Raw genomic sequence first — 135847 nt, 5'->3', positions numbered from 1 at the left:
CTCTCACATCCTTGTAGCTAGTTCAGGGATTCTTGGATTCCATTGCACTGTCTCTACAACATCCTTTGTGAAACCTTCATCGTCTTGGCAAAGCGGAAAGTTGTTATTACCAAATTAACAAGCATGTGCGCAAGACCCAGAATGCATGTGCAATGCAGCCCATTGAGGGGCAGCCTTAATTCAGCATGGCCAAAGCTGTGCCGGCCTCTTGGGTTTTGTGTTGCAGCTGGTGGTGCAAAGGCAGGAGAATGATTTTGCATCGGTATGCAGCAGAAGCACATGCCACAATAACTGCATTGTTAGTTTTAAAGTTTAATGCTTTTAGTGCTATGAACTGCTGTGGAACTTCGCGGAAAAGTAGTATGTGTTTTAATAAATAAATTCACAGTCCAGCACTTGTTGAATGAAGCTTCACATCTGAAAAGCTTGAAGTGAAGACGATCTGTCTGCAAATATCCACAAATTTACGGATTGTGAAGGATTTGGCTACTCCTGTCATGAGGTTCCAAGCTCAGCTCTAAGCATTCACTCCTTGAGCAAGAGGCAGAGTTGTCTCTGTTTTCATGAAGGTGGTGGTGATACTATTTAAACAGGCATGAACTGAACTCCCCAACTGGGCCTCTCATCAGAGAAAAGAAAAACACCAACTGCTAGCAAGATAATCCAATTTCTTTTCTCTCTCCCTCTGAGGAAGATTGGTTAGCCCACCTACCCTCACATCATGCCGGGCTTCAGGCTGGCTAGAACCTCTGCTTACCCCATCCTCTTCACCAGCAGAATCCATATCAAAAGCCCAGACCTCACAGTGTTCATTAGAAGGCATTTATAATTTCTGCATATTCTTGGAGGAGGTGCACCTTTATTCACAATGCAAATAGGCTGGCCTTAATTTCAACCCTCCTTTTCAAACTGGGAGATTTTGCGGCACTTAAAAAAGAAAAATACAACTGTCCTCTAAAATAATAAACACATCCATTCCATTGGATGCTCTCCCTGTTTCTGCTATATTCTCTTTCCAGGTCATCACCTTGGTACAAATGAGAAGTTGGAGTCTGGGTAAAACGTTGCTAATTATTCAATTATCCTGCTGCCCTTTCTCTTACTGATTAAATTATGAATAAAAGTGGAGCCAAGTCAGGAGAACAGGCGGTTTTTGCACATCAGGGCAGAATTGTTTATATTATGAAGGGGAAATGAAGTTCAGATTCTGTATGCTTGCTGCAATAGAAACATTGCTGAGCTCTCCGTGTTATAATAAGACTCCCCATGAGTAGGCCACAGAAAGCCTTTTATTAATGCATTACCACCCAAAGTCAAGAAGCAAAACAAGAGGTAAAATATGATTTTACTTTGCAGTTGTTCAAAGTGTGTGTGTGTGTGTGAGCATTTGATTTTGTTGTCATATTGCTACACTGATGTAGGCTGCAAGGGGGTCTCTTCGATCCAGTGATTACATTTTAGGTGCAAGACTTATGAGGCCCAACTGGTTCTTTCCTACGCCCTCCAGCTCTTTGGCCTGAGCTTTGAAAGTTAGGAACCCCCTATTAAAGCTATAAGACCCCCTCCATATGGAATGTACTACACCAAGGACTGCAATAACCTAGATGTCGCACACTTGCGCTTTCTGGTACACAAGCAAAGGGGACTGATTGTGCCCTATGATATTAACTTTCAAACAAACCACACATGCTAGCTCACTAAATAGTCACTACATATAATGGGAAGGGGCCATGTGGCAAAGCACATGCTTTGTATGTAGCAGGTTCCAAGTTCAAGTCATGGCATCTCCACTTTGAAAAGGTAGCAGGGTTCGGAAAGATCATATAGCCAGCCACCAAGGGCCCTCGATGTGACTGTACTGTGCAATACACCTTGTCAGTTTTTTAGGAAGGAGAAAAGAAACCATATATTCCCTCCCTCCTATCTGGATTTGTCAACCCTCCAGATAGTTGATGGAGTTCAGTCATAACAGCAAGCAACTGACTCCTCTAAAGCCAAGAGGAAACTATAGTAAGACAGGGACATGGAAGAGTGATTGCTGTTGAGTGACCCTCTCAGGGGAAAGGGTGATGGAGATCAATCCCCATGCACCTGACGAGGTCCTCCTGCTAGTCCTGCACAACAAGATTTGGTGTGTCTCCCCCGATACAGGAGATGGAAGTCTCCTTCCCCCAAGGAGAACTCCAGCAGCCCTGGCAGTGTGACTGGATGCAGTGGTAGCCGCTGCATCTCATTGAGCTTCTGGGGATAGGATTGGACTGTAAGTCCCATTTAACTCATTGGAATTTACTTTGAAATACTCTTGCATAAGGTTAGCTACACACCTACTAGGTAAAACAGTGTTTTGAATTTCACGGTCTTCACTGTTCCATAAAATTTGTGACATGTGGGTGGGTGCGCACTGCCTCTGCTGGCTTCAGAAAGCCCTCTGGAGCTGTGCTATGGTCCCCTTCGGAGGGTTCAGGTGGAGCCAAGTCTGGCTCAGAGCAGGTCTGGGGGACCCGCATTGAGCCAGGTCCGCGGTTAAAAAGTCAGTGGATAAACAGGCTCCACCTGTACTTGCAATATTTAAATAGATGTTTTCTTCATTTCTATTACGTAAAAGAGATAATTTCCATAACATTATAGACAGAGATTTCAACTATGGTAGGGAGGTTATGCAGCTAAACCCGTGAAGAATACAGTTCTCTTATCTCCATTGTTCAGGGTTTAGGACAGAAGTTTTGAGTGGACTTGAGTATTCTTTTTCTGCATTTGCAGACTCTGCTGTATGTGCCCCCCTGCTCCTCCTGGCCGCCTATACTCTTGGGGGGCATTAACCATGTTATCAACACTCAACATGCGGTTTGGATGGCCAACTTTCAAATGCCCAAGCAGTGAAAAGGATATCCTGATTCTTCTATGATTTGCTGTGTTTTGCTCTTTTTATTTGACTTTTTATCTGACTACTGTTTTTATGGTATCTGTTAATGTTTTTTAATACGTTTTTATTTGCTGTTAAATTATGTTTTAAATCTGTTTTTAACATGTTGTAAGCCGCCCTGGGTCCCTTTCGGGGAGAAGGGCGGGATATAAATAAAGTTTATTATTATTATTATTATTATTATTATTATTATTATTATTATTATTATTATCCTCTTGGTGCAAGAATGTAGAAGGCTGCCATATACATGCACCTGTTGCAAGTGAAAAACAGAATGGGAACGGTTTAGGTGAAGGAAGCAAGATACAAATGTTCAGATAGTCTATTTCTCCAGGAGTCTTTAACTGTGAAGCCTCTTCTAGTAGCACTGTGAAGTTGTCAAGCTGCCAGAATGTCAGAATTGTCAGACTGATAAATGTCAGAATTTCTCAGGAGGTTCTCCTGCCTGAGGCCGCTACCCAAGTTTGGTGTGATTCATTTCGTTCTTCCAAATATTTGTGAATGGCCTTTGTAAGCTGTTTGCCCTTTGGGGCAAAGGGAAGAGGCAGGAACTTCCTACCTTAAGTTCCTTAAGGTTACTTAAATTACTTAAGGTTCCTTAAGTAACCTTCTCTTTTGTTGGCCTATTCATGCTTGTTCAGTTGTGTGAACAACAACAACAACAACAACAACAACAACAACAACAACAACAACAGTATTTATATACCACTTTTCAACAAAAAGTTCACAAAGCGGTTTACAGAGAAAATCAAATATCTAATGGCTCCCTGTCCCAAAAGGGCTCGCAATCTAAAAAGATGCAAAAGAATACCAGCAAACAGCCACTAGAACAGACACTGCTGGGGTGAGGTGGGCCAGTTACTCTCCCCCTGCTAAATAAAAGAGGAGCACCCACTTGAAAAAGTGCCTCTTAACCAGTTAGATTAATTTGCTGCACCGAGCTTCTTCATGGTAGGTGCAGTGCAGAGGAAATTCCCCCGTCAAGAAAGAAATATCACAGAACATACACTAATTAAACATTTTGCAATAATAGACACAATGCTGGAAGCATGCAAAACATTTTATAAAGTTACTCCCCTACTAGGACACACTGTATTACTGCTTCATGACGTACTTCACTTGAAAAGATTTCCATCCCACCTTGCTCCTGAAGGACTCCTTGTCCTTACTTCCTAGTAAACATCTGCCTCCATCAGGAAATGTTGGCCATGATCTTTCAAAAAGTGCAGGTTTAATATCTGAATACGCGTAATGCAGGTTGTTGCAGAGTCATTGTACAGAAGGTGAAAATATAGAAAATGGCTTATCTTTGAGTGAAAGTGACCAAAGAATATAAAAGAAGTGACTTTTACATCCTGTATGTGATATTCCAATGCCTGATCTTACAATTTTGTTTCTGCTAAAAGACTCAGCAAAACACTTGTGAATGTGGAAGGCAGTAAATTAATTTAACAATAGTGTGCTGAGTTAACCAACATAATTTGAAGTAAATATATACCTTTATAAATGGCAATATTCTGGACTGTAATTAAGATCGTCCTTAGTTGAGGTTAAATGAGTATTAGCCCCATTTCTTTTATATCATAAAAATATACAGAGTGCTCTTAATGCATATTTAATATATAGAAAATTATATGATTGTGAATCTTGTACATATCTATGTAGTAATTAAAGCCAGAGATTGAGGGTAGGAGCACACAAACATCATGCGGTGGCTGCTTAAAGCCTTTCCCAACATCTAAATGTATGCTCTTGTTTTCATTGGCCATGTAGTGAGCTAAGCTTGGAAAAGGTGGAAAAGTGAAAAAGTGGCATGGGATATCCTGCAGCCTGCCTGGCTGCTCTACCTTGCCACTGCCCCATCGTCTTCTCACTTGCTCTCTTTGCATGGAGGCTTACCTCCTCCTTATCCCCTCTCCTCTGCTATTTGTCCAAAGCAGGATCCTCCCTGCCTGGCCTGGGAGCAGTGGCGGCAGACGATCTTGATGGATGCATCCTCCCCTGCTGCTTCTTCACAGCCCACTGGACAGGAAGCCCACTGGACAGCCCAACTTCCATATCCAGGCAGCTGTGGAGAAGCAGTCATCGAGGAGGAGAATGGGGATCTTGGTCACCTCCCCCTCTTCTCCTCCACTAGCATTTCTTCAAAGGAATTTAGATAGAGAGAAACCTGGGAACTCCCAGGATCTTCCTCATCTTTCCAGTTTTGAAGAAGTGACAGGGAGTGGAGGAAGTTATGATCAGGGGAGGGCAATTTGTAGTAATGGTGTAGATTGTGTCATGATTTGGACTTTGAGATGAAAGATCCAGGTTCAAATCTCCGCTCAGCCATGAAGCTTCCTGGGTGACCTCGGATAGGGTCTCATTTTTACAAAAGGTCATGTCCCTTTGCTTTTTTTGCTGGACTCTGGGCCCAATCCTATCAAATTTTCCAGTGCTGGTGCAGCTGTGCCAGTGGGGTGTGTGCTGCATCCTGTAGTGGAGAGGTAGTCACTGGGGCCTTCTTAAGGTATGGGAACATTTCTTCCCTTACCACAGGACTGCATTGTAGCTACACTGGAGCTGGAAAATTGGATAGGATTGAACCCTAAGTCACTTGAAGCATGTTTCTCCCCAGCCTGACTCATTTCTGGTGTTGGAATTGCACTGGGAGAAAAGTGGTTGCAGTGATGTAGCATGGAGAGACAAGATAAGTCAAAAGGACTGGACACAATTTGGCTTTCCTCACACAGAGACATCTTTTGTTGTAAAAACTGAACCCTACCCCTCTCTTTGTGCGTGAATATGGCAGACACTTGAAGAACAAAAATGGTTGCTTCCATCACATCTAGTTTGCCCTCAGACAGAGAACATAAGAACATAAGAACATAAGAACAGCCCCACTGGATCAGGCCATAGGCCCATCTAGTCCAGCTTCCTGTATCTCACAGCGGCCCACCAAATGCCCCAGGGAGCACACCAGATAACAAGAGACCTCATCCTGGTGCCCTCCCCTACATCTGGCATTCTGACTTAACCCATTCCTAAAATCAGGAGGTTGCGCATACACATCATGGCTTGTACCCCATAATGGATTTTTCCTCCAGAAACTCGTCCAATCCCCTTTTAAAGGCGTCTAGGCTAGACGCCAGCACCACATCCTGTGGCAAGGAGTTCCACAGACCGACCACGCGCTGAGTAAAGAAATATTTTCTTTTGTCTGTCCTAACCCGCCCAACACTCAATTTTAGTGGATGTCCCCTGGTTCTGGTATTATGTGAGAGTGTAAAGAGCATCTCCCTATCCACTCTGTCCATCCCCTGCATAATTTTGTATGTCTCAATCATGTCCCCCCTCAAGCGTCTCTTTTCTAGGCTGAAGAGGCCCAAACGCCGTAGCCTTTCCTCATAAGGAAGGTGCCCCAGCCCCGTAATCATCTTAGTCGCTCTCTTTTGCACCTTTTCCATTTCCACTATGTCTTTTTTGAGATGCGGCGACCAGAACTGGACACAATACTCCAGGTGTGGCCTTACCATCGATTTGTACAACGGCATTATAATACTAACCGTTTTGTTCTCAATACCCTTCCTAATGATCCCAAGCATAGAATTGGCCTTCTTCACTGCCACCGCACATTGGGTCGACACTTTCATCGACCTGTCCACCACCACCCCAAGATCTCTCTCCTGATCTGTCACAGACAGCTCAGAACCCATCAGCCTATATCTAAAGTTTTGATTTTTTGCCCCAATGTGCATGACTTTACACTTACTGACATTGAAGCGCATCTGCCATTTTGCTGCCCATTCTGCCAGTCTGGAGAGATCCTTCTGGAGCTCCTCACAATCACTTCTGGTCTTTACCACTCGGAAAAGTTTGGTGTCATCTGCAAACTTAGCCACTTCACTGCTCAACCCTGTCTCCAGGTCATTTATAAAGAGGTTGAAAAGCACCGGTCCCAGGACAGATCCTTGGGGCACACCGCTTTTCACCTCTCTCCATTGTGAAAATTGCCCATTGACACCCACTCTCTGCTTCCTGGCCTCCAACCAGTTCTCAATCCACGAGAGGACCTGTCCTCTAATTCCCTGACTGTGGAGTTTTTTCAGTAGCCTTTGGTGAGGGACCGTGTCAAACGCCTTCTGAAAGTCCAGATATATAATGTCCACGGGTTCTCCCGCATCCACATGCCTGTTGACCTTTTCAAAGAATTCTAAAAGGTTTGTGAGGCAAGACTTACCCTTACAGAAGCCATGCTGACTCTCCCTCAGCAAGGCCTGTTCGTCTATGTGTTTTGTGATCCTATCTTTGATGAGGCATTCCACCATCTTACCTGGTATGGATGTTAGGCTGACCGGCCTATAGTTTCCCGGGTCCCCCCTCTTTCCCTTTTTAAAAATAGGCGTGACATTTGCTATCCTCCAATCTTCTGGCACCGTGGCCGTTTTGAGGGACAAGTTGCATACCTTAGTCAAGAGATCTGCAACTTCATTCTTCAATTCCTTAATAACCCTTGGGTGTATGCCATCAGGGCCCGGTGACTTATTGATCTTTAATTTATCAATGAGGTCTGAAACATCTTCTCTTTTAACCTCTATCTGACTTAACTCCTCGGTTAGGAGGGGCCGTTCGGGCAGCGGTATCTGCCCGAGGTCTTCTGCCGTGAAGACAGATGCAAAGAACTCATTTAATTTCTCTGCCATCTCTAAGTCTCCTTTTATCTCCCCTTTCCCTCCCTCACCATCCAGAGGGCCAACCGCTTCTCTGGCGGGTTTCCTGCTTCTAACATATTTGAAGAAGCTTTTATTATTCCCCTTAATGTTGCTGGCCATGCGTTCCTCATAGTCTCGCTTGGCCTCCCCTATCACCTTCTTACATTTCTTTTGCCACAGTTTATGTTCCTTTTTATTCTCTTCATTAGGGCAAGACTTCCATTTACGGAAGGAAGCTTCCTTGCCCTTCACAGCCTCTCTAACTTGGCTGGTTAGCCATGCGGGCACCCTCCTGGATTTAGTGGAACCCTTCTTTCTTTGCGGTATACACCTCTGCTGGGCCTCTATTACTGTTGTTTTAAGCAGCCTCCATGCACTCTGGAGAGACTGGACTCTTTTTACCCTCCCTTTCAACCTCCTTCTAACCAGCCTCCTCATTTGAGGGAAGTCCGCCCGTCGGAAGTCAAGGGTTTTTGTTAGAGATTTGCCTGGTATTCTTCCCCCAACGTGCACGTCAAAACGGATCGCAGCATGATCACTGTTCCCCAATGGCTCTGTAACATTGACATCTCTAACCAGGTCCTGCGTACCACACAATATTAAATCCAGAGTCACCTGTCCTCTGGTGGGCTCCGTGACTAGCTGATCTAAGCCACAGTCATTTAGCACGTCAAGAAATCCGGTTTCCTTATCGTGACCAGAACACAAATTGACCCAGTCAATATGAGGATAATTGAAGTCCCCCATGATTACAACCCTGTCCCTCCTTGTCACCTCCCTGATCTGTTTCCTCATTTCAAGGTCCCCATCAGATTTCTGGTCTGGAGGACGATAGCACGCCCCCAGTATTACATCGCTGCACAAGCCTGGTAATTTAACCCACAGAGATTCTACGGTGGAGTCGGACTCACCTTCAATCTCTACTTTGCTGGATTCTATCCCTTCCTTAACATAAAGGGCCACCCCACCTCCAACACGCCCCTGCCTGTCCCTCCTGTAGAGTTTATAGCCCGGGATTGCGGTATCCCACTGATTCTCCGCATTCCACCAGGTTTCCGTTATGCCCACTATGTCAATATTTTCCCTTGCCACCAGACATTCCAGTTCTCCCACCTTTGCTCGTAGACTTCGGGCATTCGCATAAAAGCATTTATACACGGAGTGCCCCAAGATGGGCTGCTTATTCGCTCCTTTGTCCCCGCATCCTCTCATTGTGCCAAACCGTCTATCACATCCCATCACCCTACCTTTCCCAATTTCTTCTTCTACCCTGCCTTTGTCTTGTTGTTCTCTAACCTCCCCATCCTCATCCCATAGGGATGAGGAGTCCCGAACCGGATGCCCCTCGGCTCCTGTCGGCCTTCCCCCAGGGATCAGTTTAAAAGCTGCTCTGCCACCTTTTTAATGTTATGCGCCAGCAGTCTGGTTCCATTCTGGTTCAAATGGAGCCCGTCCCTCTTGTACAGGCCCCGCTTGTCCCAAAACGTTCCCCAGTGCCTAACGAATCTAAACCCCTCCTCCCTACACCACCGTCTCATCCACGCATTGAGACCCCTGATCTCCACCTGCCTAGCTGGCCCTGCGCGTGGAACAGGTAGCACTTCAGAGAACGCTACCTTTGAGGTCCTGGCTTTCAGCTTCCTGCCTAAAAGCCTAAATTTGGCCTCCAGGACCTCCCAGCTACACTTGCCCACATCGTTGGTGCCGACATGCACCACAGCCGCTACCTCTCCCCCAGCACTGTCTACCAGCCTGTCTAGACGAGAAGTGATGTCCGCAACCTTCGCACCAGGCAGGCAAGTCACCATGCGGTCCTCACATCCGTCGCAAACCCCCCTCTCTATGTTTCTAATAATCGAATCCCCCACTACAAGAAGCCCCCGACCCCCCTCCCGCCGAGGAGTATCCCAAGTGCGCTCGGATACGGGTCCATCCCCTGGAGAAGGGATCCCCCCTAGGGGATTGTTTCCCTCCTCTCCAGGATGACGTCCTCCAGTCCCGAGACTTCCCACCCGGGCAGCCGAGGAGCTGCACGCCTGAGGTTGGGACGAAGCCTGATCGTCCCCAGAAGTCTCCCCACGGTCCTCCTCTGGCTGCCTGCGCTTCTCCAGGTCGGCCACCAAGGCTTCAAGGGAGCGGACGCGTTCCCTGAGAGCCTGGAGCTCCTTGCATTGAGGACACACCCATGACTTATGCCCCAGAGGCATATAATCATACATGTGGCACTCAATGCAGAACACTGGATAGCCCCCACCCTGCTGCTGGCTGTCTGACTGCATAGCTTTTTTGTTGTTGTTGTTTTATTTAGGGGTCCTTTTAAAAACCGTACACTGGATAGCAGCCCTCTTCTCTAGGGAAGAGGAAGGGCAGTGTCTGGGGCCCTGGCCTCCTCGCCCTGCTGCTGAACTCGCCCAGATGCTAAACTCTTGTGCCTTACCTGGCACTTAGTTCCCAAGGCACTTGGTTCCCAGAGGCCACACGCGTCTGCAGAGAGCCTCACGCGATGGCCCGCCTAGCTTTATACTCCTGGCTGGCTCCTCCCCCCTCCTTCCTTCCTGATTGAAAGGGGGCTGGCCTTCCCAGGTGAGTTTACAAAAGCTCAGGAAGGCAAACGGCTGCTGATGGGCGTGACCTACTCTGCAGGCTCCTGAATGGACTGCTTGGATTAGCCTAATGGGGCTCTTAATGGGTTGGGAATTGGCCCTTCCTAGGTCCTTTCCCTCCTAGTTCTGTTCTCTTAGGCTGGACTGTTTTTGTAACCTCAAGCTAGTTTTCAAGAGGCTTTTTTCTGCTCCCTGAAATCCTTTTTATTGGACATACAAGGGACTGACCCTTCAGCGTGATAAACATGTGCCCTTTTGTTAAGCTCTGGCTCTGCACATATATTTGTCTCCCTTTTCTTGTACGCCATCTACGCATCTTTTCTTAGGACAGAATTTCTGTTGCGGACGAAAAGCTATTTTGCAAGAACTCCAATAATGTTTTGTACTTGGGAAAATGTGATACTTCCCCAGAGAACACATTCACTGCTGTTGCAATTGCTAGGTGGAATGTGATCACAAGTGTCACAAGACACATAAGAGAGATATTGTTTGTGATTAACAATGAGCAACACGATTCCCTCCTCTCCCTGTTGCCTGGGCCATTTTGTGAATCTTTTATTTTAGATTTACTTATTCATATTGAATCTTTAGAAGTTGTGCGCTCTCCTGCAGTGCAACTTCTGTGTGAGACGATGCATTTAACTAGGTTTAAGAACAACAACAAGAGGCAAATTAACTTGTGAGAGTCTTGCACAGTGGCTGAGGACCGAGATCTGATCAGGGGGCCTCCAGCTAATCCTGGAAATAACTTGGGTCAGCAAGAGCCTATCAGTGAAGATGACCTGCTGGGAAGACCTATATTTGTTTGTGTTTCCTTCCCCCTCTGTGGTCCATGCCAGGTAATCGGAGTCATTGCAGGCACATCCAAAAGGATCCCCAAGGTAAAGAGATTGTCCCATCACTCCCTGCAATCTAGTTCTAGAAAATGTTATATGCAACATATGTAAGACTGGAGACAGATGCAACCACATTACATCAGGGATAAAGTATATCGAAGAATATCTGGTTTATAAAAAAATTCTTCTTGCCACTGATATTTATATTAATAGTTTATATTAGACTGCTGTACAAGTCGCCCTTATTCTTTCGGCATTTCACTGTTCAGAAGCTCACAGGGAAAGGTGTGCTGAAGCAAGGTCTTAAATTGTTGATATGCAACACAACAGTGAAATCCCAGTAATCTTCAGCTCTGAAATGGGAGGCAGACAATAAAGAACATTTCTTTCCAGCCCATTTGCGATTCCCCATCAGTGAGTCAATCAGCCACTTTGACATGGCTCCATCACTCCCAGCACCAACAGTGCCAAACAAATAGAAAATTATTTCCCACTGGCAAACATGCTGTTTACTTTCCCCAAAAAATTGCACTTTTCCGTCTGACAGCTGATCAAGGGCTCTCCCGGCTGCTGTCAGCAGGAAGAAGTGTTTAAACACAGGGATGGGAGTTTAAACATTTTCTCATTATCACAGAATAAAATAAAATAAAATAAAATGCACACATTGAGAGTCACAGACCACCCGCTGTGAGAGTAATGAAGCTGTGTCTCATGACCAGAGTGAGAGGACTTTTATCTTTGCCCCTGGTATCATTACTGAGGTGACACCTTCACATGATCCAAGTCAGGCCTTTTTATCTGTGCTCCCAAATTCAGTCACAGGTTGTGTAAGGGTTTCTCCTCCCCCCCCCCCAAATATTGCCCATCTTGTGCCATTATAGCTACAGTTGTATCAGCATTTATATTAGAGATCTGTGGCTTGGTTTTCCTTTTGGGTTTTTAAATTGGCCATGGAATTTGCTCTGTGCGAAAAGCAAAGCAAAGAAAAAAGTGACAGATGGGAGAATAATTTGATTTATATATTTTTTAAAAAAACGTGTAAGAAGAAATAATGCTGCTAAGTTCTATATAAGAAGATAGCAGCTGTTTCTCTACACATAACTTGGGGATCAGTCATAAAAAATGTCATATTTTGAAAAACACCAAATATCTTCTCCCCCCCTTTCCTCTTTTTATCCAATACACAAATCCGCCCTTTTAACAATATTGCTGTCTCACTGCCCCCTTTTGATGTGTGGCATACTTTATGGACAGTCCCTCATGGCAGGGCCAATTCTCAGATGATTTTAGAATGTAGTGAAGTTCTCAAATGGTGAGCTTATCATGTGTTTTTTGTGATATTTATTGGTGAACAAACCCTCTCATGGAAGGGAATACATTAACACTTCAGATTTTTATTGTGTGTGAATATTCTTTCACAAAAACAGCTGCCTATGAGAAAATTACATGTAAAGGCAACATGAGGTGACTTTACTTCATAATGTCCACAGCACCACAACAAAACTCAAAGGTGGTCTGCAGTGTGTTGCCAGATGGGGACATGAGCTCGGACTCTAAGGACCCAATCCTATCCAACTTTCCACTGCCAGTGCAGCTGCAATGCAGCCCCAAGGTAAGGGAACAAATATTTCCTTACCTTGAGGAGGGCTCCGCAATTGCTCCCTTCTATCATTGGAAGCAGCACACATTCCTTTGGCATGGCTGCATCAATGTTTGAAAGTTGAATAGGCTTGGGCCCTAAGTTCCTAAACACTTTTCATAGGATGCATGGGCTTGCTTTCTGATTGTGTAGAAATCTATACTTAATGCAATGCCACCTCCAATTTTCAGTCAAGAGAGTACACCTTGTGGTATTTTTTCAGGTGTGTAACACAATCATGCAAATAGACAAGGATTGTAATTACCCAGTTGCTTGGCCAACTTACAAAATATGCTTGTTTTCACTGAGGCTACAAAATGATTAATATCAATATGTGCAGGGAGATGCTAATTTGTCATCTCTACTAGTTTTCCTTATCATTGATATGGGAGTTGGATTATTTGGAGCTAAGTAAGTTTCTTTTGGTTGACTGAATGAAAACAGTTTAGTACAGTGAAAGCAAAATGATTTTTTTTTTTATTCTCCCAGGATGAATCCTGATGAGAAATGCTGCAGCAATGTTCTATCTATAAAGTGTCCTGAAAGATGCTCCCACCAGCATTCACCACATCAGAAGTCACTTAAGAATACCTTTCCTATTGATATTCTGTCACTCTGTCAAGAATGTAGAGATCAAGGAGATTAAAACCCACTTCTGACTCACTAGTATAATAACTGGCCTGCACTGACAACTTTTACCACTAAAAATCCTTGGATGAATCCATACAAGCTCCCTTGCCAATCTTTTCTTTGCAAAAGCATTTTTTTGATAGAGCAGAAGTCGTCAGATGAATGTAGCTAAGTTATTGGCCCACAATGCACATTCCTAATGCTCCACTGGTGTGGAACTGGTATAACAATAATCTCGTTAGTGGTGGCAGAAGGTCCCTCTAGGAAACTATAACAAATATTAAACGATTCCTTTTGTTGAACTTATCCAAGGAGCCATCTTCCCTGGAGACTTTGCTCAACTTTAGACTAATCTCCTCCGTCCCCCCAGGAGCCCTTTTGTCGGGAAAGATTGGAAACAAACCCCAGGAATGACAGGTCCGTCTGTAAGCCTTGGATCAGTTGCTACATTCTTTAAATTATCAGTGCCCATCTGTTCTGTTTGTCCAACCATGCTCTGCTCTGGGGATCTCTCTATTAAGAGACAAATAGTCGGATTTATTGGAAAGGTCCAGTCATTCGACTCACACTGTTAACCTCTTGGTTGCCAAGTCAAATCTTCTGACATTGCTTTCTAAACAGAAGACAATAGACAACTCAAGACATCTGCACCATTTCCTCTTTTACTGTCGAGGCATCCATTTGAAGGGGGAAGTCAAATCTTTCTGTGCCAGATTCTGCTAGTAGCTACAATGGCGTACATTTATCACAATCAATTAAGTATCAGAGTTTCACTAATTATAAACCCATGCAAACTTATGTCAATTATTTTCATGACAACAAATGGTGTTGTTGTTTTTTTTTAAACCCAACACCTTTGTTTTGCTTAACTGAAACAAATGCAGCCTAATCCTGTCCCCTGCTGTAGCAGCTGCTGTGCAGTGGCTTCTGCCGTACTGATTTCTGCAGCATCCAGTAGGGATAATGCTCTACCTGACCATGTTACCTCTAACATCCGAGGAGCAATATTCTTGTGACAATTCCCAGCTAGCACAAGAACCCAGACATCATTAGGAGCTGTGGAGCTGCTACTGGGCCAACTTCCGGGTCTTCTGGGCTCCAGGCAAGAACTTCAGCAAAAGTCTTTCCTCCTGCAAGGCCATTCCTCTGGTGTCACTTCCATCATCACTCTGGTCTTCTAAGCAGTGGGACAATGGTAGTGGAGGGTAATTGCAGCTCAGCTCAGTATTAAACAGGGGCCAAACTTTTTTCAGGTAATGATGCAGGTCATAGTTCATAGAATTAACAGAGTATCCACCCCACTTCTCTTTGCACTGCAGCAGCAGTACTAGTGGCTGTTATGACTTTTAGTTCAGAAAGGGCCAGGCCTATAATAAGGAAATTGGAACTGCAAGGCCTGAACATGATGAGTCTGTACATGTTAATAGGACTGTGCGTTAGGAGCAACAGTATAGAAAGTAAAGCAAGATCTGTAGCACCATTGTGCTGATTTTTTCATGTTGTTTGGGGAGCATGGGATTGGGAGTGGGTGAGGTTGTATTAATTTTGCACCAAATTCTGAAATGGCAAGTGAAAAGCTTGTTCCTTCTACATGTGTCCATGCATAGTTTTGTTTCTTTCTACAGTAGATGTTATGCTTTGAAGGCAAGTCCAGACTCCTTAAAACACGGAGGTATCTTTCAAGTAGAAATGATGTATTACAGTTGTTTCCATCCTGACCAAAATATAAGCCTATGATACCTTTGTTCTTTTCACCAAAACTTGCTAGAGCTTGTCTGGTGATGGCCCTTCTTATATGGAGCAAAGAGGTCACACATTTCCGGTTTCAGTTTCACTCCAGGGACTGTGAACATGGATTGGGCTATGAAGAAACCAAGACACGCAAGTATCAGCATTGGTTTGGCAGCACAGGAAAAGATGTATCAGAGCAGACGTACCTGCAATATTAACCAACATCTGTTTTTGGATGAAACCTGCTTCTGTGTGAGGACACTTGAAGACGGGGGGGGGGGGGGCGCGACGGCAACGACGACACGTTTGCTGAACGTGTATGAACCCAAGCTCTTTGAAGAACCACAACATCAGCATCAAGAAAAGTGGAAATCATTAGTTCTGAACAGTTTGTGTTATGATGAAAAAACAGTGGCTATTCCATGACCCTTTGCATAGTGGAAGCTACCTTTGAAACGGACTCTATCCAACCGATCTATTGATGAATTGCGTTCACCATCTCTTTCAAACATCCCACAGGAGACTGCAATAAGTGCTCTCTATGCAAAGTCTTCTGAGGGGCTTACCTAGACACTCATGTTTTCACTTGTCAGCAGTTTTTGTAACATACAAAACTGCCCAAAGGATCCTGGTTGCACTTTTTCAGTGTATGTTTCAGTGAAGGATCATCATAATAAAATAATTTTCCTTTGGGCAACTTTGTTTTTTAAAGACACGAGGAAGGATCTTCCACTAGTATTTTCTAATAGTGTAACATCAAGTAGCCCAGAAAGTTTCACAAGTTTCCTTCGTGACTTGTATGTGTATCTGTACAGTATATATGTATTGGGAGGGGCAGATGTGGAATAGAGCCATAAAGTTGGGATTCAGACTCCTGTCCTTGTAGAATTCTTATCTGGAAATTCTCTTTTTAAAATGCCAGGAGCCCCAGAAAAAAAAAAATAATAATCTGGCATAACAGTAGTGGGAATGCAGGCTGCTAATCAAAAGGATTCAAATCTTTCTATGTGCTGCCAAGCTCTCTTCTTCCCACCCAGCAGAGGAGGAGGGGGGAGAGCAAGAGAGAGAGACAAAAAGGCAGAGTGAAAGGAAGGCATGGTGCTTCTCTTCTTAGGCAATCTTAACAAATGCAAACGCTTCCACTCCACTGACTCCTCATTAACTTACTGAATCTGACAGTCTAATTATCGCAGCTGCTTTGCACTTAGAATAAATAAATATGAAAGTGGATGTTTAAAGAAAGCGAGAAGGGAAATGCCATCATCCAGACAGTCAATAGAGAGAGCGAGAGAGTTTGTTTTAAATTTTTATATTCGTACATATTTAGAGCATTTTGGGGGAAAGATAATGAGATAGTTGTCTTTCAGACTAATTGAGTTCCTCGGTTTGCGGACGCTTGCTTGTCACAGTCTCCAGTTTTAACTCTGTAACACTTGTAGCCTGTGAAACCTTCCCTCTGCATCTCAATTCCAGGTCCCATTTTATTCCTCTGCTCTGTTTCACTCCTCAGATACAGAGATCACGTCAGGGCCCATCTCTACATGGAGAGTACCTCCAGGGCTCTCTGCGCCCCAACATTACTGACAGCAAGCAATTCAATCAGCTCCATTCTCTTTTGTGATTGGGTCCTTTTGGGGAGAAAGGCAGGGTATAAATGGGTATAAATAAATAAAGTTACGACTGTGCAGCATCAGTGGCTAAAAACTGGACTCTTGAGGGCTTCAGTTCAAATCTGGTCTCTCTGCCTTGAATATAGGATTGAACTTGCATGTTCTGAGGAGTTCCCCAGGACTCTTTTTACAAATAGATTTTGCTGCTGAGGCTGTAGCTTGAAGTGGAAAACCAGTGCCCAGAGAGAAGAATTTCTTAGTCCTGTCTTCTCATGCTAATATTCCCCTGAAAATTCCCCTCCAGCTTTTATGCCCTTGCTTTTATTTCCAGTGGGTATCATCACCCATAGCTTTTCCCCCAGTGAGAGTAAAGCAGCTTGAGAGGCAGGACTTATGGCAGGAATATGGCATGCAGGAAAAGAGTGAAGAAGCTTCTCTCCCCCACTCCACACTCTATGCCAGTACTGTGTTATTCTGCCATCACAAGTGGACCTAGGTAGGCTCCTCTCACTTGGCCTGAGCCACCCCCCCCCCCAATGATAAGGTAGTATAATAATAAAAGCCTACTTTGCAGATTCATTATAAAGATTATTGAATGAATGTACGTGAAATGCTTTGGACACTCTAAAGCAGAGTTTTTCAACACTGCTCTCCTGATGTACTACTTGCTCTGATGCTCTCTACAGAAGTACCACCAGAAACAAGCAGCAATGACATAATCTCTCATTACTTCCAGGTTTGGAGAATGCAATAGGAGCTTCCAGTGGTGGTGAGAGGCTCAGGGTGGGCAGGAGGGCTCTTTCAAGCACATGAAAACTGCCCACCAGGCAGAGGCTACAATCTTCTCCACACTTTCCTGGAAGTGAGCCCCACTGACTCAAATGGGACTTACTTCTGAGCAGACCTTTATAGGACTGGGCTCAATCTCCTACTGCAGTTTGAAGCTCCCATTGTGGTCTCGCTGCTGGGCAGCTGGTGCTTGCGTACCATCCAACACCGCCCAGTGTACCACCAGTTGAGAACCCTTGCTCTGCTGGTGTTCTTTTTGCATCTTTTTAGATTGTGAGCCCTTTTGGGACAGGGAGCCATTAGTTGTTTGATTTTTCTCTGTAAACCGCTTTGTGAACTTTTAGTTGAAAAGCGGTATATAAATACTGTTATTAATAACAACCACCACCACCACCACCACCACCATTATTATTAAGTATGCTATTGGTTAGAAGACACTTTGTAAACTTCCATTTTAAACTTGTGTGATTCTTCCCCCTACAATTGTCTAGAGTTGGAGTGAGGAAGCCTCACATTTTGTTAAAGTATGATACTTCACCTCCATGAAAAAATCATTCTGAGCTTTCCCCAAGCATAAGAATGTGTTTACAAGAGAAGCTACAAAGTGTCCTTGAGGTCTTGTTTGACTTGCAAGATACACCACTGTTAATGCAGACAGATGCCAAATCAAAAGTAGCTTTCAGCTAATGTAAGTCATATACTGTATTCTCATTATAGACCAAATGAACAGTTTAAACCCCATTTATGAAAATGCCTAAGAAAAAACTCTTTGGGGGATCTTCTAGATCGCAGATCAAAGTAAAAGGAGGTCAGGTGAGTATGCATTAAGGACCCCAAGAGAGGAAGCTCAGGGGTATGCACAAGATTTGATTTGAAAGGTTCTCACCTGCTTTGAGCATCATCAGTATCACACCAAGTGAGCAAACAGATAATCCCCAATGCTGTTATATGCAAGAAGTGGGACAGGGTCACATATTTGCACACTGCCATGCAGAAAAGTGTATGAGAAAGGTCAAGCAAGAATGTTTGCTTCCTCTAACAAGGGCCTGTGCCCCTTTGAATGAACTCTGTCAGAGTTGGGTTACATGGTACAGTCACCACTGCTGTCCCTGCCCCTACTAGCCCCTCACAACAAGAAGTAGGGATGGGGAAACTATTTAAAAGCCAGAATTCATAGAGCTAATTGCATTAAATTAGCTGCCACATAAGCTCCTCTGGAGAGAGCAAACTTCCTACTGGAGGCTTCAACAGGCAGCACCAAAGAAAATGTGACTCATATACTTTTAGTAAGATCTAAGAACCAGCAATTGACTATCAACAAGATGAGAAATACTCCCGCCAAGGGTGGGAGTGTGTCATGAATGACACATGGAAGAAGAAGAAGAAGAAGAGATGCTTGCTGCAGAGAAGCCAAGCCCCTCTGTAAGAATAACATGTAGGGCCACTTGAGAACGAGGTATGGGAAGTTGCTGTTTCACAGTCAATCACAACTCCAAAATCATGAAATCTGAACATCAGAAAAAGTTCAAACACTGTGACTTAAGTTAAACATTTTTTGCTGCAAATTAATGTAGCAAGCACCCAATCAAGAACCTAAGAAAGCTGCTTCCAAGGCACATATTATCAACAGTTGCCGCTTATAGCCACAGTTTACTGTATTTGGTGTTTTACCTTATCTTTACTTGAGGAAATACCGTATCAGAGTCAGCTTCTCCAGTAGAACAGACCATCTGAGGTCAGCTGAATTCTGATATGGATATTTAATAATAGTTTAGGAAGCTGCCCAAAAAGGGTGGGAGGTATCCATGGAACCTTGGGACGATCATATGCTGGAGTGGCCCTCTCAGTATGATACTGGAATTTGATCTGGAGCTATTAATTGGAAGTAACTTTTCCTGTGCTCTTGTCTTTCATTTATATGTAATATAAGAAAAGGTAGCGAATAGTCTCAATTGGGCCTGCTGCCCAAGGTCACCCCTTACTTGCCACTGTTGTCTTCACCTGGAGTGTGTGCATACATATTCCCACCCCAAAAGCTTTGATCCTCCTTGCTGCACTTTATCCTTGGATTAGGTTTAAAGTTTAAAGGGACACATTCCCTTTAAGCAATTTCTGCCCAACGTTGCGTATACACAACAGGGATCAAATGTGTACACCTTGGGCTGGGCAAAAATGGGCTAAACCCTTTGCAAGGATGGAGCGTAGAAAAGGAAAAGGATGGTCTGATTCTCACTCTCTTTAGCAAACAGGGAGCAGATCAATGCAGCTCCCATCTATGATGGGCTGGAGGGAGGCAGCAGAAGGTGAACTGCACCTTGAATCTACAACCAGCACCCTCTTACTCCCTCCACCATCCACTATTGAAGCAAACCTCATTATGTTGCTTCACGGCTGATCTGGCCACGATCAGCCTTACAGAGAGTTGTAATTATAAATAAATTATAAATGAACAAGTATGGCGTACTGGATTGTGCGTTGACCTTTGCTTGGAGAGGTCTCAGTTCAGTTCTCCACCACCATGGAGCCGATCTAACATACCTCACTGCACTGTTGAGCAAATAAAATGGGGAGGGGAGAGGGACCATGAAAGGTTGCCCTGAGCTCCCTGAAGGAAGAACAGAAGAAAAATAAATATGTCAAATGGTGTAACTATGCCTGAACCGTAGGGAAAGAATGCATTATAAATATACAAGAATGATAAGAACTCTTTCTCTTATAAAATACAAGTGGAGCCTTGGTATCTACAAGGAATCGTACCCTCCTCCCTGCCACAGATACCAAAAACTGTGGAAACCGTTATCTGTGATTTCAGCCTCTTTAAAGTCTCTGAAGGCAGCCAGAGCTGCACTCCAGTCACCTCTGGAGGACTTTAGGAAGCCCACAGAGATCGCATGTGTCTGCCGGTGGTCTGCGCAGGCTTCAGAATGGCCTAAAAGGCAAAAAAAAAAAATGCAACTTCCCATTTGTCTAGTTTTTCTGGCCTTTTAGGCCGTTCTAAAGCTCACATAGGCTGCAGGTTGATATGCAGGGCCTCTGCGGGCTTCAGAAAGCCCTCTGGCAGTGACTGGAGCACAGCTCCATTCACCTTCAGAGGATTCAGGTGGGATTGAGTCTGGCTCAGTGCGGGTCAGGGAGACCAGCTTTGAGCCAAATCCGCAGATATAAAATCCACTGATAAACAGGCTCCATCTGTATATGGTTAAAATGGGCCAAGACAGTGAATGAATGCATTCAGTGTTGAATGTATTCATGTACATTCAGAATGAATATTTTCAGTGTTCATGCTGAGAATATCAATATGCAGTGGTGACTGGCCAGTGCCAAAATAAGTTTCTGGTCTTGCATTTGACTATTTATTGACTGGAAAAAAACCTGTATTTTTTAAGCCAGGTGGATATGAGAGGGCTTCATGAAAAGAAAACAGATGTTTTACCCTGGCATGATGGAAGGATCCATATATACAGCACTCAGCTGCACGTACTTTGCCTGAGCAGACTGCTAGCACTCTCTGCATTAATCAGCACTGCTCACCTGGCAGGAAGAGAAGTGACTGAAAATCAGACCTAAAAGCCCTTAAACCAGAAATTTTCAACCAGTGTGCCATGGCACACTGGTGTCCCACAAATGGTCCACAGATGTGCCATGGGGGGTTGGAGGAGGGTTGCTTATTAGTAGGGACATTGGGGGATGTGATTCCCCAAAAGCAGCATGGTGTACCCTGTCAATTGTCAAAACACTGATGGTGAGCCTTGGCAATTTTAGTGCCTTGTCAGTGTGCCGAGAGATGAAAAAGGTTGAAAACTGCTGCCCTAAGCAGATGGTCAGTGCTGTCAGACGTGAGTGTGATATAGACGTGATCATAAGAACTGTGAGCAGGGTTCCTCCCATGGAACAGGGTTTCCTCACTTTCCTCTTCCTGCTCTAGCCTCCTATGCACCTAAAAAGTTACTCCTGAAGATCAGGGTGGAGAGGACTATCAGGAACAGCATGGGATGTGGCATGGGGTTGTAGCTTGAAGAGGGAACCTGTGGAAATTTGAGGTTTCTTGAGATCTGTGAGCAGGAATGCCTTCTGTTCATGCAAAGACACCACTGGATCCAACCCTGCACACCTGCAGTTCAGCAGCACACAAGTATTTAAAGGAGCACAGAATATGCAGGTTCTTTTTTCCCTTTACACATGGGGACCCAATCCTGGAGGCCATACAGATGCCTATGTACAGATCACCCTTGCAATAAGGTCACATATTGAAAGGATACAAAGATATCCCATTTGAGAAACATCATTAATATAGCTCCCAAATTATAGATGCCCTCTGGATTTCTGAATATCAAATACAAGTTGGATGCCCAAATTCAGTACCCACTGAAATATTAACTGCTGATTATAGTAATAGTACTCTAGTCCAGGGGTCTCCAAACTGTGGCCTAGGGGCCATATCCAGCTCTCAGCAACTTACTTTTTGTCAGAGCATTTGCTAATGTTTAACATTTTTACTCATTATATATCATTTCTCACTTTAAGCATGCAATTATTTCTGATTACAAAAAAAGATTCAAGTAAAACTTATTGATCCATTTAAATTTCATTCACTCATTTATAAAACTGACATGTTTCGGCCCCCCAAAATGTACAAAATATACAGTGTGGCTCTGATGCAGCCCTCATACTGAAAAGTTTCGAGACCCCTGCTCTAGTCTAACCTATAGCAGGTTCTTGACAGAATCCTATAATAATTGGCTATGCACTGACATCAACACAACTGTTTTTCCAACTATCTAAGACAGTGTTGCATAGCACTGTATGAACATGCTTCACAATGTGTTCAGGTCATAACTTCTCACATCTCAAACGGTCAAGGAGTGGTTAGCCAAAAACAGAAAATATAAAGATTAAAATATCAATTTATCAAAATCGGAAGGAAGTAATTGACAGGGGGAGAAAGTACACTAATGAATTCTTTCTACGGACCTCCTAGCATGTTTTCACTGAATGAGGAGAAATTACCTCCTTTGCTCTGGCTCTAATCCATATCCACATGTAGCTAGCACCTGCTTTTTAATAATAATTTCAAAAATGTTAAGAGCATTCACCTTTGAAGTGACCATCCCCTGAATAGCCTTTATTCCCCTGGAAAATAACCTCTGGAGAATCTGCTCTGGCTTCAAATTATCTGAGGCAGTGTTTCTCAAAGTGTGGGTTGGGACCCATGAGGTGGGACGCAAGCCAATTTCAGGTGGGGCCCCATTCATTTCAGTATTTTATTTTTAATATATTAGACTTGATGTTCCCATGGCGTGTGACTGCATTTGGGGAAATGTTACAGACCTGTACTTTTAAAAAGCTACTACGTATATTCTTTTAACAATGAAAGTCAATGTGACTTACTTCTGGGTAAGTGTGGGTAGGATTGCAGCCTGAGATTGTTAAAAATTTTCCTGCTTGATGATGTCACTTCTGGTCATGACATCACTTCCAGTGGGTCCTGAAAGATTCTCATTCTAAAAAGTGAGTCACGGTGCTAAATGTGTGAGAACCACTGCTCTGAGGCAATTTATGAGAGTGTCTCTTGTCATTATCATTTTATAAGAACTGGGGGGGGATCCTCTTATAGAAACACTTGTTGTGCTTTTGCTTCTCTTCCATGTCCTTGCAATCCAAAACATTCTTTCCCCCCATTCTTATCTACATCTCATTTTTTTGCCCCCCACCTTCTTCAAAATGATTCTTGGGAATATAGACATTAATCGCTGACATCCTAGACTGCAGTTGGCACAGTGTCGGCTGATGAGTCTGTCTTATCTTCGCGCCCAGAATTCCAAACTGACATAATTAAATTAAATTAACAGCAGTGACACTGGAGCCCAAAAGTCTTAAACCGATTGTGAAAGCAGAGACAGATATGCTGGGAATTGTTTTGAAATTGCCTATCCTATTTCTTTCATTGTAGCTCTAATGACTCACTCATGAATATGAGCTTGCTGAATCAGAAATGGTAGCCATTTCTGCAGGAAAGACTTTGATTTGCTTCCCAAAACAGTGGTTGCCATGATCACACCATGCTGTTGCCTGCCCACTGAAGCCCCGTGGACTGCAAAGGGGTGAAATCTCAGCCATTGTCAAAACATGCTAATATACCCACCCAAGGGACTGAGAATACATTCCTCATATGGAAATGATCAATCTTGTCCTGGAGAGTGACAGGTTGTGTGCCAATCTGTTGCCTGTCTTCCCTCCCCACCTTTCTCCTTCTGCCTCTCTGTCTCTGTACCTGTTTTTTTTTCCACACTCTCTCACTCCTTCTTTTCCTGTCTTTTGGCATGGGCACTTTCATCTCCTCCCTCAGGGATTTGAGATGTCACTGCAGGAAGTGCTTGTCTGCCTCTCAGGCAGCAGCAGAGCCCTGTGGCTTTGACAAACCTCATTTAATTGGGAGGAAGCCAGGAGGGTTTGAAAGAACTGAAACATCCACGAAACTCCTTTTATCAGGCATAATTTAAACTCGGCATGGAAAAAAACCTATATGTATAAAGAAAAGTCAACTCCCCTCCTGCTATGAGCCCTCCCCTCCGCCTCCGCCTCCCCATCCCCCAGCAGAGGCAGGCTCCTGCGAGATTCCATCTTTTCAGATTTCTACAAGTGTCAAAGTAGATTTGTGCTCTGTGGCTGGCTGGGCAGAAAAGGAATGCAGGTCTCGTTCTCACTCTCCCAACTCAACAAAAGCATACTGAGGGCCAAACTAGAAAGTGACCACAGCAGATGTGTGGGTTGAACCTAGATCTGCCCCAAGCATGTAGAAAGGTTGGAGGTAGGGAGGGTGATTCTTATAACAAAAATGGAGTCAGAGTGAAAAGGCAGAACCCTGCCCTGCCTGCTGCCTCTCTGTCTCTCTCTCTCTCTGCAGCCCCTCTCCCCCAAGTGCTTTTCTCCCAGCCAAACTCACTTCTGAGTGCTTCCCTGGGGACAAAAGCATCTGGGAGAAGGTGCTCTCTCTGTTGCTCCACAAGCAAGCCACAGGTGGGGCGGGGCTTAGCACCCATGCACCTCCTTTTGCTGTGCAAATTAGAAGGTGCTCTCTCTGTTGCTCCACAAGCAAGCCACAGGTGGGGCGGGGCTTAGCACCCATGCAACTTCTTTTGCTGTGCAAATTAGACCCTACCCCCACTTCTATACAAGAAAGGCAGATTTGGGTTCACACACATGGATCTACTGCCATCACATCTAGTTTGGTCCCAAATATTTCTGCGGGGGAGGGGTAGGACATCAGCAGAGATGGACTGATAGCATCTGTAGTGCTTGTGACATAGCTCAAAATCAACAGTGATGTTTCCAAAAATTTGGCAACGTAGGCTGCAATCCTATCCACACTTACCTAGGAGTAAGCCTCATTGACTCTAATGTGACTTGCTTTTGAGTAGAAATGCATAGGATTGGGCTCTTAGGCTGCAATCCTATCCACACTTACCTGGGAGCAAGCCCCATTGACTGCAATGGGACTTACTTTTGAGTAGACATGCATAGGATTGGGCTGTTAGTTTAAGAAAAGTTCTTGTTCACTGCCCCTACCCACTGGGTCTGGTAACCAGGAAAGCTTAAAACCTGTAAGAACTTGGTTTCCTTGCAAGGGCTGTTGTAGCCACTTTGAGGAATACAGCTTTAAATGTGTTTCTTATGGAGGACAGCGTGTAGACATTGCCAGACATGAAAGGCTGTGACTGCTTAAGCTTTAGAAACCAGAAGAGATCTGGAGTGGAACTTTCAAAGACCATGATGTGGGGCTTCACAACTCCAGACACCTCCCTGTTCCTTCTGCCTCCTATACACTTCTGTTGCTCAGCACATAACATAAGCAAGTGGACCTGCTGAGTAGAGGAACACAGGGTCACCTAGTGGTAATGTATGCCCTATCTCTGGAACACCTCAGTGCATTCTAGGGATTTGCTATCATGAACAAATAATTTCCCTTTGGTCTGTTTGCATACGGTTCTGTATGAGAAGGCTAGGTTTCTCTTGACATGAGAGCTTTCCAGATGCTGGGAGATTTTTAAATGCCTGGATATATCCTACGGTCATATAGTTGCATGGAAGGTGACACATTTGAACAGGCTCTCAGTTTTGCAGCATATTCTGAGGCTAACTAAGATATCTTTTGAAAACGCTGCTTTCACGAAAGATAGAGATACCTGGAAGTTTTCCACATGTCAATACCAAGTACAGCCATTTTCAAACACTGTGCCGTGGCACACTGGTGTGCCATGAATGGTCTGCAGGTGTGCCATGGGAACCTGGGGGAGGGTCATTTATTAGTAGGGCCATTGGGGGATGTGAGCCCCCCACCAACAGCATGGCATCCTTGTCAATTGTAAAAAAAAATGATAGTGTGCCTTAACAAATTTAGTACCTTATCAGTGTACTGTGAGATAAAAAAAGGTTGAAAATCACTGATCTAGTAGCTGAAATGTGTGGCTTCTAGGAGCTTGTGTGCCTTTTTGCTTCTGGAGTGTCTTGGCTTGTACCTTGTAAGCACTCTGCATATGTGTAAACAGGCATTGCCAATCAGTGTATACAATACTGAGCTAGATGAACCAATGTGCTGGTATAGTATAAGGCAACTTCCTATGTTCCTATGTGTGTTTTCTTTGGAATGTCTTCACTACAAAAAAAATAATAATAATAATTCAGGAACTAATAAGGGTGCTATGATCATTTTTCCCTTTAAGCCATGCAGCTGAGCGGCTCAATGCCCTGGGAAGCTAAGCTCCACACAGCTTACAGCTCAGCATTCTCAGAAGTCTGCCAAAAACGTGTGATGTCATCACTGTGTGCCTGAAAATGGCAGCAAGCTGCCATACAGCAGCCTAAGGGAATACTGGTTGTGATCCCCTTGTAGCTGCAGTTGGAAAAAGAAATGACCTACCATCCGAAAGCTGGTAGAGCTGAGAGGGCAAAGAGTTGAAGAAGTGATGAACAAGTGCCTCCTGTGCAGAGATCCTGTCCCGTGGACAAACCTTTAACATTCTTGCTGCCAAATCTTCTGCCTCAGATTTTTGGCTTAGTCTAGGAAACAAGAAGAATGATCACAGCACTGCAATAAGACTTGGAGCCACAAATGTAAGTTGTATAGAGAGACAAAACATGTACAAAACATGTACAGAGAGAAAACAGTTTAGGGGGTGATAACACCTAGGCCACAAAGTTGCAGGAGGGTTGCAAACATGCTGTAAAGGGAGGACGGGCGATGGGTGGCTCCGGGGGCAGGCAGGTGGGTGGGTGGGGAGCAGGAGGCACTTATGCTGGATCCCAACCCCCGTTCCCGGGGAGTTTGGAGCGGCTTCAAGGAGGTGGCGCAAGTCCGTGGAGACCCATAGGGGCAAAGGTGCCTTATCAGGAGGTAAAGGGAAAAGTTTTCCCTTGCCTCTGACTGAGCTGCTTTGGGCCCCTATCCTGCAGTGGATACAGTGCAAGCCTCTTGGCTTACCTGTTCCAGCGCAGGGGCCTGCACTGCTGGTGGGCCTGCACTGTATCCAGCGCAAGTTTAGGGCTGATTGCAGGCCAGCCTGGGGCAAGGTTAAATGTTTCCCTTTAACCCGTCTTGTGCTGCAGCAGCCTCATGGGTCTGCTCAGATCTGTGCCACCTGACGAGGTGGTGCAAATCCAAGCAGCCTAGGACTGCCCTGGGGTGCCTGGGAGTGGGGTCAGGATCCAGCGTAGCTGCCAGGTCCTGGCCCCGCCTCCTGACACATTCATTTCACTTTGCCAACTCTTCATTGTGTAATTACAAACATTTGTTTTTTAAGCATCCTTCCATCACTTCATCAGAAACATGAAGAAAGTCCTTCAGGAAGCTCCATGGACTGGAAATCACATTGCATTTTGTAAAAAAAAAATTGGGAAAATTGGTTGCCTCCCAAGTAGCCTTTAAGGTAGTGGGCCCCTGATGTCAAGCATGTTCACATAGAAAATGTGTGCTTTTTCCCTCCTCCTTCAACTATGTCTGGCAAACCCCAATGCCAAGTGGCTGGCTTCTGGAGAACATGGCAGCTTGGAGACTAGGAAGTGAAGCAGATGAAGAGAAAACAAGCAAGCAAGCATGTAAACAAAAACAGTGCTTGAGTTTTACAGCTTTTAATTTGCTTGTTTGTTCAAAATGCCAGGTGGCCCATTAGAGCCCAGCCTGCTGTGTTTCTCCTCACGCCCACCCCAGCTGGCAATTCCCTTCCAAATGACATCACAGTACTGGGGGAGCTGCTCACTTTCATTCTCCAGCTCCAGGCCCAACACAAACACACACACACACAACACTGGGCTCAGAGCTTGAGTGTCATCAGCTGCCTGCACTTTTCTGGTGGGAATGAGATGGGAAGGAGGGCGAGAGAAGTAGGAAAGCTGCTAAAGGCATAGAACTGCAGGCGGAATTCTATCCTTCCGACGCAACTGCAAGATATGAGTAACATAACATATATCTGCACAGGAGATGCAGACTTGTACTTATGTGGCAAATCACAATGTGCTTCTCAGAATTTGTAACCATGATGCTATAACCACAATGGAACTGGCAAAGTAGCAAGAAAGATGCTGAACTCTTTGAGCAGCATCATTGGCAGGGATGGGGATGAAAATCTATTCATTTGTCAAGTGAATACAATGGCCTAAGAAGGTCAGCTTGGTATGGCCAAGTCCCCCACCATAGCCACTTATACCCCAGTTAAGGATGTCCCAAAGCAGGATGCCTTCCTCACTTCAGAAGGAAGCAGAAAAGTTTAGGTGCTGTGTGCGCACAGATGTATTTGTGCAATGGATAGCAACTAGTAGAAATTGCAGCTAGTTTTATTCTTCAGTATATTCTACAGTATTCTCTATATTCTACAGTATATTCTACTTTATTCTACAGTATTGCAAACCTGAAAGTATATGGGTGGGCATGAGAAAAACAGATGGCCCTGGATCTCAGGCCCAGCAGTATGGTCTCATGCTAGTGAGGGTTTTCATGTCCTAAGCAGCTAGGAGGGGCATGGAAAGAAAGCTTGAAAATATCAGAGGATGCTTTTGATGTGGGGGGGGGAGGGCAAGTCTAAGGGCTCCCTCACTTAGCTCAGTCTTCCCTGTCACATTTTTGGGGTTTTTTCCCCACGCAAAGTAATTAGTAATGTAAAGACTTGTAATATAATACTGAGTCTACAGCAGAGATCTCAGGAACTAATGACCTCCTCAAATACAGTTATGACTTGTATAATACAAGCAGTTGGAGATGCTGTGTTGTCCCTAGTGGGACTGCCCAGGATTGATCTGATGAGATACGTATTCAGTAAGCGTTAAGTATTCAGTAAGGTAACATAGGCAAGGTAATAAAGAAACAACTATCATATACAGTCAATTCCTGCTACCCGCAGATTTGCTTATCTGTGGGCAGTAGGATTAACACTTGCCTTGTACCATTCACGGAGTGTTCTTAGCTATCCCCAGTCTCTGCAGTCTTCTAAAGAGGCTTCAGCTGAGACCTTCAGAAGGCTGCAGGAAAGCACTTCAGAATGGCAGAGCACTTCAAAATGGCACACACGACTAGCACGAGCCCTTTGAAATGGCCATGGGAAGCTTCAGAAGCTTCCCACAACCATTTTAAAGGACCCTATGCTAGTTGTGTGGCCATTTTGAAGTGCTCTGCAGCCTTCTGAAGGTCTTTGCTTCAGGCAGCCAGCAGAGACTTTCAGAAAGCTGCAGAGCTATCCTTCCCCCTAACCCCACTGATCCCATTGGATCAATGGTTCACCATCCACGGATTCATAATCCGCTGGGGTTTTCAGGAACCTAATCCCAGCGGATAGTGAGAACTGATGGTAATTCAGCTTGATTTTGCAGAGGGAACTTCATCAAACGCTCAGGGACATCTTGCTTCTGATTGACAACTTTCATCAAAAGAGGGACCTGCAAATAGTCTGCTGGTAAGAATAAATCTATAAATATGGGCTGCCTTCTCCTTCCGCTACTTATTTTTTGGTAGGCTTAACTACTACTTTAGAGCTCAAAGGAACCAATTCTAGAGTTAAAAGCTTGCATATAAAAACAAACAGACCCCAAGGGAAGCCTTGATAACGCTGTCATAGGTAGTTTACCTGTCACAGATCAGCCGGATCCTCTGAGGCCTACTGGCGAAGAACGTTTCTGGGAAGTTAATATGCAATCACCAGATTAAACAAAAACCAAAGAAAACCAAGAGCTGGTAATTTCAACTCCTCATTTCGAATCTGTCATTGCTACTATAAATCCTGAATACCAGCAATGATGCTCATATGATTCTGTAGAGCTGTTGAGCCATTTCCTAGAGAAAAGTATACGTCTGTGAATTCAAAATTCAGCAACCAGAATCCCCAAATTCTGGTAGTATGATATTTGCATCCTAGACTATTGTGTCCTGGTCAAATGCATTCTGGTCATTGGCATCCCTGGACATTTGCGTCTGGATTTTTGTGTGTATATGTCCCTGTCATTTGCATCCCACTATAACTGGGCAACAAACTATAACTGGGCAAAAAAACCCATATTATATATGCTAATCCTCGAATCCCAAGTTCTACTTCTGCATTTAAAAATAAAAAGTGCATCTAATATAAATACACATATATTGGGACACATTAGACTGGGACACAGTTATCCAGGATGCAGTGGTCCTGTCACTCCAAATTCTGCCACTGAAACAGAATGTGCAAACCCTGTTCTGTGTGTGCATGCGTGCAAGGGACTGAGAAAATAAGGGTTGGGGCTGATGAAATACTGCAAGGCAGACAGGGAAATGTAATGGAAACCATGAAGAGTAACTGATATATATAAGAGTAGCTCAGACAGACAGGAGCAGACAGACAGACAGACCACAGTTGCAAGTATCTGATTCTCTGATATATCTTTTATCTGAGATATACCTCTGAGATATATGCACAAGAGCGCACACACACACACACACACACATCTGAGACGCATCAGGGATGTATGTGTATACACACACACTACAGTTGCAACCATTTGATTCTCACATGATCTGCTAGAATTGCACAAGGTGGTGCATCTCACATTACATTTTATCACTTCCTGGTTGGTTTACAGCAGGGGTGTCAAACGTAAGGTCCAGGGACTGGATGTGGCCCACAGAAGCTTTTTATCTGGCCCTCAAGCTCTCAGCTGCTGAGCAATGCTGAGGTGTCACTGCTAAAAGGGCAGCCAGCATGATAATTGGGCTCTCCCATATCTTGAAATAGGATCAAGATGTGTGCATTTTTTTCTTCTGGCATTTGTAGCCAATGTAGCCAAGCTACATGAGAACAGAGTACTTATTTCTGGTTTTGATCTGTTTAATGACATCACTTCCTGCCTAACAACCACTTCTGGCCCTCAGCAGACTTCATGAGTGTTATTTGGCCCGCTGTATGAAATTAATTTGACACCCCTGGTTTACAGTATCTCATGAAAGAGGTATAACTTTCCACAACTGATGTAGAGAAAAGCCTTACAGCACAATCCTATGCATGTCCATTTAGAAACAAGTCCCACTGAGTTCAATGGGACCCACTCCCCAGCAAGTTTTTGTCTGTCTGTTTGTTTGTTTCCCACTTTTCTCCTGGTAAGGGTAATCAAGGCAGCTTACAATATTTAAAAAAATAATAAAATGTTAAAAACAATTAATACATAGCAAGTCCCAAGGATAACATAAAACAGTTAAAATTGCATTTGGTTGAAAATACCAGCCCATAATGTCAGCTATCAAACACTGTCCTAAATAAAGAGGACTTAAGGCACTGCTGAACACTCTCCAAGGAGGGAGCTTAATTCTAGGAGGAGGGAATTCAACAATCAGGGTGCCACCACTGAGAAGGTCCTGTTCCTTGCTGCCATTCCCTTCACCTCCATCAATGGTGGCATGGTTAAAAGGGCCCCCTCTGATCACCAGAAGGGCTGTCTTAACACCCTTGTTTTCTCCTATAACTGTAATCTAGTGTGCAGCTGCCTAAGCACACTTTATACATTTCTCTGCTGTTTTAGCCCCCCCAACCAGGCTGCACATTGTGTGTTATGCATTTCTGTGAAATCATCACACACGTAACAGCTGAAAGTTGAGATAAGAAGAATTTCAGCTTTAAATTAAATGAAAAGGCAATTGCTAACCTTCATTGTTGTGAACAACACTTGGAAATATATAGCTACATCTCAAAGAGGAGATGATCGGAACTTCCAGCAGTCAGGAAAAGGGGTTTTGTGCCTCCCTATCCGCGTATATTACTGTGCCTGTATTACTATTTATAGCCTCCTGCCTACCTGTAATAACAGGGCATGTATCTTTCCTACAGCACTGTTTTCTTTCTTTTCAGTTCCTGTGTCCAGACCGATTATTGAAAACCTTTAAGCCAGGTTGGTTAAAAACTGATCTAGGATTTAAAAGTGGATTATATCTGAACTGAATCACGGTATCATTCTAATGCAATAACTATAAAGATATTATTACCTAAGGACCTATTACCTAAGGACATCCAGATATTATTACCTAAGGACCTCTAATGAATTGGCCTTGAATATAGCAAAAAGAGGAGTGGGGGTCCCACAGTTCTCAAAGAGGATATGATAAGGACCTTCAGGAAACAAACAAGGGGATGAAGGACAAAGATAAAATTGTTGGTGGACTAGCTCAATAAAATAGTTGGCAACTCAATCATTACATTAAAACCTAATATTGTTTCCTCTCCCAATTTTCACTGAAATTGAATTTTGATTATGCCTAATAGAAATGTTAATGATGGTTGTTACCATACTGATGTCTTTCACTACAATTCCAGTGCCATTAAACATCTTGACTTACACTGTTAAGTTGTATATAAAACAGTGACTACTAGATTACTTGGGAGCTCTCTACTATAATTGAAGCAGCTCTTTCGTAACTGCCAGAACTCAAAGACACTGTGACTACTGATTTGAGATAAGTGATAAAAACAAGTTCCCAGACTGGGTGGAAGAGCTGAATTAAATATGTACATTTAAAATTCCTGATCTGAAAAGCATCTAACAACTCTGGCATTTGTAAATAATCACTGGAATGGAATCAAGGTGTGCTGATAGTATCGGTGTGTATGTCTGTGTCTGTGAAAGGCATGTCTGTCAACGAAGTCCTGAATGGGTATTGGCAATACCTTATTGCTCATTGTTCAATATTGTCAACTCCTTCCACAGGATTAGAAGGGAGGTAATATACGGATTCTAAGCACCAGAGAGCCTATAAAATGACCAAACTGCCCTGAGGTGAGTTCTCATAGGGTAGCTTAATCATCTATATAGTTGTGAAATGGTACATAGAATGTCACCAAACCTCAGGTACAGATGTGTAGCAGATTGCATGGGAAACGGACAACCATGTAGGGTCTATCTCATATTTAGGACCCTTGAGAAGACACCTCGCTTTATTGCCCTTACAGTGCAATCCTAACATGCTGAAACAGGAAGGCTGGCATGCCTGCCCTGTATCCAGTGTGAGTTTTGGGCTGCAAGTGGCTCAGCCTGGGGCAAAGGGAAATGCTTCCCCTTACCCCGGGGAGAGCCGCTGCAGCACCAATTGGTCTACTTGGATGTCCACCACCAAAAGATGGGTATAGATCTGAGCAGAACTGAGCAGCCTGGAGCTGCTCTGCACTGCCCAGGAAGGGGGTCAGGATCTGGCATAACTGCCGGGTTCTGGCCCCTCCTGCTCCCCAAATTAATTCGCCTTCTGGAATTAAATTATATTTAACAGTGTGAAGGTAGGAAATTGGATTTTGGTGCTTTTTTTCTTTGTTACAAGGCATTTAAAGATGGACCTCGGTATCAGTGGTGAGTCAAATCAGTGGATAACCAGGCAAGACCTTTAATATAAGACAAGAATATATACTCTAACAAACTTTGAAACTTAAAACGAAGTATTTTCATGAATCAAAATGCTTGATTTGTAAAAGAAAATCAAGGGGAAAAAGGTTTTTAAAAATACACACATGATGTTATTTGTTAGCCCTGAAAACAAACGCCCCGCCCAGTTTCAAAAGTAAGATCATATTCATACCTTTATGAGGTCTCAGTCGTATCTGCTATGTGATAACATGAAAAGGCTGCAACCCTGTGCATTGTTAGGCTGCTGAAGTTCTAGTGAAGTCAATGAGGTATAAGCAGCCTAACTGTGCTCAAGATTACAAAGGCAGCTTTTTGCTCAAAGGCAGCTGATGTTCAAATGACAGCATCAGCCTTCAAGTCTTACAGTGGTCATATGATTCCTTGGGTCTGTATCCATCTTGCCATTTCAAACCATGTTGTTCTGTGGATCTTTCTATCACATTTGTGATCCACCCTTCTTCCCACGAGCTCAAGGTGGCATACATGGGACTTGTCCAATTCATCATAGCAATGCAAAGTTGCTGAAAGGATGTTGGGTTTGAGATGACATACAAGTTGACCTTTGTTCAAAAGGTCACATACTAATCACTAAATTTTGTACTACGATTCCATATATGTTGCACAAACTGCTCAAGTAAGATTCTGAAAAAGTTTTTTTTTAATCCTGTATTAACTAGCTATTATGCAATTGATTGGTAACATTTGTATCTTACTCTTCTTCCAAAGAGCTCAGAGGAGCATACATTAGGCGCATTTTAATTTTGCAACAACCCTTTCAGAAAAGTTAGATTGAGCTATAGTGATTTGCTCAAGGCCCTGCCATGAACTTTATGGTTGAGTAGGGAGGGAATTTTCTCTGCATTTCCCACATCCACACATCAAGTTGTTTATGGCTGATTGTCTTAACTAACAGGGGATTTATGACATATTACGCTTGTCAGTGCACAATATGACTCTGGGTCCGTTAGATTTCCTTCAGGCCATGGTAGATAGCACACAGACACAGACACACATAGGCTATAGTTGCCTGGCTATAGGGAGCTTTATAAAAATAATAAAATATAAATGCAAGATCCTAGACAGCATTTGTACTAAAATACATCCTGCTGATGGCAATCTGTGCTTGCTGTTTCTTGCTTCCATCTGCTGGTAGAAAGTAAAAAGGCACCGGGATTCTATATAAAGAGATTCAGTGCTTGGAGGAAGAAGGAAAAAGTTGGTTAGAATGAATTCTATATTTCTTTCTACACTCTCCCCCCCCCCCCAAAAAAAGGGATTTGTGTGCTTCTATTCTGTGGTTTTTCAGATGTTCTGTACCTTTTCTGTACTGACTTGTTGTCTGCCAAGCAACTCTTGTGCATCTGGAGCATTTTGTAGTTGGTTTATTTGAGAAACCGGCCAGGTCCATAAAGCTCACTGACTCCCAGTATGAACTGACAACCCAATTCTGAGCTCCTTGGGCTGCGGGGCTGTGGCGGTGCCTAAAATGGCTGCCGCCACATCCTGCGTGCCCCAGGCAGCCGGCAGCAGCTCCTTGGGAGAAGAGAACTTTCATCCCCTTCCCTGGGTAAGCAAAGTAGCTGTGCAATGGGGCTACTTGATTCATCATCAACCAAAAGGTCAGCGGTGAATCAAGTTCCTCCAAGTCAGGCGGTGAGCCTGACGTAGAGGCTTTGGCGCCAATGGAGCTTTGCTCCACTGGTCCTGCCCCCCGGCACACCTCCTCCCCACCCTCTCCCTGCCTCCCCCCATGCGTCCACTTACCTCTCCACTGCTTGGCAGTCTGTGCAAAACGCTACCAGCACTCGCCCAACAGTAGGGCCCACAAATGTGCCTTATGGCACATTTGAGACAGTGCTTGCTGGTGGTAAGCTGGCGCGCCGAGCTAAGGATTGGGCTCTGAGAGAGCTCCCTGAGACTGTGTCCTAACTACAAGGAATTCCTGCAGTCACATGTAGCAGGGAATGACTGGTAGAGACAAGCAAACTGTCTTTCAGGGAAGCTTGTTAATGATCTCCTCACTCAGCAGCTTCCAGGGCACTCCCAGAATCCCCAGGAACACAGTCTGAAAATCTCTGTTCTAATCTATAGATCAGCATCTCTGTTGACATGCTTCCATGAAAACATGGTGTTGTAGTCTAGTGGGGTTGGACTGGCTGGCCTGGCACTTTTTTTTTTTTTTTTTACCACTAAAGTGCTATTTATGTGTGGGGAGCCTCAATCCTACCTTATTTGCAACTGTTTGCAGTCCTCACTACTACAGTGCCATTTTTTTCTTTTCTTTTTTTATGTAAGTAACTTATACACCAGTATTTCTCAAACTGTACGTTAGGACCCATTAGGTGGGTCGTGAGCCCATTTCAGGTGGGTCCCCATTCATTTCAATGCGTATTTTATTGTTAATGTATTAGACTTGATGCTACCATAATATGTGACTGCATTTGGGTAAATGTTACAGATCTGTACTTTTCACAGGCTACTGTTGTACAAGGGGCCTCCATATCCAAGGATCCTGGTATCTGCAGTTTCAGGTGGGTCCATCCACCATTGAATGTGGGGACGCCCTCCGCATGCCCATTAAATCACTTAAAAAAGTTATTGGGGCAAAAATCAGCTTGCTTAAATCAGCCTATTTTCACCCCAGTAACTTTTTAAAATGATTTAATAGGTGTGCAGGGGGTGGGAGCAACCCACACCCACTAAAACTTACTGGGGCACAGGCTGCTTTGCAACTGGGAAGGAACAGCAGTGAGGTCTTCCTGTGGACCTCACTGATGTTCTTTTTAACCATTCTGCTGCTTAAGGAGAACACGACCTCCTTCTCTTTAAGCAGGCAGAGTGGTTAAAAAGAACACCAGTGAAGTCAACAGGAAGACCTCATTGCTGTTCTTTCCTAGCTGCAAAGGCAGCCTGTCTAAACAAGAAGGCATCACTTCAGCAACTGGTCACTTGGGCTACCATTTAATAGCAAACTCCCCCAATCAAAATGGAAGGGCCTCTTTTAACACTTGCAAAAGACTTTTGTAAAATGTGATTTGGGCGTCGCTCAGGTGACTTTAGCTGAGAGCCAAGTACTATGATTGGATTCATGCGTGAAGTACTTTTGCAGTGCTATTTCAGCAAATAGTCCAGGTTTTGTTGCCAATATTATGAACTATTCATCAACCATTATGGCCCAATCACAGCCATGTTTACTCATAGGAACGTTCTACTAACAAGGGCATAAAATTGATTGAATTAGCCTTCCCAATCCACAGCCCAGTCTCACAGATGGAACTTCTTCCTGTGAGTTGCCCCATTCACTTCAATGAGCGAAGGGATTATACCAATTCAAATTAACAAAGCAGCCTCAGGGCAGGGGAGCCCCTGCAGCCACAGCCAACTGCTGCCTTGGGATGCCAGTTTCAATATGACACAAGCTTTAAAAACAACAATCCCAAATTCACAACAGCAGGAAGTAAATTCATTGTGGCTAGAGCAGCAACTTGTTCAGTCTCTTCTTATCTCTAATCCTTTCATATCCTTGACCCCAGGTATCTAGATTCTAACTTGTCGAATTCTAACAGGTCCAGAAAAAGATCAAGTCATTGGCCTTTGGGAGCCATGAGTGGAATTTAGAGGGGATTTACATGTTCTGCTTTTCAGCATGGCGAAACAAACACAGCAGTAGATTAATGCAAGGATTTAAGCTCACCCAGCATGAGAGCTTTGAAAAAATGATGTTAACTCGACTGCTTCCTTCAGAAACAGCAAAATAAGGGAGCCCAACTCAATGAACAAGCACAAGGCAAAATTCGTGGTATGGCTTGCTTTTTTTTGGCACAAGGCAAGTTAAAAGCCAGCAGAACTGGCATGCGTAGGCCTTCAGACAGAATGGGCAGAGAGAGAGAGAGAGAGAGAGAGAGAGAGAGAGAGAGAGTGAGAGAGAGTCACAGGGGATTTCACCACTGACTCAGAGCCCAATCCTATCCTTCCCCCCCTTTGCTAGTGCAGCCATTCCAAAAAGGAGTGTGCAATATCCAGCAAGGGATGTGGATGGGGAGATTTCAGAGGGGAAAGGAGATTTAAACATAATACTCCCATTTTGCAATGGATCTTGGACCAGCAGCAGCTCTGTAGCCATCGCAAGTCTGAGGAAAGAGGATAGGGAGACTGCTGAAGTAGAGGATAGGATCTGGTGAGCACCATCGTTGCCAGATCCACCTCCCTCCTGCACCCTCCCTGCTACTCCCTGGGCAGGAGGTCTGGTCTAGAGGGTAGAGCCTCCATTAGCCCGAAGATAACATCAGAAGGTTGCCAGTTTGAGGACACCGGCAGCTCCCTGAATGGCTGAGAATGGCGAGACCTTGAAGCAGCTGACAAGCCCAGCTGAGTGATTCCACCTGCTCTTGATGTGAGCAAGAAGCGTCTTGGCTGCCCTCCATGTGAGAGATGGAGCTGCTGTCAGCCTGCATAGGAGAACTGGAGGCCAGAAGTGAGACCAAACCAGGAAGATCCATTCTGAAATGCTGTTGGTTCTTGAAAGAGAGAACCTCTATGATTGTAAAAATCCCCTTGAGGGATGTAGAAATGCCTGCCTATGTAAACCGCCTTGAATAAAGTCAGAGGAGTAATCCGATGACCAGAAAGGTGGTATATAAATACCAAGTTGTTAATATTATTATTATTTTGCCCCTTCCTCACCCCCACTGATGCCTTACCTACCCCAGTGTGTGCAATGGGATCCAAGAGTGCCCAGGGATCGTTGCTGCATCTTGTGGCAGCACTCCCAAGTGGCCACCAACAAAGTGCTGCATGCTCCATCAGCAGCCATTTTGCCTCAGTGGAAATGTCTTTTGCTGTCACAAAGGGTTCTGTAGAATTGCTATCTGTAGGATTGCTATCAAATTTGCAGTCCTATTCACACTTACTTGAGAATAAGTCCCACTGCATATAATGGGACTTACTCCTGAGTAAACATGTATAGCGGCTTCTCAAACTGTGGCTCGGGACCTAGTAGGTGGGTCGTGAGCCAATTTCAGGTGGATCCCCATTCATTTCACTATTTTATTTCTTATATTGATGCTACCATGGTGTGTGACTGCGTTTGGGAAAATGTTACAGATCTGTACTTTTAACAAGCTGCTATGTATATTCTTTTAGATGGGACTTATTCCTGGGTAAGTGTGGGTAGGGTTGCAGATTAGGATTGTTGAAAATTTTCCTGCTTGATGATGTCACTTCCGGTCATGACATAACTTCCGGTGGGTTCTGACAGATTCTCATTCTAAAAAATGGATCCCGGTGCTAAATGTGTGAGAACCACTGATGTATAGGATTGTGCTGTCACACAAGCAGTTTGTGACACAGGCAAGTCATTTGTGTGACGTCACTTGCTGTAGGATTCCAGCTATTTTCATTGTGCCACTGCAAAGCCACAAAAAAATAATCAGAACTGCATGCTAAGCTATCCCACACAAACAAAATATGAATGGGGTCTCGGACTGATGATGTATGGTAGTTACTGTAGAAAAAAAGAGAAACTGAGAAAACCAGATGTGTGTATAATGTATTGCACCTTGGCTATATGCTACAAAAAGGTCATTTCTGTGTCCCCTACTATAATTCAGAGAGAAGATCTGAAATTTGGCAGACTTAGCCAGTGCGTCAATGTGCTGATTTCATGGTAATGGCTTACTCCACTCCATTGTGGGTGAATAAAAGTGCAACACTAGGCACAGTTCTAACAGCACCCTGGAGCAAGTCCCTTGTGCCTCCTTGAGAGTTGGCTGGGCCAGTGCGTGGAGGTGCGCAGGCCCGAAGAGGCTGAATCCAGCCTCTGTGCCAACCTGGGAAGGAAGCCTTGCATCAGCTGAGCTTGGCTGAGGCAAGGCTCTAGGGTGGGTGGGGTGGAGGCAGGGAGGAGGCAGGAGGGAGGGTGGAGAGCAGTCTCAGGAGGTGGCGCAAGTTCCAGGAGACTCATTGGGGCTACAGTGGCTTACCCGGGGGCAAGAGGAAGAGTTTCCCCTTACCTCTGACTGAGAGCCACTTTGGTGCCCTATCTCACACTGGATACAGTGCAAGCCTCCTGGCTTGCCAGTTACTGTGTAAGATAGGATTGTGCTGACTGTGCCTATTGTGTCTCAGACAATGTTCCTAAAACCCATGAACTCTGAAAACTCTATGCCAATGGTCCCTAGATCTGATTATGCTTTATTATAACCCAGTTTCAGTAAAATTGACTATAAACTCAGTTCCGTTCAGCTGCAGTTGAGTCTGTTTGAAAACCCCTACAACTAACTGTATAAAGGATGATAATCAGGGAATTTTAATTGGTGATTAATTGGAAGCAGTGGGAATAAAAGTACCAAACATGTATTCTCATTACCATTGCTATTCAGAGTCTTTGTTCTTGGTAGCCTTTTTCGTATACTATTCTCTGTATTGTGAACATTGCACATAAGAGTATACTTCAGTTTGATAGAACTATTCTGGAATGCATCTGATGATGTGACTTGGGAATGCAGAAGCTGTGGTTGTGCTTCAGGGTAAATTAACCCAAGATTGACTGTCTTTGGCCAGGTTCATACACTCATAAAACAAACGAAAGACTTCCTATGGCAAAGCAATGGTGGTATGTCTACTTCCACTAGGTAGATGACATCACTTGTAGTGGGAACACTACATGGATGGCCAATCGTGTAGATGTCCACAAAACCTTTCCCTCTCAAAAAGAGAGAATCATGTGAATTGAACAATTACCTGGACTGAGATTATCTGTCTGAAATACCCCTATTGTATGTGTCATTATCCAAGTTGCAATAGGCAAGAGGCATGCATGCTTCTCCACTACATGATAATTCTTACTTGTCTGTTGAATTATGAATTCAGCTACACATTCATAAGTTTGAGAAACTGTCTGTTTTGCAAGTCTGGTTTGCTTCTAGGCAGTTCCACACTTTCACCAGATAGAGTATGATATTGTCTCAATAATATTTGATATTCTCCCTAAAGCTGTAATTTCTGAAGTTGTGGGATTCTTGTTCTTAGATGTAGTGTACATGTGACAAACATGTACTCTGAAATGCAAGGGAGTGAGTTTCTGATTTTGCAATTATTTGGGCTGGCAGTACTTCAAATTCCAAAATGTTCATTGCATACCCTACAGCTATACGCTTTCAATAAGGTGCCTATTTTCTAACTATGGATAAAGGCTGCTGGGTGCCTATCCTTCACAACCCCACATCTGTATCCCCTGCCAGCTGGAGCAACTTGGCTTGTCTTCCTTGAAGACTGGATTTTGCAACATTGCTTGCAAGAACTGGTATCTGATATCTGAAACAGTTCCTATTTGAGGAGGAACATGTGTGGCGAATAAACATAAAAAATAGACCTACATGACACCAAAATCTGATAAAGCACAGAGAGATATATGTATTTGATGTTAATACTCGTATTTCAAACATGAGTGGGGCATGCCACCAATCCCATGGAAGAGATTTATGTATTCTGAATTCTGTAGTCACATAAAGGAAAACAAAGGTGGCACATACTTTTTCTCTGACAGAATCTTGGAGGGTACATTGCTGCAGTTATCTGGTACTTAATAACCTCACCTCAGATCACTTCTAGACTCCATTTCTAGCTTTCTTGCATGTAATCAACAGTTTCTGTCCTCAAAGAACTGTCTCTTCTTCCTGAAGTTGCTGGATTAGTGTAGTGTTAGGATGTTACAGAGACATGTGTGGCTCCTGTCAGTCTGAGTCTCCCCGTATTTCTTCACAGGCAGAAATATATAAATTTGTTTGGCTTTGTCTTCTAGTTACGCAGTCACTGCGAACTTCACTGGTGCTGTTATGTACATAGTAGCAACTGAGGACCAACTTCAGGTGACACTAAAGGTGGGTAATTACAGGGTCAGGTAAGCATGGTAGTTACAGGCTTTGACAGCACGGTGGGAAGGTAGAGAATATTTAATTTTTTTATCACTGTGCTGTTTTCTTGCTGAAAATAATCACTATGAAGCACTAATTGGACTCTGAAAATGTCATTTGCCATGTTTTTAAGGTTCAATTCCCGCCTCTTAGAAAAGATTTGTAATGGGAAAATAGTGCAGAGGTACAGAGTTAAATATTCTCTATCTCTTCATGGCAGTCCTGTTCCAAATTGTAGAACGGTGTGCCTCCTACACCTGTGTAGACCTAAACCAGTAAACAATACACAGTTGTGTACTTAGTGTCTGGGGTGGTTTGGCCCTAGGGCCTAGAATCTTTAAACAGGTGCAGTGCAGGAGGGCTGAACTGACAACCTCAGACATAAATGTCCCTCATGATAAGACATGAGAAGGGGTTAAGAGGAGAAGGCCGCAAAAGTAGGCACCTGTATTCTGTGCAACAGCCTCTTCTACAAAAGATGCTTCACACTATTTTACTCAGTCTGATCAAGAAAGGGAACAACATGACATTTTTCCTCTAGCAATATGAAAAAGAAGTGGGAATTTGTTTTACAGAGAACTTCCATCCTGATGGTGGAATTTCCTAATATTTGAAATGCCCCCTTCAGAGAAGCTCGCTTGGTGCTAACGTTGATGTCTTTTGACAGCAAAGACTTTCTGATTTTAAATGTGTTGTACAACTTGGCTGGAATTTATCTATCAGTGATGACTGCTGCTTCTTTGATTTTATTTTGTTTGCTATTTATATCTGATTTGTAAATTATATCATTCTTATCTTTGCATGTATATACTGCCCTGGGAACTTATACTTAAGGGGGGCATAAATCATCACCAGCATATAAATACATCAATAAACATAAGGGGTCCCTAGTGGATAGTGCCTGTGACACCATTTGAGAATAGTGACGTTAAATTCTCATACCTGCAACATTTTGTGATATTTAAAAAACTCTTTTTATTAGAACATTTTATTAAAATTTACTCATTTTCCCAGCTGTAACACAGCAATGCTTTTGTGATAGCACACAACAAAGCTTTTTGTTGAACAAGACTTTTGCTCTCACCTTCCCTGTGATCTTAATATTTTGTGCATCTTCTGCTTTAAAAACAAAAATGAGCTAATTCTTTTCCAGCTATGTGCTCCCTCCCTCTAGCAAGCAAGTACACATGTCCTCTGATTTTGTTTTAACAGTAGCAACAGGAGTACACCCACCCCTAAAGAGCAGGCTATCTCCCCTACTACACAGGGGATGGGATGCCAGACCCTGGTCTGCAGAGAAAGGCGGCACATTCTCATTTCACGCCAGTTTGATTAATGAGTCTCAGCTAATTGTGTGAAAGATTCCAGACCTTTACAATGCAAGTTCAGGTTATTGTCTAGCCAATCATGGCCAGCATGTGAAAATAAGAGATGTTTAGTTTTCAAGCACTCGAGCCAAGAGAGGGCAGTTTGGAGCCAGTCACAGAGCAACACCCACTTCTTTGAAGAGATGTTACCATGCTCTGCTAAACCTGTAAACCCCTGGCTGAAAGCATTCTGCCCCCCCGCCTCTCCTGTTTTTCAAACAGATCTTGCCCCCTCCTCACCTCTTCAAGGGTGAGCAAGACATAGTGCCTAATGTGAGGATGGATGGATTTCAAGTTTCAGGGTTTTTAATATTTCACTTTTATATATTTTTTTTCCTAGAAAATGATCCTGCTGAGAGGTTGAGAATTGGTGTTGATCATTCCCCCCCACCCACCCTCTCTGACACTTGGGAATATGCTCTGAAAGATATCCCATAAGAAAACATTAAACAAAAAGGGGGAGGGAAGGCATGGAAAGGAAAGGGGAAAGAAAGCCAGCTTTCAAAGCGTACTTCTCAATCTGCCCACATCAAAATAAGAGACAACTGGCCCTTTGAAGTTCAGGACACAGAATTCTCACCCAGCCTGCATGGGGATAAAGGGAACTCGCTGTATAAATCACATGTGTGCTTAGATACACATACAACCTTCTCGCTTTGCAGACATCAAAATCCAGGGCAGAAGGTTTGAGAGACCTTACAGTCTGTCTCCAGAAAAGATAAAACACATGGAGAAACCAAATACCTATTGTCTGTTCTGGGAAAAACAGAATGGGCTGGCCCTATACAAGATGAGCTAGAGGCTCACTCCAAAGACAGTAGTACCAAAGAAAACCTCAACGTCTTACACAAATCATTGTTTAAAGCTGGCAAGCTTCTAGGCAGCCAGTATAATAGTAACCTTTGCAAACCAGGGATTAAGATCATGCTACTATTTAGTCTGCTATATCCACCTGTAACCTCTTGTCAGGTTGCAGAGCACAGACTTTTTGTTTCTCCTGATGCCTGTGTACAGTACCAAGCACAGTATCTGCATGATTTACAGAAGGGCAAGCAATGTATCCAACATGTGGGTGCTCACCCTTCCCACCTCCTTACCCTGTGCAGTCTCACACTGCCACCATGTGGCAATTTGCCTCAAGACTAGGTCTTCCAGTGGTCAAGGGAAAGAGTCCACTGTCTTCTCTGTGATCCTTACTCTTACAGGCTCTTTGTTTTCTATAAGAGTAAGGATCGAGGGAGTAGAGAAGACAGTAGCTTGAGAAATATGTGGGTGAGGAAAAGAGAAAAGAGGCTTTTAAGACAAGGAGCCCAATCCTATGCATGCCTACTCAGAAGTAAGTCCCATTATAGTGAATGGGGTTACTCCCAGGTAAGTGTGGATAGGATTGCAGCTAGGGACATATAAAGAAGGATGGAGAGAAAAAGCAAGGGAAGCCTCAGAAAGGAGGAAGGAGAGAGAGTCAAAGAAAGGGCCCGAGGGGGAAGAGAGGAAGCAATAGCTCTAGGAAAGAAGAAGAAAGACTACAAGACAGGAATGAGGAGAAGAGCAGAAGGACCAAAAAGTAATGGACCTGAAGAAGAAGAAGAAGAAGAAGAAGAGGAAGAGGAGGAGGAGGAGGAGGTTGGCTCAACTGCAGTCTGAAGTCACTCTTAGTACTGTGAACATTCATCATGGACGTTTTGCCTTTGCACTGTCTTTGTGCACTATGCACACTTTATCTCATCCTTGCATAGCATAGAATTAGGAACTCTCCATCGCAGAGCTCTTAAAGTGTTGTTAACTTTTGGATGCACCAGTTGATCTTACTTATGTGAAAAGTAGTTCCAAATTGCATTCCTGAAGCATGTGCCCCCTGAACTGGCAGCCAGGGAGATCATACCTGGTTTATGGTGGAGAAGCTTGGAAACTCCTGGCCATGTTTCCTCTGTTAGGAGGCCCAGTACCTGCACAGGGAAAGAGAGAGAAAAACAGTGTTGCTACTAACCACACCTTCTCCATTTAGGCTAGCTTTCAGTTCCCACCCTGTCCTCTCTTGTTTATTTTATGTAAAATGTTTTCTTTAAAACTGATCTATAAATATAAGAAAAATATGCCTAGGCAGACTAGACATGGCGCAATCCTATCTGCGCAAGTACTGGTGGAGGGAGTGGAGTGCTGTTGCAATCATGCTGGAAAGGACATTACAACAGCACAGAGCAGGTAAGCTCTGTGAGAACCAGCAGAGGAGCAGGGAGCAGGTGGGTGGGGAGGGGTGTAATGGGGCAGGAGAGGGCACAGTGAGGAGCAGATTGGGCTGAGAGGGGCAGGAATGGTGGTAGATTGGGCTGGGAGGGCACGGAGGGAAGCAGATTGGGGTGGGAGGAGGTAGGAATACCCCCCGTAACCTATCCTCCTTCCCAGGACTGAAATCCTGACATGAGGCTGCTCAGGCACTAGCAATTTTGCTGGCACAGGCCTGAGTAACCCCATAGTGGTTTGTGGGGCTTTCCCCAGGGCAAGGGGACAAACATCCCCATAGCTCAGGGAGACCTCCAGTAGCCTCTTTTCCCCACACCTGATACAGCGGAGGCCATTCTGATGCCACTGCATCACAGCGCAGGGACAGTAGCGTACCTGAAGGGGGGCCTCCGCTAGCATACCGTAGCTGTGGAAAGGAAAGTGGGGGCAGGGGGAGGCATTTTGGGGAGGGGGGAGGCGGGGGGCTGGGAGAGGGTGGGGAGGAGGCATGATGGGGAGGCGGGAGATGGGGAGAGGGCAGGGAAGGCGTGTCGGGGGAGGGAGGCAGAACCGGTAGAGCTCGGCTTCATTGGATCCCGAGCATTCGTGTGGATCCCGAGCATTCGCCGCTCAACACAAACGCTCTTCCCTCACCGCCAACCTTTGGGTCAGCAGTGACTCGAGTAGCCCCATTGCAGGGCTACTTCCCTTACCTGGGGGAAGTGGACAAAAGTCCCCTTCTCCCAAGGTGCCGCCTGAGGCTGCTGTGGGAACTCAGGATATGGCAGTAGCTGTTTTCGGTGCATCCACAGTCGCATGCCACGGGAGCTCAGGATTGGGCTGTGAGTCTTTAAAAGGGCCTCGTTAGGTTTTTTTATGCCAGGAATCTGAGAATACACATGCGTTTGAGGTACTGTACCAATAGGTACTATTTCCAATATCTCTTCCAGCACAATCCTATGCATATCTACTCAGAAGTAAGCCCCATTGTGTTCAACGTAGCTTACTTCAAGGAAAGCGTGCTTAGGATTGCAGCCTAGTCAGAATAGTTGTATATTCTTTAAGGCAAAGGAGCTCCCTAAAAGTCAGGATTGCACTAAAAATGAGTCATTCTCAACACTCGTAGCTTCCCCAAATGATAGACATTCAGAAGCCATACACTGTGGCCCTGATAACACCCCCTGTTGTTTTGAGATAAAAGGGAATGGAGAGTAAATGGATCGTCTGACAGGGTTCAAAAATAATTCATGGCACAATTCAAAGACAAACTGGGCTGCAGAAATGCTGCATCTTGATTAGGTGGTCTGAGTCCACCTTAGGACTCTGCCCTCAAGCAAACAGATTCATGCCAATAAAAATGAGATACCATAAAGCAAGCTTTTTGTTACAGGCTGAATAAAAGATGCAAGAGGCTCTCCATATACTGTTTGTCTTTGGAACTGCAGCTGCTATGTGGCTCCATCGTGAAATGTCTTCTTCAAACTCTGAAATGTGGTCAATATGTAACCAGACATTTCCTTCAGCCTTGCAAATTTTGAAATTCAAAGTGCAGTAGTATGGTTTTTCCCTTACCTTGGTGAATCTCTTGGTGTGGTTCTAAACAAGCAGAAGTATAACTAGGGTGGAGCCTGAGGGGGACCCACCCAGACACTATACCAAGGGGGGGTGCATGACTGCCCCTCAGACCCCGCTTCATTTTGAAGGATGTGCTAGTGGCTTTGTGTCCCCCATTACTTCTCCTTTAAAGGGGACCCTCCACAGGAGAAGGAACGGGGCAGAAAGTGACCGCAGCAAGCACTCCCTCCTCCATGATGTCACCTGGATGTGACATCGTGATGTCACATGATGTCATGGTATCACTGCCCCAGGTGCTGGGGCAGTGCGTTATGCATCTACAAATGAGTAACAAATTCATAAAGCAAAGTCCAAGGAAACAGCATGGATTCAAATGAACTCAAGTCAGGATTAAACCAAACATGAGATTCTGTTTGCTACATGCAAGTTTCCTATTGACTTAAATGGATAGGTTCACATACCATTCCTGAAACAGATTAGAGAAGTAACGGATTTCATGTAACATACTACATACAGTACTGTACTGCAACTATGAGTAATGTTCAGACATGGATTAGTAACATGTACCTTTAAGCAAGGACTGCAATGCTAGGCACATATAACTGCACCAGCTTAAAGGCTCTATCCTGTTATCGTATATGAAAGATATGAATTGTATATCGTATATGAAGGATGTAGATGTGGCATATGTTTTACATTAAGAATTTCCTGGAATGCATTCATAGTAGATGCCAACACAGTCAAGTTAATTGGAAGCTTAAATTAATTGAGTACTGTAGGTTCTCTTCTGCCTAGCCAAAAATTATTTTTGTCTAATAGGAATTTTGCATTTAGAATTTGCTAGTCCCTAACTTTAGAAATCAGTAGACTCTGGTCCAAAGATAAGAGTCTATGTCTATTTCGGTTATCCCACAAAGTATCTCCTAGGGACAAAGTTCATTAGCAATATTGATCAGAATTGGTGTCTGTAGGGATGGTAAGGTCCATTCTTCCTATCCCATACAATTTTATTTTTCACCCAAATCATGCCACTGAAGTAGGGATTTTCTCCAAAGTTGCAAATTCACTTTGGGAACAAATGACTGTTCCTGGTCATTTGCTGTTCCTTTGGGAGCAAATGGTTTCTATGATTTTCAGATTAAAATGGCGCACTGAGCAGAATGAACCTCCCTCTCCCCACCACCCCACTTCTGACCCATGTGGCTGCTTTAAAGAACAGCACTTCTGGTTAGAAGCATGTCCTTGGGAGGGGCACACATTTGGGTACATGTATAGTTTAAACCCTCAGAAAAGCAGTATATATACATTAAACACTAAGTGAGATTCTGCTTTGTAAAGTGTGTACTTCCTTCTGCGATGCAAGTAATGTGACAATTGTTGTGATGCAGAGTTTATCAGAAATAGGGATGTGTGTTGAAGACCTGCTGATTGTTTTGCAAAGAAGCACACAGAAAGCAGTGCTGTTAGCCAGAGTTGGTTGCCCATCAAAAGAGAATACTGTTCCACATGACACAGTGAAACAAGAGTTTAACAAGAGGGAACAGAAAGTGCAGATACTCCACTTTTGTGTGCCTCCTTCAACCTGCTATCAGTTTAATTGGTTTTAAATTTTTGATGAGACAAGGGAGGCATCAAAGGGAAGTCACTTTGATTTAGCTTAGTGTTGGGAGGAAAGTTGCCAAATATAGATTAGCTTATTGGCTACAGCCCTAAACTTCACACATCGGGACAGAGGCTTTCAATCAAATTCTTTTTCTGCGGCAACCACCATTCATCACTATGACTTATATACATATATATTTTTAAAAGGTAGCTGACCCTTTGAGATGCTAATTATTTTTGTTTCAATTTCCCAGATGCATCATTATTATACTCACCGCCCAGATCTTTTCCAACTGTTCAAAGATACTGCAAACCCCTGGAAACAGTGGCCGACCCTGAAGCATCTCAACAAATATGCAGCCTGCTCCCCTGGAGAAAAATGGTATTCTCTTTATACAGGGAGTAACAATTCAGGCACTACATAGAAAGATAAATATGTCTGGCCCAGATTAACAAGAACATCATGCACACTTTTAGTCACATTTTTAACCAGAAGCAAAGTGTTTTCGATAACCTCAAACATATTGGTATGTTAAAAGCATTCCACTCAATCTAAGATATTAGAAAAAGCTAACTTAACATGCTTTTGGCAGTGCAGATGATCACTTGCGTGCAAAGACAAGATTTACAGAGATGGAATGAGTCATAAATGAGCCCCTTCTGGTGTTATTCTGGATCCGTGGGAGCTACTGCAACACACCTCCTCCTTGTTCTGCTGTAATAATGTAATATGGCCTGAAACGTGTGGAAGACACCTATACTATGGCTGGAAGAAGGACTGCTGCAAAGCCAATCTATGTAACTCACTTGGGAACACAAAAACTCTCATGTCCATTTTAAATTAAATACCCAGGATTGAACAACTGGTTTATCAGGAGAAAGCAGGAAATCCTGAATTTCCTTACATTCCATTCCTGATTCACACTTGATCATCAAGGAAGGTTATTCCTTGTATCAGGATTCTGCATTTATAATAATGCAGAATTAATAAATGATGTATAATTCAACTTATCATCTTCAAAAATGCTCTTGTTGCTTCAGTAATCACTCCAGTGTTCTGAAGGAGAGAAAAGCAATGTCCAGCTTTGTTTGGTGCATGTCCAGTGCCCCAAAGTTAGCTCTCACCAGATATCCACATCAGAAGAATAATTAGTGGCTCCCAGCAGCACATCTGGAGGACGGTACCCAAGTGTCATCACCTCAGCAGAGTATGTTTGACTGGGGATGGACTTAGCACGAGCCAAACCTACAATAATTAAAAAAGAAAAAAAGCAGTTTTAAATTACACATGAAACTGTAATTCCTGATCACTGCTCGTAATATAAACAACATGGGCAGTTGTGCCAACCTTGACCATATAAGACAATTAACTGTAGTGACAACTTCTTATAATGCTTTTACACCTTTGTTTTGAAAATGCACTGAAAGCAGTTTATATATATATATATATATATATATATATATATATATATATATATATATATATATATATATATATATATATATATATAGTCATATTTTTACATTTACTGGGATTTAAGATGATTTTGGTCTAATGACTGCTGTCTGGGTCTGCGGTGCTGGACACCCAGCTAAACCAACTTGGAACACCTTCCTTTTGACTTGGTCAATGGTAAAGCAACGGCCACTGCTCAGATGGCACAAGAAACACAGCAAGACTTATGGGTAGACAGAAGCCTATTGCAAAGGAGATTGTTACTATCGCCCCCCCCCCTTTTGCCTGGGCAATTAGGAACCATGAAGACAATCAACAAGAGAGGAAAGAAGGGGAACTGAATGAAGCTGGGAGCAGGCAGGTATAAAAGGCAAGCCAATAACATGCCAATAAAGAGACAGGAAGGACAGGCTAGTTGAGAGCTCCATGGTTCACTGAGGGCAGGAGTGGCTAACCCGCAGCATACCATGTGCCATTTTTAATGTACATAATCTTGAACGTGCCACTCCACCTTATTTCGGCCCTCTCTGGACCTGCTTGAGTGGTTTCACTGGCCCACATGATCTGCCAAACCTCCACTGAGCTATCTTTGCCCCGCACCAGACCTTGTTGCTCCTTTTCCAGGCTGTGCCTCATGAAAAGGGCTGTGCAGTCGCAGCCATGGAGCCCTGTGTCAACTGGTGCAGCCACGACAGGCAACTTTGCACGTGCCACTTAGCAAGTGTCCGCATGCCACTACTGGCACAGGTGCCACAGGTTGGTCATCCCTGACCAAGGGATAGAGGTTTGATGAAGCTGCTTTGCAAAGAGAGTGACAACAAGGATGATGCAACCCGTTTCCTTCTCAGGGAATCTGAGCACTATGAAGGGAGAGATTTCTCCAGGGACTGTGACCAAAGGGTGCAGAAAGCCAGTGGTGTAGCTAGGTCATTTGACACCCAGGGCCCATAAATTTTTGCCATCCCATATGATATAATTAATTAAATTAATTAATTAATTATTGACCAATTAATTATTTAATTATTGACCAATTAATTAATTATTTAATTATTAATTCATTCACATTTTTACACCACCCTTCCTCTAAGCAGCTCAGGGTGGTGTACATGGTTCCTCCCCTTATTTTGTCCTCACAACAACCCTGTGAGGTAGGCAAGACTGAGAGATAGTAATAGTCATGACATGAAATGAATAATAATAATGGCCAGAAAATAAATGCAATGAATATTTCCCCACAAGCAATGGATGAAATTCTGCATCAGATGGTACATAACATGTTAGTATTATTCCTAAAAACCACGATTTCCAGAATTTTGGTCACTAGGGTGTCACCCCCCCCCCAAGGATGTCTCATTGGCCTGTTTTGAGTTAAGGTAGTGGTTCTCAAACTTTTAACACTGGGACCCACTTTTTTAGAATGACAATCTGTCCGGGACCCACCGGAAGTGATGTTATGGCTGGAAGTGACATCATCAAGCAAAATAAAATAAATAATTATAAATAATTAAATTAAAGAAAAACAAATAATTAAGTAAGGGGAAGCCAGCCCTGTTTCACCTAGTGAATTTTCACTGTAGCCTGCCGGCAATAACAGCCCCCCAAAATATCAGTGAGATTTTCAGCCCTCCCCAGTGCCCAGTTCAGTGTAAGTTCTTATATTTCAAGCATAGCACTATCAGAACTCATCTAGCTTTCCAAGTCTAGAATCAAATAAAAATTGACTCTTCCAGCTCAAGCCTCTGTTTTATTTTTTTTTGGGGGGGGGGGGTGTTGCCTTCTGGAGCATTTGTTGAGTTCCACATTCGTCAGATTGGGACCATGCAGCTAGCCTTGCATTCCCTTGTGCCTGACTTGACAGGAGCCAAGGCACATTTGCTTACTTGCGAGTAAACGTGACGAGTGACTTACTTTCGCTTTCCATAGGGCTCAATACGTTCGTCTACTTGGAGGGAGGGACTTCCTTCTTGGGTGTTTTTGGGGGGCTGCTTTCATTGGATAGGAACCATTCTGGTGTTGTTGGATTCCTCTCAGCCTGCCCTTTCCGACTGACTAAGACAGGCTCGCCTACTCACGAGTAAAAGCGCGATATGACTCGGTTTCACTTTCCATAGGGTTCCATGCATTTTTTGTTTCCGATTTTTGGGCCATAATGTTTGATGGAAAGGAGATATTTTACTCTGGTTTTTTTGCATTGCATTCTGCTGGAATTTCCGCATCCAACAGTATATGGCATGATGGGGTTATTCCTAACCTCTGCAATCTTAGCGATGTTGGGTTATTTGTAGTGTCACCCCCCCCAGCTGGTACCTGGGGCGGACCACCCCCACCCCTCGCTAGCTACATCACTGCGGAAAACACCATATTTTTGCTTTTTGTACTTTGCTTATGCAGACCCCCCCCCCCTTTTCAGCTGGGCTGAGCTTGATTAAAGGAAACAAGGTATACAAAGAAGCCCTATGCCACCTTGCATTAGCATGAAACTTGGTTATACTCAGTAACTCCTGCTTAATTGGTTCATTAATGAGGCATTATACATGCATTCATCATTCTGGTGCAGCCCAACTGTTCTAAATGTCCCTGTGCCATATAAATAGTCAAGGCCCCTTGCTGGAGGGACTTTAAAGCGTGCACAATTGCTACAACAGTGTGGAGAGCCCAAGGGATCAGATTGTGCATGTGGGAAAGTTTATTCCATCTGCATTAAACAGGCAGCTAAATTCACCACACAGCATTTATTACATACAGGACTGATTACAGGACATGCACCTCACTCCTGTGCTGACATACTGCCCCTTGCTCATCCCACTTACAGCATTTTTCCCAAAGAGAGCAGTGGCATAGCTAATGGTCAAGTAGACCAGTGCCAAGCTCAAAATGATGTTCCAGAAGTGATATCAGAACTGGAAGTGACGTCACGCCCAGGCTTTTAAAAAATTGAAAATCAGGAGAAAACCCGTCTTCTCCTCTCAGCAGCTCGCCACCCACTTGCTCTGCCCCCCAGTCAGTAGAATAGCTAAGGCCTATCTGCTATCTGGGATCAAATAAGATTTTGTAGCTCCCCCTACACAATAAAATCAAGTTTAATTAATTAAGTAAATAAATAAAAAGTGTGCCCCATATTGACTAGAGACACTGTGCTGGGGTGAAGAGGGACTGTTATTCTCTCCCTGCTAAATAACCGGAAGTGACATCATGACCGGAAGTGACATCACGCTCGGGCTTTTTAAAAAGTGCAAATTGGGGGGAAAACTGCCTCTTCTTCCCAGAAGCTCACCACCCACTTGCTCTGCTGGCTCCCCCCAGCCAGTGGCATCTACCTGCCACCTGGGATCAAAGAAGATTCTTTAGACCCCCCCCCCACAACAAAATCAAATTTAATTAACTAAATAAATAAAACGTTTCTCCCTTATTGGTTAGAGACACTGTTCTGGGGCGAAGATGGACAGTTATTCTCCCACCGCTAAATATAAGAGGAACACCACTTGAAAAAGTGCCTCTTTCCCCAGTTAGCAGATTGGTTCCATGCTGTATCATAATACCATCTCATTGGCTCTCAGAAAAATCAATCTTATAGGTCAGTTTTGAGTAAAAGAAATCTACTTTTTGTTCCATAAGGCAGTTGTGTTTTCATTTTCATTTCATATGGTTAGTTGGCCATACCTTTTAATAGAATACAGATATTTCAATGTGGTTTATTTCATTGCATTCCGCATTAAATTACCTTTCCAATGACATATAACATGATGGTATTCTTACATACCAAGATTTTCATAATTTTGGCCATTAGTGTCAAGCTCAGCTTGTTGCCCCCCTAAAGCTTGTTGCCCAGTGCAATTCCATCCCCTTAGCTACGCCACTGAGACAGAGTTATGCCATACTTGGGAAGAGACCCTTCTCATGGAATGTTAGACTGTGCTAGAATGCTGACCCTCTTAGCTGACATACTGAGCTCTCTAAAAAGAGAAATATCAGGGAAATATCAGGGGAGTGCATACTGAAGATGTTGTATGCACAACTTGTATGACAAGTTGTGTTTGTCATTGAAGCCAGGGGAAAGGCTGCATGAATCCTTCATAAAACAGGGCTCCCTGAGCAATTCAGGAAATTATTTGTGAAAATGTACACTAACAAAATGTACATTGAAACAAATAAGGCATAGTAGAGGGACGTATGGCAGTGTATTTCATAGATATCATCCAATAAGGTGCCCACAACACTCACGCAACTACTGTCAACATAGCACTCTATATCATAATTCATTTGCTGAAAAAATTGTGTTCTCCCAGCAACTGAAACGGTGGTTCATGCTAGCCTGTATTTCTTGGTGATCCATAATTATGGCTGTAGTTTTTGACTGCAAAAGTCCTGAAGTAGATCTCTTGACCTTGGAGTGTTTGATAGGACTTTCCAGATGAAGAACAGGGTAACAAATGAATAACCTTCAAGGGAAAATGTGAGAAGTACCAGCCAAGCCCTAAACATGCCTCCTCAAGGGGGAAGTGGTGGAACTTGCTTTGTGGTAAAGAAAGATATAGCCTTATACTGAGTCAAACCACTGGACCATCTTTCTGCTCTGACTGGCAGATGTTTGGTACGGTCTCAGGGAGAGAGATGTCTTCCCCAATCCCACTACATGAGGTGTTTTTTTCCAAGGATGCTGTGAATTGAACCTGGGACATAAGAACATAAGAACATAAGAACAGCCCCACTGGATCAGGCCATAGGCCCATCTAGTCCAGCTTCCTGTATCTCACAGCGGCCCACCAAATGCCCCAGGGAGCACACCAGATAACAAGAGACCTCATCCTGGTGCCCTCCCCTACATCTGGCATTCTGACTTAACCCATTCCTAAAATCAGGAGGTTGCGCCTACACATCATGGCTTGTACCCCATAATGGATTTTTCCTCCAGAAACTCGTCCAATCCCCTTTTAAAGGCGTCTAGGCTAGACGCCAGCACCACATCCTGTGGCAAGGAGTTCCACAGACCGACCACGTGCTGAGTAAAGAAATATTTTCTTTTGTCTGTCCTAACTCTCCCAACACTCAATTTTAGTGGATGTCCCCTGGTTCTGGTATTATGTGAGAGTGTAAAGAGCATCTCCCTATCCACTCTGTCCATCCCCTGCATAATTTTGTATGTCTCAATCATGTCCCCCCTCAGGCATCTCTTTTCTAGGCTGAAGAGGCCCAAACGCCGTAGCCTTTCCTCATAAGGAAGGTGCCCCAGCCCCGTAATCATCTTAGTCGCTCTCTTTTGCACCTTTTCCATTTCCACTATTATGCAAAGCATACTATCTACTACTGAGCCTCCTCCTGACCATGCATCTTTTCTAAATTATCAAACAGCGACACAAATGCTTTTACATTCTCTTATGGAGCTGGAGAGGACTCTCATTTCAAGTGAAATAGTTTCATCCTGCTACATGTGCAATTATTTAAATTCCTTTTGTGGTTTATCCTAAAAAGGTGTAGGATGAAATATAAAGATAGACAACAGAAATGTTTTTTTCCTGACAACCTGGTGAGAGGGAAACGCTGGTGGCTTTGGATTCATGTGGCTGGCTGTGGACAGAAGCAATGCCTGGTGGTCAGGCCGTGACGTGACTCACCAAAGTCAGCTAACTTGAGCTCTCCAAGGCTGCTGAGGAGCAAGTTCTGAGGTTTCAGATCCCGGTGAAGGATGTGGCGATGGTGGATGTAAGCCAAAGCTCGCAGAAGTTGGAAAGTGAAGATCTGAGGAACAAAATGGAAAAATCAGACTTCAATGAACCAGTTACCCCTACAGGGAACTTTTGGTACAAAAGAGAGTAATATGAAGAAGAAAAAAGAAAAATCTTGAAAACTATTTTCAACAATCCTGAAAACCTGGCACAGCTTAAGGGAGCAGGCTCTTGTGGGCTGCTTTGCACTAGAGATTTAAGTTTGGCATTGGAGGAAATGCCAGCCTATAGCTTCAAAAAGGCAGTCCATTCCCACACTACCACTTTTCAGCAGTGTGGAGGTACTGCTCTTTCACTGTCATCTGGGAGCAATATTAGAGCAGAGGTAGAATTATGATTATGATTACTTCTGCACAAGCAGCAATTTAACTCTACAAATGCCTCTTATTGCTGCATCGTAGTGGCAATTTTCAGTGCCTATAAAGAGTTAAATGCTCTTCACCACGCCATTGATCCCTGTTGAACTGCAGCCATCCCAAGATCCTCAGTCTCCAAGATCCTCAGTCTCCAAGATCCTCAGAAGGCTGTGGTGATCAGAGGGGTGATCAGAGGGGTGATGGTGAGAATTGGATGGCAGCACCACAGTTATGGAATCCACTCCCATGTGACATAAGATTGACTTCCTCCCTTGAAAAATTCCAACCAGGTTTGAAAAACATTTTTGTTTTGTTTAGCATTTTCATTTTGATTTAGGTGGGATATGGGAATCTTGCCTTGCTGCTGCTTATTGCCTGAATTTTACTGTTTTTTGTTCTTATTGTTGCCTTTATTGCAATTTTATTAATAATAATAATAGTTGTTGGCAACCTTCAGTCTTGAAAGACTATGGTATCGCGCTCTGAATGGTGGTTCTGGAACAGCGTCTAGTGTGGCTGAAAAGTGTCTAGTGTCTAGTGTGGCTAATAATAATAATAATACAGGTATTTCTATACTGCCTTTCTTGGTCCTCAGATTTCTCCTTAGACTTTATTCAAGGCGGTTTACATAGGCAGGCAAATTTAAATCCCCGTAGGGATTTTTACAACTTGAAAGAAGGTTTCTATCTTTCAAGAAACCACAACATTCAGATGTTTCTTTCTTAATCTGGTCGCACATTCTGGCCTCCATCCTCCCACGCTCAGAGCAGATGGAATAGCTTGGCTCAGCTTGTCAGCTGCTTCAAGGTCGCATGGTGCCGGTGGCCTTGAACTGGTGACCTTGTGGATGTTATCTTCAGGCAAATTTTTGTTTGGCTTTATTGTGCATTGCTGCTCTGCTTTTATGAGCCCACTTTTGTTTTGAAAATGATTTTTACAGCTGCTCTTAATTTGCTGCTTTTTACTGCTCTCTCATTACGGTTTTATGTGTGCTTTTATGTCTTGATTTTTTAAAAACTCTTTTAATGAAGATTTTGAATTATTTTGGTTAGCTGCCTTGGGTGCTCACATAAGTGGGGGAAAGGTGGGATAAAAATGTATTAATACATGCAGGCTTGAACTAAGTTATAAGCAAATTTGACATCTATCCTGTCCAAGGATAGCAATATCTATCCTTGCTCTTGACATATCCCCTCTTCATACTTAAAAACTACTTGTTTTTTCCCCCCAAGAACTTACCATGACATTATGAGGATGAAGCCCCCCAGGATGCTGGGTCATGTACTGTGCCAAATCTGTGTGCTAAACATGAAAGAGAGAAAGAAACAGAGTTGAGGACAGAAAATCCAATGTGCTGAGAGCCTGTCTGAAGAATTCATCAACATCTGCCTCAGGTCAACCACATCTGCTCAACTGTATCATCAGGTCAACTGTATCTGCTCAATATTCATGCAAGGCCGTTAATGATTAAAATAGCGCTTTGGTGAACCCCCTCCCCTTTTGTACCTTATTTCTTTTAAGGGAACCCCTAGGTAGGTTTAGTTTGAAAGAGGCTCAGCTGAGTCATCTGGAACACTCCATTGTTAAAACTGGCCACATGGTCCAACCATTTTGTATATTTGTCATCTTCTTTATCTGACTGCAGATGAACAACAGACCCTAGACATCCCACCTGCTGAGAATGGCAGGTGCCAGTCCTTTGGGCAGTTCAGTGTATCTGACCAGGTCAGAGGTCAGGTAGGGATGCTTGGGTGGTCTTGACCTGCCAATCAGAGAGGCAGATTAACACCAAGGTTGCTTAAGGCAAATGTGCACAAAGCTGCTCTGGGTTATCATTGATTTGGGCACTCACAGGCTGAGCCTGTGTACTGTGGGATCCAGGTCATCTCCCAAGCTGTGGGAGATGCTGAAAGAATGAAACACAGCTACAACATAAATTCCAGTTCAGGAAAGGAACTGTGTAGCTAGCCGCATTGCATTTTATTGATTTTAATAAGGGCCTGATTCTACCCAACTTTCCAGGGCTGACGCAGCCATGCCAACAGGATGTGTGCTGCATCATGCAGTGAAGGGCAGTCATGTTTGTTCCCGGTACCTCAGGGCTGCATTGTGGCTACATCGCTGCAGGAAAGTTGGATAAGATCGGGTCCTTAGTTGTGAACTAGATCAGTGGCTGTATGGCAGTCTGTTATCATGGTGAGTACAAATCATGCAGTTCTCACAAGTTTTAGTGCAAATAAAACTCATTTTCAAACCATGGCTGTTACTGAAGGGAAGTTAAAGGAGCAGGCGGCCCTCATAGGGAAAGGGGGAAACAAGCCAAAAGCTTCAGTCACTGTGATGTACTCATGCCTTACACATCATTATAAAAATGCTTTGTTAGCATTCTGCAAAAATATGATTGCATGCTTATTGACTCATCAGAAGGTTCACAAATCCATCATAAGCTGGACCAACCATGGCTCACAAATCCATCATAAGCAACTCACCACGTACTCAAAGACTAATGTCAGGGTCTCTTTAGTCTGGATGATATCGTGAAGGAGCACAATATTGGTGTGCTTTAGACTCTTGAGGAGGGATGCTAAAGAAATATAAACAGTAGTCAGACCGAGAACTGCTATGAGCAAAAGAGGAAGCAGTTAACAGCATAGCTTACAAAGTAATCTGGTGAAAGTCAACTGCCTGAGACAATCTTCGATGCCTAGAAATTGAAGCAGGAGTTGTAACTTGTCAGAATTTGTGCTCCTCCTTGAAGCATGTAGAGAAATTGCTATAGAGATGCCATTCTTTTGACATTCTGTAATCAGAGAACATTAAACATTTCTGTAATGCAGGATTTCTGGGTTTGGCAATGTCAGGATCATGTTTCTCATCCAGACTAATTTTTATTTATATGTATGTTATTACCCAACCCTATGAAGTGTGGCATGTGCCCTCACTGTCAACGTTATTGCATCAGTTAAGATCTGACTACTATTTTCACAGGCTGTTGCTAACTTGTTCTAAGGCTGCTTGAAATGTGATTTTTATTTTTCTTGTTTTTTTGTTTATTGTTGCTGCTGATTTTGTTTTAATGCGATTTTTTTGTTTATGTTTTAAATGTAAATTGTTAGTCATCCTAAATCTAGAGGCAGGATACACTTTTAAAAATAAATTGTAAATAATTTTAATCACTATTTTGTTTTAAGTATCTGCGTTCTCCCTAAGCAGGAGAAATACTCTGAAAGTCAGAACAGTTATCCCCTCTTCCAGTCACTTACTGCTTTTCTTGTTAATGGACACAAAGTGTATACTGAACACAGATCCAGGGGCTGAGCCCTGACACAGATTAAGCTCTGGGGTCACTTTCTTCTTTCTTACCTTCTCTTATGGTCGTAAACGGCACTCCTTCCTCGGTCTTCAGGTTGGTGACTTTCAGAGCTACCAGCTGGCCATATATTCTAATGGGACAAAACATAACTGATGCACACCCATACTTTACATTCTGATCCACAAGTTACAACATGGTTAAGTCAAAATGAGGCTGCTTCTACTTTGTCCAACCTTAGTTAAAATGATTCAGTCCTACCCCAGGAGTACACAACATATTAGTGTACATTTTTTTAAAGGGAATGGAAAGATATAAATTTGGAATAAGCAAATAAATATTACACACATTAGTATGTAACAGTAGCCCTATTCATATGGCTAAACAGAGTATAGTAATAATTCCCAGAATGTTGCTTCCTTTACTGTTTAATCATCATAGCACTCTTTGTCCTTAGTGCAACTGACCACACTACAGCCAATGGGATTGTGTATTCTGACTGGCATGAATCCATCAGACCAGTTTCTGGTCCTATTCTTATTTATTTAAAAGTTTTAAACCCACCTGTGGAGTTATGCTTTTTCACATGTGCCTTCTTCAGACCTAGAAATAAATCCTCGGTCCCTTCCCTTGTCTGGAGATGAAACACCCACTCTGATCAACATGCATATGGAATCAGGTCTTCAGAGGTTGATGCTACTCTAAGACCTGTTAGCTCTGCTGAGACCTTACTCTTTCATAATCAGCTGTAAACAGAATTAAACTGATAGTTCCATGCAGCCTTATTATAGCACTATATTACCTGGTAATTTCTGTCTCAATGCTTGTTATCCTTCTATAAGGTTTACACTGCAACAAGCCCCCCTCAGTCAAGTTCATTCACAACCATAATCAGAAACTTCCTCCTTGCAGCCTCTAATCACTTTCCGTTCAGCATAGTGTGACATTACTGAGAAATTGCCTTTTAATCACATCCTGTTGCCTGCCGGGGGAGGGGGGAGACTTTCCCTTTCCTTTTTTTAGGGTGTATAGGTACAAAGTATCACTATTTCATATTACAGATAAATTAATGAGAGTAAACTAGTAATTCTCGCACATACACAAACAAACACACCTGCTAATCCCCTTGTATACTGTAGAGTGCAAACCTTCACTCAGTTTCTCCAGGTTCAAGTAGGATGAGGCATTTCCAAACGGGAGATCCCTTCTTGGCTTAGATAAGGGCAGAAAGCATGAATTTTCTAGATTTAATAGAAGAATTGGGATTCAGCAGAAACAAATGAGATTACGATTGTCTATGAACACAAAGTAAAGAAAATTATAGTTACTGTTAGACCAGTTTTAAACATTCATATGAAAGTGAATAATTTGATCAGACGCACTGGGCAGGCAACTAATCTTCACTTGATTAGGAGATGTTCAACAATCAGCAATTGTTAATTTCAAAGAAAGAAAGAAAGAAAGAAAGAAAGAAAGAAAGAAAGAAAGAAAGAAAGAAAGACAGACAGACAGACAGACAGACAGACAGACAGACAGACAGACAGACAGACAGACAGACTCAAGATTGCCAGGAAGTCACACAGTCCAACTGCCATCTCATCTAATAGGCTACTAGGTGTATTCAGCACTATGGGAAATCTATTTGGTTCGTGCTTAGAGGATCTCTTCTCTGCAAAAATATTTCTCATGTTCCAGGGCTGAGCCACAAGCATTCAGGCAGGTTTTGGACCTGTGCCCTCCTGTTTCAGATGAAGCTCAGATTGCAGGTTATGCATGTTTACAAATAACAGCAGCAAATGAAGAGTATGGACTGCCCAATCCAAACAATGACTTGTGTCTCAAACGTGCCATAAAGCACATTTCCACCGATTCAGGAGCAGTCTGCGCCAGCACAAGGCACACGCGCCAGCCTTCTACTGCCAGATCCCATTCCGTGCCGGCCAAGGAAGGTAGGTTGTATCGCACAGCACAGGAGATCTGAGAAGGTGGCAGGACAGCGTTTCGAGAGGTGGGGAGAGAGTGTTTCTGGGTGGGGGTGAGCGCAGCAGGGGAGGATCAGGGGAGCGCCCAGATGGAGGTGGAGTTGACAGTGGCTGCACACCATATTCAAAACCCTGCCCCCATCCTGGGCAGCTTTACATGGGCTGCTCAGATTTGTGGTAGCTAAATAGCTGCACAGGTCTGAGTAGCCCAATAGGGCAGCCTGGGGTGTTACACAGAGTAGGGGACGTCCAGGAGCCTCCCCACCTGTGTTGGATATAGTGCAGGCTACTGTGGCCTGACTGTACCAGCACAGGTTAGGATTATGTCCTTAGTTACTTCAGGCAGACAGTGGCCCAGACACAAAACACTGAGCTCTTTTGACACAGGACTTGTCTGTACTGGAATGCAGGAGAAGGTCTGAGGTGTTCTAGGGAGCAATCTCAGCTTGTGTAGGTCAACAAGCAACCTGAATAGTGTTCTTCAGGAAAAATCATGTTTGAAAGTGGTTCTTGCAGCTGCAAGCTTCTTTGCCATGCAGTTGACATTAAAATTTGTTATCTTTCTCATTCAGTCTGAACAAGCTTTCAAGTTCTTACCCAGACAGCAGTCGGTCCAGTGCAGGAACACCCATGTTGCGTTACTTTTCCTCTGAGACCAAATATTGTATAACCACATAGCCATCTGTATCATGTTATTTTTTGACTGATGGCAATTAAATGTCAAATGTTATATTATCTGTTATTTGAACTGATTTTTGCTCGCACTAGGAATAGGTTAGGCTGCACATTCAAATACACAAGTGATGGTAATGTCTTCTTTGAATCACTCTGCGCAATCCACACTCACCCACTGGGGTATCTCAGCAAAACTCTGGGACGGGTCACTAAGACGGCGTTGTCTTGCTCTCCTAGCTTGTTGTGGCTGAAAGGTGTGGAACCATTGTGGCTGCGATAAAGTCACTCGCTGTGGCTTTCTGTTGAGATCCATTAGCTGGCAGGGGGGAAAGGCAACCAACTCAAGAACAAGAACATGTCTATTATTGTTCATTCTTTCTTTTCTTCTTCCTGGCTGCCCATTCCTGTACAGTATTTCTTCTTACATGAACAAAAATCAGCACCAATAGGAGCTTATCTCTTAAGGAAAATAGCAGGTATGGGGGAGCGGGAATCTGGATTGGGACTTTGACAGGGACAGTGGGTTAAAACCCACCTTGGCCTTTTTCTTGAGAACACCCCCCCCCATCACACATACACAGCTATTTGGGGGGGGGGAACTCAAGGACACCAGGGCCAATCTAGTTATTAATGTAATATATAGTTTGATTCTTAGGTCACAACTACACCTCATTTATTTATTTTTCATTTTTTTATGCCGCCCTTCCTCCAAGGAGCTCAGGGGGTATACATGGTTCCTTTTCTTCTTTTGTCCTCACAACAACCCTGTGAGATGATGAGAGATAGTGACATTCCCAAGGTCACCCAGGCAGCTTCATGACTGAGGGGGGAGCTAAACCTGGCTCTTCCAGGTCTAAGTCCAGCTCCCAAACCACTACACCATCCTGGCCTTTATGAGGGAAATAAAGCATTACGAACCCTGTGTTTGCTTCTTAATGCTGATGTGTGAGAGAATTTGCAAGGCAAAATCAGTAGATAAGCAGAAAAAACTTCACCACCATTCTTCTCTGCAAATGCCCTATACCCGGTTACTTGGGAGCAAGTTCCATTGAATTCAATGAGATGTTCTTCTGTCTGAGTAGACATGCATAGGATTGTGCTATAAGGCATTTTATCCTAGCCAGAACTAGAAACCAGAACTAAATAGAGATGGAGGACAAGCCTGGAGAGCTGACAGGTAAAAATCAGGAAGTGTAAGAGAGGCAAAGTATCCCTCCTGTTGGCCAACTCTCCCCTGCAAGTGCTCCATCCCTGCATTATTCTAACAAATGTAGATGTTGCAACATGTGTTTGCAACCTAACATGCACTTCCACCTTACTTGGAAAACTAAAGTCCTATTGCTGGGAAGTATCCCAGATTGACAATCGGTGGCCTTGCTCTTGTTGATAGGAAACTTTTAAGAGGTGCAATGATTCTCTGTGTATAGAGTGCACAGATCCACACATTCTGCCCTTTCTAGGAATTAGTACACTATTTTCTCTCCACACACACTATGCCTATCAGAGTGATAGACATCCTGTTTTCGATAGCATTCCCTCTTTTATGGGACTGACAGCCCAATCCTAAGCGGGTCTACTCAAAAGTAAGTTCCATCATGTCCAATAGGGCTTGCTCCCAGGAAAGTGTGCATAGAATTGCAGCCTAATGTAGCTACTAAGACTCTGATCTGGAAATGTCTTATACAATGTTCATGGGAAATGCTGCCCTTATCCAAAGTAACATCACATAATTGAGGCTGGCTGGAGTACTACATACCTTTGAAGTCTCCTCCACTCCGTTAGGTTGAGTACTGCCTTATTGGGATGAGCTTTCTACCTCTATGCAAAATTTTCACCTAGGATTGACATTCGCGTTTCCTCACAGGACTTTTTCAATGTTCTTCAGTGCTCTGCTTGATCTTCTCCCTCCCTCCTGTTATCTTTCCCGTTCAATTTGCCAGAAATGGGAAAAAGCATGAATGTTCATATGACTTGCATGAGATCTCAGCTGCAAGTGGTCTCATGATTGAAGAAACTTTTTCTTCCCATACCCTAACACTTACTCTTTCAAATTCATCCTAATTTTAATGAATGTGGTTTCTGAAACTATCATATGAATGGGAAGTGAGCCAGCTGCTAAAATGGAAACTTATTTCAATTAATGTATTAAGGTAATCTTGAGGTCCCATGGATCATTGTCTCTCAGTCTCATGAATCTCAGTCTGTATTCTTTGATACACATACAAAAATCCCCATTCTGCAAGAACAAACATACAGTCAGAACATAGTTACTGCTGAACTTCACATTTTCTTAAAATTGGGATACAGTCATAATTATTTTTATTTAATTTTTCACATGTTTATAACACCCTTCCTCCAAGGACCTCAGGGTGGTGTAGTTCCTCCCATCCTTTTGTCCTCACAACAACCCTGTGAGGTTGGTGAGGCTGATAAGAGAGTGACTGGCCCAAAGTCATCCAGGAAGCTTCATGGCTGAGTAGGGATTTGAATCATGGCTGAGTGGGGATTTGAATCAGGTCTAAGTTTAACTCCTTAACCGTACACCATCCTTCATTTTCTCCCTGCATGCCATCTGAGATCATGATCAGTATCTAGTGATCAACATGAGACTAATTAAACTCTATTTTAATACTATTAAAAGGGGGGGGGAATAGAACACCATGTCTTGCCTGATTTCTGCTTTGCTAGTTAGATGAAGAGTTCTGGAGAACTAGAATGCTTGCCCAGGATTTTGTATCTCTTTGCTTGGTCCTAACAGGGCCAGCTGAACCATGAGACTCATTGAAGCGACCACTTCAAATGAGAGGCTTGAGGAGATGGTGAATGGACATAGGGTACCCTGCACACCGTATCTGCCTGTCACCCACCTGGCCCACTGTCCAGCCAGCCAATTTAGTGCCCAATCCTATCCAGTTTTCCAGTGCAGGTGCAGCTGTGCCAATAGGGCATGCACTGCATCCTGTGGTGGGGAAGCAGTCACAGAGGCCTCCTCAAGATACAGGAACACTTGTTCCCTTACCTCAAGGCTGTGTTGTGGTTACACTGGTGCTGGAAAGTTGGATAGGATTGGGCTCTAATTCATCATTCCAATTCTCTTCTAGCTTGCTGAAAGCAGCTGCAGCCCAACAGCATTTAGAAGCCTTCAGCACCACCGCTGCATTGGCAGTGTCACACAAAAAAGGAGCAGAGCAACCCTGTTCCAAATGCTGATTTCCATAAGTGACCAAAACAGGATCACTCTGCCTTTGCCTCCTTGTTGCCCACCCATCAAGAAAGGCAGGGGGGGGAGAGAAAGGGGGTTGGTAGTGCTATCCCATGCCTCCTTTATTTATATTTATTATCCTATTTTATTTTATATTTATGCAAAAGAAATATGCAAAAGAAATTTTATTTTATATTTATGCAAAAGAAAAAAAGTTGGGTATTTTTATACACTGTATGCTGCAGAATTACTCTGAATTACTGCAGTTTGCACTGTTGTTTCCTTGCACAAGTGAGATCATGACAGCCCAATCCTATCCGCACTTTCCTGAGAGTAAGCCCCATTGATACTAATGGGACTTACTTCTGAGTAGACATGCCTAGGATTGGGCTGCCGATAGATAAGAAAATAGTCAAGGGCACCCCCCAGATACTCCCCCTTTCCACACTGATCCATCCCACCCCACTATAAAGGGTGTTGTCTTTCCCTGCAAACACCTGCTTCCCTGTTCTGCTTGGCAGAGCATGTTTACCGAATGCTCCTTTCACTAGTTTGTCCCACACGAGGCCCCGTCTGTTCACTCCAACCAAGCTAGTCCTCCCTGTTTGCCCGCTTCACTGCCTCATCGGCCAAAGGCCAGGAAGCAAGCACCGCCCCCTTGCCTAGTAAGCCCCGCCCTTTTCCTTCTCTCACTTTACGTGAATCAGCTGATTCAAGCGTCCTTAGAAGCCGGCGGGGCTCTTGGCGGTTAAAACGAGGGTGCGCAGCTCCAGGTGAGACAGGCAGGGGGAGGAGCCCTAGAACGCGGGAGGGGGCCGAGGGGGGGGAATGTCCCACCGCGAACGCGAGACGCCAACGTTCGCTACTCCCCCCTCTCTTGGCCAGCACGCGAGCTGGGGAATGGAGTAGAACTCGAGGGGGGGGGGAATGAAACTTCAGTCACGTGCTTGTGAGCACGGTCCGGCGAGCAGGGGCGCGTGCCTCGCATTCTGAGCAACCTCAGAACGTTCTTCGCATTAGCGCCTCAGCTGTGGAGGTGGCCACATCGTGTGGTCCCCCCCATTACTCAGCCTGGCTGTCACACAGGCTGTGCTGAGAGCGCACTGGTGTTCTCCCTCCTCAGGGAGTAGTGCCCTTCCCTTGCCTGTGTTCTTTATAAGCTGACCCTATAAAAAGGATTACCCACCCATGATGGCTCTCTCCCACTCTCAGGAGTGGATGTTGTCTTTCCAGCAGGGAGGTGTGGTGTGTGGGGAGGCAGGTGAGGCAGAGCCTCCCCACTGGAGACATGTGGTGGGTGGGGAGGCAGGTGAGGCTGAGCCTCCCCACTGGAGTCCTTCGAAAAGCACCACTGCTGTGTGAGGCACCCAAGCACCCACAACCCATGCGGGGAGCCATAGATGCCTCACACGGCAGCGGTGCTTTTCGAAGGACTCCAGTGGGGAGGCTCAGCCTCACCTGCCTCCTCACCCACTGCACCTCCCTGCTGTCCAGTCCCCTTCACAACTGACACACTCTGGAGATAAGTCTTTAATAATGGACTGGAAATAACCATTTAGTTTATCAGAGTTCTTGCTCAATAGTCCTGCCACAGGATTTCAGCAGCTGCATCTCTCGGTGTCGCAGTGAGCAGTGTCGCTTCACTCTGCATCTCCTTAGCTGTAATTCAAAGCAAGGCCATCCTGGAGCAGCATCAAGTGTCTGTTACCTGTTGCCTTCAAGTCTCTTTCCCCTCCCTGCACAGGCCCTCTTTAGAATGCACCTGCTGTTTCTTTCATGTGAGGTAGGTGTATTGCACACACAGCCCAGTCTCTTTTCAGGGAAAAACAAATCCCTGGGAAAGTGTCAAAGTCCTTACCAGCTGTGGCTAAGGCAGAATTTGTTTTGCAGTGTTGGGCAGGGGTATCTTAAATGAAATGGTTTGATTCTGCTTTTCCTTCTATCTACCTACTTGGCTAGGTAGATAGAGCAAGTGATAAATATATGTTGTTGCTGGTGAAACACAGAGTGGGAGGGAGCAGGACCAGCAGAGCTCAGCTCCACAGGATCCTGAGCTCCCTGTCGGGCTGCCCAGCCTGACATGGGACTCCTTGATTCTGCACCAGCTCCAGAGCTGCCTCAGAATCAAGTAACCTCTTTGTGGGGCTATTTTCCTTACCTGGGGGAAAGGGACGACATCCCTTCTCCTGAGGAGCTGCTGAGGGCGGCCTAGTTGTGCATTGAATGCTGTGGTAGCCTTTTTGGCGCCGTGGCAGCCTTGTGCACTGGACAGCTCAGAATTAGGCTGTAAGACTACAGTCCTATGTACACTTCCTTGAGAATAAGTCCCATAGACCTCATTAAGACTTACTTTTGAATAGACGTGTAGATTGAACTGTTAGCTAGGAATATTCAGCATAGTACTATGGATGTCAAGTGTGCATTTTCTTTCCTGGAAGAGAATAGACACTGTCACTGACCACTGCTGCTGCATTTTGTTGTGTTGCAGTTGGTAGTAATCTTATATTTATTTGCAAAATAGCTGGGTTTTTTGTTCAACAAAAACTCAGGCTGCAGTCCTATACACATTTGTCTGGGAGTATGTCCCATTGAATTGTGCTTACTTCTGAGTAGACAGGCATAGGATTGTGCTGTCAATTGCTTATAAATGATACCCTGTGTCATGACATATTGAATACTTCCCCTGTGAGAACCCATAAACTTCTTATCTTGATGGTTGCTACTTTTCAGCCATTCTACTTTCATCAGGTTTGTGTTTTGTCCCTTTTAGAATTTGAAGCAAGTTTATTCAGAAATAAATTTCAGTGGGATTTACAAATTATGTTTGCATGTGATTGTAGTCTGTGGACTCTTGGGGGCTATTTCCATAAGTAATTGAATTATTAAAAAGAGGCATTTAAAGTGCCTGCCCTGCAGCTGTTTTGTCATGTAGCAGAGAAGAACACACAAGCTGCTAGCTGATAGCTTGGGCTTCCAACAAATTGGTTCTCTGGACACTTTTTTCATGTGTTTTCACATATAGGAGCTTGTGGTTGCCCTAGCCCCTGAGGGCTTGTCCCAAGGGGGTTGTGGTGCAATATCAAAGGCACAGGGATTCCCTGGGGCTCCAAAAGCACAACAGCAGACACCAACTTGCTGCTACTAAGATTTCTTAATTGGCACTTTGTGCCCCCAGTTGGTGTTCCCACTGCCGATATGTCTTCCTTCTGTTTGCTGGCCCGGATGCTCTGGTGATCTTTGTCTTAACATACAAACCCTCAATGAACCAGGTGAGCTGGATATGCTGGAGTGCATCATGGTGCTGATTTGGCATTGGCCAGGACATCCTAAGGGACTCCATCTTTCCTTCCTGCCAGTGGGTTTTCTTTTATGCTTGGGCATCCCTTGTCTATGGGCATTACGCTTTGTCTGACTGCCCCAGGAGATTCCAGGGAGCTTCTCTCCCCCCCCCCCCCCCGCTCTGGCTCCTGCCCCTGCCCCTGCCCCTTTCCCCATTCTTGTTGCTTCAGTTCACTCCCACCTTTTCTTTCAGGCTTCCCTCCTCCTCTACGTGCTGTGCTGTGCTGTTCCTCCTGCATCCTCTTTTCCAGTTGCTCCTGTTTGTGTTATCATCCTTTTTGCTGCCTCTATTCCCCTCTCTCTTCTTCCTTGCTTGACCCACTCTGTCTACTCCTTAGTTTCTTCTTCTTCCCCTTTACTCTGTCTTGCCCTTCTTTTAAAATCATCTGACCTCTCTTTTTCCTTCATCCACTGAGATTGCTACCAGCTGGGTGGTGGCCCTCATCCCTCCCAAGTTCTGGCACTTGGTGATGACATCGCCACCAGCCCCCTACCAGTGAGCCACTTGTTGTTCTGTGACCATTTGAGGCCTCACACAGGGATGTAAACACCACAGATCTATATTGTATATAATGAATAATAACGCTTTGACTTTTTGTTGAAATATGGTTTTAAATTAGCATTCTGGGAGTTAACGGATATGACTGAATCCTGCAACATGTTTGTGCTACTTAAATGCTATTAAAATCAATGAGAGTTAGCCTAGCTTTGTACAGGATTGAGGTCAATCTCTGAAAGTAGTTAGTTGAACTTTCCTAGAGGATTTTAAATATAGTAGGTTGGTTCCAGAGCTGAAAAATTCTAGCATTTGTAGAAGTGCTAATGTAAAAAACTTGTGTGATGAAAAAAAATACCCAAATCCTAACTGGCTGCCCTAGAGTTCCTGTTGCTAACTTAAATTTGGATGCTATCCAGGGTTAAATGTGAAATATGTTGTTAATTTATTTCCAAAAATGGAAGTGGCATGTCATTATGTGGAATAATTTCATGGATTTTTTTGAATATGCATTCAGATATTCTGAATTCCTCACACCGTTAACCTGTCAAAATATGTGTTTAAAGAATGAAGAGTTTCCCTGTAAATCATAAAGCATTTTCAAACTTAGCTGTGAGTGCCTTAGGATACAACTGAACAATCGATTCTTTTGTTTTTTGCTAGTCTTGTTCTAGCAGTAAAACCTGGTTCTTTTCATCCACATCCTGCTTGAGATAGTTATTTTTTAATGGAATAATTAGGCTGAATGGTTGTTCTGTGTTCATTGTTCTCTTTGTAATCCAGACATTAAGCAATATGAATGAAGCAGATCAGTAATCAGTGATGTAGCCAAAGGTTATTACAAAAAAAAAAAAAATTAACGTTGTTTGGGTCATTCTCATGACATTCGTATTGTATCTTGCCAAACATGGCTGAGTGTAGTAGGATGGAAGGTAGGGCTAGCCTTGCTGCAGACAGGAATGTACTCTAGTCCAGTGTTCCTCAACGTTTGTCCCTGTACCACTTCACATTGTCCACATACTGGAAGTAACAGGTGATGATATCATTGCCAGTTAACTTCTTGTTTGGGAGGCCAGATGTGATGTGACGAACACCAGTGGGGGCTCGGGATGAATGGGAGATGCTTTTCAAGTGACTGAAAAGCACACTTCGGATTTGTGCCTGCTGAACTGAGCCTCCTACTGCTGTTTGTCACGTCGTGTTGCTGGCCTCGCTGCTGGGTAGCAAGTGTCCAGGGGTCCTGTGCGTACCACCATACACCAACTCATGTATCATTGATTGAGAAACACTTCTCTAGTATAAGGTTCCTTGCTTTGAAGGAAGAAAACCTTAAGATGCGACTCAAACACAGCTGTTCCAAGCAGCTATTTTTTTAGGCACTCCAGTGAAATAGTACCTGGTCCAAGAAATGTACCTCAGGAACCTTTTCAGTGTCACAAAGAATGCTGGCTTAGTTGTTTCTAGCATTGCACTCTACTGTTGTCTGTGACATGACAAAGAAATTCTTGAATGCATCTTGCATACTATGTCAGTTCTACTTGGGGAAGCAAAATGTGTTGGGGCTGACTTAGGTACATAAAGAATTGCAATTATGGTCGGTGTACTGTGCATAGTATGATAAAGTGGACTAAGACAGTGGTTCTCGAACTTTTCCATTTCATGCCTCCCCTGATCCTTGTAACCATTGGCCATGGCTCCCCATTACAACACCTTACCTTAGTTACCCCCAAAATGGGGATGAAGGTGTTATAATTATACACTGGAAACAAGGCTGCCAGCGCTCTGAGGCTGCAATCCTAACCACACTTACCTGAGAGTAAACCCCATTGAACAAAATAGGACTTACTTCTGAGTAGACCTGGTTAGGATTGTGCCCTGAGTTTGTTAGCAGCACACCTGGAGGGTTTTGGAAAGGGAAAGGGGAAGTGATGAATTTGCAGGAGGGGAAGACTTGTTTTGTGTGTATCTGCTAATTGCAAACTGAGACCTAGAGACTGTTTGGCTGGAATCCTAACCCCACCTTCCTGGGAGCAAGTCCCATTGAACACAATAGGACTTACTTCTGAGTAGACCTAGCTAGGATTGTGCCTTTTGTCTTACAATAGCAGCCAACAGAGTACCCCCCCCCCCAAAAAAAAAGAGGCAGGAGGAAAAAGGGATGGCTGAAAAGGAATGGGGATTTTTTATTTTTAAGCAATTTTTAGAGACAAAGCCATCAAGAGTGGCATTTTTTTTCTTTTTTAAAGGGGGAAGAAAAAGAGAAAGGTGAGGATCCTGGGTTAGGCTGACACAGACCTCAAGCCTATGTAGGTCTACTCAGAAGTAAGCCACATTTGAGTCAATGGGGCTTACTCCCAGAAAAGTGGGGAAAGGATTACAGCCATACCCAGCAAGATTACAACTCACCCCAAAGTAAATGGGGGCTGCTCACACACACCCAACATGCAGATGCCACCCCTGTTCCCCCCAGGCAAGACAGAGGGATGCAGGCTGGGGCATTTGGACACCCCCCCCTCCCACTAGGAGCAGGCTGGTTCCTTCCTTCCCAAGCAGCCTTGACCAATCCCAGGATGCCCAGGGCGAGGGGCACACTGGGAAATGTAGTCCTTGGGGTGAGGTTGCACATGGAGAGAGCTCCATGATGAGATAAGGCACCTCTGCCTGCCTACCTGGCCAGCCTTCTCTCCCACCTCCCCCCACCATGTTTCACACGCCCTCCCAGCCTCACGCTGCCCCACTCACCTCATTCACAGCTGCAGAAAAGCAGCAAGTCAGGAGGCAACACGTGCAGCAGAGCAGCCCAGCCTCTTCCCCCTTCAGATGCCTGGCGATGCCCCTGGAGGCTAGACACACAGATTTTATACCTCAGGGCTAAGAGATTGGGGCTTAAAGGATGACTGGCTTTTGAAAATATAAGCAAAAGTCAAACAGCTCTAACTTCAGAAAAATGTGTCCCTGGTAAGCATCAAAACCAGTTCCTGATACTTGACACATTTTCTGGTGCCATTAATTGGCACTTTACGGTAGGACACTTAAGAAATTGAAATACATTTGCAGGATACTACTAATTATATTGTAAACTTACTAATAAAGATCTCTTCTGCTAAGTCACCCATTAGTGTTGCTTCTTGCATTACAATTACCCTGATTAGTGGTGGTGCTAGTAAAGAAGCCTGCACACCTATATTGTAGGGAAGTTGTATTACCTCCTGCTGTGACCTGTTTATGACTAACAGATGTATGCATATATTGTGGGGAAGAGCAGACATTTGCATGTTTTCTTGCTTAAGTCACCGTGGAGAACCAGCTCATGACTTTTCTACAGTATAAGCACATGGCATATTGCGCTTTGCAAGTACAGTTTCATTTTTAGGACTAGAAACACGAGAAGCAGCCCTTACTGCTTTTCAAAAGCAAGATTGGTTAAGCATCATTCTTTTCTGAGTGTTGCAGAGATCCTAATTTGGCCTTTGCGTTGTCAATAGAAATGGTGCTGGCTGGAAAGGTCCAGTATTATGCATTAGTAGGTGTATTCTTGTAAAAACAAGATTTGTTCTAATAGTATAAAGGCCTGTCATAGGATGTGTGGGCACCATAAATGGTGCCCACTCTGCTGAGCCTTTTGTTGGTATGAAATAGTTTAGATATTTTCTCTTGTGTGGATGCTCATTTACTAAGCAGCTGAGATGACTTTTGCTTCTTTGCACTTTGCAGTGATTCCATACCACAGGAATTTCAGCCGCTAAATTTATGTTTTGCTTTCATTGTGATGGTCTTCAAAGCAGTCCTTTCTCTATGAAGAATGATTTGGTAATGAAGTATTTTCACTGACAGATGGACTCGAAAGAGAAAAGGTAAGTCCACTTTGCAGAAGCAATACAGATGTTCCAAAACACTTCAGACTACTACCTCAGGATTGAGAGTAAGCTTTTTATCTGTGGCAAGGAAGAACTGTTTTCAGGCAACTGGATGTGGAATTGTAACAAATTGGCAAAGAGTAGTTCCAAACTGTTTATGTGGCAAAAATGACCTATGTGTCAGCTCATATATACACACACACCAGATCACAAAAAAACATTTTTAGGCTAGTATATTGTGAACTTATTTGCTGGGTGTTACTGTATGTGCCTCTGAAACTATGCAGCATTTTAAACCAAAGAAATAATTATAATCATTTGCAGTGCAGGCATGCTTATGTATCCATGGGGATTATGTTCAGGAACCCCCTGCAGTTACATGAAACCGCAGATATGGGCAGATGCCTCCCTCCAGAGGCGAGGGGAATAGAGCTCCCCATCCTCTGCCTGATACTTTAAAAAAGTGACTTCCTGTTTCTCTGGAAACTGGAAGTGACATTTTTAATGCCTTATAAAGCATTAGGAGGCCTGAGGAAGCCCTCTGGGGTCAACATTTAGTGAAGAATTATCCTCCTTCATGTTATGTACAGAGAAAACAATGTACAGATTTTGCATACCAAAGTGCAAATATGTGAAAACAACATGTATCTCATGTGTCCAAACTCTAAACTTCTGAAGTTTTAAAAATTGTTTGCTAAATAGCTCATCAGAACATGAAGGAACAAGAGAGAGAGGCCTGGTCTATATGTGGCAGGCTGGTTGCTGTTCTCCAAATCCAGAAAGGCTTCCAGGTTGGAGTGGAAAGACAGTATTGCAGGCAGCTCTTGGAGTAAACCATGGTGTGCTCTTGTCAGATGGTAGGTAACATTTATTTTAACCATTCTTAACTCTGCTTTTCAACTGCTAAGATTTCTAGAGTTGCTTAAATGAAACTAATAAAAATAGCAAGTCACTGGAACAATAAAAACCGGAGGGGGGGCCTTGATGGTTGTTTCTCCCTTTCTTTCTTCTGCTCATTAAGTAGTTCTGTTTCCTGTGTAGGTATGATGGGTCCAGTCCTTGCTGGAGGCATAGCAGTAGATAGAGACGGTGGTAATAACTCTTTGCCTCGCTTCTGGCATCTCTCCCAGAGCACTGTCCTGAAATCATTAACATTTATTTTTAAAAATTTTGTAGAAAAGATTATTCTCACTACACACACAATAATAAGATATTTAATCTGAGGCATTTGAGAGAATCCTAGAGGAGTCAAACTATGTACAGTCTTTGCTATCTTAAGTTTTCAGGTTTATGCTTTTTTCATTTATTTATTTTTGAATAATCTCCTTTTAATCTTCCCACCTCATGGTTGAATAAACTCAATCCTTTTACTCATTTTCACAGTCTTTCAAACTTTTTCTTCTGTGAGGAAGATACAGGACCACAGCAGTTCTAAGTAACAAGAATTTTTGCAGCAGTTAGAAATTTGAAAGAAGTTCATGTTCAGGCAGTGTAATATGTTCTCCCAAATATCTAATTCCTAAAATATCCAGTGGCACTACCTGATGTTGTGCATGGAATTTTTCCAGAAAACGTTAAACACAGAACAAATATGCATAAAATCTGTCTGACCAATTGAACATCTTCAACACTTAACATTTCTTGTTTTTATATATAAAACTTAACCAAACAATGATTTAATAATTTTGTAATGATTTTCTTTTAATATTAATACATGTTTAAAATGCTGAACCTTCTGAACAGATTTTCAGCCAAGTCCGTTGTGAAATTGGCTCTACCAAGAAAGTTCATTTATGTTTTGGTATTGCACTCTCTGGAGGTAGATAAAGAAAGGCAGGAATAGGGCCATGTGTGTACTTTGATCTGTAGAGTTCAAACTCTGCAAAACATGCTTCTGTTTTGTTTGTTTTTGTCCTAAATAAATTATTTGCTGTGTTATTTGCAGGACCTTGTTTGTGGGCAAATTGAATTCTCTGTAAATGTGCATTATAAACCTAGTGAAATATCACCCAGTTATGCAGTAATTACACCATACTTTTTTATAGCACAATCCCCCTTGCCAGGAGCCTTATACAGTGTTCTACTGAGTTTGTATGTGTGTGTTTGATGTTGAATGGAATGGATGACACCAGATTGGGATTCTGTTGGTGTACTGCCTGCCTTATCATCCAGTAGTCTCCCTGCCTGAGCTCACCAGAGTAATTTTTGGGGCAACATTGGATTGCCCCCAACTGTTAGTGTTGGGACTTCAGTATCTATGCTGGAGCCCCTGTTATAGGTGTGGCTCAGAATTTAATGGAAAACATGGGCCTGTCTCAGATAATTTTGACCCCATTGCTTGTGACAAGATACAAACTGGACCTTGTGGTTACTGCTAGGTAAGTGGATGGTGATCTGGATGTGGAAGAAATTAAGATCATTACTTTGTCATGGATAGCTCTCTTCTTGGTAGGTTTTAAGTTGATCACAGCTTCTTACATCCACCAAGGGCAGGGGGCCGATTTTAGTCTACCCTCGGAGCCTGATGGATTCTAGAGGATTTCCTAAGGGTTCTGGGGGATTTTTACTATTGAGATTGGTAAATCTTATGAAGCTCTTGTAGAACTCTGGAATAAAGAGGACTGTAGATCAGATCATTCCTGAGTGCTCTGCCTCACTGCAGAGCCAAAGCCGTTTCCTGGCTTCTTGAGGCATTGTGGGCAATGTTGTGACTTGGCAGACATCTTGAACTTTGGTGGCAAAAAAACTCATGAGTTGATCAAACTCATGCTCCAGCTTATTCTGTGATAGCAATGGCTATCCATTGTGAAGAAAACTTTTTTCTTTCTTGTAGATAATTGCATATGCAGAGAATCATCCTGCAGAGCCATTCTGAGTTATCAAGAGTCTTCTCCATCTGATTCCTTGGTGATGAGAGTACAACTCCTTTGCCTGTTGTGATCAATTGGTTACTTTGAAGATAAATAGCTCACATCTGCCATGGCTTTTCCTATTAAAACTGACCCTTCCCTGAAGGTCAGCAAGGGGAACCCTGCTGTGCCTGCTGCCTCAGGCAGAGACCAGTTTGACAAAGCTCAGAGTTTTCTGTCTGGTGGCACCTTTTTTATGAACTCCCTGGCAATGGGATTAAGAACTGGGTGCTTCCTTGTTAGCCTTCCAGCAAGAGCTGAGGGACCCTCCTTTTCCACCTACTCTTCCCTTTTCAATTACCGTAGTTGATTTTGGGTTTTGTGGTCTTACTTTGTTCTAATTGTTCTTATTGTGCTATACTCTATTATTGAACTTTACTATTCTGGTATTTTACTTTTTTTGTGCTTATGCAGTCTTCAGTGCTCTATTTATTCAGAGGAAGAGGCTGCATATAAATCATTTAGATATTTTCTCTAGATAACACTTCTGTGTTATCACAGGTTTTTTTTTCCAAGTTGCATGCTGTAGCGTATATTGTTCATTTGAATTTTTTGTTTTAGGCGGTGAAGTTTACAGCTTTGGAAAGCTCCCCTGGAGATCTGGGCTAGAAGATGCCTATATTAATTGTCCCATCTTGGAAACAGCCTTGAATGGACAACACGTCATTACTGTGGCAGCTGGCAGCTTCCATAGTGGAGCAGTGACTGAGAGTGGTGTGGTTTACATGTGGGGAAAAAACTCTGCTGGCCAGTGTGCAGTGGTCAACCAGGCCTCTGTGCCAGAACCAAACCCTGTTAGCATTTCTGACTCTGAAACTAGTCACCTCTTGCCAATAAAAATTTTGCAGCTGGCTTGTGGAGAGGAGCACACCCTGGCGCTCTCCCTAAGCAGGGAGATATGGGCATGGGGAAGTGGCTGTCAGCTCGGTCTCATAACCACTACTTTTCCAGTGACCAAACCACAGAAAGTTGAACATCTTGCAGGGCGTGTTGTTCTTCAGATTGCTTGTGGGGCCTATCATAGTCTGGCTCTTGTACAGTGCCTCCCCTGCCAAGACATAAAACCTATACCAGAGAGATGCAACCATTGCAGCCAACTCTTGATTACCATGACGGACAAAGAAGACCATGTCATCATCTCCGATAGCCACTGCTGTCCACTGGGCATAGTTCTTGCTGACTCTCAATCGGAAAGCTGCATTTCTTGCTCCTCATTAGAAACCCTTGAAGGGAAAAGTGTAATAAGCAGTCATGGTGAGGACTGTCAGAAAGCTCTTACAGAAGACCAAACGCTGCTTGTGGCAGAATATGATGTGGCGAGCATGTTTTCAAACAGTGATGGACAGGAAGATAGTGGTATTTCCAGTCCAGGAAATCCCTTGATAACTGACAAAATAGCAGTGAGGCAACATTTGATGAACCCTGCTGATACTTCATTAAAAGAGAGCATGGAGAAGCAAATCAATCCAGAACCTGAACAGGTATTTATATTGAACTGTACTTCTTACTATTTGTACTATACTTCTACTGAACTATACTACTTACTATTTTTACTATATACATTCTGTTCTATAACGTTTTTGTGATTCTTAAGAATACAATTTTAAATAAGCTGCACTTCTGAGCTACAAATCAAAAAGAGAAGGATATGCACCCGCACACACGGAGCTTTCTTTGAGGTTTTGCCTGCAATAGTTTCCTTTGCCAAAGGGATATCCTTTTTTAGGGCACATTTCCAGCACTGACATAGCTGTGCCCATGTGGCATGCACTGCATCCTGCGGTGGGGAGGTAGTCAAAGGGGGCCTCCTCAAGGTAAGGGCATGTTTGTTAACTTGGGGCTGCATTGCGGCTAGGTCAAAGCTGGAAAGATGGTTAGGATTGTGCCCTTAATCCCTTTAAACTTAAACCTTTGCTTGTCTGAAGGCATTTGTCGCTTTCAGCCTTAAGAAACCCTTTTACATCCTCCTGTCTGCCCATGACTACTTTATCTCCTGTCACAGAATGTAGTATGTTGGAGAGAATTATTTCATTTTTTTAAGGCACATACTCAGTTCATATGGACACTGTCCAAGCCTCTAGGGCAGCGGTTTTCATCCTTTTTCATCTCATGGCACACTGACAAGATGCTAAAATTATCAAGGCACACTGTCAGTTTTTTTGACAACTGACCGCACTGCCAGTGGGGGGCTAATATCACCCAATGGCCCTACTAATATATGATCATCTCCCAAATTCATGCAGCACACCTATAGACCATTTGCAGAATACCAATGTGCCAGAGTACAATAGTTGAAAATTGCTGCTGCTGTCTTAGTGTTCTACTTGAACTACGTCTGTGACCATCCTACAACACATCCAGTGTGCTCCTGCAACTATACATTGCAGGGGAAAATCAGTGTAATAGGCAATTTGTCTTTCAGGAAAATTTGTTCTCCATAACTATTCTTCAGATTGATAGCTCCCAGGCAGGTTGAAACCATATGATTCCAGTTTGCAAACCACTGCCATCAATGATGCACACATAATAGGCTCCCTTATGCTGTATTATGGCATTGAATTATAGCTAAATGGTATAATTTCAGCACTTTTCTGTAAAGGTATTTCGCCTATTGTTTTAATCTGATACTAAAAATAGCCTTAAGAATTGTTTGGATTTATGTTGAATTGCATCTGATTGTTTTGTTGTAAATCCTGGCAGTGAAAGCTCAACATCTTATAGGCTTGTTCTCTTTTAACACCAAATCCTGTGTTCATGTATCCCAGAGTTCAGTCCTACCACTGAAGTTAAATTGAATGCCTTTCTTTCACTACTAAAGGGAATAACCTTATCTTAGAAATTAAGCGTGGAATATAATTTATTTTTTCTCGCTTCATATTTTGAAAGCTGCTGATAATTTTGCTAAGGTAAGTAGTATGCCTATGCCTGATATGTGCTTTGTGCCTACCAGGAGATGACAAATTGCTCTGTTGATAAACATTAGTGTTAGATTATACTAAAGCAGCGTTTCCCAACTTTTACACAAAAGGAAGGGAACTGCTGAGTGCTTGCAGAACTGTGATGGGGGTGGCGACTTAGTGGCAGTGGTCCTTCAGAGTTCATGCCATCACCGACTAAGTGGAAAAAGGGTTTTTTCAGACTTTCTCATTGGTGGCAACAAGAACCTGGATTTCGTGGCATCTCCAGCTCCTGCTAGGCAAGTTCGAAACCCCTTTTTTAACTCAATGGTGCAGACCAGTAAGTGCTGTCACCACCATCAAAACCAGTCTCCATTCCATTCCTTAAGGGGGAATTTGGTGTTTCTTGTTGCCCTGGGGAGTTATGACCCCCAGATTGGGAAACAGTGTGCTAAGAGATGAAGAAAGTGAAGTAGTTTTCAGTGCTAGTGAAGTTCTGCTCTGGTGGATGGCTTCTACTAGGAAAATATTTGTATTCCACCCATGTCTTGTATTACAAGAATTATAGCAGTGCTACACAGAATCTGTAGGTGTTGCAGATTTATTCAATACATTTGGTAGTCTTTGTAGAATTACCAGTTTAATTACCTATTCCTGCAAAGTTTGTGGTATAAAGGTGGTGCCTCCATATCTGTGGATTCTGTATCTGCGAATCTGACTCAGCTCAACTTGTCTCATCCAGATTTGGCTTAATCTGAGCCCTCTGGAGGCAACCGGAGCTGTGCTCTTGTTGCCTCCGGAGGGCTTTCTGAAGCCCCCAGAGGCTGTGCAGGTCTGCCCGTGACCTCTGTGGGCTTCAGAGTGAACATTTCAGCTCCCCAAAAAAACACAACTTCCAGAGGGAAACCAGAATAACATTTTTATGCCTTTTAAGTCATTCAGAGGCCCGGGGAAGCCCCTGCAGGCTATACAGTAATAGCTAGCCATGGATATAGGTATTGCATAGAGAATTTTCCAAGTTTGCACTAAAATTTTCCAAGACTTTTGAGTGCAACCATTGGAGAGTTCAACCTCTTTAAAAAAATTAGCATAGATCCAAAATTGGTTAGACTCCCTCCCCACCCCCCGCTACGTATGAGGAAGTAATCATCTTTTCCTGTAATGTTCTCTGTCTGGAATGTTCTTGGAAGCTAGGTTGCCTCATATAGCTTGTTACCAGGAATGTGAGGTATGGCATCACTTCTAACATGAGATATTAATAAGCTTGCTGTTTAGAAAATCAGAAGTTGTAAACAAGCATAGCCTTTGGTACAAGGAAATGTGAGTCCTGCAAATAATTCAAAACAGCATTGCTACATGTGAAAAAAATGCTGTACCTTAGAGAGTAGAAAAAGCACTTCATGGTTACTTAGGAACAAATTCAGAGAACCATTGTTTTTTCTTAAAAACAAACAAACCTTGTTCTTCTGAATTTTATCTAACTCTTAGAGTATTGACACTTAAATTAAGTTAGTGACTAAAATATCTGATTTATTAATAAAATGGTATAAAGCAGCATAGACCTGAACTTAATCTTGTTGGTGGTCACCCTAAACTTTAATAAATCATAATGGTAAAAATACAGAAGCGTACCTCCAGAAGTTAAAATCTTCATTTTATTTGCAGGTGTTTGTGTTCAGCATGATAGTGTGTTCTGTTCTATACTGAAGACTGTTGCAGTGGCAGTTCTGAAACATGAATGATCACTGGTTCTGATCTAATGTGATAGTTTCTTTAACTTCTAGGTTTGGCTGTGTAGAGAGTATGCCTTCCCATTATGTGCAGCAGTAGAATGGTGTGTGGTTTGGCCTTTTCTTCATTTGAGTAGAAGCTGGCTAAGCAACATATGATCAGTGCTTTAGTTTGATGGATTAATGCTTTTGGTAACTTACCTAGGAATGTTGACTTCTAATATGATCCTCTCTGCTGTCAGAGTAGAGTGACTGTGTAAGCAGCAGCCCAACTCCAGTAGCACTGAGCATTTATATGGAGTAGAGCAAGTACATGATGGTCTTTATTCAAATATACTGAACTTTTGTTTAAGCAGAATTCATACAGCAGAACTGTGTTTTTAAATTCAGTTAAAGAACTTTTGAATAGGTGGTTTTCTCTGTACCTATGTGTAACAAAGGACAAATAACTTATATGAATAACTTAAGTGGGAACCGAGGATTAAAATTATGAAGAGTGTGTGCATGTGCAACAAGTTATTATCTAAAATTAAGCAGAGGTTATTGATCTCATTTTAAAATTTCCTGCTCTAATTGCCCATTATGAAACCTTTATTTTACTATATTTCTAGCAATCCCAAGAAGAGGATCGCATTGCTTGCCTACCCAGTCCACCTGGTCCAGGTACTTCTGCCCTTAACAGCCTTGTAGTCTCTTGTGCATCAGCAGTTGGTGTGAGAGTAGCTGCTACATATGAAGCTGGGGCCTTGTCTCTGAAGAAGGTAATTAACTTCTATGGCACAAATCCAGGTGATGCAGCTTCTCCATCTAGTGTTGGTTCTCCGGGCCTAGATGGGCCGAAAGATAGCCGAGAGGAGCAGGTCAAGCTGGAGTCAATGCAGGGTAAAAAGAGTTCCAGCTTAGTAGATATTCGAGAAGAAGAATCTGAAGGAGTCTGCCGAAGGCTTTCCTTGCCTGGCTTGTTGTCCCAAGGTGAGATATTTACAGACAGTACAAACTGGTGGTGTTTTAAAATGTGCAACGTTCACATGTAAAAATGTAGTTTTTTAATGAACATAAGAAAATATAATTCTCTTCTTACATGTGGTAGAAAACTTTCACAGAAGTGCAATGAACTATGGTATACACACCTCTAAGGATCTTGAGTAGAATATGTGCAAGTCCCCAAGCATAATATCTGACATCCTCCTCTATGAGCTCTAACTTCTGTACATTATCCCTTTTAAGGTGATTATCTAGTGTTGTCATTGTTGAAGCTGTCCAAGACTGTCTGTTTCCTCATGCTTTGTTGCAGAGCAGTAGGAGAAATAATGATCACTAATCTTTTCTTCTGTTTTTAATTTAAAACAAAAAATTCTGGACAGCAAAGAGTTATCTGCAAGGGATGATAGGTCACAAATGTGAAGGTTTTAGCAATGATCAACAGTTACAAAAAACCTAAACTCTTAAGCAGTAGAATTTCCCTCTCCTCCCCAATAGCTGTATATGACTGCATAGCACACATTGTTGCTTACATTTACAAACCTCAAAAATGGTTGACACAGGTTTTAGGTGGGAAGGGATTTCACAAGGCAGAGTAAGTTCAGAAGGTTTGTGAAACACTGGTAAAACATTCAGGTCCTGTTCAGGGTATCTTGTTTTTAACTTGACTTATGATTTTGAGGGCAGGATAATGAGGACAAGGGTAACACTTACAGAAAGTTTAGTTCTCACTATAGCAACAGATGAGTTCAGTAAAGATGGTGTTTCATATGAAACACAACACTTTTGGCAGTGGTGTTTTGACAGTTTGTGATCACATACATGCCAGGAATAAGTCTTTGAGTTTGTATAGGCTAACTGATGTTAAGACCTGAAGTTATTACTGGTCTCAGTGGGCTTTGAGTCAAGGGACCCATCCACAGCTCTGTCTTCCTTTGTCCAACATCGGTCTTGCTGTTCATTCTGATTGGCGAGTAGTTCTTTTTGAGTGTAAGTTTGGATTAGATGATTCTGCTGTTTTTATTTTTATGATAACAAAGCTTTGTGCTTTTATCAAGCAGTGTTTATATAAAAAGCTCGCTTCCTCAATCTTGCCCCTTTGTCATGTTACACTTAGCATGGCTTCTCCAGCCAGGGATACAGAACCAGGAAGACTAAGGGCTGTTCTGTGCTCAGAGAGCTTTCCTCTATGTACCCAGTTTGAAATAAGACTGTTGGTGATATGCGTGGAACTGGGATGTTTCCAGACACATAGATTGACTATGTAAGGGTCTATGTAAGTTTTTACCCATCAAAATCTCATGTTTAGTCTGTTGCTAACACTGGGAGGTTAGATCAAGGGAGAACAGTTTAATTCCAGAACTCTTCTTAGCATTCTCAACAGATTAAGAAGAAGTGTAGGTTGCTGGTTAAGGGAAGTGTTTGTGTAGATTGAGTTTCACGCTGGTGTAGCATTGACTGCTTTTCTGAGATCGGTAATTGAATTACAGTACCAGTCTTGTTCAGTAGAAAAAGAGCTCTAGTCCAAGTGTTTGTTTTCCCTTGAAACTGATGTAGTCCAAATGGAGGACGTTAGTATGCAGAATATAACAGGAGTATTTCTATTAGTCTATAACTCCTTTAATTTACAGAGTGGTTTAAACTGTTGTTCCAAGTGCATTGCCCTTAATTGTTAAGGCAGAGTCACATTCAGGTTAATTATCTTGGCCAGGAAGACATAGAGGAACAAGAAAAACTAGTTGCTGTTCTCCCTTACCTATTTGTGCCAGGGAAAGCTTTGATAGGCTCTGATGTTGCATATGCTGCATTTTAGATCTCCTTTTTGTCTCAAAGATGTATTACGAATTATTCTTATGGTGTATTAGGCTCTTGTTGCATATGCTGCATTTTAGATTTCCTTTTTGTCTCAAAGATGTAGTACGAATTATTCTTATGGTTTATTAGGTTCTTGTTGCATATGCTGCATTTTAGATTTCCTTTTTGTCTCAAAGATGTAGTACAAGTTATTGTTATGGTGTATTAGATGGGCAGGAAGTCTAATAAGTTATGCAGCCTCCTTCCTCTGACTAGGAAGGTGAAGCTACTTTTTGTCATATATACTTCTGTGACATTTTGTCTGTCCTTTTAAATGAAACACTTCTTTGCCACTTCAATGATCACGTGATCATTGAATCTTGGACCCATGAATGATTGATATGGAAAATCACCAGCACTTCTCTATCCTGACATTTACATAGGACTGCTGGTGTTTTCAGACTAGGTGAATTCATCCTGGGATCATGTTGACATAGGCAGCAGCCCAACAGCACAATTCCCTATTCCTATTTGCACGTTGGAGAGCAGAGTCGATAGAGAACTGTTTTTCTCTGGCCTGATAATTACATAAGATTTCAAAAGGAGAGTGGCAGGTCTCCTAGAAAATAATCACCTGATGTACTCTGAGCTCTAGATATGAATAATTTGGAGACTTGGACAGGGTGATGGTAGATTATATTCTTGTTTAGTTAACCTGGGGTCACTTGAAGACATATTGAAAGTATTTGTAAGGTGAAGGATTGCTCTTGTATTTGAAATGTGAGGCTCTGTGAAAAGTCAACATATGCTTGTAAAAGAAATTGCTTAGACTGCTTCACAGTGGATATTGCCACCAACATTCTAAAGTGCCAGAATGGCTGTGTGAATTGACCCTTTCTGTTTCGCAGCAGTGCAAATTAACAAATGTTTTTGTTTCTATTCTGTAAGGATGTTGTTCTTCTTTCCTTTGCTAAAGTTTCTCCAAGGCTCTTGAGGAAAGTAGGTCGGTCCAAAATGAGGGCAGTGGCACTTACGCCAACATACAGCGGTGAAGCTGATGCTCTTCTCCCATCTCTACGAACTGAAGTGTGGAGCTGGGGAAAGGGGAAAGAAGGACAACTTGGACATGGTGATGTCTTGCCAAGGTAGGAGTTCACTGAAGAAAACTTTTCTACGTTACTAGACTGTGAAAGGTTTTTCAGGGCACAGTAGTTTGGCAAATTACATACATGCTTGCAGGTGTGTGTGTGTGGAGGGGGCGCGGCGGCAGCTGATGTCAATGTTTTGATTTGATCTAAGAACCACTGATGGAATATTTGCACAGTTTTGGCATTTTCACTGTATGTAATACTTCAGCTGTTCAGTGTAGGCTATCTACCCTGCCCTGCCCTTGCCAAATCTTTATCCCAAGGAGAGGGGGAAGATTAACATGGTATCCTCATCGATATTGCTGCTGGTATTTTAAATAAAGTTGGTTTTATATATGCCAATGAAATCTCATGTGCAGTGCAGACTTCCTTTTAGTGGTCATGTTGAGAAACCTGATTTCATTTTGTGGATTCACAGGCTCCAACCATTATGTGTAAAAAGTCTTGATAGCAAGGAAGTAATTCATTTGTCTGCTGGTGGTCATCATTCTTTAGCACTCACTGCCAAATCACAGGTATGTAGTTGGCTACTCGTGCTTCCAGAGCTTAGTCTGATCTGCTTATTTTCTATTTCAAATTCCATTTAAATAAAATGAGAGGAAAGTCTTGAGTATAATGAACGTACATAATAAATTATGATATTTTTTCATAAATATTCATTTTTATATAAATTGTGTTTTAGTCTTGGGTGTTAAGCATGCACATCTAAATACTTACTGAAAAGCAGGAAAAGATCTAGAGCAAAATCTCAACCACTAGATGACTTCTGTCTCCAGCAAGCTTCTTTCTTATCTGCTTTGAGTCCTTGGAGTCAGTACAAGTTTCTTTTTCCCCTAATGATGAATGAGCAGCAGGAACTAGGAAAGGGAAGATATTTTTTCTCTTATCAGGAAATAGTGTGGCAGTGACTGGAACAAATGTGAAATGAGGAATAATAAGGGAGACACCAGGGATGCATAAGGAGTCCTCCAAGAATGGAGGAGGAGAGATGATACCTGTGGAGGTGGACAAACACAAAGCAGATACATGCATACCTGGAGGTGGAAGAGAGAGAAAAGGATAGAAAGCTGTGTGAGACAGACTGAACAGTATTCTAAATTTTAAAAATCTGTGCAACTCAATTCTTCTAGAAAATAAGTATAATACATGGGTATCAATTATTTGGTGGTAATGCAAAGGCATCCTGCACATCTTTTTGGGGGCCAATGCTGCATGAATTAGGCAGCTTCTGACCCAAAGGGTGTCAACGTTTGTGGTGCCAGGTGCCTCTGAAATTGACCATCCTTCTCTTAAAATTTGGATTCAAACCCCAACCCTTCTTCCCACCACTGGAACTAGCATTCTGATGGCAGGGAGTACTTTACAGCTGTCACAAATGGCCTTCCAGCAGTGTGTGACACCACACACTACTGGCTCACTACTGATGAGGCTGGAGTGGCCCCCTGCAGAGCAACAGCCAGGGGGAGGTGGAATAGGGTTGAAAAGGGTAGGGGAAAAGCAGATTGGGTCCAGGAAGGGGGTGGTTTGACAGCAGAGGTGGCTACCAAATCAAAACCCTGTTTCCGGACCCAATCCCATGAATTAGGCTGTTAATCTCTGCAACAACTAAGGAGTAACACCTAAATTGACTTCTTAAAATTCATATTATGATGTTCACCTCACTTACTCAGAATTTAGTATCCTAATGTGGCTCTTCTTTCTTACCTCACCCATGTTTTAACACAGGTATATTCGTGGGGCAGTAATAGCTTTGGACAACTTAGTCACTCAAATTCTCCAACCACTGTCCCTCGTCTTGCAAAGGTACTTCATTATTTTTTTAAGATTTTTATTTTGTTTCCTTTGCAGCTTCCTCCCCGAATAATGCACATTTGTTAAAGTACTTTTTCCTCTTTGCATCATAGTCTGTGATTCATAGATGTTTATGAGGAATCATGAAGTCGGCAGTCATACACTTAAGCTGCTTAAATTCCATTGAAAAGAATAGAACATGAGCTGCAAGATAGCAGCATAAAATTATTCCAAATACTTAAGTGATGTGTTTTACAACAGAAGTTGGTATATTTGAGAGTGTAATGTTAAATGTTTTTCAAAAGTTCGATTAGTCACCTTAATTCAGTGGTTCCCAAACATACCTATGTCATGATGCCCCTACAGCCACTTCTTGCTGACTCAGCCAGGTGCTGCTGTCTTGGATCTTGCAAAATCTCACGAGATCCAAGATGGAGGTGCCCAAATCTCATTAGATTTCATGATATCCAAGATAGTGGCATCCAAATCCCATAAGATTTGGGTGCTGCCATCTTGGACCTCTCAAAATCTTGCAAGATCCAAGTTGGTGGCACCCAGAAGAACGGATACCAGGGGCCACTGGAGACATCCCGCAGTGCCCCTGTAAGTGTGCTGTGACGCCCTGAAGTGTTGCCATACAAACTTTGGGAACCACTGCTTTAATTTGATAGAACTGGTTCCTATTGCTTTGAATAACTGTCAGACTTCCACTTGCAAACTATTTCAATCCATGTACTACTGTGCTGGAATAATATCCCTTATAAGCCTCTGTATGTGTTGTCAAGAGGGATTTCCCTTTATTTCCCCTCTTTCATGACACTTATAACAGTGTTTTGTATTGTATTCCTTCAAGGTATGCAATGATGGCAGCATCTGGAACATAGCAGCGGGTCCAGATTATTCATTGTTCCTAGTCGATGGAGAAGATTTTCAGCCTTCGTTATATTGTAGTGGTCGAGAAGAAATTGGAGATGGTGGGGTTTTGTCTGATAATAGCTGCTTAAAGAGTCCAGCGTTGTTGCTTACTTGCAGTAAGGTACGTGTTCTTTTCTGCCTGATGTCTAAAGAAAACTTTACGGCCTCATGGTGGTATTTGGTGTTTGGAAAGGTGCACTTGAGGAACTCGTGAATTGAGCCAATATTCCCCAGAAATTCAAGCCTCTTCCATAATAGCCTTAACCTGGCAGCAGTCCTCCTTGCCCTAATGCTCCTTTCTTCTTTCCCACCCAAACTTACTAGAATCAACATCAGAGCGGTCTCATGGTGAAGCCTGCATGTGAAATGCAGATCACGGTAAAGGGCATAATCTGTAATCTAATTTTAGCTGATTATACGGATTGCAACCTTCTAGGAAAGGAGACTGCAATCTTTTAAACTTTTCTCACTACAGTCATAAATACCTTATTAGGAAATGGGTTCCACTGAATTTGGTTCCACTTGAATTTGGTGAATAGACAATTCTTAGGTTGGGAAGTAACCTCCTGCATGCTTAGAAAAAAACTCCTGAAACTTAATTGGGAATATTTCTAGATATAGACATGAGAAAAAATAATGTATAATGAATTTACGAGTGGCAGTAAAAATTGTGTACTCTTCTTTATTTTATAAAGCTTCTATACAGCCCTTCCCAAAAATAAATAACAATGAGAATCAACAAAATCAATAGCAACAGCAAAACATAACCAATGAAGAGAGCTAAATATCAAATGCTTTTCTAAATAGCCTGCTTTAGCTAGCAGCTTCGAAACTGGAGGCATACAGGTCTAGTGCAAACTAAGCAATCTAGGTGAGTAATGCTCCCAGCAAGCTGTCCAACTTAACACAGCTGTCCAAAGAGCACCAGCTGAAGCTTTTGAACACTTTTTAGGGCGGTGCCATGTTGAGTATAATTTGGTAATTGAGTATAATTTGGTAAAATTGTGGTAATTTAGTCTGGAGCTATCTAGAGTAGGGTGGCCAGTCTTTCAACTTTAGGGCTCCTGGACATTTAACAATTGTGTAGAAGAGGGAATTTCAGCAAGTGCAGCTTGTCATGTCACAGATCTCCATAATCCCAGAGCTTTCCTCATTGCATGTAATCTCCTTATGGAGGATCTCCCCTCCATAGTTTTGAGGTGCAAAGGACTATTGTGCTAAGGGAGGAGTGGGAAGGTTAACTTCTGTGTGCATCTGAAGGTTACAACCCATGGTTTGTTGTAGACATTGTTCAGTATCAAACACATGGTTTGGGCTTCCACACATGCCTCACCTTCATAAATTCATTCTTGTCTTCATGGTGCAACAGCTTCTAGAGGTGGAGTTTTGGATGTAACAGTGGATTAAATCAGACATGAAATTGTGGTTTTTTATTTCGTTTTCTAGCTGATTGCAAAGCATAGTTTGCCAGTTCAAATATCATACTATGCTAAAATTGAACTTCTTTAACCATGGTGTGGAATGACGTCTGAATTGAGCCAGTTCTTTCCAAACAGAGAATTTTAGTTATAATGAATTGTAATGTATTGGAATGGTGAACACTGCAAGATATATTCAGTACTTGACAAATTTGCATGACTCTGTATAATAAGACTCTGGGATGTATTGTATTTGTTTTTATGTTATTAGTGTTATCTTGCTATACAGTGAAATCTGCTTAGGACTGAATTACAAAACACAAGGTAATATGTGTCTGAAGTTCAGTATATAAAATATGTAAACTTGGTGTCTCTTTAATTTAGAATTAACACTAACTCTTCTTGGCAAGGATTTTTTTTTTTTAACAATTTGTCTTCCCTCCAGCTAGGATATATTAGCAGCATGGCAGCAGGCGGGAGTAACTGTTTGGCTTTAGTGGACAGAAACGTTATGGGATACATTGCTAGTCTGCATGAGTTGGCTTCAACTGAAAGACAATTTTACTCCAAACTGAGTGCTATAAAATCTCAAGTGCTTAGACCCCTCTTGGGATTAGGTAAGAGATTTCTTCACAGTGTTGTATTCTGTTTCTAAGTGATTGTAACCATCTTAATGTAACTTTCCCTTTGCTTATTTTTCTTGGAAGAGTATATCACTAGTAATCTTGACTTCCGCTTCAGTATGTGCCTAAAACTGTCTAATCAGATATCCTCCTCTTTGCCAACTGTGCACTGCTTTTGGTTAGGGCTCAGATAAGAAAAAAAACTGCAAGCTGCCTTTGCTCTCACTTTTAACACTATGCAGCATCTCCTGCTGCTTCAAGACATAACACTATTCCTTTAGTACTTAGCACACCACAAACCCCCTGCCAGGGTAGCTGCTGGTCTCAGCTAGCACTGCTGCATTATATATTTAAAGTGGCAGCAGCATCTCTGACTTTTCTCACTCGCTTCACAGCTGGTTGCCAACCCTTGGCCAGACTCCTGCAGCTTACTTCGTGGCCACCCAGATTTCTCTTCCAAATTCTCCCCCAGGCTCCTCAGACATTCTGATCTCTTACAGCTTTTTCAGATCACCCTCCCATATCCAGGCAAATTCTTTATTTTCTGATTATGTGTGGAAGCTAAATTGTTGTGTGCTGCTAATATAAAGTGCAGTAATTACTGATAATCAATTATTTTATATATTGTAATATAGTATTCTAATTGACAAGTTTATACTTTTGCAAGGAAAATAAAAATAGCTTGCCAGTTAATGGCATTCTTTAGCATTGTCTTTAAAATGCAATTTGTGTTTGATAGCTAGATTTAATTCTGATGTGTTGAATCAATCATTTCAACTTGCTAATATACCTGTACATTGTTATCTAATATAATTCACTGCATGTTTACCTGTCTGCTACAGATAACTTAGGTGCTGCATCAACAGTCCAGCTGTTGCAGGAAATGGCAAGTATGTTCAGCAAACTGTGTTACTTGATTGGTCAGCATGGAGCCTCTTTGACTAACTTTCTTCAGGGGTTGAAAGAGGCAAAGAACTTGGCTATCCTGAAGCATTCAAACCTCTTTTTGGAAAGTTACACTGAGTGAGTATCCACTTCTTTATTTTTTTAGCAGTTTATTATATCAATTAGAACTGTGCCTAAAAATGAGTTATGAAGAAACAGTCAGTGTCTACAGATGCTATTATATTTGAAATGGGGGAGGGGACAGTGGACCAAATTACATGTTTAAAGTACAGGTGCAGCCTATTCATGGATTTTTTTATCTGAGGATTTGTCTTCACTAGAATGGGGTGGGGGTACTGAAAGTCATACGAACCTTTGCCTCCTTTGCCCTGAGCTGGCATCTCAGTCTGTTTCCAGGCAGCCCAAAACACTGCAAAAAGGCTTCACCTTGCCCAGACAGGGAAATAGCCCTGGAGCCATGGAAGAGGCTCCTCTTGCAAAGGAACAATAACATTCCTGGAGCCCCTGAGCCAGCTGAGGCTGAAGAGGGGAGGGGGGACCAAAAACCTCTATAGACAGAACACGTACAGCAAGGTGGAGCTCGCGTTCTTTCTCTCTCTCCCTCACACACACACATACACACACGGGCAGGTGCAGTAGCAACAGAGGGGATTGCTTTAAAAAAAACCCAGGAGTGCTTGCCGAGCCTTGGAGAGACAGATGAGGGTGAGCAGAGAGCTGAACTACAAGTCCCAGAATGCTCTGGGGCAGAGGAGTTTCCATGATGGCTGTGGCCAGGGAGGGCTGCAGGAGCGGCAGCAGTGGAGAGGAGGAGGAGAACCTGCAGTGCTGTCAGGAGGCTGCCTGGGACACAGAGGACTCCCAAGCAAGCTCAGGATCCCACCTGTGAAAGGGGAAGGGGGGAGGGGATTGATAACAGCTGCCTTAGTTTCCTTCCATCCGGAAGTGTCGGGCTGCAGGCTGTATTTGCGTAACTCTATGGGATTTAGCACAACACGTTTTTTGTTAATCACGCCAAGTCATGGAACGGGACTAATGTGGATAAATAGGCTGTACCTGTAATGTCATGTTTCGTCCTAATACTTCAGTAGAAAAGTTGTGTGATCATATTCAGGGATACCTAATCATTCAATTTCATTTTTAAGTTATTCTCAAACACAATAAAAAAAATGAAATGCTAAGGTTGCCAGTTATTCATCTTTAAGGGTGTAGTTCACCCAACTTGTGCTGTGAAATTTCTGTTCATTCAGGGCAGCTTACAGATGATTGCCGTTTTAGCCCTGTTGAAATGTATGTTGTGCAAAAAGGATGCTTTCATGTTAATTCACTATGTCAAGGGGACCACAGTATGTGTTCTCATATTATTTTTGTGATACGGGAGCAACTGCAGTTCAATTTCTTTCTGCGTTATTCAGGGCATGTAAGATGCCCCAAACTATACTAGAGGGGTCCATATGAACATTGTCCTGATTTTTGGAAGGGGTAGTTCTAGCGGAGGGATGTGGCATGGGGACCACATGGAACTTGGATTGAGCATCTTTCACTACCAGAGCTCTATTGCAGTAGTTTCTGTACTTCAAAAGTAATGTGAAAAAGGAGAATCTAAACCTTTTATTTAGGGTTTAAATACACTCTCCCTGTCTCAGGGTGTTCAAATTTGAAACTCAGATACTCTTTTTTTTTTTTCTTTAACTTCCATGGTTTAGGTATTGTACTTCCTTGGCAAATTTTCTGGTCATGGGAGGATTTGCTCTTCTTGCCAAACCAGTAATGTAAGTTAATCTGTTCTGTTGTTGATATGTTTGCTACAGTCTGAAAGCTGTAGTGAATGAGTACCATCACTGGATGAATCCAGTGAAACTAGTACTGTGCATGTTGACAATGCACAGTGCCATCTGACTGGGGGAGAAATCTGTGCAGTCTGAGACCTGTCTGTATTTGGCTGACTGGCACACTCTCTGGATTCCTTGCTTGCCCAAATGACAGTGAACCCTGCAGAGTGCATCTTAGCTGTTCTGACTTCCGTGTTCTTCCATTATGGCAGCAATGGAAGAGATGGTTGCCTCCTTATATATTTTCTTATAGGCAAGTGTTCTGATATTTTTCTTGTGAACAAGAAAGCCCTCTGGAAAATGACTGTGTGTCATGGAATGTCCTGTCATAGATTATCCAAAATCTGTAGTAATTTTAGTTTATTTTCAGCTTAAGATAGTCCTGAAAACTCAGGTAGATAAAGGAATTGTGATATTAAAATTTACGAAGATAATAATTGGTATACTGGAATCTCTGGCTTAGCTGAGCAGGCAGTCATTATTTTTTTGCAATAAAAAAATTATTTTTTAAGGTTGGGGGTAGGATGCCACCTCAAGACATTACGCTGCCCAATGCAAACTGTATAGACTTGCATTCCCACAGCTTCTCTCCAACTTTGTCAGACCTCCATAATAAACTTGGTGTGTGAAATTAAAGCAGAAAAAAACAGTGTATACCTGTGGCTATAAAGGACACTATACTTTGTTATAACGAATATGAAAAGGGATGGCTTGAGGACAAGGAGCAGGCAACAGTGTGTCACTCCCCTACCTCCACATATTCAGCACTGTATAACTAGCAGCAGGCAGGGCAACTGAGGCAGCTGTCCTGGGCCTTGTGGTGGGGGAACTGCAGGGCACTGCACTTCACTCCTCTCTTTTCTGAACATCATTAAAATTCAGTTTTTCCTTTCTCATTCAGTTCTCCCTTTCTTCATTCCCTTTGAGGTTAATGTGACCATCATTGTTGCATGAACCTGATTGCAATCTTTTCTGTTTTATCGGTAAGGGCAGATCAGACAGGTTCATTGCTACCTTGGATTTGAAATGAGGGGGCAGGGAAAAGAATGGGTATCAGTGGCTATTGATAAATACATAAAAAGTGACAATTTACCATTATTTTTACTGCAGAAGTGCAACTCTGAAAATTGACATCTTTTTAAGCACTTATTTTTAATGATTTTTACTTCACTCACTCAGGCTGCAATCCTAACCACACTTTCCTGAGAGTAAGCCCCATTGAACAAAATAGTACTTACTTTTGAGTAGACCTGGTTAGACCTGTGCCCTCACTCATTTACACACTCTCTCTCTATACACACACACACACACACACACACACACTCTGTATGTATATATTTGGTCATGGGGGTGTGTGTACCCTTCTAGGGATGGCCCTGACTTGTAGGAGAAAATGTGATCACAATTAAATTTGTGTCATGACTCAGCACCAGGAATGTGCTGAACCCTGGAGAAGGGGAAAAATGCATCCTTTTAAAATCACGGTTTAAAAAACTGCTTTTCTTACTATTGTAGACAGTTATGAAAGCAATTACAGGTATAATATAATTATCCATGGATTTTTCACCTGTGGAAGCATCTCATCTCAAAACAATGAGAAGCGCTCTTTAAATTAAACAGTCCTTTAACAATAGTCTTGTAATTGTGAGAGACAGCTGACAATAATCAATCATTCATCTCTCGGGGCACTTAAAACCCTTCCTTTGCCCTCAGCACCTGAAAGAAAGATAATCTCTTTGCTCTGGGTAAAGGGAGGGGTCCCTGGCTCAGAATGGAGTGAAGCCTTATGGGTCTGGAGAGAGACTGTTTGATGAATTGTCTGCCTAATGACTCTGTCTTACATCACAAAGGTCAGCAATGCTGTTTTTAAATCACCTAGCAAAGGGGCATTGTTTTGCAAATGGATTTACTTTAATGTAATTTTTACCATCCACCTGAGTTCTGGGAATGGAACCCTCAGGAATAATGAGACTCAACCTCAGGAATAATGAGACTCAATACTTTGCTTTTGAGAAATTAAGGTGGTTTCTGGCTGATCAAAAGGAATTAAATGCAGTCATCTGGCTGGTTGGTGAATAAAATAAGATCATTGGTACATGAAATGAGGCAAACAAACCCTTCTTCTCATCCCAGTACAAATACCTGCATGCCTCTAGCCAATCTCCACCACCATCCCATTTTAGGACTGGCACATACAATCACATATATACATGCAGAGTTAGCCATTCAAGTTTGCCTACATCCCAATACTTGCTTACATCCAAACACATGCACGTGTGCATACACACTGCTGTCTCTGTCCTCCATTCATCCCTGGTACTGCCTTCTGTTGTTCCTGTAACTTGCTACTGCTATTTGGGTTAAGAGGTTTAGGGGCTTTGGCATAGAGCAGAGGTATAGCTTCAGGGAATAGCCATAGGTAACTTATGGTGGAAGAACTCTGAGCCAGTGCCAAAGCAACCCACTACCCAGCCAATGCATAAGGGCCATATTATCAAGTAAAGCTTAAGCTGAGGTTTGAGATAAGTGGCAGGTGCTTGACAGGCTCTGAGCTGCTTTTGTGGCTGCTTTTTCTGCAACCAGCATATGCTGCAGCATTGCTTCTGATAAGGAAGGAGAATTGACAGGCTGGTGATGGGTTTTTCAGGGTGTGAGGCTGTCAAGTCCACAGTGGTCTAAGTTTTTTTACTTATACAAGGGTCGCCCTGAAAGTAATGCACCACATTTTTTTTCTTCAACAATTATTTATTGAACACAGTGAAACTTACACACAAGAAAGAATGATGTTTCTTCTACACTCCCTATTTTTCCACGTAATCTCCGTCCAGTTCTATGGCCTTCCTCCAGCGAGACACAAGGGCATGTATGCCCTGTCGGCACCACTCCTTGTTCTGGTCACGAAGCCATTTCTGCACTGTGCGAATCACCTCTTCGTCATCCTCAAAATGTCTTCCGCGAATGGCATCCTTTAATGGCCCAAACAAGTGGAAGTCTGAGGGAGCTAGGTCAGGGCTGTAGGGTGGATGGGGTAACACAGTCCAACCCTGTTTAGTGATGTGTTCCGAAGTCCTCAAACTTGTGTGAGGCCGAGCGTTAGCATGTTGAATCAAACATTCACCTGGGTTGTTATGGCGCCGAAGTCGCTGGAAGCGCTTCTTGAGTTTGGTTAATGTCTTCACATAAGCTTCAGAATTAATGGTGCTGCCTCTTGGCATCACATCAATGAGTATGACGCCCTCACAGTCTCAAAATGCAGTGATCATGACCTTACCGGCGGAAGCAGTTGCTTTGAATTTTTTCTTCTGTGGAGACTGAGGATGATGCCATTCCATCGACTGTCGTTTTGTTTCGGGCTCAAAATGGTGAACCCAGGTTTCATCACCTGTCACAATCCTGGACAAGAACGCTTCCCCCTCATCTTCAAAACGTTTCAGCAACTCAGAAGAAATGTATTTTCTGAGAGATTTGTGGTCCACCGTAAGACAGCGCGGAACCCATCATGCACACACTTTTGAGTAATCAAGAGCACAGATGATTGCATCCACACTTCCTTTGCTGATTGACAGCTTCAGCGCCAACTGCCTAGTCGTTATGTGTCAGTCCTCACGAATGAGCACATCAGCAAGCTGCGTCTTGTCAGGTGTGACAGCCATGGATGGCCGCCCCGAACACTGCAAATCTTGGAGCTCTGCCGAACCGCCTTCTAATGGCCTCACCCTCTGTGCCCAGTGACTAACCGTACTTCTGTCGACTGCAGATTCTCCATAAACTGTACACAAACATTTGTGAATGTTCTCAACAGTTTCTTTCTCCGCAGTGAGAAATTCAATGACGACACACTGCTTGTAACGTACATCACTTACAGATGCCATTTCGAAACACTGCTGCAGCTACGCTATCTGTCTGAAGACACCAAAGATTTGTTTGCGCACTCCTGAAAATTCAAATAATGTATATCTAAAGTTTCGCATTCGTACCATTACTGTAGGCTGAGAAAAAAAATGTGGTGCATTACTTTCTGGGTGACCCTGTACTTTTTAGGCAACTGATCAAGAAAGTTTGAAGCCCCTTCCCTGCAACTTGCCTACTCTTGAGTCTCTCACCAGCCACCCTCTTCTGCAGCCAGCAAACGGCTAAAATGTCTTGTGAAAGTGAAGGCGAGGTGTTGGGGCTTAGGGAGCAATCCAGAAAATGAGTTAGAACAGGTTTACTACTGCACTTCAATCAGCACACAAGTTTTTGGAAGCAGGAGCCTTGCCTATACAAGCACATATAGTAGAGTACTTAACAAATGCATCCTAAATAGCACATTTGCACCTCCTCAGGAATAAGTCAGGCCTGCGGAGGCTTACACAAGCCTCTGCGCTGGCTTTCTCAGCGAGCCTTGCATTGGCCTGGCTTGGTCAACGCAAGGCTCTGGGGTAGGTGGGGAGGAGGGAGGTGTTCCTGGGCTGGGGGAGGGTGGGTGGTAGGTAGCCCTGGGGTGGGCGGGTGGGGAGCAGGAGGTGAGGCTGGGATCCAGCACTTATGCTGGATCCCAACGCCTGTTCCCGGGGAGCTCAGAGCAGCTTCAAGCCCCTCTGCTTTCCTCAGACTTGTACCACCTCAGGAGGTGGCGCAACTCCAAGGAGGCCCATGGGGCCTGCATTCCTTACCCAGAGGTAAGGGGAAAAGTTTCCCCTTACCTCTGGCTGAGCCACTTTGGGCCCCTATCCTGCACTTGATACAGCGCAAGCCTCTTAGCTTGCATGTTCCAGTGCAGGATAGCATTGCACCCTTAGAGACTGCATACAGCACTTGCATTGGCAACCACATTTCTGGAGCCCTGTCACAACAAAATTCACTATTTTAGGAGACAATATCAAGAGAAAAACAGCAATAGTGGGAGATGTTCTCAGATAGTACGGTAGTAGTTTGTAAGTTTCTCCTTTTCTCCTGCGGAAGTGGCTGGCATGTCTCCTTCATGGAGCTCCTTCCCCTCGCATACCACTTGAGTTTGGTATGATATGTTTTGTTTGTGTCTGCAGTGTGCCTCCTTGCAGAACTCATTCTTCTTCCCCACCCCCCAATTTTCATTATTACTTGATAATTACACAGGTCTACAAAATTGAGGGTCAGAAAAGTTTTCCCAAACTTTATGGTGGTTTCATATGAATTTGGGGTGCCGATTCCAAAAATGGCATCAGCTTTGCCCTATCATGTCTAGTTTTGGAGATATAGTATAGCCTCATTAGTGAATGGTTCAAGCAGCTTCCTCATGAGGAAGCTGCTTGAACTATTCACTAAAGAGGCGATACTATATCTCCAAAACTAGACGTTTCTTTTTTAAAATTTATTTATTTATTATTTTAAGTATCAAGTACAACATTTTGTAATTAGAACAAAAGGAATCTATTTAAGATGACCATATAAAGAGGTTCTTCTTTTTCCGCATTATTCTTTTTTCAAAGTTCAAAAGACATTGGCGCGCAAGCAAAAATCAGTAATCACTGACTGAAGACCCATTTCCCCATAAACCTGCAAGACTTCCCAAAATATTCAGGAAGACAGGAGGTTTAGTATATATTAACATATATTCTTTATTAGTCAACTTCTCATTTTCCCCAGTGAATAATGAAAATAATAATAATGTTTCATTCCCAATTATTTTTTGATTAGTCAAAGCTTCTATCCACGTGATTATTTCCTGCCAATATTTTTCTATTTTAGGACAAAAAATCCACGTATGTTCCAATGTACTCTTCTGTCTGCAATTCCTCGAACACATATCTGATATCTCCATTAATTTTATAGGAAGCTGCTTGAACCATTCTCTAAACCATTTTATAGGAAGCTGCTTGAACCATTCATGAACCAAGCTCATGAGGAAGCTGCTTGAACCATTCACTAAAGAGGCAATACTGTATGTCCAAAACTAGACATGATAGGGCAAAACGGATGCCATTTTTGGAATCGGCACCCCAAATATACCCAGAAATTGGTGTAACATTTAAGGAAACAAAATGCGTGTTGGCCTGTGTTATTATTGTCTTTCCTTTGTTGGATGAATTCCAGAAACAAAGATGACTTTTGGTCCTTTAAAAAGGCTTTAAAATTAATAGAACAGCATTTTTTTTAGGATGCATTTGTTAAGTGCTCTGCTATATGTGAATAACTTGTATAGGCAAGGCTCCTACTTCCTAAAAGCTGTGTGCTGATTGAAGGAAGCAAGTGCAGTAGGAAACCAGGTCTAAATTCTGACACAAATAATGGATTTGAAACTACCACTGATCAGTTTTAGATGCTAGTGTCTGGTATTGTGTGCAACAGTAAGGGGATTATGTGATCATATTGCGTACCTGTGTTCCTATGCGTGTTAAACTGTTGAAGCATTTTAGACATTTGTTCCATTATGGTATCTAAGGATGCACAAATGTTTCTGCCAGTAATTGTTATATGTTCATAATGGAGTCCGGCAATGAGATCTTTTCTGCATGATACTAATGTCAGTGGTTAATTATATTAGATGGTCTTCTGTGACTTCTTCTGTTAAGCCTTTTAAGCAATTCTGTTTAAAAGGGAAGAAGAAACTCACCAGGACTCCATTGTTGAGCAACTTTGCAGTGGTCCTTTGAGAGATTAGCTGACTTGGTCTTGAGATACTTCTAATACTCCTTGATGCTTGCATTGTGCCTTCCAAGTGTTGATCTCAAAGCACTTTAAAAATGCAAGCTATCCAGATGGTTAGTCTAGTGGCTGAAAAAATGAGTGTTCTGATAGAGAGGGTGCTTTTTTTTCTTGAAGCTTGTTAGAAAATGAGGAGTCGTGAAACTAGGCAAGATATATTCCTTTGATGTTTCTGCGGCAGCACCTTGTTAATCATGTAGAGTGGCCCTGCTGTTTAGTTCACTGAGCGACTCCTTTGTTCATAAAGCTTTGATATATTCTTTTGTGCCTTGCTTGTTCTTTCCAAATTTCTACTTCCATATATTTTTTTCATACTCTTCTCTAATTTTGCACACTTCTGACCCTCAGAGATTTCTGTTATTCTCGGCATCATAAAAGTAGCTGAGACATCCTCTCAAAGTAGCCCTTGTCCTTTTTGAATTCATTGCCATTATAGAAGGGCCACATAGCATCTCAGACAAACCCTATATGAACTGTGGGAATGTCAGCCATAAAGACACTCAAAGGCTTCTCTCCAGCACTCCTTTTGAGATTGCCATGTGCCTATCAATTGCATGAAATGCAATGCCTAGGTGACCCAACTCATCTAGTTGGATGACCTGATGGCATCAGCAACCCTAGGATTTTTAAGTTCACGAACAAGGCTGTTCTGAATTGATGCCTCTGATTCTTCACTGATGTGTCTGTGTATTAACAAAGGTATTAACCCACTCCTCATAAGAATAAAGAAACTGGAGTCTGCTCTCCTTCCTCCTGAACACCCTAGGTATATAAGGATAGCGAAGATATTTCACTTTTTTCATTCCTTATAGATAACATTATGTACTAAAATTGTATCTTTTCTATCATGTTCTTTACCAATAAAAGGAAAAAGAAATAAATAAAAATAAAAGAAAAAAAAAGAATAGGGAAGATATCCAGCAACTTGCATTCAGGGATTTTTTTTTTTTAAATCCTGCTTGTCTTTCGGTCTCTATGTTCATATTTGGGACCAGCAACCCCACTACTGTTTTTTCATCCCCTGATTTCCACCTCTCCATTGCTTTTTCCATCCATTGTTTTTCCCTCCAAACCTTTTGAGAGCTGTGGCTCCTGCATCAGCTGCTTTTGCTGGAGTGGTCCAGTGCAGTTCCAAAGCTGATTGCCATGGCATTCATTGCCATGAATCACTGCCAATCACTGGCCTGCCCTGGGAGGGGGAAGACAGAAGAAGTTGGGAGAGCACCAGCTGCTGGCTGTCTTGCTAATCAGGAACTGGAAAGCTGGTATGTCGCCATAAAGAGGGTCCAGGGGCGGGGGGGTGGAGGAAAAGAGAGGAGGTGAGAGAGAGCTCAGTGGAAGGAAGGAGAAAGGTGCGGGCAAACAGAGGAGAGAGAGAGGCAAAAATGGAGAACCCAGGCAAGATCAGGTAGACAGGAAAAGAGAACCTGTCAGAGGCAAGGAGATAGAGGCAGCACTAGAGGAAGGAGCAGGAACGATGAGAGAAAATGAACCTGCAAGGGAACCATTGAGGTGGCCAACTCCATGCACAGCTTCCCAGCGAGGTGCAGGAAGAGAGAAGCTTGTGAGGGATCCTTCTCCCAGCTACAGCCCCCACCTCTGATGGGTCAAGGCAGGGTGCACCAGTCACCTCAGGGGCAGGCCATCTGGGCACTCCTTCTCTACCACCTGTGCTTGGCAGCCCCACCCTACTCCTGCAGTGGGAGCTCAGCTAAGCCTTGCTGCACCTTCACGGACCCTTCCCCTGGGCAGGTGGTGAACCCCACATAGGCAGCAATGTCAAGAGTTGTCTAGGAGCCAGGGACCACCATAGGTGAAGAAACTCATCAGAGTGGCAAATCGCTCTGCTTTCTGTTAAGGAGATGAAACCCTGCTGTTAGTTTATAACTTGTTTGCCAGTAAGTCCAGTCTTGAAGCATCACCTCCAAAGTCCAGACTGCATACTTCTCTCTGAAACAGAACTATGTCCCATCATAACACCTCTGAGACCAACCTGCCTCCATGGGGTGAGGAAGAAGAGACCCCTATGGTCACACCTAATACATTGATAAGCATGTCAGCGGTAGATAGGAAGGCAAAAAGTGGTGGTAACTTGTAGGCTCCACCTTCAGTCCTAGAGTAGCATTCTTTGAATATATTTTCCCACCATTTTGAACTTAACTTCCTCTTAAAAATCACATTCAGAACTTCATAGATTTCTTCAATTTTTCAAGGCCAATGGGGCTTCCTTTTTGGAAGCTGCAACTCATTTACCTTCCTTCAGCAATGCAATGTAGAGTAAATCTAGTTAGTGATGTAAATTGTATAGCTGAAATAATTATTTCCTTAATAAATTGAGGTTAGGTCTGAGGTGACATGGGAGAGGGCCACCTTCTCTGGTTGTGGAATTCCCTCCCTCTTGAGCGGAGACTGTCCCTATCATTTCAAGCTTTCCAACAGCATCTTAAACCTTTTCTGTTTTATCTATCCTTCTATGATTTTGATTTGGTACAATTGTTGGCAGGGTTTGCTCGTTCTTTTTGTGTTATGAATGATTTTATATTGTGGGTTATGGCTCAAGATTAAAATGTGTTTAAATAAACCTGTTGCCAGCATAAAATCTTGTCTGCTGATTGCTACCACATTATTCATGATAGAATGAGTTCTTCAGTGTCTTTTGATTTGCCTTTTAATAATTTGCATTTTTTAATTTCTACTACCTTGTGACTTAACTGAACAATAATTTCTGTGTTAGTACTGAAATGATATAAAGGTATTAATGCATATCTGTCTTTACCTGTAGGGATTTCTTAAGTAAAAGCCAGGCATTGCTTCAAGATCTGTCGGAGACCAGTGAGGAGGCTTGTCCTTTAGTAGAAGTGCTAAACACACTGTTTTTCTTGCCAATTAGACGACTTCATAATTATGCTAGAGTTTTGCTAAAGCTTGCTACATGTTTTGAAGTGGTAAGTTGTTGGCTGTGAAAAGTCTATTGGTGGGAAAGTATTTTATGTTTAAGTTCTGTGACTACCTCACAACATCTGATTTTTAATTTCAAGGGATACTAAAGCTATTTTACAATGTGTAAAATATATCTCACTGTGTGTGCACACATGCATGCTGGCAGCATCTTGTTTTTAAGAGTAAAGTAAAAGTATTGGGTCTAAGGGAAATTGAATTCATATCCAACTGTATATATTCATAGTATTCTTTCACAAGCTGGTTACATGTAGTATTTACTTTCAAAACACTTTCAAAAACTCTTCTGGTTTAAATGCTTTTACTTGAATGATTATGGGCGCAATCCTAACCCCTTATGTCAGTGCTTTCCAGCACTGACATAAGGGCAATGCAGCTCTGAGGTAAGGGAACAAACATTCCCTCACTTTGAGGAGGCCTCCATGAGTGACACCCAACTGCAGGATGCAGCACACGCCCCATTGGCACCGCTATGCCAGTGCTGTAATGCACTGACATAAGGGGTTAGGATTGTGCCCTATATGTGTGATTGCCTGTAGCTTTTCCTAAAATCAACAGAACTGTCACAAAAGGGGCATAGTGAATTCCTTGACATTCTGCTAGGGTTGCAGCAGAAAGATTTAAAGGGATACTTATCTGATAGTGCTCCTTTTGGAGTACTTGAACAGCTTCAGAGTTGTTGGGGTTTTACGCTGCAACTTAAGGGCTGATTTGCATATTTCAGCTCTTGTGTTAAAAGTTGTCAAATGCTGTCAAACGCAAATTTTTTGTAAAATGTCTGTAATGTTTAGCATCATTCACAAAAGTGAAGTTCAGACATAATGCAAAACCATGGGTTGTGTTAATGTCTGAATCCAAACCTTCCCTCAAACTGGAATCTGGCTTCACTGTTTAAACCTGGTTTACCGATGACAGTATGGACAGCTATGATTTACTGTTATGCCAGAATTCACAGATTATTGATAAATTACATTTGGGGCCATTGCTGTGCCTGAAGAAAGCTGCTATATCATGGAGGCAGGATTGAATTTATGATGCCAATTTCTGAGCAGGTGGGGAAAGAAAAGTGGAGAAGGAACTCTAAAACATGGTTTGGCTAGAAGTCTAAACCATGTTGTAGTTCCTTAATAATCATTAACACAAATGATTGGCTGAACTCAGCTAAAGAGTGTAACAGCAAACATGTCAGCAATCACATGAAGGCTTTCTGTGTGATATGGTGGTTCCACATGGTAAGTGGTGCTACAGACTATTGCTCTCATATGAAGAAATTGCCATGTGGAAGTGTGTGTGAGTTTTGTAAATTTGACAGCAAGTCTTTTTTGAAAATTATGTATATTTTTCTAAGACTGCAGTTTGGTGATTACTCAGTACAGCAGTGGACACAGTGAAGTAAATGAACCTTATGAGATCTCTTTTCAAAGTACAGTACTGTAAAAATGTATTGGGAATGTTAAAAAATCTAAGTGTTGCCAACATAAGCATTTTAGCTTTAGTTTTGATTTCAATATCTTGCCTAAACCCCAGTGGCAAACAATCCAATGTTATTTAGCCTTACTGTTAACTTCATTTGAAAATTTAAATATGCAGCTTGGTTATTGTCATGGTATGTAATACTAGGATAGCTTCCTGGTAACTTAACACCAGTCATTTTTTCAGATAAATCAATCAATAAATATTGTTTGTTCCTCTTCCATAGACATCTCCAGAATACCAGAGCCTTCAGGATTCCAGTTCTTCTTATGAAACACTTGCTGTGCACCTTGGCAGAAAAAGAAAAGAAGCTGAATACACACTGAGTTTCTGGAAGACCTTTCCTGGGAAAATGACTGTATGTTGATAGCTCCTGACCCTTTACAGCTTCCCTCTATTTACACATTAATTGCACCACACCTTTCTCTTAACCCTGCAATAAAATCACAGCAATGTTCTCTCCATGTGGCAGCCCTGAGAATTTTTAAAAAATATTTCCTTTAATCCCTAGTAGTCTGAATGTCCCTTTTTAGTATAATAATACTTCCTATAGTACTGTGAATGTGTTCCCTGAAAACAGAGTGCGATGTGAAATAGCGTTACAGAAGGTAGTTATGATTCTTTTCTAATGCAGTTGTGTTCATAGCACTGTACTTGCTGATGCATTAGTTCAGAACCTGCTGTATAGTTGAGCACTGCTGGTCAGTCTTTCTACATGGCAGTGGTGGAAGATGATGCGAAGAGTAGTGGAAGATGATGCGAAGAGTGGCAGGAGTATAAGCCACTTTGTGACTCATCCTTGAACTATGGGCTTCTTGTTGAAGAAAGCATCTAGGATAGATTGCCTTGTCCATTGCTTCCTCTCTGTCAGTATTTCCTAATGGTATTGGCTCCATGCTAGCCAGGATACAGCACATTCTTTGGCACAGTACTTTCCTGAATATGCACCTTACATCTACTGAAAGCACAGCCCAAACAGCTATACTGTACTGTACTGAACTTTTGAATGGATTTTAACCCTTTTTTTTAATACTCTAAAAATTATACCCAGAATAGAGTTCTATAATAAAATAGTGTTATAGGAGGTATTAATGTAATGGGATGTAAAGAAATTCAGACAGTATCTGTGAAGGTTAACTGTTCCTAGAGTTCATAAGGACCACATAGTTATTGTGCAGCTTATTTTGTGAAACTACTCATTTCAATTATAGGATTCCTTGAGGAAACCAGAACGACGGTTAATCTGTGAAAGCAGCAATCGGGGACTGTCTCTACAGCATGCTGGTAGATTCTCAGTGAACTGGTTCATACTGTTCAATGATGCTTTGGTCCATGCTCAGGTGAGCTCCCAGTGGATATTTGGAATGAGTTGTTTCCCTTGTACCTGATTGGTTTGGGCAAATTATGAGACACGGTTGTTGTCTCATAATTTCCATAGTGGTTCCATAGTGGTTATCACTTTAGTGTCCATCTGTTCCTCCCTCCCAAACTGAGTAGTCCCCGTGGGCACTGCCAGGCTCAGAATGACAGAAAATAGTGAAAAAACGCTGCTTCCTTTTTCTCTGTGAAAGCCGAAAGTGATGTTTAGATGCCTTATAAGGCATAGGAGAATGTAATGTGAAGACTGAATTTTCCCTTTTTGTGGCTTTTTGTTTGCAGTTCTCAACTCATCATATTTTTTCCTTATCTACACTATGGGTAGAGCCCATTTCAGAAGAAATTGGCAATATGTAAGTATTTCTTGGCTAATCAAGTTAGAATTTAGTGGTGTGGTTTTTCTATAACAGAAGACTTCCTGAAAAATGAAATTCTAGGTTCTCTGAAATTCCTACCCTGTTGTATTTTTGTATTTGCTATGACCTTTGAATAAAATCTTTTAAAGCCATTAGATATGCTCATGGTTAGATGTGCATGAATAGAGCAGACCCTTAAGCTGTGTGCTAACCTTTTATATACCAAGATCAGAAACTTCTAATCTCAGTTTGCAGCACACTGGAATGAATATGATTTGGGATCCTGGTTTAAGGGTGCAATTTGCCATATTTATTTGTCACTAACCACAATTAGAAACTTGTGATCACAGTGTGCAAGGGAAAGAAGGAATGGGGTAGGGAGTGCGCAAGCTTGAGGTGGTGCTTGAGCATATATGCGGGTACTACCAAACTGTATGGGTGAATGTACACCCAGGAGGAGGTTGGTAGAGCTGCCGCCTTGCATGCCTGAAGATCTGAGGCTGCCAGTTCAAAACAACCAGAAGTACCTGAGAACTGATGACACGCTGATATACTGATGAGCTGACCCTCGGTGGCAGAGAGGAGTTATCGTCAAGTGGAGCATGGGAGGTGAAAGGCCAGAGAGAGGCCAGACCGGGAAGGAATCCAGCTGGAGCGAGGAGTTCTATGAAAGACTAGAACTATTCAATTGTAAAAATCCCTAAGGGGGTTTAGAGCAGCCTGCCTGTGTAAACTGCCTTGGATTAAAGTCTGAGGAGAAATCTGATGACCAAAGAAAGGTGGTATATAAATACCTGTATAAATAAATAAATAAATAAATAAATGTGCTCCATTTAATGATTAATGAATGAAAAGATGTCCTGTTTAGATTTGGCCCTTTTTTAAGCATGCAGGTGTAGCAACTCTTAAGGGTGAGCCTTGACTTGTAAGTGCAGGTGTGATCAGTGTATGAAATCATCTAGAGCATTGTTTCTCAAACTGTGGGTCAGTGTTCTGTTCCCAGAACTCACATGGATGCCAAAAATCACATTAAAGCAAATACATTTGAAAAACAATGTCCCTTTGCTAGGCGATTTAAAAACAGCCTTGCTGACCTTTGTAAGACAATCTATCAATCGGTCTCTCTCTAGGCACTTAGAAAGACTTCACTTCGAGCCAGCGACTCCTCCCTTCACCCAGAGCACAGTGCTGAGAAAGAATGCAAAGTGATTTTCTTCCATGTGTTCAGGGGGAAGGGGGATTGCTTGCCTTGAAGTGAAGCTGTTCTAAGTGCCTGGAGAGAGAATGATTGATGGATTGTCTGCCACCAGCCCTCTCTAGCATTAACAAGGCTATTGTTAAACAACTTTTTTCCTTTAATTTAAAGGGCCCTTCTCATTGCGTTGAAATAAAACCATGAAAAATCCATGAAAAAGATATAATTGGGTTATATCTGTAGTGTCTATAAAAATGAATGGTACAGGCATCCCCCCATATCTGCAGATCAGGTATCCACAGATTCAGTTACCTACAAATCTGGGGAAATAAGTTTAGAAGTTTACCCGGGCAACATGTTTCTTTTACAGGACTTTATAAGCAGGACAGTGTATTGAATGTAATGTTACTGCTTCCTGTAAACATTTGATCTAGTCTCTTCAAACATCAGGCTGTCTGCAACCTGCCTGCATGCTCTATAAGCTTGCATGCCTATAGTGTCCTCTAAAAGAAAGAAACACTTCACCCCAGTAAGCATCTAAACAACATTAACGTCCATGGGGCATGTGTGTGCAGATATAGGGAAACAGCGGATAGGGAGTAACTCTGTAGGGGTGGAGGGCTGAAATGGATCCCCAGTGAATACAAGGGATGCCTGTATGCAAGTTCTTGTTTTTAGGTAAAATAGATGAACTCTAAGGATCGCTTTACATCAAAGTGCAAAACATCTCTCAAGATTTTATACAAATGTTGCAACTTTGTTTCCCATCCCAATGCATTTACTGTTCCAAAAGACACAACTTTGAAAGAGCTGCTATTTAATAGGGACATAACCTCATCCAGTCTCTAGAGGGTGCTGTTAGACCACTCACAAATGAAGAACAGACCAGAATTACACTGAACCAGGAAAATCCCATTTATGTTACAGGTGGCTGCAATTGATCTTTTTACCTTTTCAAAAAAGCAAAAAGTAGGATGCTTGGCTACTCACTTATCTTTATGCTGTTTATCTGTTTATCTGCTGTTAAAAAAATTTTGCTTAGCAATTAAAAAAAAATTTTATATAAGTTTTTTATTTTTATTTTCTTGCTGTGATCTCTTAAATTACATAAATAGGGCTGCAGTCCCATGCACACTTACATTTGATGTAAGCACCACTGAATGGGATGGAACTTAATTCTGAGTAAATAGGCATATTTATCTGGCCTAAACTTTTCTAAATGCACCATTTTATTTTGTCCCTTCTTATTAGGAATGGCTTAAGACTTACAACACCCGAAGAACAGTTTATACTTATTTCCTCAACAGCTCAGGAAAAGGTAGGCAGACACAGAGACTGATTTCTTCCCCTGTACATTACCTTGGTTATATAGGCTAGGGACTGTATAGAAGTTGTATTCTTCCAGATAAAGCTTGATTTACTTGCTAGAGCCCTCTTTAGTAGATTTTTTTTCTGAACTCTTTCTGTTGTTGGGAATAAGTACCATATAAGCCACTATATATGTTTAACACCGTATATTCAGATTGATCGAGAACAGGGGTGCCCAAACCCCAGCCCTGGGGTCACTTGCGGCCCTCAAGAACTCCCAAGGTCCCCCTCAGGGACCTCCCAGTCTCCAATGGGCCTCTAGCCCTCCACAGACTTGCTGGAGCCCTCACTGGCCCAGCACAACTGCTCTCAGCATGAGGGCGACTGTTTGACCTCTTGCATGAGCTGTGGGATGAGGGCTCCCTCTACTACTTGCTGTTTCACATCTGTGATGCATCAGCGGCAGCAAAGGAAAGGCAGGCCTTGCTTGAACTATTGCAAGACCTTCATTCATTCATATAAGTTCATCTATAATATATTCATTTATGTAAATTTATTCAAATTTTAAATGTAAATTCTTTTTTTCCCCGGCCCCCGACAGTGTCAGAGAGATGATGTGGCCCTCCTGCCAAAAACTTTGGACACCCCTGATCTAGAAAGATTCAATATGCAGTTTTGGTATGGTTGACTACAGCATCCTGCCTCAGGAGGAGGACTAGGCTAGTCTTCAAATGACAGCTTGTGAGTCATAGCTAGGTACCTCTGGATTGATGGATTGGCACCACTGAAAATTCAAGTTTTTATGTTTAATATTTTTTCTAAGGATGAGGCCAAATAGACATAATAATAGATTTAAAATGGCTCTGTGTGATTGGTAGGAGTTAAAGTTGGATCCCAAGTCTGAGAAGATTGAAGACTACTGAACTAGATCATCTTGGGTTGTACCCTGTGATTTTATCATTGTTGATTTCTTGACACCATTAGGTATATCAGACTCTTAACTGGTTTATGCAGTCTTCTTTTAATAACTGGGAGGGGGTGGAACACAAAGGATAGCAAATATTTGAATACTTTCACTGTTTCAGACTAAGTGGCTGAGATCTATAAGTCAAGCTGTGGATCAGGCCTTAAAAGGAACATCTGACCTTCCTCCTTATGGGAGTGGTGGAAATCTTCAGAGGCAAGAGCCTCCCATCTCGCGGAGTGCCAAATACACCTTTTATAAGGACCCTCGGCTTAAAGATGCCACTTATGATGGGCGATGGCTTTCTGGAAAACCACATGGCAGGTGAAACTGTATACAAATATTTTTATGTACATGTCAGTGTGATAATGGAATCTTCTATTTATCTGAACTAGCAATGGGTCAAACATTTTAAAAAGCATATTTAAAAAAAACTTTGCTGACTAAAAAGAGTAAAATCTATTAAACACCTCTAATCTTCTGCCCACTTAGTGTTCTTATCATCGTAGTCTTGCACAAAGGAGGTTAAAATATTCTCATGCGGAATTGACATAATTATGGTGCTCTGTATTTTGCAGGGGAGTCTTGAAATGGGCGGATGGAAGGGTGTATTCTGGCATGTTCCGAAATGGCCACGAAGATGGGTAAGAACAAAGAGAAGTTTTGACTGGAGAGTGAAAACATATTTAGTACTAAAGAGTTACTTGGCACTGACAAGATGCTACATGTATTTCTAGCACCAACCCTTGACCAGACACATAATAGGGTATGTGCCTCAGTGCAACTTGTGGCACCAGGTAACTATGGGTGTGTTGAGCATCGTATGCAGCTAATAAGATAATGGGCAACCCAATCCTATGCTTGCCAGTTCCCAGGGCTACAGTGGTGCCGAAATGATCACTGTATCCTATGGGTCCCAAGTAGCGCTGGGAGTGTTCTTGGGATAAAGGAGCATTTGTTCCTTTACCCTGGATAACACCGCCATGGCACCAATGGGTATCCTCAAATCTGTGCCCATTTTTGAGCAGGCACAGAACTGAGGGGACCCAAGTCAGGAAGGAGCATGGAATACGGTGGCAGAGACTGCTACCATCTCTGCCCTCCTCCCACCCAGTTCGGTCCACACCCCACCCTGAAAAGCCGCACTGCTGCCTGGCAGTGTCACTGCTGACAGCTGTGCAGAGTCCTCTTCCCAGTGTCAACTGGCACTGCCCTGCCAGTATTCCTTACTCTGCGGGTGCCGCAAAAGTGCTTTATGGCACGTTTGCGTCACTCAGCACCAGCGGTATGCTCATACTGTTGGAGCTATGGAGCTCAGGTTTGGGCTCTTAGTTTCTTGTACTCAGCAGCTTGCAACATAATATGCACTGCTCTTTCTCCCTTTGTGCATTTTGTTTTGCTTTGTCCAGATTTTTATGTGTAAATCTGTACCATGATTGTAGAGCTTTTCAGTTATAGCAGTCCTCAGATTTGGCAACATTTTAGAGCTGCTACTTGGCAGCTGAAGCTGCCACATCTACAGTATTTGTTGCTTTGTAAACTTTTGAATTGGCTTTGGGTTTGGAAACATGAATAACTTTGGTCAGCTTAAAAAAATATTTAAAGCAGTGCATAATAGCTGCTGTAGAACTGAGTACTTGAAGTTTCCGATATATAAATAAGTTTAGCTGTCTTCCTTCTCCCTCTATGTTCCTTTTGCCCTCTAAAAAGGTCTCAACCATTCTTCATTTTCTGTGGTAAGATAGGTAAGACATGCTAAAAGATTCTATTGATCAGGCATGTGTGCAAAATAAATTCATGCAGTATTTTTTTCTGTTTTGAATTGTTAGTTTCAGTCAGTCCATTTGGATTTGTGGTTCTGTACATTTGTAGTCTTAACATCTATGGTTGTGATTTCTTTATGCAAGAAATGTCTAGGTCCATAAGTGAAAGCATGTGGTTAATGGGTTAACTTCTACATAGCTATGCATCTGGCTGACAATGACTGATTTTTATCATTGCCACATGAATTCAAAACAAGCATGACATTTGGAAAGATATTTGTCTAAAAGACATCATGACAGAAGACCTAGTCACTCTTCAAAGCCAGTGTGATGTAAAAAATAACACAATCATAGTTGAATTCCTTGTCTGTAAATTAGTGATTTGCATAGGTCAGGGTAAGGGCTGTTATATTTATTTATATTCATACTTTGGGAGTAAGAAAGTGGCTAATAACACAGGCCTACAAAACTGAGGGTCAGAAAAGTTTTTCCCAAACTTTATGGTGGTTTCATATGAATTTGGTGTAGCCATGGTGTAGGCTTCCTCATGAGGAAGCTGCTTGAACCATTCACTAAAGAGGCTATACTATATCTCCAAAACTAAACGTGATAAGGCAAAACGGATGCCATTTTTGGAATTGGCACCCCCGAATATACTCAGGAACTGGTGTAACGTTTAAGGAAGCAAAATGTGTGTTGGCCTGTGTAATATATAGTATGTAAAGACTATCACTCTTCATAGAAAAAACATGTATTTTCAGTGCTGTTTTATGCCAGGTTTACTAATATGTATAGCTCACGATTCAGTGAGTTTACTCATGAGTACATGTTGCTGCATAAATTTATTGGTCTAATGGTTGTATTAAGGCAAGATAGTTCTGGATTATTCTTTGTACTGTATTTTTGTTGCTTAGTTGCTGATGTCTGTGGTCTTTGTATTGGCAGGCATGGTGAATACAAAGTACCTAACAAAATATTGAACAAAAGTGACTGCTATGTTGGATATTGGAAGGAAGGCAAAATGTGTGGACAAGGAATCTACAGGTAATATCCTACAGTATGCATGAATTTCAAGAGCATAATGGATAATCCAAGAGAGGAGTACTTAAGTAGTAGCCATACTAGGCTTCACAATAAATAAAACTAATAAAACTTTATTTTTATCCCGCCCTTCTCCCAAAAAGGGACCCAGGGCAGCTAACAACATATAAAACAAATTAAAACATAATTTCACAGATAAAAACATATTAAAAAACACATTAAAAAAAAAAAACACATTAGCAGAACCCATAAAAACAGTAGTCAGAAGAGTCAGAATAAAAGAGCATAAAACAGCAGTTCTTAGAGGAATCGGGCCTGTAAAAAAGCAACTAAAAGATATATAAAAGATGTTAAAAAGGCCAGAACGTCACAAGGCAGTTTTGGGGCAATTTCCCATAGCCCTAAGTTCGTACAATTAAGTATGTATGTATGATCTTGCTCGTCATACAACAATCTGTTTGCAAGTTTTGCACTCTTTCATATAGAGGTTTATGCTCTTCATACACAGAGTGTTCTGTAGTAGGAAATATATATAAGTTGAGCCTGTTTATCTGTGGATGTTACATCTGCAGACATCTGCAGATGTCTGCAGATGCAGATGTTACATGTTAGATGCAGATGTTACATCTGCAGATCTGTGGATGTTACATCTGCAGACCTGGCTCAATGCAAGTTCAGACTTGGCTCCACCTGAGCCCTCAGAAGGGGACAGAAACTATGCTTCTGAGAGCTTCAGAGGGTGAAGATTGTGGATTACATTATCTGCAATTTTTAGGTATCAGCGGGGGGGGGGGGGGTCAGAGAACAGATACCCCACGGATACGGAGGCCCCATCTGTAATCCATAATACAATACACTGGATTTCCTCTAGGGATTTTAACATCTGCATCAGTAAAAATCACCAGAGTTTTCAAATTTCCATAAAATGCTAATATTGATGTATCTCTTCCTTTTGAATTCATGTTAGTTGGGACGAGGAAGTGAGACATTAAAACAGAAGTTCTTAAGAACCTGTGGGCAACTACACTTTGTTTCATTTATATCCTAAACTCTTTTGTGACTCCAATTTCAGTAATGGAAGCAAAATTACTTTAAAAAGAGGGGGAAGGTAAGAACTTGTCTGTGAAAATAATTTCTATCAATTTGCAGAGAGAAAAATGTTCTTTATTGCAGTTATGCCACTGGAGAAGTATACGAAGGAACCTTTCAGGATAATATGCGTCATGGCCATGGCCTCCTGCGTAGTGGGAAACTGACTTCCTCTTCTCCCAGCATGTTCATTGGCCAGTGGGTGATGGATAAGAAGACTGGATATGGAGTGTTTGATGATATTACAAGGTAAGCTGATCCCTAACATTCTAATCAAAAATGTTAAGTAATGTAAGTGTACCTTGTGGCCATGTCATAGTATAATTTAACAGTTCTGGTTTTTTTTTTTAGAACTGTGTTTGGAGGCAGATGGTGCATGTGTGTTGACAGTGGGGTGATGTTGGAACTGAGTTGCTACTTGTGAACCCCTGGTTTTATTTTTTTTTATGTATTACTGTGTAGTTTTTTCTTCTCATTTGACAATATAATTTCTTCAAAACGACTGTATGACCCTACATTGGAGATCGGATCTTCAGAATTAATGGAACATGCTCCAGTTACATTTGGGCATCTTCCACATTAATGAAAATTACTTGCATGTTTCACTGCTTGCATGCAATTAAAATGTACAGTGGGTTGTACAGTAAAATTACTGGTCAGGAGGTCTGGTCTAAAGGGTTGAGCCTCCATTTGCCTGAAGATAACATCCGACGGTCGCCAGTTCGAAGCGACCGGCACCGTGCGACCTTGAATCAGCTGACAAGCTGAGCCGAGTTATTCCATCTGCTCTGAGCGTGGGAGGATGGAGGCCAGAATGTGCAGCCAGATCAAGAAAGAAACATCTGAATGTTGTGGTTTCTTGAAAGATAGAACCTTTCAAATTGTAAAAATCCCTATGGGGATTTAAATTGCCTGCCCATGTAAACCGCCTTGAATAAAGTCCAAGGAGAAATCTGAGGACATAGAAAGGCGGTATAGAAATACCTGTATTATTATGATTATTATTGTGGCCACCTAGCTCATTTTAGATTTCTGATGTACGCTAGTAGTTCCTGAACACTTTGCTCCACCATGTGACAGATGAAGCAAGAAATTATTGCCTTAAATACTGAGTGGCACAGAGCAACCCACAGACGATATGACACAGTGAGCCTTTTATTTTTTCTTTAATTAAACTGCTAATTTGACAATAATACCTTTCTCTCTCTTCAGGGGAGAAAAATATATGGGAATGTGGCAAGATGACCTTTGTCAAGGCAATGGTGTGGTGGTTACACAGTTTGGGCTGTATTATGAAGGAGCCTTTAACAGCAATAAAATGATGGTGAGTTGCAAACAAGTCAGTATGATGTGACTGAGAAGCATTGCTAGCAGTGCTTAATCTTAATCTTCTTTTGCCCTTTTGAATAGCAAACTATTCCAATATAAATATGACTAACAACACAATCCTCTGCATATATAAGAAATAAGCCCAACTGAATTCAGTGGTACTTTCTCTCAGATTAAATGTGCATAGGATTGCAACCTTAGTATTTAGAGTGACTGTTCTAGTGCATTGGGTAGCAACTCCTGTAACATTTACATCTTCCAGGATTTTCCCCCTAATGCTGATCAGTGTTTATGAGAACTCTCCAACATGATTTTCACTCATTGTGATATTATTTTATGCAGGGTACTGGAGTCTTACTTTCTGAAGATGACACAGTGTATGAAGGGGAGTTTTCAGATAACTGGACCCTGAATGGGAAGGTTGTAGTTTATATTGTTGGGAAATCTTTTAACTTTTAGAAGAACAAGTTGAGTGAGATCTTTATTTTTACACTTCTTTCTTTATGCTATCCTACCAAGGGAATACTGACTTTGCCTAATGGGGACACTATTGAAGGCACCTTCAGTGGAGAGTGGGGATCTGGGATAAAGATTACTGGAACTTATTTCAAACCCAGTTTATATGATCTTGAGAAGGACCGGCCCAAAGCACTGTGAGTGAATGAAAGTTGACTTTATTTCAGACTTGCTTCTCTTTATGTAACTAAGAGCATAATCCTAACCAGGTCTACTCAGAAGTAAGTCCTATTTTGTTCAATGGGGCTTACTCTCAGGAAAGTGTGGTTAGGATTGCAGCTTAACTAAGGCATCTGAGTGCTGTGATTGACCTGGTTGCAGAGTAAGTGGATTGCAGCCTATTGTGCCATGTTGTTTGAATTCAGTCCATTATTCAGAGTTCATCCAGCAGTGGCACTGCAATTTTATAGTCATTGGAAAACAAGGGCTAGGATGTTGTAACAGGTGAAACGTTTTTCATGTCAGTGTGTGTGTCACAGAAAATGACTTAAATGACAGATCATGAGAGTGGAGTACAGTAGTGTTTTGGTGATATGATTGGTCTTAAAGACTGAGAGGCCTCTTATGAAGGAAATACAAATAAAGATGAAGTAAACAGAACTAGAAATGCACAGGTAAGGGACTTGACAATGAAGCTTAGTAACACATTTGCTAAGAGATGGTTTGGGACATTTTCAAAAATTGTCAAAGAAATGCTGTTGGCACTGGAGTAGGTAGCATGTCAAGTTATGCACCATACATAATTTGTCACCTCTGAGGAGCTTTGGAGTGACTGTCACAGTTACCAGCTATGGTAGCCCTTGTATTTTTAAACAAACTGTGTATATTTTATTTTTATGGACTGCATAAGCCTTTTTTTCCCCTCTTGGCTTTTCCATATCTTCTCAAAAACATGAGTTTGTTTAATTAGTTTTGACATTGCTGACACCTAAATCTCAGTGTGCAGCAAGCTTCCCTGCTGAACTGAACACAGATCCTTAGAAACTTCTTTTAACCCCACTAGGGGGGTCCTATGAATAAATGTATGCAGGTGCCTATGAAGCAAGAATTGTCAGCTGCCCTTTTGCGGTTCCCTTAAGTTCAGAATGCATTGGTGTGGAGCTTTTATCTAAGAAAAACTTAGTGGTTACCCATCTAGAGAAGCATCAGTTCCCTGGTGGTGGAGGGGCATTCTGTATAGATGGGTTAGCCCCTCACATCAGCATGAGACAGGGAGGATGTAAATGTGCAAATATCCATTGGCAGGGCGTTGATCATTACAGTTTTTGGGGAGTAGCAAAAAGAAACGGCTTGTTCATAGTGCTTTTCTTCCTCTTCAGAAACAAATGTATTTAGAGAGAATTATTTTATATAGCAACACCATAACATATGAACTGTTTTATGTCCTTCTAATACTTAAAAAAGACTTGGACAAAAAAGAAAGATATTCACCTGTCCAGTGTCTTATCCCTTGTCTTCCAAGCACTATAGATCAAAAATTGCAGAGCCACTTCTAAATCTGAAATATTTGATTAGCAGTGCTACACAGCAGTGTCCCATTGAGACAGAAGAGGGTAAATGAAGTAAAACTAGATCAGTGCAAGCAAAGCAGTACAGACTGTGATATAAAATGTACTTATTCTTCATTCAAGTCAATATCAATTGAGGTATCTTAGCTAATCTAAGTCAGGCATCAGTACAGGTTGAGTATCCATTATCCAGACTGCTTTGGACAAGGAGGTATCTGGATTTCAGATTTGTCTGGATTTCAGAATAATTTGGAATAATCACATTAGAAAATACTACACAAGTGCGCCTTGTATTCACACTGCATTCAGACTGCCTCTGTTCATAATTCACCCTCTGCAGTGTGCTGTCTGCTTGGCTCTACACTTTCTGCACTAAAAAAAAAAAGTCTTGAACAAAAATGCCTGGATTTTGGATGTGCAGATAAGGGATAATCTACCTGTACTGGCTAATCTGTTGTGTTAATTCATCCAATGGTGTAATTGTTTAAGTGGCAACCTTGAAATGCAGTAGTAAAGCATCAGAGCCTAAGAATTTTGTAACTGAGACAACATGCTTTCACTATGCATGCACACACATACAAAAGGCACTCACAGATTTCAACATCTTGAGCATCACAGCATGTTTCTACTCCTTAAAGCTAAGATAGGCTTGAAAATATATGGCTAGCATCAGGTAGAACTTCAGAAGCCCAGGGGAGGGATTGGATGCAAGGGAGAAGAGTCCAGTAAGAATGTTGGATGAATGCCATAAATAGCCCATTGCTACAAAGAAGCCGAGTATGAGTAGTAAATTCAGAACACATTTTATTAAAATGTGTGATTTCACTCTATTTGTAGAATTTATACACCCTGCAGAATGTTTTTCCCCCTTGGTCCTGAATGTGCATTTCCCCTTGTCTTCGAGCTCACTGAGAATCCAGAAACTGTGTTAGCTTCTTCTCCAGTTTTCATTCATTACTATAACATTCTTATAACCACATGTGTTTGGGGGTGATTTGAGATTTGTCTATGAGAACTATAATTACTGTTAAATGCTACAGGAGGAAGCTTGGAATCCTTGCTGTTCCTGCTGATGAAAAGTGGAAGGCAGTTTTTGAGGAATGCTGGCACCGGCTAGGCTGTGAGCAGCCAGGCCAAGGGGATAGATGGAAGGCTTGGGATAACATTGCTGTCGCTCTGACAACAAATCGGCGTCAATGCAAAGACAGGTTAGTAATGTGGGAAGCAGTTTCGCATAAAATATTTCAGCGTAATAAGCACTTTGTGCATTTAGCCTTCTGTTCAGATAAACATTCCTTCGGTTGCTGGAAATTTACTTCTGATACATTGGAATATAGTCATGCCTCTGCATCTGTGGGGTTCCATTCCTGGAACTCCTGCTGGTGCCAAAACTTGCAGATAATCAAATTCATAGGTCTTGGCACTTCAGACTCTTCAGATGTGACCAGAGCTGCACCGGTCATGTCCAGAGGTCTTCTGAGGGCTGGGGAGGCCATGTACGGCCTCCCTGACTCTCAGGAGGCCTTTTAAGGCCTCCAGAAGGCTGAAAATCAAAAGTAACAGCCTCCCCAGCCCTCAGAAGGCCCTTCGGATGCAGCTGGAGCACAGTTTTGATCGCATTCAGTGGGTCCAGGTCCGGTCAAATAAGTGGGTTTGGAACCTGCAGTTAGTTAGAACTTTAAGTCCCATATCTGCAGTTAAAGAGGCAGGACCTGTTCATGCATAATCTGCCATGCTTCTGGAAACCTTTGACATTCTAATACGTTATGACTCATTGGGTACCTAACAGATAATATAAATGTGCTTATGAGAGGCTCTTATAGAAATCTAAACTGTAATCCTGTGCGTGCTTCCAAGGAATAATCCCTATGGAATTCATTGGGGCTTACTTTAAACAAGCATGTATAAGATTGGGTAGCTAGAAATTTAGAAAACTTTCTTCCTCTGCAGAATTATTTTCTATATTAGAGAATATACAGTGTGGAAAAAAAAAATCAAAGTGGTAAAGGAGATGGATGCAGCAAAGAGAAAATTATTAGGTGAGGTCTGAACAGTACTAGCAATTCAAAGAAATTGATAGAATGAGGTTGTGCCAGTTGGCGGAAGTTGCAGAAAAGTAGGTTATACAATGGCATGCAGAGAACAGTTCATATGAGTGGCCGTATGATAGTTGCGGCAGAGCTTAACTGATATGTTAGAGAAGTATAATTTTATACTCTTGAAAAACTATACTGCTGGGATTTTGGAAGATGTATGAGTAAATTATTGGCGTAAGGAGCCCTGTTTGTGTGTTTGCAAGCACATGGGAGACATGTTAGGAAATGTGTTCATTAGCCTCCCTCTCACCTTTCCCTGTGTTGAATAATTGTCTGCAAAGACAAGTCCTGAGTGCACGAAGAGTTTCTCCCCACAATTGCCACACTGGACCATTCCAGCATTGCAATCATAGGGAAAAACTCCCCCATACAGCATTTGTCTGACAGCATGTGTACAGCATGTGTATGTGTGAGACAAATGCTGTACACTGGGAGAGCAAGGATAGTGATAGCATGCATCATCAGAGGGGCAGCAGGCTGGCTGATGCTTGAGCTCCAGGCATGTCCCCAGCTCGTTTGCCTTCCACTGGGGAGCAAATGCCTGAATAGGGCTAGGGAAGGTGGTGAATGTAGCAAGTACCATGGAAGTTGTAAAGTTGCAAGCTTAAGTGGCAGAGAAGGAAGAGATTTTGGATTAAGAATTGACTAGTTCTGCTAGTACACTTTTTGTGCTTACATTTTTTAATTACATGTCTTATTTTGAGAACATTTTCTACACGTTATTGGTGGAAGGCGAGAAACTTTTGTGCTCTGACCAGCTGATTGTCAGCGCTGCTGACAATCAGCTGGTGAATGGGAACTGCTCGAGACACAAAGATGATCCTCCTGCCAAAATCAGCTCTGGCTGCAGAGGCAAAGTTTTGCAAGGAGGATCAGCTTCGCATATCACTGGACGGCAGCTCAGGTACCACCAGTGGTATGTGTACCACTAGTTGAGAAATGCTGTTCTAGACCATTGTTGAAGATTCTTTTTTGGTAGATACTTGGCCCATGTACACATCTGTATAGAATATATCTTGTCTTGTTTCTCATTGCAGCCCAGAACTTTTGAGTAGGTCGCATGCACAAACTCTGGAAAGTTTGGAGTTCATTCCACAACATATTGGTGCCTTCACATTGGAAAAATATGACAACATCAAGAAATATCTAGTAAAGGTATCCTGATATTCACTGAATAAGCGGCCCTTTTTATATAAAATCTAGTATATACCCAGTCACAGCTTGCTTCTACACTTGACTGAGCTGACTGCTCAGTTTCCAAGTGAAACAGATGGTTGCTACATGCTGTGTAAACAGTTTTGCCAGCATCTTGTTTTGAATCAGCAGGTCTCTAAAATGTCTGTACCTTCCTTTTTAAGTAAACAGAATCCTTCTGAATGTATTTTCATGTTAGTCATAATTTTTTTATGGTAACATCTTTGCAATGTTATGTTCTGGCTAAAATTCCTCTTACTGTGGAAATTAATAATTTTGTGAGTCACAATGTGCAGTCTTTCTCCAATCCTGCTTTAAATTTTTTCAAGAGTTTTATACAATTTTTGGCTGATATTTACAGGACAGTAATTTTGAACACTAAAGTCTGTTTGGCATACAGGCCATACACTTTACCTTATATCCATTCTACATCATGGAAGCAAAGACCTCAGATGATATTAATTATAGGTTGAGCACCCCTGATCAGGAATTTCAAAATCCAGTATTCCAAAGTACAAAACTTTTTTGAGCATCAGCATGACTTTTTTCTTTTCTTTTTTTTGCCTAAAGAAATAAAATCACAAATTGTGTTTCATGTATAAACCTGGTTTTATGCACGTAATTATAAAAAATATTGTATAACAGCCTGAAGGTAATGTGTATAAGGAGTATATGAAACAAATGAATTTTGTGTTTAGATTGGGTCCCATCCCCAAGACTTCTCATTATGTATATGTAATTATCCCAAAGTACGGAAAAATCCAATATTCAAAATTTCTGGTCCCATGCAGTTCGGATAAGAGATTCCCAGCCAGTATTGCAAAGAATATGAGCTTATTCCCCTGGGGGCTGGGGATAAGAATAGGCCTTCAGTTTGGCTGTACTTGTCGTAAGAGGCGACTAAACAGCCACTGGGTAGATGGGACTCGTCAGCCTGGGAAGGCAGCTCATCTGAGAGAAGGAAAACTCTGATCCCAAACCTCCACTGCCTTGTGGCTACATCCAGTTATGGAAAAGGCTTCAGGAGTCAACCTCGAGGCAAAATCCGGAGCCAGAATCCCTGAGGCAGTTCATGGCTGAACACAGTCACGTTCTGGCAACTCCTGCGACGCCACTGGAACCAACCGTATTGGTCTCTGCCTTTCCATTGGACCATTTCAGCGACGTGGAGAGGGGGATTTTGCTGCATGGGTAACAGCCTATCCTCCATACCTACTTTACCCAGGCTTCGCGCACTGGAGAGGACACTGTTCCAGAACCACCATTCAGAGCGTGACACCATAGTCTTCCGAGACTGAAGGATGCCAACAACATGAGCTTGCCAATCAAGATTTCATTTCTTTATGTAGCTGTCTGTTTCTCTGACATACCGCTTTCTTTTCAGGCATGTGATACTCCACTGCATCCTTTAGGAAAGCTTGTTGAGACCCTTGTAGCTGTATACCGAATGACTTATGTAGGAGTGGGAGCTAATCGGCGGCTGTTGCCGGAGGCAGTCAGAGAAATTAAATCCTACCTCAAACGCATCTTCCAGTTGGTCAGGTAAGAAGCAAACTGGTGAAGTTACTGTCCAGTTCCTGATTTGAACTACTGTGAAGTTTCTTTGTAAAACCTTATTTATTATGCATAAATATTTTAATAAGTGATTACGTTGGAAACGTTGCAACTCTTACTTAGTATTCTTAATGTATCACAGTGATTGTGGTAATAGTTGCATAGTACGTGTTGGTTTTTAGATTCCTGTTTCCTGATCTTCCTGAAGAGGGCAGCACAATTCCACTTGTGGTGACTGAGATCAAAGGAAGGAGATCTTTCCGTAGTGGAAAAAGCAACTCAAGACCAGAATCTCCAGAACCAGGGTATGTTGCAGTTCCAGCTTTTTTTTCAAGTGGTTGAGATAAGATTTCATGTGGGCCCCAATTTTAGTGAATTACTTCATTGCAAGAGAGCATGAAAACTTAAAAATTATGAAAAGAGAAATTATGGAAGCATGAGGATAATGCTGTTAGCTCAAAATAGGCTTTTCTTTTAGTCAGTGCATTGGTGAGCAAACGAAATATCATTTGTTTTTACCCAGCATGGTTTAGCACAGGGATGTCAAACTCATTTTATACCAAGGGCCAAACAGCATTCATGATAGCTGCTGAGGGCCAGAAGTGATGTCATTAGGCAGGAAGTGATGTCATTAAACAGTTCATAACCAAAAATAAGCACTTTTTCTCACTTATTAGCTGCAAATGACAGAAGAGAAAATACACAAATCTTGATCATATTTCAAGATATAAGAGAGCCCAATTTTCAAGTGGTCTGCTCTTACAGCAGTAACACCTCAGCATTGCTCAGCAGCTGAGAGTATGAGGGCCAGATAAAAAGCCCTCAGGCCTTATGTTTGTCACCCCGGTCTAGCATGTCTTTTTACCATTTAAATGCAAGATAATTGTGTGTGTGTGTGTGTGTGTTAAAATATATTTTCAGTATGGAACTAACCTTAAAGTCTCTTGACACTTCAATGTTCATAACTGGGCTGTGTTTATGGGAAACTACAGTAGTTCCTTGGTACCTGCAGAGGATCTGTTCCCTGGCACTCCCCACAGGTACCAGTATCTGTGGATACTGGGGTCTGTGTTCAAAACATAAACAAAATAATTTTTTTAAGCATTCCTTACCTTAGTGCTGCAAACCATGCTGGCTGCAGGGCAGTCTCCGGAGCTCCCAGAAGTTACTTCCAGGTCATGCTGAGGCCAATGACCCCTTTCCTTAGTCCTGGTGTGCCTCAGAATGAATTGTGGAAGTGTTTCCCAAAACAAAGGCTACCTGCAGGTGATGTCTGTGGTGCTAAGGTAAAGAAAATTTTTAAACACTTTTTTTTTTACTTTTTAAAATGTTTTTAGAGAACACCTCTTTTTAGTGTCTGGTGTGACCTGGAAGTGATTTCCGGGAGTGCCAGAGACTGTTCGCTGCCATCTGCGGATGGTCAAATCCTTATATACCAAGTCCACAGATGGCAAGGGACCATTCTACATACTAGTGTATGTCTATCCATGCAGTGAACTGAAGTGAGCCACATAAGGTGCCTACTTAGACCCCTGTCACACATGTGCCTACTCAGTTATGGAGGTCATCATTACAGATCAGAGATGCACTAGACCAGCTCTGTGTGAAGCATTTCCATTCTTTCCTCATTCTCTTGAAGTCAGTTTGAGGAGACAAGTTGGTACCCCTATTCACTGGTCTGATGTCTGGACAGAACATGTTGCCATTGCACTGCCAGAGTGTGGGGGGTGATGGGCAGGGGACAAAGTAGGGTGGCATTTGGTACCCCACTTCAGACTGAACCTAGAAATTGCTAAGCTCAGCCTTCTGTCCACTGTTAAAAATGTGAACAGTAATAATCCACTCAAGAGGAATGTAGTCTCCATCCCACTTAAACAATTAATATACTAAGACTGCTCCACTGTGGAATATATTTCAGTGCCTCTGAAATTGAAGTTTTTTGGTAGGGAACTGGCCTATGGGTGTAGAAAGATGAGAGAGGTGTCCAAGCCTAAACCATGAAAAAGTGTGTGTTTTTCAAAACACACACTCTATCTCTCTCTCTGCCACTGGTTACCAACTCTGGTCTGGGATGAGCTGCTGTGGAAATTGGTGGAATCTAATTGACCAAAGATGCTATAGTTTGGGCACAACCTGCTAGCCCCCATACATTACTGTAATTAAACCTAAGAGAGTAAGAATGTTAAGAATACTATTTTATTTTATCTGCATGTTCCTGCATGAACTTTTAACTAAAACTGAAAGAACTTGCACATTCTTTCCACATTTACCCCACCTTCATTTCTTTCCCTTTCTCTATCATCTTCCTTGTGTTGGTGCTATAAGCCCTTTAAGGTGGGGACCTGTCTATCCTCTTTGTAAAGCATCATGTACATGGATGATGCTAAATTAAAGTTTCAATTTATTGATATAGTCCCTCCTACACACAGTTTGTATGCTGTGTTGTGATGATAGACATAACTACTTGTGCAAAGTGCTTAGAAAGAGAAAGGGTGTTTTGCTCTTGGTGGGAGGTGGTGCAAAAGGCAGGATGGGGTTGATTTATCACAGTGATTTTCAACCTTTTTCATCTCACAGCACACTGACACGGTACTCAAAGTGTCAAGGCACACCATCGGTTTTTTGACAATTGATAAGGTACACCATGCTGTTGGTGGGAGGCTCACATCCCCCAACAACCCTAGTAATAAATGACACTCCCCCAAACCCCCGCGGCACACCTGCAGACCATTTGCGGCACACCAGTGTGCCACAGCACAGTGATTGAAAATGGCTGATTTATCATGGTCTTCCCCTTTCCAGCCTGTTTTGCTGGGTGCCTTAGCATCCACTGTTGATAGGAATGGTGAGGAGGTCTGGACCAAAACACCTTTCTATGAATTTTCACAGGCTTCCACTAGTTCAGAATAATTTCTAAAATGTATTTCTTTGTTTTTTATTTTTAAGCTATGTGGTCACAAGCTCTGGGTTGCTACTCCCGGTGTTGCTACCACGACTCTACCCTCCTTTGTTTATGCTGTATGCCTTAGACAATGAACGAGAGGAAGATGTTTACTGGGAATGTGTTCTGCGTCTGAACAAACAACCAGATATAGCTCTGCTGAGCTTTCTGGGAGTGCAAAAGTAAGTATGCTTTAAAATGTTGAACAATATGAATTCCCACAGAAAAACTAAAGTCTAATATCTTTCTCCTTTTATCACATTATCTAACAGTACTTCTATCCTTTCTTTACTTTCGTGAGACTAATTGTGTACTCTCAGTAAGGAAACCTGGAGCTTCCTGAAGCCATAGGGAATAAAACAGATTTCAGAGATCTAAAGATTTCTTTTTGAAATGGATCAATAGTGTAATTGATTAGTATTACTCTCATAGTTCATGGGTTTGTTGTTTTTTTTGGCCCACCAACTGAGGTCTTCTGGGAGGCCTTTGCTCTATGCGTTTTTATCAGCTGAAGCTCAGTTAGCATGAGCAGGGCCTCCTCTCTCTGGGCCTTGGAACTTCCTGCCACAAAAGCAGTGTGTTGCCTGCTGCCTTTAGGAAAGTTGTTTTTTGTTTTTTTTTAATTTCTTTATTCTGTCAGGGTTTTAATGTTTGAGTAGAGGGGACCTTTGTAAATTGATGTTTTTAACAGTATGACTCATCTGGATTTTTTTTCAAATTCTGTTTTTCCGATTAGTTTTGTGTTGGACTTTTTCGTATTTTTGTTTATTAGCTGCATTCTGGTTTTGCAGAAGGTGAGACAAAAATGGATAAATAACAGAATTGGCCTTTGCTTTAAGCAGAAACAAAGTTCATTCTTTTAACTTAGATTCTTTATTTTGAATGATTCAAATATGTGAGAATTCATGTTTGCTTTGATCTATAAATTCCCCTTGTCTTTTTAGTTTTAAAAAAAGAGTTCTCCTTTTGATCAGAGTTCATATGGGTTCTGATCTCCCATATGCTCCATTCCATTTCCTAGGGATGTTTGGGAATTGGATGGAATGAGGGTCAAACTGATGTATGGAACCTATAGAACTGAAGAGGAAATTCCAGGGCTGTTGCAAAGGGGATACAAATATGATGGTAACTTTAAGCCATTTCTGCCCAACTTTCCATATACACCACAGGGACCAAATGTGTACACTTGTGGGCCATGCAAAAATGGGTTAACTACAGTCTACACTTAGTCTCTGCATCCTTATCTGTTCCATTGTGGAGATCTGTACAGAAGTTGGAACATATTTAGGTCAAAACACCTAGCTCTTGCTGGCCCAGCTCTGTCCCATCTGTGCGGAAGCGCCACATACAGCAGCTGCACAGAATTCCAGAAGTCAGGGAGTTATGGGGCAATTAAAGTCTAGAGATGACATTCATTGCTATTAGAGGAATTATAATAGCATGATAGATTTTTGATTTTTCACTAAGGATTTTAGTATTCCAAGTGGTGGCATCTCATTTTCTGCTGACTGTTTAGCAAGCCAATTTCTCCTCAGTCTTAAACCCCAATCTTTACAGCTTTATTTTCTACTTCTGTTATCTGCTGCAGGGACTACGTGGCACAGTCCCATCCAAAATGGAGAGGGCTGAGGCAGTAGTATGCCAGCAGTTGGGTGTGGTGGTACAGCAGGCCGGACTGTGTCCTACAAAAGAGATGCAGTTTGGGTGAGGAGAGACCAGGAGGCAATAGTAACTGGAGAAAATGCTATTGTTGTCCCCTTCGATGTACCATTTTATGGGAGGAAAAGCAGGAATAAAGAAATAAATATAAATTTAAACATATAACTGTATTTATGGTGATTCTTTTAGGAAATTTTGGCCAACAGCTGCATCTATCCTTGGTGAAAATAAAAAGGTATATTATTTCATTTACAGTATTCGTCACTTTGTGTGTGTGTGTATGTGCATGTGCGCGTGCTTGTGTATGTGTGTGTTTGAGAAGCTTTGGACCTAGTAAAGGATGACTGGGTGCATGTATGTGAATCAATGTATTGCTCATTTGGTCAGTTTTTTAAAAGCATCAGCGTTATGTTATTTTTGCAATAAACAGTTCTTCCAGTGAATGTCTAATTCCTATTTCCAGGTACATGTCTTCAAGAACATGTAATTTTCTCTGTTTTGTGGTTGATAAATGATACCTAGATTATTTGCTTTATCTGATACAATTTGACAAATCATTGGTTTTGATGAAAGTGCTGTCCTGCCTTTTGCAGTTTAGGCATTCATATTCAACAAACCGATTAAGGAATACTTCTCCATTAGAACAAAAGCCATTGGCTTGCCCTTTCCATGTTGAGGTTGGAAAAAACAGGTGGGCACTTGGTGCACACCAGCAGTTCCATGCCAAAGGAAGGTCACAGCATTCTCATGGAGCAGAGAAGCAGTGATGAAGGTTTCTGTGCAGTGCAGACCGTGTACCTTTAGACCAGCATAGCTCTATTATGTTACATTATCCTTTTGTGCCTGTACCAGTACCATTGATATGGGCAGGAAACTTATTCCATTACTATATTTTTCCTTGGGAAATTTTCCATTTCTAAAAATGGATTATTTCATAAACATAATACACAATATCAATCAAATTGGACAGATTTGAAGTTGTAATTAACTTTTTTTAGATGACTATAGTTCTCTTCTTCCTTTTTGTCTGTCTATCCAATACGAATTGGGGGAATCAGATTATAGCCACTGGCCACACTGCAGACTTCTGTATGCCTGCTGGACCCCCCCTCCCCCCAGTTAATCCCCACGTTTAGTGAAAGATGCAAACAAACTGCACCTTTTACTGAACATGTTAAGATTTGGGCAGGGCCAGTGAGTGTGATTTTGTTTCCCCTATTATTGAATTCATGGGTGGACCATGAGAAGAGGACTTAAGAAATATCTATATACCTAATGTGCAGCTCTTTGGGTGTGCTTAAGGTAGTATGTTATTACCTTCATTTTTTTAAAAAAGAATATTTACACTATACTGTACACATACTTACACTATGTAAGAAGTCTAGTGGATCGTCATATATTTAAACTATAACTATTTTTGTTGAAAAGCCATATAAATATTCTTAATACTTACAAGTACTCAAACAAAATCATTCCCAAGTGAAGCTTTGAATTATACCTAGACCAGATTACAAAGAAATGTAAATTTGGAGCTCTGCATTTGCCACACAACTTTCAATATTTGTTTTTATTTTCATTTTTATAATTTTTTATTTCTAACTTTTCGAGTTCTTATTTGTTAATTTTTAGTATTTTAAAATAAAATTAGAACTTTAAAAAAAAACACAGAAAAAAGAATTTAATACCTAATGGTTCAAGCCCCAGGTTATATATGAGCCCTTCTTGCACACTCACACATATGTACAATCCCATTGTTTCTCAAATTGTGGGTCGAGATGCACTAGGTGTATCGCAGGCCAATTTTAGGTGGGTCCTTATTCATTTCAATATTTTATTTTTAATATATTGGACTTCTTGCTACCATGGTATGTGATTGCATTTGGGGAAATGTTACAGATCTGCACTTTTAACGGGCTACTATATATATGCTTTTAACATTGATAGTCAATGGGGCTTACTCCTTCCTGAGTGAGTGTGGATAGGATTGCAGTCTTGTCAAAAAATTTTCCTGCTTGATGATGTCACTTCTTGCCATGACGTCACTTCCAGGATAATGACATCACTTCTGGTGGGCCCTGACTGTCATTCTAAAAAGTGGGTCCTAGTGCTAAAAAGTTTGGGAACCACTGTACTATGCCATTTTGCAATAATGTCCTGAGATTTTGGCGCTCCAAATGCAACTTAGACCTCAGTTGCATAGCAGGATGGGCAATGGTCTGTCACTGCATGTTTGTGTCGACTTATAAAGGTATTTGTATTAGCATACTGTTTCTTACTACATTAGACTATGCTTCAGACAATCATGGAACAGCAAAGGTTGTACACGCATGATGACAGTGCAGCAGAACACTTATGTATATTTGGCCGATGTTATGTTACAGTGTAATGTTGCTGTGTTCAGTGTTATAGTTTATTTTTCACATTTTTATACCACTCTTCCTCTAAGCAACTCAAGGTGGTGTACATTGTTCTTCCTTTTGGCCTCACAACAAATAGGTGAGGCTGAGAGAGAGCAATTGGCCCAAGGTCACCCAGGAAGCTTCAAGGCTAATCAGGGATTTTGAACCTGGATCTTCCAGGTCTAAGTCCAACTTCTCAACCACTACTAAACCATCCTGGCTCCTGAGAACAGTGGTTTTCATATAACAGTAATTAAGGGCGCAATCCTAATTCCCCGTTAAGAGTTTGCGCCTCTTGGGAGTCAGCTGGGCCGGTGCAGGAATGCGCGCCAGCCCATGGTGGCTACATCCAGCCTCTACGCCAACATGGGGAGGGACAATTGTGTCTGCCAAACTTGGCCGACACAGAGGACTGGGGAGGGCAGGGAGGAGGTGGGACAGAGGTGTTCCGGCGTACGGGGAGGCTGGGTGGAGAGCGTTCCAGGGGTCGTGCGGGGAGCGGGAGACAGGGCTGGGACCCAGCAATTATGCCGGATCCCAGCCCTGTTCCCCAAGCAGTGCAGAGTGGCTCAAAGCCGCTCCGTTCTCGGAAGGCCCCTTCATCCTCCTCCCAAAGTCCAATCCAAAAGGTCTAGAAACTCTCGGGGGGGGGAGGGGTGGAAATTGGCAGAAATTAGGGACAGTGTTTAAGATAGCAGAAATCCCCATTGGGTCCCAGCTAGTCTGTATCAGAAGTAGGGATCTCAATCCTAACTAGCACTGGAGCAGGCATTGACTTGTGCCAACCTAACCTGGGTGTTAAGATTGTGCTGTAAATAACTCAGTCACCTGCTTTTTAATGGATCAAACAGATATCACCAAACTGCAGTTTAAGTGCTTTTTTAATTTGGCATATAAGATCACTTGCAGTTCAATATAGAAAAACTAGCACACATTGCCCAAATCAGTTAGACATATTGTTTGCAGTTCTGATCAGGACAAATTGGAATCCCAATTTGAAGTCATCTCTCAAAATTTGAATGAATGCAGAAAATAAATCATCATAGTGCTCTACAACAGCCATTCTCAGTGTAAGCCATATGGCCCCTGAGAAACCCCTGCACATTTGAAGGGGGGCATAAACTTGGTGTTCAATAATAAATGATTTTATGTTTATCTGTGTTGTATTCTTATTTGATCGGGGGAGGGGCTACAACCTGAGAATAGCTCCTAAGGGGCCATAGCAAAAAAGGTTGAGAATGGCTGGTCTGAAAGATGAGATTTCTGGCAATAAAGCATTTGTATTTTTTTAAATTGGTGTATTTGTGTATGATTCCAGATTCAATAGACTTTCACTGTAGAATTTGATGGTACTGAGATTTTCCTTTTTGTATTTTAGGTATTGCCAAATACAAAAGATGACTGTTTTGCTTCAGCAGTGGAGTGTTTACAACAGATCAGGTAATCTTGATTTAGATTCTTTTGCTTTTTCAGTTGCATAGAAGTTAATAGAATCACTTAAGCTTGGTGATCTATGGATTGTGGTCTTAGTATTGGATTGTAGTGCTGAAACAATGTAAATGTTTAGCTTTGAATTTTGCTCCAGTATGCCTGTTATTCTGAACATAGCTGAATCAAAGATTGTAGACTACAGGTCCAACCTTGTTATACACAAATTTTTGGCTTTGATTCAACACGAATGGCCACTGAAAATGAGAAGGAATGTGCTGATTCCTGAAGAAGGGGAAAAATGCACCCCTTTAAAATGCTTTTCTTACTGTTGTAGGGATTTTTATCTCAACATGATGAGAAGGGCCCTTTAAATTAAAGGAAAACAGTCCTTTACCATAGTTAGAGAGAGGGCAGCCAGCTGACAATCCATCAGTTATTCTCTCTCCAAGCAACCCCTTCCCTTCCCACTGAACATGTGAAAGAAAGATAATCCTTTCTAAGCACCTGGAGAGAGACTGATCCTTGGATTGTCATCCAAATGACTCTATCTTAACATCACAAAGGTCAACAAGGCTGTTTTAAAATCACCTAGCAAAAGGACTTTGTTTTTTAAATGGATTTGCTCTAGTGCAATTTTTGCCATCCAGGTGAGTTCCAGGTGAGAACCCTCGGGAATAATGAGACTCAACCTGGACTTCTCATATTTTCTTTTAACAACTTTATCTCAGCATTTGTGGGTCTGTTGCTCCTATCAAGAAGTCAACTCTATTTCCTTCAGTGTGCTTCCTCCAACTACTTGGGAGAGAATCACATTGGACAATGAGGGTTAGTGAAATTGTCCTAGCAACTATTACCTCCCCTCTTGAAATCACTTTCCCTTACCAACTCAATGAAGTTGGCTAAACAAGAAGATAAGTTATCAGTCAAACAAAGATATGTAAACAGTGAAGTGTTTGGGATGGCAGGCTTTTTTCAAATGGCTGTTAGTTGTAAATAGAATAACATATATTGGTTGAAAGGACATTTTATGTACTGAATTGTATGTATTTTTTTTAAAATTTCCTATTTCATAGAACTTGATTGGCACAAACTGCACAGTAATAAAACTTGCAATGTCTTTGGATCTCTATTCAGAGGATTTTTTTCCCAAATGTATATTAATTAGGAAACCTTTATCTCACAGCTTTCAGAATTGCTAAAGACATCTCTTAAGAAGGAAAATCTCAGGATTTTTTTTAATGTTTTGTGCTTTTTTGTGCTATATTTTTCTTTCCTCTGCATTTCTCAGTCTCAGAACAATGCATATATTACTAGCTTTCACTGATTTGGTGCATTATCTAACATGCCCAAAATCATCAGGATTCAGGGTTGATTCAGTCTGCAGAGCAGAATATTGCACAGTGCTTAATGTCCATTTTTTTTGTTTCCCCTTCCTCAAATAGTACAACTTTTACTCCTACTGACAAGCTTAAGGTGATCCAGCAAACCTTTGAGGAGATATCACAGAATGTACTTGAAACTCTTCATGAAGACTTCCTTTGGTCCATGGATGATTTGTTTCCTGTTTTTCTGTACGTGGTACTTCGAGCCAGGTGGGCAACTTCTTAAATTTTAAAATGCAGCAAACTTTGTAATTCATGACCATGGTCAACTGCTCCAGGTTAATTGTCGAATCAAGCAGCGCTCTCTGTTTTGAATACAATTCAATCCTGGAGATGTTGGATAGAATAAATTGTTCATGTTTTCTAAGCTGCCTGAATATCATGTCTTGTGTCTGCTGCAGCACTTCAGCTACCCCAGGGAGATTCGGCTCTCTATATTGCCCCCTCTCACTTACCCCTCAGCAGAGCAGCACTTACCCCCTGCAGAGCAGCTTCCAACTTGCCTTGCCCTCTGTCATGCTGTTTACTGTCACCGTGGGGGTTGTTCATGGTTCCACCAACATAGCACCCCTCCTCTGCTAGTGCACCTCTTCTGACCCTCACCTTTTCTGTTGAGCTCTGTTCGCCTCACTCAGCCACCCTTTGGCTCAGATCTGAGGAGAAATATGCTGAACTCCAGACAAGAAATCAGGCTGGCAGATTGAGGCTGGCAGTGGGCGAGGCAAGTTGGAAGCTGCTCTATAGAGAGGCTGAGGGGGCAATCTGGAGAGCTGAGTTTCTCCAGGGCAGCTGAAGTCTTATTATTCCAATATGAAAAAATTTGACTTTCAAAATATTTCTTTTTCTTGTGAAAGAATTAATCAATCATGTTTTCTTTTATGGCAGGATAAGGAATTTAGGGTCTGAAGTACATTTGATTGAGGACCTCATGGATCCATATCTCCAGCATGGGGAGCAAGGCATTATGTTCACTACTCTGAAGGCAAGCCTTAAAATAAATGCATACTTGAAAATGTGAATTGTCACCTCACATCCTTTATACAACAATGTGTACAAGTAAAGCTGGATGAAATTTCATCCAAACTTCTTGTCATCATGAATTGCAAATGCAAGGTCCAATAGACTTTATTCAGTATTTGCTTTGCTTTTTTAAAGTGGCCTAGTCTCTAACTCGAAAATTTGAATCGAGTCAGATGCCCTTGTTAAAGTAACCCACTCACTAAAAATTATAGCAGCATGCTGACATTTTTCAAACTTGAAAACAGTATCTTCAGTTTGCTAGTATTATGGACAGGGAAATACATTTCTTACGACCCAATCCTAAGGAGTGCCTACAGCACTGAATATTGCAATCCACTGCCATAAATTCTCTTATGGTGCCACAGAAGGCCAGCTTCTGTCATACACTGTGGGACTGCCAGTGCAAACAGCCAGAAGCCCTGCACACAGGCCAGCAGCCCATCCAGGTCACACCAGAGTAGGTAAGGTGAGGGCAGGAGGGGGTGGATCTCAGTGGTGGCAGTGCATGCTGGTGTCCTATCCCCCTTTCCTGACCCAGACCTGCCTCCTGAGTCTCCTTAGATTTGCACCAACTAAATAGCTGGTGTAGGTCCAATAAAACTCATTGGCAGTTGGGTAGCCTACCAAGAGCTAAGTAAAAAAGTTTTATTTCTCCAGGGCCACCTGTTTGCTCCACCCACAGTATGCAACTTGCACTCTGGCAGCATGGCTGCATAGCATAAACTGATAGGGGGTAGGAGTGAGTCATTAGTCTTGTGTTCTGGTCCCTTTTTCTTGATTGTATCAAATGGCTTTCACACAATGCTGTTTATCAGAGCAGAGCTTATCAAGCAAAACCTCTGCACACCACTGATTACCCAAAGGCTAACAATATTTGGGGGAGGGAAAGGGCTTCTATTTTTTTTCTCCTGTTTTCACAGAAATGAATGGCTTTTTAAACAAAATCTGATTTTTATTTGTGCACAGGCATGCTATTACCAGATTCAACATGAGAAGCTTACCTAAACTATTCACCTTAACACGGAAGACTTCTGAAGTGAGTTTTATCCTTCTTCCCTGACATGGCAATCAAAGAATACCAGAGAGAATACCATCGTGCTATGGATACTATTCCTAGATCACCTTCAAGGACAGCAAACCAAAGCCCTACAACAAACTGACAAGAGAAAAGACAGAAGAAGCAAAAGACTTTGCAGGACAGCCAGGTTTAAGTGGCAAGATTCACTTGTTCTTTCCAAAATGGTCTGACACAGTATCTACATGAAATTGCATATAGGCAGAGTCTGAGGATGAACTGCTGGCTTACCTTGAGGGAGCTGTCAACTTTGCACTTTTGAAGGACAGAAATGCACTATAGAACCACTTGGTGTCTTTCTCAACTGCCTAGGTTAGTGTCTCACTAAGAGAAAGGTTGTTGTAAGTCAGCTACTGCACATCTCACTCTAAAAAGGTGTGTGGGTTCCTTCATGTAATTAGGGTTTGAGGTAGCAGCCACAGGTGCTGCTTTGGAAGGTGATCAAAATGTTGTGGATTTGTTATTTTTAGAGTGGTAAGAATGTATGAACTGACACTTTTTTTTTGCTAACTGTTTAACTTCAGGGCACTGGCCATTGTGAACTTCAGCACTGAATTTGGTATTGAAAATGTTTACAGAACTCATGGTTTTCATGCTTCCTCGCTTTGGTGACCCAAGATGCAAAATGAACAAAATATACAAGTTACTAATGGAGCAGTTCCTTGTGTGAAGCCAAGGTCATAGAAGCATGGGAATGTAATTTGAATAAATGTGTGCTAGGTCAAATTATGAATTGACTTGAGATACTAGGCTCCTGCTTATGTCTTTTGGAAAGAGGAACATCTTTTAAATGCTGTTTTTGTCAAAGTATTGTAAACAAACACAAAATGTTCCTATCATCATTTTTGTGTGTTGTCTAGTGAACTTTTCTTGGTTAATATGGATATTGTTAACTGACATCTTGGATAAACAGGTGCTGTTTACTATGTTTGTCACAGATGGGTAGGAGGTATGGAATATATTATCTTGGCTAAAATTAACTTGAGTTAGTATAGCCAATGCAAATCACTTCTGGATATTTGAATCATGGCTTGTGTGTAGCTCCTTTATTTAAAAAATATTGATGGGAGTTTTGACTGTAAATGGAGCAGTTTTCATAATTAAAAATGTTGCTAATTCTGTGATTCTTTTGTGGAAATTAATTCAGATCTCATCTTGATAGTTTTCTAATTTGTATGAATGGTTTCTTTTATAAAAAGGGCGTTCATTAATTCTGTTGCAGTTTAATGTTTTACAGAATGTGTCAGTTTAACTCTCCTTAGAAAGACAGCACTTCCTGATTTAGAAAAACTTACTGATCTAAATAACTTATTTCAATAACTTATTGTACAAATTAATATTAGACAGGTTGATTGATTTTGGTAGAACTTTGCTCTAATGCTGCTGTCTCTAGAAAATATTCCATTTTTGTTTTTAGATACATGTGACAGTTTAATAGCAGGAAGCTAAGTGATAAGTGTTTATATGGAATGTGTACAAAAATTTTGCATTATTATTTGATTCTACCAAAGTAGGATCATTGGAAAGGAAAGACTGGTCCAATATCTCTGATAAACATCAAGTCCAACAAGTCTTACATGCCTGACAAAATATATCTGCACAATTCTCAATAAAAATTTTTTTCCAGAATTATGTAAAAATAAATGCAAACTCTTTAACAAAGATATTGAAAGCCACATGGAAAAGAAAAGCAGAACATGATCTAAAATATATTGAAAAGGGGGGTTATATTTACACATATAAATTCACCCCTTTTACCCCTGTTAGCAAGGATGGGAAGTCAGGTGAATTGAGACCAAGTTGCAAAAACGTGTTTTTTGCAGACTCATGTACACTCAAGTCAGATGTGTCAATAACTTCAGCACTGACTCGAGTCTGAGGCCACTGAGTCAGAAATGAGTCCCTATGGATGCAGACTCAAGTGTGTCTGGGTGTGCTTACTTACTTTTTTGTGGCATGAAAGGCCTTCACTCAGACCGGGTGGCATGAAAGAGTCTTCATTCAGACCGGGTGAGCAGCAGGGAAGTTCCAGCCTCATCAAAGATAGGATCTCAAAACACATAGACGAACAGGCCTTGCTGAGGGAGAGTCAGCATGGCTTCTGTAAGGGTAAGTCTTGCCTCACCAACCTTATAGAATTCTTTGAAAAGGTCAACAGGCATGTGGAAGTGGGAGAACCCGTGGACATTATATATCTGGACTTTCAGAAGGCGTTTGACACGGTCCCTCACCAAAGGCTACTGAAAAAACTCCACAGTCAGGGAATTAGAGGACAGGTCCTCTCGTGGATTGAGAACTGGTTGGAGGCCAGGAAGCAGAGTGGGTGTCAATGGGCAATTTTCACAATGGAGAGAGGTGAAAAGCGGTGTGCCCCAAGGATCTGTCCTGGGACCGGTGCTTTTCAACCTCTTCATAAATGACCTGGAGACAGGGTTGAGCAGTGAAGTGGCTAAGTTTGCAGACGACACCAAACCTTTCCGAGTGGTAAAGACCAGAAGTGGTTGTGAGCAGCTCCAGAAGGATCTCTCCAGACTGGCAGAATGGGCAGCAAAATGGCAGATGCGCTTCAATGTCAGTAAGTGTAAAGTCATGCACATTGGGGCAAAAAATCAAAACTTCACGTATAGGCTGATGGGTTCTGAGCTGTCTGTGACAGATCAGGAGAGAGATCTTGGGGTGGTGGTGGACAGGTCGATGAAAGTGTCGACCCAATGTGCGGTGGCAGTGAAGAAGGCCAATTCTATGCTTGGGATCATTAGGAAAGGTATTGAGAACAAAACGGCTAATATTATAATGCCGTTGTACAAATCTATGGTAAAGTCACACCTGGAATATTGTGTCCAGTTCTGGTCGCCGCATCTCAAAAAAGACATAGTGGAAATGGAAAAGGTGCAAAAGAGAGCGACTAAGATGATTACGGGGCTGGGGCACCTTCCTTATGAGGAAACGCTACAGCGTTTGGGCCTCTTCAGCCTAGAAAAGAGACGCTTGAGGGGGGACATGATTGAGACATACAAAATTATGCAGGGAATGGACAGAGTGGATAGGGAGATGCTCTTTACACTCTCACATAATACCAGAACCAGGGGACATCCACTAAAATTGAGTGTTGGGCAGGTTAGGACAGACAAAAGAAAATATTTCTTTACTCAGCGTGTGGTCAGTCTGTGGAACTCCTTGCCACAGGATGTGGTGCTGGCGTCTAGCCTAGACGCCTTTAAAAGGGGATTGGATGAGTTTCTGGAGGAAAAATCCATTATGGGGTACAAGCCATGATGTGTATGCGCAACCTCCTGATTTTAGAAATGGGTTATGTCAGAATGCCAGATGCAGGGGAGGGCACCAGGATGAGGTCTCTTGTTATCTGGTGTGCTCCCTGGGGCATTTGGTGGGCCGCTGTGAGATACAGGAAGCTGGACTAGATGGGCCTATGGCCTGATCCAGTGGGGCTGTTCTTATGTTCAGCCAGGAGGCAGGGAAAAGATAATGTTTTGGTTTTGCATCAAGTAGGAGGTGGCAGGGAGGCAGGAGCAGGCTCTCTTGTCCATCTCTGAAGGAATTTATGATCATTGGATGAAGGTTTTTTCCCTGGATGAGTGAGGGGAGAAGACGTGCGGGGGGGGGGGAGAGAGAGAGGCAGTTCCTAGCCATCCAGTAAAAACTCATGGCATGGCTCCAGCAGGCTCATTGAATAACCAGCATAAATGGGACTACTCCTGAGTAGCGCTGCAAAGAGCTGCCAGAGAAGCGGTTGGCCCTCTGGATGGTGAGGGAGGGAAAGGGGAGATAAAAGGAGACTTAGAGATGGCAGAGAAATTAAATGAGTTCTTTGCATCTGTCTTCACGGCAGAAGACCTCGGGCAGATACCGCTGCCTGAACGGCCCCTCCTGACCGAGGAGTTAAGTCAGATAGAGGTTAAAAGAGAAGATGTTTCAGACCTCATTGATAAATTAAAGATCAATAAGTCACCGGGCCCTGATGGCATCCACCCAAGAGTTTTTAAGGAATTGAAGAATGAAGTTGCTGATCTCTTGACTAAGATATGCAACTTGTCCCTCAAAACGGCCACGGTACCAGAAGATTGGAGGATAGCAAATGTCACACCTATCTTTAAAAAGGGAAAGAGGGGGGACCCGGGAAACTATAGGCCGGTCAGCCTAACATCTATACCGGGTAAGATGGTGGAATG

The 135847-nt window shown here is 42.4% G+C and overlaps 2 protein-coding genes across 3 annotated transcripts; one reads left to right on the top strand and one right to left on the bottom strand.

The window, feature by feature from the left end:
* Positions 1 to 15073: 15073 nt before the first annotated feature.
* Positions 15074 to 63356, bottom strand: CDK15 (cyclin dependent kinase 15). Its single transcript, XM_066637202.1, has 13 exons — positions 63282 to 63356; positions 61698 to 61841; positions 59983 to 60080; positions 58922 to 59001; positions 58048 to 58142; positions 56798 to 56860; positions 55092 to 55215; positions 49149 to 49269; positions 48299 to 48392; positions 44509 to 44572; positions 29563 to 29611; positions 26370 to 26509; positions 15074 to 15183 (listed from the first exon to the last, which is right to left on the bottom strand). Exons 2-13 carry the CDS (start codon positions 61836 to 61838, stop codon positions 15074 to 15076), a joined length of 1179 nt encoding a protein of 392 aa, XP_066493299.1. The 5' UTR covers positions 61839 to 61841; positions 63282 to 63356.
* A 2076-nt stretch (positions 63357 to 65432) lies between these two features.
* On the top strand, positions 65433 to 131954 carry ALS2 (alsin Rho guanine nucleotide exchange factor ALS2). Of its 2 annotated transcripts, XM_066622261.1 has the most exons (34): positions 65433 to 65500; positions 72277 to 72416; positions 73122 to 73276; positions 75890 to 76809; positions 80567 to 80927; positions 83707 to 83875; positions 84297 to 84393; positions 85604 to 85681; positions 86523 to 86705; positions 88448 to 88619; positions 89468 to 89648; positions 91238 to 91303; positions 100812 to 100974; positions 102687 to 102818; positions 103672 to 103800; positions 104120 to 104190; positions 106640 to 106706; positions 107782 to 107984; positions 108239 to 108304; positions 110369 to 110467; positions 111638 to 111802; positions 112766 to 112877; positions 113225 to 113302; positions 113402 to 113535; positions 115947 to 116114; positions 118040 to 118157; positions 119581 to 119738; positions 119933 to 120055; positions 122697 to 122873; positions 124540 to 124585; positions 128128 to 128189; positions 129623 to 129772; positions 130448 to 130544; positions 131549 to 131954. In XM_066622261.1, the coding sequence occupies exons 2-34, from the start codon at positions 72397 to 72399 to the stop codon at positions 131585 to 131587; spliced, it is 4959 nt and encodes a 1652-aa protein (XP_066478358.1). In that variant the 5' UTR covers positions 65433 to 65500; positions 72277 to 72396; the 3' UTR covers positions 131588 to 131954. The 2 variants fall into 2 exon arrangements, with proteins under 2 accessions (XP_066478358.1, XP_066478439.1); XM_066622342.1 differs by lacking the exons at positions 65433 to 65500; positions 72277 to 72416; positions 73122 to 73276; positions 75890 to 76809 and adding an exon at positions 79395 to 79453.
* Positions 131955 to 135847: the final 3893 nt, after the last annotated feature.

The sequence above is a fragment of the Tiliqua scincoides genome, chromosome 1, assembly GCF_035046505.1.
Source record: "Tiliqua scincoides isolate rTilSci1 chromosome 1, rTilSci1.hap2, whole genome shotgun sequence".
Classification (NCBI taxonomy): Eukaryota; Metazoa; Chordata; class Lepidosauria; order Squamata; family Scincidae; genus Tiliqua; species Tiliqua scincoides.
This window is presented reverse-complemented; position numbering and strand designations above follow the sequence as displayed.

What these genes read in the sequence shown, in the direction of transcription:
- CDK15 (XM_066637202.1), bottom strand. Translation starts at nt 61,838, where the DNA reads ATGGATCTCAACAGAAAGCCACAGCGAGTGACTTTATCGCAGCCACAA. An exon ending in TTGCTGAGATACCCCAGTGG is followed by an intron (nt 60,081 to 61,697) that starts GTGAGTGTGGAT and finishes CCCTTATCTAAG; the next exon opens with CCAAGAAGGGATCTCCCGTT. An exon ending in TCTTCTGATGTGGATATCTG is followed by an intron (nt 48,393 to 49,148) that starts GTGAGAGCTAAC and finishes ATTTTTCTCCAG; the next exon opens with GGGAGCAGGCTGCATATTTG.
- ALS2 (XM_066622261.1), top strand. Translation starts at nt 72,397, where the DNA reads ATGGACTCGAAAGAGAAAAG. An exon ending in CGAAATGGCCACGAAGATGG is followed by an intron (nt 108,305 to 110,368) that starts GTAAGAACAAAG and finishes TTGTATTGGCAG; the next exon opens with GCATGGTGAATACAAAGTAC. An exon ending in TCAAGAAATATCTAGTAAAG is followed by an intron (nt 118,158 to 119,580) that starts GTATCCTGATAT and finishes CTTTCTTTTCAG; the next exon opens with GCATGTGATACTCCACTGCA.